Here is a 144,179-nt window from a genome sequence, read left to right on the forward strand (position 1 = left end):
CATACACAATACAGTGTGCTATGAGGGAAATTTTGCACGGACAGCGGCACTACAGCCTACTCTTATATCGAATTCCAACTGTCAAGGGATCTTTTACGTGCACGCCAATGTGTACACGGGACCTCGGTTTTTCGTCACATCCGAACGACTAGACAGCTGTCCTTGCCAGGCCCTCGTCCTGCATCACTGACAAGGGGGAACCACGTCGGAAAATCTGGATGAACTTTCTCGGCCAATGCAAGGATCGAACACCCGACCTCCAGGCTAGCGAGCCAGCGTCTTACCCACTTAGCCACGTGATCCCCGTCCTCTGGGAAGAAAGGTATGTTACAAAGTGACAGATATTAAAGATAGATGTCTTGCCATCTTGAGACATGAAAGCAGAATTAAGAAAAATATCCATATGTGGCGATTGACACCCATGGTTGTCTAGATGACACTCATTAGTCAGTACCATAATATAAACTTATAGCTGGCACGAGTTACTTAATGTCCTTTGTAAAGCAATTTGTACTGAATGCTTAATCTGCCTATAGCCAGATGTGTAATCTTGTGAGATTCTGATGCCTTCCGCAATGATTTTATGCATTTGGGGCATGTTCTTTTACCAGGTGGAGAATGAAACTTGAACGCTTCGGCTGCTCAGACTTTCATCTCCTTTTCTTTGCTACTTTCAAACGTGCCATTTTGACGGTAGGTTGAATGCCAAACATCAAAAACTAAAAGATCAAATGTCGCTGAAGACTGCTTACAATCTGCATTGGTATGTTTTGCATAGAAAATACCGTGCTGAATGGTGTAAACAGGAGAAATCATCGCCTGAACAAACCCTTACCCATTACCCAGCTAGTGTTCCCCGCAATTTTTATATGTGGCCTAGTCTGACCCATGACCCACCTACAGTGCTCCACGTGTCTGACTCGGGATCTATTGTGATCCACGACCAAGCTAGAGTGTCCCACTATATTCATGCATGACCCCCACAACGTTGAAGCGTTGCCTAGCCTGACCCACGGCCCACTTAACAATTTTTATGTGTGGTCTAGGATTCTTTTCGGTAATTAGTGTTGTTTGTTCCGTTATGTAGTAATTATTCGGTATTTGTTGGGTTTGTCGTTTTTTTCGGTAATTGGTATCAAAAACGTTTTCTCCATAATTTTCGATATTTTTCGGATTTTTGTTTTGGGACTTTTTCGGTATTTTGACACTGCTAATAATGCTTATCTATCTGCTAGCTTTCTAACAAAGGGGCTCCGAGAATCATACCCATCGGATTCATTTCGAATTAACTCTATAAATTAAAATGACACCCTCCGTTCTAGCCAAATGTAACTGAGCCGATTTTTCTGACTAGGTTAACATGATTTTATGAGTTCTGTCCAGTGTGAAGTTTATTATCCCACCTAGTTCGAAAACCTTTAGCAAACGTGATAGAGGCCGTAGGTTCTTTTTTGTTTTTATCAAATTTGGTCAACGTCACAGTTTTCCTTTCTGATATACTGCTGAATGTGTTGGCGTATTTCCACATTTTCAAAGTTTTTCTCGAAGACCGTTTCCTAAATTGTCACCAACTTAATGCTGTGGATAAACTGTTACAATTTAAATGTCTACTTTTGTATTTTATTACATTATATATGTATTTTTTGAATAAAGTATAGATACTTGTAGTATATTTTGTTGAATAATTATGTAAGTTGTACTGGTTTTTGGGCGTTTGGTTGCAATTACATTTAGAATTCTGAATGGTTATTGATAAATACTTGTATAGAGAGAAATGGGGATTAACTTCCACTCGAATCACACTAGGTCATTTTGGGACTAACATGTGGTTTAGTTTTATTTCAATAATTCATTTGCACGTAGGGGTCTTTAGCAGTGTGAGAAAAACGGATGACCTGGAGAAAACCAATGAGATTGAACAGGCTACCCTACTAGTACTTGTCATGTACAAGTGGGGAATCGAAACCACGCTACTTAATTCAATGAGGGGGGGGGGGGTGGCTGAATGGTTAGCGTGTGTACGCTGTATCATAAAGTCTGTCATTGAGTCAACTGGGGTGGTTTCGAATCCCCGGTTGTATGTGACAAGGAGTAGGGTCGCCTGTCCAACCTCGTGGGTTTTCTCCGGGTCCTCCGGTTTACTCCCACTGCTAAAGACCCCTACGCGCAAGCGAATTATTGAAATAAAAAATTGAACCATGTGTTAGTCCCGAAATGACCTTATTTGTGTTGAGTGGACGTTAAACCCGATTTCTCTCTCTCTCTTAATTCAATGACGGAACTTATGATGCAACGAACATGCGTTAACCGTTTGACCACCGAAACCTCTAGGACGAAATAGATAGAGAGAAATGGGGCCTACGATTCAGTTTCAGTTCAATAATTGTTTGCGCAAGAAGTCTTTAGCAGATTTGGTTATTGGTTGACTGAATTTTACAATTACAACCACCAATAATAGATTATATTAAAGGTTTTAATTGCTCATTTGACATTAGAAATGCATCCGAAAATGATGTTTATTTAATGTTAGATTTACGTTAAAATGGTCGGTTAGATTTCCATCATTTTGCTCATCCTTTTAACGAAAATTTAACGTCAGGAAATGACGTTAATCTAATGTAGAGTTTACGTCATTTTTACGTCATATTTACGTCATTTCAGACGTAAATCTAACGTAAAGTTTACGTCATTTTCTGGCGTAAATCTAACATAAGTGACGTAAACTTTACGCAAAATTTACGTTAGATTTACGTCAGAAAATGACGTAAACTTTACGTTAGATTTACTTCAGAAAATGACGTAAATATAACGTAAAAATGACGTAAACTTTACGTTAGATTAACGTCATTTCCTGACGTAAAATTATCGTTAAAAAGATGAGCAAAATGATGGTAAACTGACTGACAATTTTTACGTAAATGTAACGTAAATTTAACATCATATTGTTATGTGGGAATGGGGGGCTGCCAGTACACAAAACACCATTAGCTTCCTTTTCAGATCTAACATTAATTGTTTAACATAATACCCATAATAGCAACGATCGAAAAGCAATTATTGTCCGTTGGCCATTGACAGTTTAATAATAGGAGATGATTCATTGACAAAATAAAATCACACTCTGGATTTACATTCCTTTAATCAATATTACTATACCTTTCTTTCTCTGTAAATCATGAGCACAAATTATGCAATTACATCTCAATGTTTTGTGACTATGTATTAACATTTTTACAAAGGTAATATTCAGAGCCGGTGGAATCCATTCTTGATCGGGGAGGGGGGGGGGCTACCATCCTAGGTCCTTAGGCAATGGTCCTGGGGCCGCCGAGGCCCCGAAAGCTCTTGGGGGTCTAGATCGTCGGAGACGCTTTCTGAGAGATTTCTGGCTAATAAAATTACTCAGCAGTGAAGTGAAAGTTTATTTCTTATCTAACCCCCTTACTATGAAAACACAATCTTTGGTGGTTTAATCCTGTACGATGCTGAACTTGACAAAGAAAAGCATAATAATACCAACGTGTGTATCTACACGTATATTTATATATTTTAACGCATAGTTCTACACGTATATCTATATATTTTAGCATATATATCTACACGTATATCTATATATTTTATCTACACGTATATTTATATATTTTAACGTATATATCTACACGTATATTTATATATTTTAACGTATATGTCTACATATATTTTAACGTATGTATCTACACGTATATCTATATATTTTATCTACACGTATATTTATATATTTTAACGTATATATCTACACGTATATTTATATATTTTAACGTATATGTCTACATATATTTTAACGTATATGTATCTACACGTATATCTATATATTTTAACGTATATGTCTACCAAATATCTATATATTTCACGTATGTTTCTACATGTATATCTATGTATTTTACCGTACTAATTATACATTTGTACTAATGAATATCGTATTGGATACCAATCTGATTAAAACACAGATCCTATTTCTTTTCGTTTTTATAGTTCAAAAGTTCGTTTTACTTGTCTTCACAGCACTAGGATCTGGAAGAGTTGTTAAATAACAGGCATTCTAGTTGATGTGAGGAATTAGCCAATGAAACGTCAGTTACGGCGAGTTCTTGGTGTGCTCTGTGCGGAATTATGGATAAACTCTAGAAATGTCAACGCTGATTGACTAATCAATGTCTGACGTCATAGGGTCAAAAGACTCTCGTATGACCCCTGGCGCGACCCCCAATACAACAGGTCAGATCTTCATGTAGTCGAGGCCATCGAAAGTATAAAAAAGGAAACGAAATATCGATCCGTATTTTAATCAGATTGTATTGGATACATGTATATGATAAACCCACATGAATGCCGTGGAGTTTAACGTCCTAACGACAATTTGAGCAATTGAAAATACCAAGTGTGTTAAAATGTCCATCAAGAAAATATATTCATTTATATATCCAAAGATAACTATTTTATGTTTGTAACTGTGGTGGTGGACCTACTTTACTGAAATAAGCATATGATTATTATTATGAGCAATTGAATCCCAACTTATTTGACGTGTAGATCAACGACGAACGTTCTCGGTCAACATTGGGATCAAACTCCTGGACCACCTTGTATACTTAACAAGAATTAATCGGTGTTTTAATCCCTGTTGGTAAGAAATATCACAGGGTAATATATTCTATAAACTTGTTTATTGACCGCCATTGGGACAAATTGACAATACCAAACAAAAACATTCATAAGTCTATGTATTCTGTATACATCAAGATATACACCAGAGAAAGGCGAGCTTTTCCGTATTGTATTTTTTGTTTTAAACAAATTGATAAGAGTTATTAGTACACAAAACATCGTTAGCTTTCTTTTTAGATCCGACACTGATTGTTCAACATAAAAGCCACATAATAATTTTGAACAAGTTTTTTTCAATAGGTTGATAAATGAATAAATGAAAGTTCCTCGACCTCTTCTTTTGTGTATTTAATGTGTGGCTTTCAGGGGTTTTAAGTAGTGTAATTCTGGGACACTTTTATACTGTTTGTTTCATCTAACTGAGACTACGAGGGCAGAATTTCCATCTTTGCACATCTAATCATAAAATAACAGCAAAATTGTGTTGTTTGGAAAACAAACACATTACATTTCATCTGGTCTCTTGATAAGAAGCATCAGCATTTTTTGGGTTTTAACCACATTTATATCTGCAACAATTCAAAATTAAATTTGAAGAGCTCAGTTCAAAGACCTGCAGTTCTGGGTTGAACGACTAAGAGAGAGAGAGAGAGAGAGAGAGAAAAGCAGAGAGAGACAGAGAGAAATGGGGTTTAACGTCCACTCGACACAAACTAGGTCATTTCGGGACTAACACGTCGTGCAATTTTATTTCAATAATTCGCTTACGCGTAGGGGTCTTTAGCGGTGGGAGGAAACAGGAGGACCCGGAGAAAACCCGCAAGGTTGGACAGGCGACCTCACTTCTTGCCATGTACAACCGGGGGAATCGAAACCACGCCAGTTGACTCAATGATAAACCTTATGATACGGCACGCACGTGCTAACCATTCGGCCATCCAACACACTTGAACGAAGAAGTAGTAAAATGTTGTATAACGTCTCACTGTTCTTCTACGACTGGGCTAATAAAGACGTCAAACAAATAATACAATATAATGAGATTAAGCATATTACTATTCTGCATCATATAGTGCCCTATGGGGGAACTTTTCCCCAGGCAGCTGTGTTACGACTCTTTTCGAAATTTAGCTGTCAAGGTCCTCCATTCTGAATCAATGCTGGAAGATCCCAAGGTACTTTCTCGGTCAACATTAGGACCGAACCTAGGACGTACTGGTTAGTGGGCCAGTGATTCTAGTTATCTTTTGGGTGGGGGGATATCAGGTCTAAACTATTTATAAAACGAATTGAATGCCTGGAGATCGGACAATGTCCGGGCATCATCTAGTTGTTATTGATTCTCTAGTTACATCTTGAATTATAGTTACATGTTATTCTGCTGGCTTTATTAATATAACTATAGTCATTCTTTCTATTCCTCGGGACTTCCCAGCACGATCAGTCACAATCTCAACACGGTCAGTAAGAAAAAAGATATTAGTTATGTGGCTTGTCCTAATGCCACAGTCTACTGATCTCTTATTTCGAGTTCAATTTTCAAGGGTTCTTTTACGTGCAGAACAATGTACGGCGCTTGGTGAGGGGAATTCATCTGTTCGAATTTATAAGTAATTAAATCCATGTCAAATGAAACTATGTATTCTGATCTGTAAAACGATTATGTGCGACACCAAACTATCGGGTAAATGACATCGAAATGAAATGGGGTTTAACGTCCTACTGTTCTGCTCCTACTGAGCTAATGAAGGCGGGCATACGTCATACAGTGTGCTATGAGGGAAATTTTGCCCTGACAGCGGCGCTACGACCTACTCATATCAAATTCCAACTGCCACGGGATCTTTTACGTGCACGCTAATGTGTACACTTGACCTCGGTTTTTCGTCCCATCCAAATGATTAGACAGCTGTCCTTGCCAGACCTTCTGTCCTGTACCAGTAACAAAGGAGAAATCATGCCTGAAAATCCCGATGAACTTTCTCGGCCAACCTCAGTATAGAATCCACGACCTCCAGGCTAGTGAGCCAGTGTCTTTTTATTTTTCTTTTTTTTTAAATTAAAGTTCAGATACATACCATCAAAATACAATATAAATCATACAATAAAAAAATAAATGACAATTATGTCATAGACTAAAATTAACGGTATATAAGTAGATAAGGAATTTAAACAGGCTTCAGATGTCATAGAAATTATAAATTAGATCTTTATTTACACAACAAGCACAAAATCAACTCTGTAGACCCACGGATGGCTTGGATTCGGCTTGGATTTAAACATGATTTCATTGATTGATTAAATTGTTAAATGGCGTCGTAAGCGGAGATTAACCGTTACGTTGACTTCATACTCCTGGAAATTTTAGATCGAGGCTAAATGATAGAGTGTACGAAGCGAGGCCGCTGTTGAGCGAGGCCGCATGTCAGTCAATTTGATTGAAAGTTCGATATATACGGCCTTGATATTATGTTTAGTTGTGGTTAAAATGAGAGTTTGGATGTCGGTATTATACGCTCTTTTGTCACTTGCGTTTACAGAAAAATTATGGAAATTGATAAACATCGCAGCTAACATCACCCCAGTTAAATTGCAGTCCCATTGCATCACTGTTTCCTATTTGTCTGCTCCGGGAGTTACGAAGGCCTACCAGTACAGTACAAGAGTACACACAGGCTAACAAGAAGTCGGCTATAATTATGACTCATTGATTTAGTCCATTCCTTTCAAACCTTTGCTTCTTATCTATATATTAAAAGAGGTTGTTTTTTTTAATTTGTATTAAAAATAAATGTGATACGAATTGAATTGCAACCCCGTCTCAAACTGAATATGCCAACGGTACCACAGCCATTGAAACCGTTACTTGATAATCGATATTATGTAGGTGGAGTTAACGCCTGTCAATCAAACGATCGGCCATTCTCGGAGACGGTGAAGAGGGTGTTGACTCCTATTTTTAGTCAAAAATTGCAATGGTGATAACTTTGTAAAGTAATTTGACTGAAATTTTGAATATATTCTTCTTTCATCATCTATTTTTGAACTGTTATAGCAAGAATGACCAACTCTCTATTTAAAATCACCCATAATGTATCTTTAAATATATTGTAACAGATTAAATCGTCCGTAATAAATACACACTGGAATTATCCTTTAAACTGTTTAATACCGGAAAACATAAAATATCATATACAGAGAACAGCATGTCCGACAGGCAGAGTGACTGTCCTGGAAACGGGATAAAACCTATAATCCTGTTTAAAATGTGGACATTCATTCAAATAATGTTACTATCTAGAGATTAAATATACACAATTAATGAACGTAGGTACCCATAAATATCAAAGACAATATTTATAGAAATAATAAGGATTAATTTAATCATACAGTCTAAGCTATTAATGAGTTGGCTGTCCATCATCGGTTACCAAGTTACACGATTAGTGGCTTCAGGTATAATCTGATATTGAAAAGCTATTATGAAAAACATCAATCAGTAAATCTTTAATATACAAATAAAAAACAGTTAGTTCACGACACTCTGAAAATTATGAATAGTACTTTCTGACGTAGATTTACAAACAGGGCATATATCCTCATCAACTTTATTTATCTTAAATAATCTATCCTTCGTCCATAAGACATATCAGTTAACTTAAATAAAGATTAGATTATTAAATCTAATAAAACACCAGAATTAGCGCAGTTATATGGGAAAACAATCACTGGTTTGTTATACACAAGTGCGACGTTTCGATAAATATCCTCTTATCGTTATCAAGCAATATCGTTGCAATATGATAGCCGTCATATTTAATAATTTGTTATGGTCTCAGACTAGTAGTTATGGATGGACAATTTTTCCCTAAATTTTTTTTCTCTCCTCTTCCTGCATTTTTTGGTTGCTGTTTTGGTCTGGAATTGGGGAAAAGGGATCAAATTTGCAATTTTATAACAGTTTTGGGTAATACTGATGATATTACAGCGGAAGGATAGGGGGTGTAAAGTGTCTTTCTGCAGAGCAATCATTGTGTCGGTAGTGAGATTTTCACCCCACTCAAATGTGGTCCCCATGGTGCCTTTAAAGATTGGAACCAACGGAATGTTGAGCAAAACGCTAAAGCCTGTGATGTTACAACTATTTAATATTGAAGTCAATGGGCAAATAATTGCTAGTCTGAGATCTGATGGCGCTAAAAACGACCATGAAACTATTCAATTTTGATTTAACAGTTTTTGAAACAGGTTTCGAAGTGTTTTGATTCTGTTATGCAGGATCTTTTTTCGTTTCGAACTTTCCAAAAAAAAAAAACAAAAAAACGTACGGTGCTAAGACCACCTAAAGACAAATTTGAAATGTACCTATTATTAATTAGAACAGGTTTCGCTTTAGTTTTTATATTTTACGCTGACATTTATTGCTTTAAATCTTTCTAGTGCAAAAATGGAAAATTTGACCTTTTGACCTATGAATATCTGGAAACTGATGTCAGTATTTTATTAAAATCCAAGAGCGTTTTATTTAAGATAGATATTGTTCTAATATGTCGATTTTCACAGTTATGATCAACATATTTAATTGTTTTATAAGAAAATCATTCAGTTCAAACATTATAATCAGTTTATCATACAGCTGGTGAGGTGTGTTATTAATATTAATTACGTTCAATCTTGATTACTTTGGTGGTATAGTGAAGTTGTTGTTATTATCAAGAAATACATATTGTTTATCGATCAGACAATGTACAATGTATTCCAGTCTATAAATCCAGCCCAATCCCAATCTTCACTATCATCTTCTGTATCACAGATTTTTGTTGATCTTCTAAAATAATGAGTGTTAGACTGTAGCTAGCCTGGTATGATTTAATATCAACTGTGTTACGTAGACGTAGATAAATACTCGTACCTAGAGTTGGTTCAATATCTTCCTCGACTAGGTTTTTTTTTTATTAAAATATGAATACACCATGACAAACATTGAATATACTAATCTGCACCATATACTTTATCTTCTCCTCGACGTACAACTGCATCCAAGTTAAAACTAGTTGCAACAGATGGTCATTCTCTTTCCTTGAAGCGCAACATCATCCAAGTTGAAAATGGTTGTAAACGTTGATTGTTCTTGATGCAGTAAATTGCTTTGCTATCAGTGTTTTATCACTGATTTTTCAAACCAACTTAGTTAAACCGCTATCTCCTTGTTCTTCTTTAACTTGTGGTATTCTGTTTAAAACCTGGACAATAGATTTATCTTCTATAACATCTTCCATTAATATTTCCAACTCTTTTAGAGGATTGGTGAAAATAAATTTTTTGACAGGGTTTGGTCACTATATAATACATATGAATACATGTTGATATATTTCAGTCCAGGTACAGTTGTTAGCGATATACATCGTAGAGCCAATTTGAAAATGATGAAGAATATCAAAAGGTAAGAATCACTAAAATATATTTTAGGTAGGTGAAATCTTGGACTAGCCTGATCTTCCCAGTCAGTTGTAGATGTACAGTATTGCACAGCACCGATCTGGTCGAACTGGGTTGATGTTTAAAAACCTACTTACAGTACTCTATTTTATATTTACTTAGGTAGATTTCAAGACTCGTACTCGGTGCTCAGACTACCAGAGTTTTGTATTTTTAAGATTTTCGCGGTTTCAATGGCTTAAGTAGATATTTAGTAAATATTTTGGTTTCTGGTACAACAAGTTGACCGCCATCTATTGGGTAGAGTTGGTCAACCAGAAGACGTAGCTAAAACAATCGCCTATCTAGCATCAGACCAGGCTAGTTATATTACTGGTCAGTTGTTATATGTTGATGGTGGACGACATTGTCTTAGTTCTACAACAGCCAACTGTTTTTCGGACAACTAGTTTCATTATGTATAACATTCGTTGTTAAACCAAATCGGGGAGATTTACGTATTATGGCAACAGTTTTCGAAATGTGTTGGTTCTGTTTTTCAACGTTCCAAAGTAAATGTACGGTGCTAAGACCACCTAAAGATAAGTTTTAAATGTTCCTACTATTAATTAGAACAGGTTTTGCTTTAGTTTTCATATTTTACGCTGACATTTTATTGCTTTAAATCTTCCTAGTGCAAAGTCGGAAAATTTTACCTTTTGAACTCCGGGGTCACTATGAATTTAGCAAGATTACATTTTTATTGAAAGAGTGATTACTTTCGATCATTTTTAGCATATTTCCATGATACAATAATGGCTGCGCATTCACTTTCAGTGCAAATGACCTCATTTGACCTTTGACCCCGAATATCTCGAAAACGCCCCAACGGCGGACTGATTACTATAGAAAAGTTGTGTTTGGCTTTGTGCCCTGCGCTGAGCCCCGTGGCCATACCTCTAGAAATGTCATGTATGCAGACATATATACAGCTAAAAATGTCTTTATTAAGAACTGTGGTCTTTTTAAAGATATTAAAATAACATTAATTACGTTCAACCGTGATTATTTTGACTGTATTATTATTGTTATCGTCAAGAAATCCCTTCTGTTTATTGGCAAATCACTCCCATTCTATAAATCCAGACCCACCCCACCCGTTTTCACCAGGTACATATTTATGACCATTAGATTTTCTATTCTTAGATTGTTGTTAATCTTTTATATTAATCAATGATAGGCTGTAGTTTAGTTAGCCTGATTTAATATCAACTGTGTCATCCGTGTAACTTAGATAAAGGTAAATGCATAGAGTTGGTTCATTATCTTGCTCAATTATCTTTTTAGCATTAGTATACCATGGTAAAACTTGAATATAATAATCTCTACACCGTCGGTTCGCATTACTAGACCTTTGTTACGAAGACTAATGATAAATTGTTCGGCTAATCATATACTCTCAAGTATCATACTACTAGCATGATACCTGGCTTAGCCCGGGTCCAAAGATCTGCTTACTTGCTCCTTTTCTTGACCGCTTTTTCGTTAGCTTACATCATCAGTTACTATTATTAAACCTATTAAGCATAATAAACAGAGTTACCCCCCGTTAATCGTTAATCGCTGTAAAACAGTCCAACATTGATTTTTGGCTGTGTGTGCTAAACTTATAAATGATCTTGACCTTCATGGGTCATGGCCTCAAACATTCACGGGGTCATGCTGGTTAATTTGATACCACATATATGGAGGTGGACGCGGTGACGAAGCGTGATGGCCGAACATACACACATACATACATACACACATCTTTGAATCTATTTACATAGATTATGAGGTAAAGCATATACGTAGTAAAGCGGCAGACATAAATACACCCGTGAAATATATTCATACAAAATCTAGCCCCGGATATAGCCAATAGTCCAGCTATAAGTATTTTCAACAAGCTTTCCATAGTTTTAAATATGAGGGCCTTTTTTCGACTTGCCGAATCACTTTGAATATAGTGGCGAAATGACGGTCATAGACCATAAAGTGTGCTATGAGGGAAATGTTGCCCAGAGAGTGGCACTATATGACCTACTCCTGTATCGAATTAAAATTGCCAAGGGATCTGTTACGTGCACGTCAATGTGTACACGGGACTCTTTTTGTCCAATCCAAACGACTATGCGTTGTTCTTTGCCAGGCCCTTTGTCTGGGGGCCCTTTGACAAAGGGGGGGGGGCACGTCGAAAAATCCCGATGGACCTTCTCGATCAACTCAGGGATCGAACAGGAACCTCTAGTTAGCGAGTAAACGTCTTACTCACTGAACCACCGTGGCTCCAGTGTAGTGAAGACGTCATGTATAGTTTATTTCAAATCACTTGTATATTTAAAAATATTCACCCCTGATTTATTTTTTTCTACATAAAGTAAGCGGGATCTTTTTCATGTTGTTGTTTTCACCTGGATCGCCTGTTTCAAGTTGATTGTTTTATGACGAAGAGAGAAGATGACCTGGGCCCTGTTTCACGAAATTTTAACTAAAGATAAAATCCAAATTTTAGTAGATATTTCAATTTTGATTGGCTAAGCACTAAAATCAATCTAATATTATCCAATCAAATTACTAAAACTTGGATTTTATCTTAGTTAAAATTTCGTGAAACAGGCCCCTTCTCACGACAGCGAATTTTAAACATGCATTATGCAAGAGCTTAATCTGCCTATTGGAATTTTTTTTGTTTAGGCCTGAAATGTTATCTAAATTATTAATTAGACATTAATTAACTTATCCAGACCATAATCAACTCTCGATGTCATCGATAGCCTGCGATATTTACAGGATTAGGATCCGATTTGCTGCTTAACTTTCATTCATGATTTAATCAAAAATGGATAAATGGATAATCGAGACTATTTTTTTTATCGTACCGACTTCAGTAATGATGACCGAGGTTAGGCCGAAAATTCAATCGCTAAATTCTCGGTTCAGAGTGGATGAATTTGACTGAAATTTTCAGCAAATTCCCATTACGTTATCTAGTTTTTAACTATTATAGTGAGAATTGCCCGCTCTTTATCTAATCTCCCATAATGTATCTTTAACACCGTCCAAAGGGACATTTTTATGTGCAAGAACTTTTGTTATGTCTTTAACCATTTTTTTTATATTACCCCTTCATATGTAAATAATCTTAATTAAATCAACATCCATAATATCATGTGATCAGCTAAAATCGTGTTTTATTTTGACAGATAGTACATCATTCCATATTAGATTACACGTCATCAATAATCCAGATATCTTAAAGGCAATCCCTACATTACGGTATTCTATTATGGATAAAATACAGTTGATAATAGAAAAACTGTTAATAATTTCTTTTAAATTCCTACATACATTTCAAGAACTAGATAAATAAATAATTAAGTTATTTCAAATATTAAAATGCTATCCATATGTAAATGATTATAAGAGTATGAATAGAATACATTGGACAATAGCAAAACGGTTAACAATTACATTTAATACAAGGTGCATATACCCAAAAAATATTATAAATAAATTTATACATTCATTTCAACTAATATAAATAAATAATTAGACTATTTCAAATACCAAACTAGTTTATATAGGATTCTATGATTAGCATTTATACACCAATAGATAACCTATTAATAGCACTCATGAAGCTTAACAAACAAACACAATACATAAACTAAACAAACGCTCTCTCTCTCTCTCTCTCTCTCTCTCTCTCTCCTAAAATAATTAATTATCTATTCCTTGGTAATAAGATGATTTATCCATTCTACTAAATCCCTTACGCAAGTGAGAAACAAATTGACATATTATGTTTCCATATGTATTGTGTTTTATAATTGTGTTGATTTACTGGCGTCTTGGACGGAATATTCTGCGATTCTTCCAGTAGAAGTGATCTTGTATTTCAACTTGAGTTATCCAAGTGTGATTATTAACATAAATTTCGCAGTTGGTGAAATCTTCTTTGCAGCGTTAATTTTCAGTTAGCGCTACTAATTCGCTGCAATGAAAGATATCGTAGACATGTACAATTACGAAACAAGGTAAAAGAGTGAGGGGTAAGTGGGAAGGGAGGGGTGGGAGGGTAACGTCCACTCGACACAAATCAGGTCATTTACGGACTAACAAATGATATAATTAAATTTGATGGGAGGGAACCCAGAGAAAATCCAGAAGGTTGGGCAGACGATCTTACTCCATACCACGTGCAAACTTGTTATCAAAACCACAACACTTGATTCAATGCCAGATCTTGCAATCGACCACCAAACCACCCAAGGAAAAAGATAATCATATATTATGTACTGTAGCTATTCTGCGTCCGGCGGACAATTCCGGAAAATCACGAACATTGTATGAAATAATGGTAACCATTCTGACTACTTCTTCGTGAGTAAGGCACCGGCTTTTTAACAAGGTTATCTCTGGTTCGATCCCAAAATAGACCGAGAAAGGTCCAAGGGAATATCCAACATGGTGTGGAGGTGCATGGTAGAGGTCACATGGAAGAGCTACAAACCGAACACCAGTGTATACGTAATCAAGCACGTAAAATAACCCTTAGCAGTTGCAATTTCATGATGAGTAGGCCACTGTCGGGGTACACTTTTCCTCAAAACACACTGTGATTAGCGTAAAGGCTAATATTAGGATTATTCCAACTCCAGTAAGGGATGTTGTTGACTATATTTGTATAGTCGTTCGGATGGTGCAAAAAGCAAAGTCACTTATTCGTATTAGGCACGCTGAATCGCTAGTATCAATCTCAAGTGATCAACGTTGTTTTTGTTTTTAGAAAGACTTATTGTGATTCAATTACAAACATGTATTCTAACTCACCTGAAATCTATTTCACCATCGCCATCTTTGTCTAAATGACGTATTAATAGATCAAGTTGTGTCGCTGAGAGATAAATACCAGCCTCCTGAATTATAGAAACAATAACTAAAAGACAATGTCTTTAGTAAGGCACACATTTAGGGTATTAGGAGGAGGGAACATAGGCAACAATTGGATTTTAACTCACATTGCATATTTTAAGGAGCTTGTAGTCAACTTGGTAAAAAAGGACGGGGATTACTTCATGGCTGTTTATTGTGAGTGTTTCAAACTGGTAAAAATAATGTAATTCTTCTTGCAGTTTCAGAATATATAGCATGCAATATCCGAACACATAATTATATTATTGACAACGGAAGCTCTAAAAGTATATTATGGAATCTTCACAGTCATGTGACTATATTTAAAATCATGTTCTGTCGTTACAGAAAACACACGACGGACTTAAGACTAATATCTGTGAAGTATTAACAAAAACATAAATTATGTAACAATTACTAACTTTTAAACCTTGTTGAAATTCTTCATAACTAACACTCATACTTCCGTCTAAATCAAATCTTTTAAATAACTCGACGATACGAATTTTCTGTTTGGCTAGGAATAGATTGATCACATTAATGGCTTCCACTACGGCGTCGTAAGATACCATTCGTCTTTTACCGTAAGAATCTGTGTAACCGTGGATGATTGTGATATCTTTATGGATTTCGTGAAGCTCGTTTATTTTGTTGTTGAAAGCACTACGAAATATAACATCCTGAAAACATCAAACAGCTTGTCTAAAATATTATATAAAACAGTTTACAATTTGTGTAGATTATAGTTTGTGCTGATTACAGTTTGTGTAGAGTGTAATATAAAACGGTTTAGAGTTTGTGTAAAATATAAAACAGTTTACAGTTTGTGTAGATTACAGTGCTGATTATATTTTGTGTAGAGTGTAACATAAAACGGTTTAGAGTTTGTGTAGAATAGAAAACAGTTTACAGTTTGTGTACATTAGATTTTGTGTAGATTAGAGTTTGTGTAGATCAGAGTTTGTATAGAATGTTATATAAACAGTTTACAGTCTGTATAGTATATAACACAGTGTACAGTTTGTATAGAATATAAAAAAGTTTACAGTTTGTGTAGAGTATAAACAGTTTACATTTTGTGTAGACTGTAATATAAACCAGTTTACAGTTTGCGTAGAATAGAATACAAAACGGTATACAGTTTGCGTAGAATATTATATCCAACCGTTTACAGTTTCTATAGTAGAGTATACAACAGATTACAGTTTGTGTAGTCTATGATATAAACCAGTTTACATTTTGCGTGAAATGTAACATAAATTTTTGCACATAAAACATAGTCAACTTGACTATAGCTGATGCGCCAAACGATTAGGAAATTAGAAAGGCAAAAATTTAACTTTCGACTTTTGCATTTTCACCGGTCATAATGTAAAGAAATACTGTTTGTGGTTTAATTTTAACATTATTTGTTTTATATACTTTTGTTTTGTTTGGGTTGGGTGTGTGTGTGTGTGTGTGTGTGTGTGTGGTTGGGGGGGGGGGTATTTTACGGGTGTAAAGACCATATTATACACAAGACAATTAAAATCAAACTTACTGAAAGATCTAGAGTCCTTAGACGTATTAAATTTAATTCGAGGAAAAACATTATTGCTGATTCTGCTGCTTGGTCTGGAACATTGTTTTTACCAACCTGAAGGACAATATGCATACCATCTTCATATTCGTATGGAACGGTAAAGATTCATTATGTAAGATTTCGATATAGAGCAGACATTTCTCGCTATAATAGTTAAACAATAGATACTGAAAATTACCGTCAAATTACTTCATTCTGAACGAAGATTAAAGAATTGTGTAGTCTCGATTGTCATAATTTCTACCGCTGTTACGATAAAAAACAAAAATAAAATCAAAACCATCCGATAATCTAGACAGTTGATTGTGGGATTGGCATGTGAATAAATGTCTAGATGATATAAATAACATTTGAGGCCAAACGAAAGATCTGAACAGGACAGATTTAGCTCTTACACAATGCATCCTTAATTTTACATAACACTGTACATTGTGTATTTACAGAAAATCATTGAAATTCAACTAACGGCCCTAATCCCGGCACAACAGACATTTGCGTTATCATATGTTGAGATTCCTTTTAAGCTATTTGCATTGTGTGACGTGTATTCTTAAAGGACAATATTGGTGTCAGTCATTATAAAATATGTGATAGAACTGGTTAAATACATCCCAAATATAATTTTAACACAGAGATCATTGCTACGGGAGATGTATAATAAGCACGGGAAGAAACGGGAAGTGACGCCAAACATGACAAACACGAGCTGTCCTTCTATATAACTGATTGAATTAACGAGCGATAACAGACACGATATCGAATTGCATTTCACTGATAATTCAGTTGAAGATGAAAAGTTATTATTTGAGACGGTGAGAGGATATCTCACAATTCAAAAAAAGAATTGGCTGTCATTAGATAAAAGATAACAATCAAATTAGAAAAAGTCCGTGCATTACCATGTTTTTATTAAGAACAGAATGAATAAAAACGGGGGAATGCACGGGATTTTTCTATTTTTCTCGTTTTCCCTTATCTAGTGACAGCCAATTCTATTTTTGAATTGTGGGATACACTCTCACCGTCCCATATAATAACTTTTCAACTTCAACGGAATTATCAGTGAAATGAAATTCGATCGTTTGTCTGGTATCGCTCGTTACTTCAGTCAGATATATAGAAGGATAACTCGTGTTTGTCATGTTTGGCGTCACTTCCCGTTTCTTCACGTGCTTGTTACACATCTCCCGTAGCAATGATCTCTGTGTTAAAATTATATTTGGAATGTATTTAACCAGTTCTATCACATATGTAATAATGACTGACACCAATATTGTCCTTTAAGGCGTTTGTACTGTCTGTACTTGGCAGCAGAGTTTTGCTTTATTGTCGACTTATTAAGAAACAGGTTATTGTGAGAATGAGTAATAAGTAAAACTCACCTTTAATGTATCTAATGAGTCATTGTGTTTAAAAGCTCCTATTAAAGTTAAAAATCCATCAGGACCAATTCGATTACAAGATAAATCTAGAGTTTTTAACACCGTGTTAGTCTCAAGAGCTTTAGCCATGGCAGCAGCACCATCATCTTCAAAACCATTCCACGACGCATTGAAATCTCTGATACAAACATTTTCCTGTTAGAAAAGAAAAAGCTCAATAAATATCAAACAGTTGATAAACGAAATTGAAGTATATTGAACACAACAATATTGAACTCAAGTTAACAAAAGCGAACTCAAGTAGAAAATATTGAAGTCAAGTAAACGCGGTGAACTCCAGTAAAAAATATTAAACTTGAGTAAACAATATTGAACTCGAGTAAACAATGCTGAACTCAAGTAAACAATAATGAACTCGAGTAGAAACATTAGTCTGGATGGATATTGTCGCGTAAAATATGGAAACTGCTGAAAAGGGGGGATAAATTAAACACGTGCAAGGGAAGTCTCTTAAAGACAAAGTAACAATAATAAACAATATCATTACAGAACTGAAATGAAATCTGGTTTATGGGCTTCTATATTAAATTATTGCGAATTACGTTCAACTCATCTGTAATTTTTTCTTCCATTTTTTCATTTGACATAACGTCTATTAAATCAATGATTGAAACCAGTTGAATAACACGAAAAGTATTCTGATTTTCGCGAGAAGTGTTTTATCTGTCACATCAAATGTATCCGTACAGTTGAGTGTTCGTTCCACTTCAGCCATTACACTAAATCTGTTGTAAGTGTCGTAAAGCGTGTCTTGTTTCTATGTTCAATAGGTTGTTGCAATAATCACATTATGTAACACTGACCATCTCTGGTCGGCGAGTAAGACGTTGGCTCGCTAACTTGGAGGTCCCGTCTTCGATCCCGGTTTTCCGGTACTGTTTCCCTTGTCAGTGTTGCATGACGTATGGGGCGGAAAACTGGGGCCCCGTGTATACTATAGCCTGCACGTAAAAGAACCCACGACAGTTGGAATTCAATATAAGGGTAAGTTTTTAGCCGCTACCCGGGCACAAACTCCACCAGAGCACACTGTACGCCGTATGCTCGTCGATGCAGAGCAGTTGGACGCTAAACCCCGTTTCCCCCCTCCACCCTCTCTCTCTGGAAAACAAAATGTTGACAGTGAAATGATTTTATAAATAGCATTTTCATTTTCCTCTCAGTTTAGATAAGCTTTAACATATGAATACCAACCGCCATGCCTTCGGCTAAACAGGTGGCGCCCCCTCGTAAAAAATTATTCCAACTTAGATCTATTTCCTGTAAGCAGCTGTTCTCGGCTGCAAGTAGACAATCACAACACATTAAAGGACAATATTGGGGTCAGTCATTACCACAGAGATGAACACAAATAAAAGAAACATTATAAGACGAACCACAATATTTTCCCGGGTTCGTTGTCAACCGAGTTACAACGATAGATTTACGTGTATGCAATTTTTGTGGTTGCTCATCGGCAATATTCAATACAATTTAAAAATAAGACCGTTCTATTCAGTGCAATTTATAAATTATACCCTTCGACGTGGTGATTTTAAATGTTGATGAAATAATATCATATTCAAATATACTATCACTATCTTTTATAAGAGAACAATATTAGTCACAATAATGTCTGTCAAACTAATAACTCTATAAATATGAGGTTGTTTTTTTTTAATTTAATCAAAAAATAAAATATTTATATCACATATTTGACATACAATCTTATCTGAGCATGCCTGATGTAGCTGTATACTAAAACCACGTCAAATTAAAAATGTATTTTTGTACCATGTGGAAATGGTACTTAAGCGCCAAGGGTTAGTTTAACCCAGACATAAACATTGAAAATCTATCTTCTATATACCTACCGAGCATTGATTTAAACGCTCCAGCACAAATGTCACCAAAACTGTTTTGACTAATGTTGATGCCCAACAGTTCTGAATGTTCCTGAAAATTAAACAAAAGTATGCTCATTTAATTAGAAAAAAACACTAACACCCCCGTTATACCGGGGTGGCGCAGTTACTACGCTGCAACCGCGATGGAAAATGGTTCCAGAGGGCGTCAAGATCGCCATGAGCGTGGTAAGTGTATGGTGGAATTGTGGAAACCCCAGAAATCATGCTGCTGTGGTCTCCATGGTTGCCAAACATCGCCGCGTCAGGGCGTTTATTTTGAGCATATTCAAAACAAACGCCAAGTTTCTGCGATCTGGCCTGTAGAGCTGTGGGAACACGACTTTTTTCAAGTTTGTAATTTTTTGGAACATTTTCTCGCGTTGTGTTCACGTTTGCCGGCGACCTTGTGCATCTTCTGGTCGTCGTACGGTCGCAGCAGCGCAGTAAGGACGCAAACCCGGTCTGACGGGGTCATAATGTGGACAAGTACACTACAACAAAAACGAATATTATGTAAAACCGGAGATTAGTATCTTATTACGAGGATCAGTAATTTTACTCAATCGGCAATTCGTATTATAACTTATAATATTCCTCAGTTTTACAGAAAAGAAATGAAATGAAATGCAATGGGGTATAAGTACCTACTTTTCTGCTCCGAACTGGGCTAATGAAGACGGGCATACGCCATACAGTGCGCTATGAGGGAAATTTTGCCCGGACAGCTCCACTATGGTCTACTCTTATATCGTATTTCGAATTGTCAAGGGATCTTTTACGTGCACGCCATTGTGTACACGGGACCTCGGTTTTTCGTCCCATCTGAACGACTAGACAGCTGGCCTTTTCAGGTCCTCCGTCCTGCATCACTAACAAGGGGGAACCACGCCGGAAAATCTTTATGAACTTTCTCGGCCAATGCAGGGATCGAACACCCGAGCCCCAGGTTAGCGCGCAAGCGTCTTACCCACTTAGCCACCGTGACCCCCATTACAGAAAAGAAAGACGATGGAAAATATAAACATATTTAAAGTTTCAGAATTCTTGTTTTCTATGGGGAAGACCATCCCTGTCGATGCCTGTGGTGACAGATTTCGTAATGCAACAACACGCCCGGTGAGAATCTTGTAAAAAGAAATGAATTAAAATGTGGTTTATGCATCAATGATCAGTGTAAGGAAGATGGACATACGCCATGAAATCTGGGGGTAAACTTACCAGAACGAAGGGCCTGAAATCTTATATACGCATTTATATACAAATTTTCCATTCAGAAATTCCAAACACGCTACTGGCAAATTGAAGTAATGAATTGAGGAATTGTTTCTGGTCGTCAACATTTTATCGGTTCTATGACAAACAGCACGAGAGTGCAGAATTTATTTCAACCTGAGCGAATGTGGAAAACACGTCCAGTAGTGCTACACAACGCCGATGTGTGCTAAATTAATGGAGAATGTATGGAAGCCTATAACTACCATTCATAATTTCTACTTTTCGCCTCTTCAAAACACGAAAGTCGAAAAGTCGAAGTTACGACAAAATGTGAGGCGACAACACGCTATACAAGCCAAAATCAACTCGAAAATAGGAAATTAAGAAATAACACACAGCGATAATAGCGCCCCTCGATTTTTCCTAATTTCTACTTTTCGACTTGCATTTTGGCTTGTATACCGTCTTGTCGACTTTCGACTTAGTCATATTTTTGTATTTATTGATGTCAGTAAGAACGCGCCAACACGCTTTACAAGCCAAAATGCAACTCGAAAAGTAGAAATTAGGAAATTAACACACCACGCTATTAGCGACTTTTCGCCTCGGAAGTTGTTGTAGTCTCAGTTTTCCAGGTCGCATTTGAATACGTGCAATCAGAGCTCACGCTGTATTTCATTCTTTGCGTCAAAATGGATAATAATTTTTATATAAAAAAAATGTTCATAATTTTTTTCCGCCAACTGGAATATTTTATCTGCCAAAAATGTCTGATAAAAAAAACACACCTTAGGCTACAACAATTTAATTTGTTATATAGGCCTATTATAAAATAAATTTCCCGTACCGATATATACAATATACAACAACATACACGGGGATTGGGTGGTCTAGTGGTTTAACACGTGCGCGTGAAATAGCAAGGTCTGACATTGATTCAAGTGGTGTGGTTTCGATTCCCCGCTTAAACATGACAAGGGAGTAGGATTGCTTGTCCAACCTTGTGGGTTTTCTCCGGATACCCCAGTTTCTATCTACTGCTAAAGACCTCTACGTGCAAACGAATTATTGAAATGATTTAGTTTGCAACGATCAGTGGATGTTAAGCCAGCCTGGAGGTCGGGTGTTCGATCCCTGCATTGGTCGAGGAAGTTCATCCAGATTTTCCGGCGGATTCCCCCTTGTCAGTGATGCAGGACGTGGAGGTCGGGTGTTTTGTCCCTGCATTGGCCGAGAAAGTTCATCCAGATTTTCCAGCGGGTTTCCCCTTGTCAGTGATGCAGGACGGAGTGGGGGGGCTGACAAGGACAACTGTCGCATACCAAGCCAAAATGCAACTCGAAAAGTAGAAATTCGGAAATAAACACACGCGCTATTAGCGACCTATCATTTTGGCTTGCTGTCCTACTGGCGACGTTTCGAGTTTCGCCTCGGAAGTGGTTGTAGTCACAATTTGCCAGGTCGCATTTAAATACATGCAATTTGCGTTAACAAATTTGCTGTCGACTTTCCGCCTCGGAAGTTGATATAGTCTCTACTTTCAAGGTCACATTAGAATACGCGCATTGATAATTGAATTTCATTTAGGCATACCGTGGTTTCATACCGCATATAAAATATACAGGTTTTCCCGATTGTATATTATTATTTTATTTAAAATTATATTATCACCATGGGTAGGAAATGTAAGAACGAGTCGAATAGTGACGTTTCAGTACCGCCGCCAAAATTCTCTAATGATTGTAAGCATGTCTTATAAATAAAATTGAAATTTCTATGAGGATTCAGATTCTGGGTCATTACGGTACCTGCAATTAAGAATAGGCCTATTGTACATGCAAAACGTTAAAAAGGGAAATCCTTGGATGAGAAAGGCGTGTAGAGACTGGATATATATTGTTCAGTAGGGGGGCGGGGGGTAACGTCTACTCGACACAAACTAAGAGTTATTCAGTGTCTAACATGGTGCAATTTTATTTTAAAATATGGCGACGAGAGAAAGAGAAAACCCACAAGGTTGGACAAGCAATCCTACTCCCTTGTCATGTTTAAGCGGGGAATCGAAACCACACCACTTGAATCAATGCCAGACCTTCCGATTTCACGCGCACGTGTTAAACCACCCAATCCCCATGTATGTTGTTGTACATTGTATATATCGGTAAGGGAAATTTGTTTTATAATAGGCCTATATAATAAATTAAATTGTTGTAGCCTAATAAGGTGTGGTTTTTTTTATCAGACATTTTTGGCAGATAAAATATCCCAGTTGGCGGGAAAAAAATATGAACATTTTTTTTATATAAATTTTTTTATCCATTTTGAAGGAAAAGAATCAAATACAGTGTGAGCCCTGATTGCACGTATTCAAATGCGACCTGGAAAACTGAGACTTCAACAACTTCCGAGGCGAAAAGTCGAAAAGTCGCCAATAGCGATATGACTAAGTCGAAAGTCGACAAGACGGTATACCAGCCAAAATGCAAGTCGAAAAGTCGATAATAGCGTGGTGTGTTAATTTCCTAATTTCTACTTTTCGATTTGCATTTTGGTTTGTATAGCTTGTTGTCGCCTCACATTTTGTCGTAACTTCTACTTTTCGACTTTCGTGTTTTGAAGAGGCGAAAAGTAGAAATTATGAATGGTGGTTATAGGCTTCCATAAGAATGCGACTAACTCCAAAAATACTGAAATTCTGGCCATGTGTTAAGAAGGACAGTTATGTTAATTTAAAGCTGAATTGGTATGTTGTATATGCAAATGTTAAGCACCTATAATCTACACCAATTGGAGGTTGAGTTGACTAAATTCTATCTATATTCCCATCTTTATTGGCCCAGTCGATGCAGAGTAGTAGGACGTTAAACCCCATTTCATCGCTGTCTATATACGGCTCTGGGTCAAACTATCCATGATTAATAGATCATACAGAATAGGTAAAATGTCAATGACAAGACATTTTACGAACGTTGGGGCTTGGATGGCCGAATGGTTAGCACATGCGCGCTGTATCATACGTTCTGTCATTGAGTCAACTGGTGGGGTTTCGATTCCTCGGCTGTACGTGACAAGGGGTAGGGTCCAACCTCGTGGGTTTTCTCCGTGTCCTCCGGTTTCCTCCCACTGCTAAAGACCCCTACGCGCAAGCGAATTATTGAAATAAAATTGAACCATGTGTTAGTCCCGAAATGACCTAGTTTATGTTGAGTGGACGTTAAACTCCATCTCTCTCTCTCTCTCTCTCTCTCTGAAGTGGTTAGTGGCCTCTATGATCCTGAATCCAACTCTGCTCTCACACACAGTCCATGGCTACAGTCGATCTTATCATCGATGTAGTGATAAGTTTGTAAAGTTCGGGTATTCGCAAGTGATCGTAACCTTGAGTGAATGCCATTTATATGGAGCACACAATCATTGATATGGTAGACCAAACAGCTCTTTATTCAGTGTTCTCAATCGATAGTCTTTAATTCTTATCGCTTAATTTTTATCTCTCTTTTACGAACCACACTCTCTATTAAATGTTACACGTGCACGATGGCGTTAAATTGAAATCCGCACTCAATCATTCAGTCGTTTTATCTAACTATGTTTCTTACCTCAATGGCTTTGGCTAATACTATACCATCAGTATCATAGAAATTATTATCTGAAAAACAATAAAGCCATATTGTATCAAGAACGTTGTTTTGGAGTGTGATCGATTGGACTTTTTAGACCGTATTCATTAGCCTGAGCAGAAAAATAGGACGGTAAAGCCCCGTGTTCTATTGGGAAGAACACCATTAGCGCTTGCTCTGAATCACCATCAACACCCCCACCCCCGCAAATAAAATAAAATAAAAACAACAAAATAACACCATCTATACCCGAGCAACAATTACTTTGTTGGTTTTTTTTATTGTTTTAAATTGGAAAAGTTTTGGCATGTATTTCGGATATGACGACATTGTTTCTCAAAGAGGGTGTGAGATAAGTGCTGATTCCCGTGGTTTAGAAAGCCTTTCTAATCAATGTTATATTCAAACAGATGGTTTTCATGGATTCAGATTTCGGATAGGTAGACATTACTTTCCCACAAGGGTAAATGAGGGTGTATTAGTGTAAGGTGGTTGAGGGAGGACATGATTCCACAAAAGATAGCTTTGTTGGATTCAGAAATAATATTCCCTTATCTGTTCAATATCAATTTACATTGTTTCCTACTTACTTGATATGTTCAGATATTTCAAGGTCTTGTTGTTTTCTATAATTCTGGCGATGACTCTCATTCCTGGCGTACGGAGGTCATTTTCACTTAAATTCTGAAAAAGAAAATAGTTACATCTGTTACCACTGTTCATCATGTGCATTATGCATATGGGCAGTCCATTTGCTGATTACGCTATTTTATAGAGATTTCGTCTAATGGTTTGGATGCAGATATGGCGGGTGTGGCGTCAGACAGGCTAAGCATACTCTCCCAGACAACTGTTACCATTGTTCACCAAGTATTTCGTACACGATGAACGGTCCATTTACTGATTACAATATTGTGCTGATACCGTTTTTAGGACTTTGCATTTTTTTCAAATGGTTTGAATTGTTCGTATTTGGTTGTATTTTATTGCAACTGATATATCAGGATAAAAGTTTTTCGACGTGGTCATATTGTTATAAGAGGCGGTGAGATTGCATTATCTTCTTTACAGTAAACTCTAGGGAGAAGATTTGCACAATAAACCGTAGCTCGTCTGGCAATAAAATCATTTCATTGCAAAGGATTACAAGGATTCGCGAAAACCTTAGCTCCTCTTCTCTCAAATATAAATAGGTTCCCTATAGAAACGTGTTGACATTGTATCATGCAGTGCCAAAGCCTTGACACGTAGCCGATATCGTCAACAAAGGACCAAGTAGAATACTACATTTGAAGGTTAAAATGAAGAGACATTAGACATTAATAATATTACAAGAATGATGTCCATATAGATAAAAAGTAATAATGTTAGTTTTCCTACCAAATTTGTAATTGTAATATTTTCTTCCAACATTTTCTCCAGATATCCCAAACTCCTGGTGTTTAAAGTATTTCCCTGTAGATTGACTGTCGTTATTGTTGAATTAATCTATAAACAAAACAATAAAATAAAACATTTACTCGGTTTAGAATTGAGGATTGGCAGGGTCAGTTATCGATTAATTATTGTGCTATTTTGTAATAAAACGGCAGCAAAGAACATCAATAATATAATTCTTACAGTGATGTTTTAATACATAGATAAGCGCAACCGAGAAAAATAGAAAAGGCCTGTGCATTCCTTTGTTTAAACAAGGTCATTTTCTATTTTTCTCTTATTAGTGATAATTTCTATGAATTGTCAGATATCCTCTCGCAGTCTCACATAACAGCTTTTTGTCTTCGAAGAAATTATCAGCAAGCTAAAATTCGACCGTGTATCTGTTATCGCTCGTTACTTCAGTCGATCATATGTAAGGTTAACTCTTGTTTTCCATTTTTTTGTGTCACTTCCCGTTTCTTTAAATCGTCGTTACGCATATATCGTAGCAATCAATGATCACTGTGTTAGAATTATATTTGGAATGTGTTTCACCAGTTCTATCACATATGCAACAATGGCCGACACCAACATTGTCCTTTAAGTGGACGGATCAATGTGGACTGTGCTTTAGATCATAAGGCATGCCATTAAATCAAGTGTTATGTTATTGATCTCCTGGTTTCATCTCACTGATGATCCATGTGCACAGGCGAATTATATAAAGAGTGTACGTTAAACCCGAATTTTCTCTCTCTGGACTGAGAGTTGAATTTAGAAACGTTTAAAGTAGCTAAGTCCCTAACTCAATATCATCAAAAATCTTCTATATTGAAAACACGAATTATTTGTCAATTCAAATCAACATTGGTCTTGTGATCTTACAGGGAAAAGATGGGCTTCTGATATCCAATATTCAAGACAAAATAAACATTTTACCATTGGTACACGAATCGTGTACCATAATGCGTTTCAGAGTCATTTGGAACAAGGGACTCAAAGAACGGGGGGCTAGACATATTCCACAAGTCATGTCAAATGGTGACGCTATATTCTTATCTGGAGAGCATGCGCAATACATACCTTCGATGTGGACTGGAATAACCAGACGCTAAAGATTGCCATTCAATTGAGACTTCTGGCGTATTTCGCCAAACATAACCGATTAGAAATTACAGTAAAAACAGAAACGATTGAATGTAAATCAGTTTATATACATTGTACATTCATATCACATTATGATTTATATGCGTTGTGCCCCATTTGTGTCAATTTCTAGGTCCCAAATATTACCGATTTCGCCCCGTTAAATATTAAAATATGTATACATGAGACTAAGAAAGCAGAGAATGAATAATAAGTTCAAAATGAAATGTTTAATTACTTACCACTAGTGCCATGGATATTGCCAAGGTGCTTTTACATTCTAAACCATAAAATTGAAGGTCAAGGGCAGATCCTCGCTCTAGACTCCTCAGAAAATTTGATATAGTGCTGACACCTATCTTCCTACAAGCACGTTCATAGGTTCTTTTACCCGTCTCATCATAATTCGGCTTCACTTCTATAGAATGATACATTAGACATTATACATAAAGTCAACCCGAGTAATTCACGAGAAAATTGTTGCCTTTATCTACAATTACTTGTAAAAGTAAAATAAACTGTAAACAATTCAGTCGGTGTGCTTTACGTTCACATTAAATTAAATTTTCCCAGTTTAGTCCCCAAAATGTTGGAAAGAGTTCGTTGTTTGCACGACGAGGTAAAACCTCGGTGTTTTATACCTTCTAACAGCGTCTAATCGGAAAATGGATATCCCATGCCCACGGCTCTGGTATAGCAAGCTGCATGATATCTATCCGTCTACATAAGACCGAATGAAATGACCTAGTTTTTGTGGAGTAGACGTTGCCCCCCCCCCTTCACCCCCGCCCCCTCTCCCCTCTCGCTCTACCTCTCTCTATCTTTTCCCATGTCTCTCTCTATCATTATTCCATATATGTTACTTTCGAAATGAAATACTCTGTCTCTCTCTAAATAGGACGTGTGGTAAGACAAAAATGAAACAAAATGGGGTTTAACGTCCTGTTGTTCTGCTGGGCTAATGAAGACGGACATACGCCATGCAATATGTTATAGGGGAAATTGTGCCCGGGCAGCGACGCTATATCCTACTTTTATTTTGAATTCTAACTGTTACGGGTTATTTCACGTGGACGCCAATGTGTACACGGGACCGAGGTTTTTTTATGCCATTTCAACGTTGTCCCATGCCAGATCCTCCGTCCTACATTACTGACAAGGGGAACCACGCCAGATGAACTTTCTTAACCAACGCATGTGTGGAACACGGGACCTCCAGGTTAGCGATCCACCGTCCTATTCACGTAGTCACCGTGGCTCCCATGTGATAAGACAACTACAAACGAACAGAAGGGGCATTCCGGGATATTAATTTATCTTACCAGTAATATCAACGTTGCTTTCCATATCAGCAGAATTAATGATGTCATCAATTTCTGCGTTTCGCTGCTGTAAATGATGACTTTTCATGTCTATTGCAGGCAGTGTTAATGACGTGCATGTATATGTTTTTGATAATGCAGCTGTCACGGGTTGGATTTTGTGGTTTTTATTCGGTGCTTCTATTGCTGTTATAAATGTTTCGTCATTTTTATTTACGTCAGAGAGTTTGTCAATATCTTCTTCCAACTCATCGATAGATGTGATGGTGGAAAGCTTGGTTGTTCTTGCGGCGTGTGGCATGATACTATTGACTTTGGGAACCTGGAAGTAAAGACTGGCATTTATTCAGATTGCAGAGGACACAGCAACAAGGGAGATAAATGTAATAACACCCTTGTGGATGCAGACCACCATTAATTTCCCCATTGACTAAAATGTTAATTCTTGTCTCTTTGCCCGGCTCCAACTTTTTCCAAAATTGTCGTTGGGCTGAACCCTTTTCACTACAGACAGAGACACAAATGGTCAGGTCTTTGCTCTACACTATGTATGGGGTTTGTCAGTGAAAATCTAAGATACACAGACGTGATGTAGCATACTAAAACGATGTACCTATTCGCCGTACTTTCATCGTAACCAACCCATAGTTATATTTGTTATCAGTACACGAATAAATCGTGAATATTTGCCAAAACCTGACGGAAAATGTCAATTAAAACCCTCTTCTTCCATTTTATACCTAAAAATTAACACAAATGACAACGCAAAAGTGTGGGGTGCTATAACAATTTGTTGTGGCTGGATGGTGGAGTTGAATGGAGGTCGGCCTCAATGACAATGTGTGTCCTAACAGCAGAGAAATAATATATAAGAGAACACGTGACTCTCGAAATCAAATAAAGATGTTAACGTAAAGTAACTCATTATGTTAAAATGGAGTTGAGTATAAAATATTGGAATGGTGTATGACATACTATACTCTTCAGAAAAAGTCGGGGATATTGAAATGCAAATACCTATGCAGATTGTGATATGATAAATAATCATGGACACTTGACATGGTTTGAGAGTATGTTCACAGATGAAGAACTTATCGCCCCAACAGAACCACTGAGCTGCATGTGCGACACGCAATAGTGCCATGCATGTGGGAGGGGTTCATTGTCAAATTTGATACTGCAAGGAAGGGTTGATGAAAACTGCCGCGTGCTGGTTTATCCTATCCATGTTTGCTTTCCTATCGGTTCTTGCATAAGATTTACTGCTTTAGTGTGTTACGTTTAATTTGCAATGATACATCTTCAACATGATGAACGTCTACGTGCTATTGACATGCTTCAAATGGGTTCTACACAGCGAACAGTAGCCAACATGCTTAATGTGTCACAGTCTGTGATCAGCAGACTTTGGAACAGGTACCAACAAACACACAATGTTGATGATAGACCTCGTTCAGGTCGCCCTAGAGCCACTACACAAGCCCAGGATTGATACGTTCGTACACAAACGAGCAATCAGCTTCCTGTAAACTTGTACCAATTTACCGGAATTCGAGTTACAACCCAAACGATTAGAAATCGGCTACATGCAGCCCATTTGCATGCGGGTCGACCGCGTGTTGTGAGTCTATTAACTCGCCAGCACATGGCAAACAGGCGTCAATCGTGTAGGCAGCGTAGAAATTGGGATAATCGTCCATGGGCGCGTGTAATGTTCTCAGATGAATCCTGGGGCCTATTTCACGGAATTTTAAACAAGGTAGAATCCAAATTTTAGTAATTTGAGTGGATAATATTCGATTGATTTTAGTGCTTAGCCAATCAAAATTGAAGTATCTACTAAAATTTGGATTTTATCTTTAGTTAAAATTTCGTGAAACAGGGCCCAGATTTACTATGGATTTTACCGACAGGCGTTCTCGCGTTTGGAGGCGTGTACATGAGCGTCATGCTAACGTTATCGTCAGACAGCATGACAGATTCGGGCGTGGGTCTGTTATGGTGTGGGGAGGAATCACGAGCGCGGTGAGCACGGACTATTTCACGACACGAGCCCGGTGGGCACGGACATAGTAATAATAATAATAATAATAATGACTTTATTTCAGAAGGGTTGAAGATTAGGCTATGATAGCCTTTCCAACATCCTGCCCACCGCGCTCGTGTCGTGAATGACTATCTCCAGCGTCACCATATTGTCCATATGCCTTGGCCAGCCATGAGTCCTGACCTTTCCCATGTAGAGCGTGTCTGGAACATGATCGGGAGACGTGTTCGTCGACGTCAACGTCAACCAACAACACTGCAAGAATAGGCCGTGGCACTGCAAAAGGAGTGGGTCAGATTGCCCAAAATCGTGATTGGACGGTTGATTAGGAGCATGCCACGACGAATTGCTGAACTGTTTATGTTCATGTATAGGCAATTGTTCTATTAACATACACTGGTTACCTCTAATAAAAACAGCAGTGCATGCCGCAGTTTTGTATTGTTTCTGAATATCCTCTACTTTGTTTTAAGAGTACCATCAAACAATATATAAACTTGTAAAAACTGAAATGAAATGGGGTTTAACGTCCAACTGTTCTGCAGTGTGCTATGATGGAAATTTTGCCCTGACAGTGGCGCTACTGCCTACTATTATATCGAATTCCAACTGCCAAGGATCTTTAACGTGCACGCCAATGTACACACGGATAAACTTGTAAAACTAATAGGGTTGAAGTGATATTGTCCATTGGCAATCTACCTAAAAACATTTGTTTCATCTTGAGTAACATTTCTTCTGACAGTTGGTGCATATTATGAAATAATTTGGGTCATTGAAATGAGTTTCACCAACATCTGTGAGAATGATATATAGAACTTTAAAGGGGGCTGATGAATTGGGACAGACGTCTACCTAAAGGTATATTGCGTAATATTCAGTCTTTTGGATGGAGCATATTATGCCAGCAACTATGATTCATAGAAAACGTAAAGGGCTAAGTGAAGACTCCAGGGACCTGTCCTTATTCGACATAAAATGACTTGGGCATAGTATGTACTGTTCTTGTTCACTGAAATGAGTTTTGCCAGAAACTATGGTTCATAGAAAGCTTACAAGAGCTAGGCGTGAGGAAATAGGCATATGTCCTTCTTCGACATAACATAACATCTGTGAAATTGTGTTAATATATTGATCAGATTAAATCTTATTTTAGATAGTTGCATTTTATGGCTACAACAGTAATGTGAGATGGTGTATTTTTAATAGACCATAACACTGTAGCTTCAATTTTATTATACCTAGAATATGATTGGAATGGTTCTTTTTTTATCTCGTGTGTGTATCAGAATATGATTGCATTCCTTGTCAGCGATCATTTGTTTATATCTAGAATATGATTTAAATACATTTGTGATCATTTGTTTCACATAGTGCCCTATGAACTGTGATACCATTCACTGTGCAATTCCAGAGATATGAAAATGACATAAGCAGTTTTTTTTCTGTTTTCTATATTAGCCTACAGATATATGTCGTTCAAGTCAGAATGACCCACGTGGGATACTGTGGACTATTATAAGGTTTATCTGGCGGTTAAATGTATAATTTCACGATCGATTATTGTTAAAGGTCTTCATATCAAAACAAGATCGATATCCAATTATTTGGTTTGTTTGTGTTGTTTTAATGTCCATAAAGCTAACTATAACATATTCGCCTTTATAACTACATGTATCTATAACGTCGTATTTTATCTGATAAACGCTGAATATTCCCGGGGCTTACGCTAAATACCGATGCAGGTCGATAGCCAGACTAAAAATGTACGGGGGGGGGGGCAAGGGTTTCTGACGCCACCGATGGAGCTTTTCATGGCGCCGATGTACCTATACACTTGACGGTCTAAGGCGAACGACACCGCGGACGCACTCTCTTTGGTCTAGCCTTCACCCCCACCCACCACCTCCAGCAAATTTTGGAAAATGAGGTTTGTACCCGAGAAGAGGAACTTTCAACTTAGAGGCGGAAGTTTAATATAGGAGTATTATGATATTTGTATATGAACATTATAAACATTTGAAGTAAGGAATACGACTTTAGCCTACCTAATAATTTATGAGAAAAGCGAAAAGTTCGGAATTTAAAAATTATCACGCCTGGCGTGGGCTTGAATCAATCCATCATCATCGTGAATTAGACCTGGACAATTTTCAACAATCTCCAGTTGGCTTTGTCATGATAGATTTCGTCGTGGGCGGCCCACCAATCTAGGCATTATGAGGCAGCCCACCAATCATGCCGTTTTGGGCGACCCATTGATCAAGTCGTGGGCGCCCACCAATCATGCCGTTTTGGGCGTCCCACTGATCAAGTCGTGGGCGCCAAACCAATCTCACTCGACATTATGCATTATCTACAGACCGGGATGATGCAGCCCACCAATCATGCCGTTTTTGGCGCCCCATTGATCAAGTCGGGGGCGTTCAACTAATCTCACTCGACAATATGCATTATGTGCGCCCCGACAATCATATATTGTTATTATGGGCGCCCCTGCGGGGTTAGGACGCCCAACCAATCAAGTTAGGGTGTTATTCGTCTGGTTCATTATTAGGCGCCTCACCATTGACTTAGGGGCTCGTATCTCGTTGTGGGCACACAGCCAATGTCACCGGGCTTTATGGTGCGCCCATACTGATATGAGCACTTTGGTCGTTGGCTTCGTATTGCGTCCAATGGTAAGGGCGGCTCAGGCGCCCGTTGGAGGAGCCGATTTTTTCCGGGGGGGGGGGAGCAGCTGCCCCCCCTTGCCCCCCACTATCTAGGGACCGGCAAAGGCCAAGTGATAAAAATAACGTAGAATAACAACTGATAAAATATTCACGGGTAAATTACATCAATTCAGGCACTATGATTTCTAGATGAGAAATAAATTACACAATAATGGTCGTTTAACACAAATAAAAAGACAATTTTGTACGCTATAATAAAATCAATTTCATTCCATGGATTACCAATGGTCTCTTTCTTAAAGAGGTGATTCAGCCATTGCAGATGATTAGCTTATTATCGACGTATTGTCCTTGTACAACAGGGGCCGCGGTGGCTCAGTGAGTAACGCAATTGCTCACTAACCAGGAGAGATCCTAGTGTTGACAGAGAAAGTTCCTCATGATTATCCAGTCTGGTTTGAGGTCGTCAGTAGGAACATCGTCCAGTCCATCGGATGGGGCACCAAAAACAGTGTACAAGTTGCCGTGCACTTAAAAGACCTCTTGACATTTGGAATGCGATGAAAGATAAATGAAAATACCATTGTCCATAGCTCACTGCATGGCATATAAATTGATCCAAAATTGTCAAACTAATTGACGTTTTTGCTTCTACATTCGACATACAAATTTATGATAAAACCATTTACAGGTAATTAACTCGACTGAAATGAAAATGTAATTGCATACAGCTCGGTTTGTTACTTGTGGATATAGCGCTTGCAATTAAACCAATTTAACACTTATTGTTGACCTAGGTTCAGTCCTTTAACAGTGATCATTTATCAGTAAAGCTATGGTTTATTACGAAGGGAAATGGCACATTCCTTATCCTGTTTTGTAGCTTTCTATTACGCTGTTAGTTCTCGGCGATCGATGTAATAACCCCACTTATAGCGATTATTCCAGAGTTTATATTGACCAAGACTAATTGGTCAAGTAGACAAGATTATCAAGCTTTGGTTGTATTAAAACTACGGAGAGGAATATAAGACCCCGTGGTAAACATATTTTTGTAAATCTTAAATTGAAGAGTTACCAGTTCACGAGGAGTATACGAAACACGAAAAAACATCTGAAACATACTATAAGATATGTAATGAAATGAAATGAGATTTAACGTCCTAATGTTCTGCTTCTATTGGTCTAGATGTCCTACTGTTCTGCAGCGACTGGGCTAATGAAGAGGGGTATACCCCATACAGTGTGCTATGAGGGAAATTTTGCCAGGACAGCGGCGCTATGGCCTACTCGTAGTTCGAATTCTAACTATCAAGGGTTAATTTAGATGCACGCCAATGTGTACACTGGACCTCGGTTTTGCGTACCATCCACACGACTGTGTCCCTTGCCAGGTCAACCGCCTTACACAACTAAACTTTCTCGGCCTACGCAGGGATCGAACACGGGACTTTCAGATTAGCAAGCCAACGACGTACTCACTGATTTACAATAGCTCCCGTATAGCAAACATATCCGGTGTTGTTAATACAACGTAATAAAACACGGATTGTCCCGCTAACCCCGAACCAAGGAGAGTTGACACAAGAGATAAAAGGGGGTGAACGTCCAAACAACATAACACTATATCATTTCGGGACTAACGTGGTATCGCATGATTCATCAGCTGTCTTGTGTAACGCGGATTTTTGGGGTGAGAGGAATTCTAAACTTAAAGGACAATAATGGTGTCAGTCATTATCACATATTATGTGATAGAACTGGTTAAACACGTTCCAAATATAATTTTCACACAGAGATCATTGCTACGATAGATACGTAATGAAGGTTTCAACCATCGGAAGTGACGAACGCAAAAGGAAAACACGAGTTGCCCCTCTATATAACTGACTAAAGTGACGAGTGATCACATATGCACGGGCGAATTTCTGCTCACTAATAACTCCTTCGAAGACCAAAAGTCATTAGATAAGAGAGAACACGAGAAAAATAGAAATAGTCCGTACATTCTCTTGTTTTTATTCATTCTATACTTAATAGAAACATGGTTATGCACGGACTTTTTCTATTTTTCTCGTGTTCTCTCTTATCTAGTGACAACCCATGTATCGCCCATGTCACTTCAGTCAGTTAAATAGAGGAATAACTCGTGTTTTCCTTTTGCGTTCGTAACTTTCGATTGTTGAAACCTGCAATACGCATCTATCGTAGCAATGATCTCCGTGACAAAATTATATTTGGAACGTGTTTAACCAGTTCAATCACATGTGATAATGACTGACACCAATATTGTCCTTTAACCAACAATGTTCGGTAGGATTGAACCCGTGCCCCACCATCTACAGCACACCCGTCGTTATGTTATACTCATATTTAATTCCAAGCCGAAATTGTAGTTAAGATGTCAGTATCACATATATACATGTTTATAACATAATGTTAGTAGATCGTAGTGCCACCGTTTGGGCAAAATTGCTGCCATAGTACAATGCATGTCGTGTGTCCGTCTTCGTTCGTGAAGTCGGTGTTTAAAGTAGGACGTTAATCCGCATTTCCTTTCGATATATGACAGGTAAGCAATTAAATACATATCTGTAGGTAATTAGTCAGATTAGTGTGGATTGTCACAGTATTTATACTGATAACACCATACAAGGTCATTGTAAGACACTTATTTTCACGACTCACGACTTATTTCAATAAATAGGCCTTGTGACGGCAATAATAAATACTCTATTCTGAAAATAGTCCAATAAGTAGCTGTTGATATTAATTGAAAATGAACGGCGGTAGATTTAATTCCATGCATTAGCTTTGTACTTGCAATTGCTATTCACAATCATATAGGCAATGTTGTCAGGATATACATTTATTGGTATATTTTGGTGATATAAAATATGGTATTTAACGTCCACTCGACACAAACTTGGTCATTTCGGGACTAACCCACTCCTTGTCACGTGCAAGCGGGGACTCTACACCTAGCCACATGCCTAAATAACAGACAATATGATTTTACAAGCACGCGTTAAACCACTAGATCACCCAATCCCTAAGTGAATGCTTGAGCGTGGGACTTCGAGTAATCGAATTATTCGCTATCTAGCCAAAGTAGATTTTTAACGCGTGACAAAAGCAAATAATTCACCGTATGTCATTCTAAAAATGGCTGACGCACGTGAAACATCATGCCATTCTCACATAACCGGGATTGCAGTCCCATAATTATTGACCCTAGTACGAACGGAATTTGAGTTGAATTGTATGAAACTTCTTTGATTTAGGTTCAAATTAGTAATTTAGCTTGTAATGACTAGAATTTTCCTCGTCATGTATGTTTTTCCATTAGTTAAGGATACATTATGTAAGATTTAGATAAAGAGCTGACCATTATTGTTATAATAGATGATGTAAAACGAAAATATTGAAAATTTCATTCAAATTACTTCTTTCTGAGCCAAGTTATTACTGTTTGTAGTTTTGACAAGATGTGTGCACAGTGGTGACCAGGGCACTGGTATATTCGCTTTCCCATTTTTAAATTAAATTTTTAAATGGCGAACCGTTCTAATCTAGTTAAAATCTCGAGTATCCGATGCCATCGAGAGTTGATTATGGTCTTGTTTTGTTAAAAAAAAATATGCCTAATTAATAGTTTATATAACATTTCAGGCCTAAAGAAAGACCTGCAAAAGGCAGATTTAGCTCTTGCATAATCTATCTTTAAGAGGCAAACTACATTTACTTATTATTTTGTTTCGAAAGGGTAAACAGAATTTGGTTTGTTTACTAAATTTAGTTTACTATTTAGCTTAACGCATTGATAGTGGGCCTCCAAATTTGTTTTGTCTGAACACAATCTTGATGCTGTGCTTGATATTAAACAAGACATAATATTGACTTAAAATTTAAGCCCAATCCATCAATGTATTTTTGTCGCAAATCAAAGGGATTCAGTCATACTAAATTTAAATTAAAACGATCTGCCCAATCCATCAATGTATTTTTGTCGCAAATCAAAGGGATTCAGTCATACTAAATTTAAATTAAAACGATCTGAATCAGTGTTGGACCAGTGTGGTTCTATAAAAGACATAAATGTATCTTTAAGTATATAAAAAAAAGAAAAACTTACGAAAGTGTATAAAATAAGTTCCAAGTAACAACGTTTCCCGTCCAAAGTCACTGGCTAAACTAAACCACAGACAGGTGTACATGAAAGGTTATGACACTACTGGTATTTATACGCCAGGTATAAATCGATAGGATTATCCTTATGACGTCATGGTATATATTGTCCAGCCAGACTACAACATACGCTAAGATTAAATCAAATCTATATCCACAATAGTTAAAAATAGATGCTACTCACAATACCCTGTAGAAATTCACCTTAGAATTATTTTCTAGATATAATATAAAGTATGTAGTATATAATGTATTTTTTATGATTAATCGAAATAAAGCAAGAATATATAAGATACGAAGTTTGATATCGCCATAGAGGGGATAAATTCACCCAAGAATGAATTGTACATTCATGCATGGAATGAAATCGGTATACACTTCAATAGTACACAGTTAACAGTACTTATAACCACGTACATTCAACTATATCTACTTTGGATTAAATTTAATTCTATGAATATCGAGTATAAATTCTCCGACGAATAAATTTTATTATGAATACAACGATTGTTTTATTTCATGCTAGTCTGAATATACTAATAGATGAATATGCATGTTCAAATTTGACAATTCTAACCATTTAATATACGTAGCTTGCAACATTAGTCAAACATGTCCATTATTTATATTCGTAGCCAGCTAATTGAAGAACTATAGATTTGAAACTTGTGATTACGAAATATTGAGGGTGGTAAGATACAATAAGTTTGTAGACTGTTCGTATGTTGTATAAACTAATAACAATGTGTTATGTTTTACTTTTTATACAAACGAAAATTCAAATTTACGGCATTAAACATAAAATGTGTGAAAGTAAAAGAGCATTGTTTGCTCGGAGAGTATCAGGATGCCTCACGTAGGATGAGGTCGAGATGTTGGTTGAGAAAGTTCCCCAGGATTTACTAGCCTCGAGTACATTTGACAGCGGTGGAGTACGACGCAACAGGCCAGCAAGTGATTTGACAGCGGTGTAGAACGACGCAACAGGCCAGCAAGTGATTTGACAGCGGTGTAGAACGACGCAACAGGCCAGCAAGTGATTTGACAGCGGTGTAGGGCGATGTATTTCGGTTAGATTTTGTGAAGATTGTAGCTTTGATTAACTTGCGGGATTTAGAACGTGCTTGTCCAAGGAATTTATTTATAGAATTCTAAATCTAATTTAGTGTTGAACATTAAACAAACCGGCCTTAAGCATAGCTATTAATAATTGTTTGCTAGAACAGACATGGGGGCTTAACGTCGCATTAGCCTTGTTATTTTGCAACTAACTCAATTTTATAGTGGTTCTCTATTCGCATCTTCTAGTTACATGTATACATTAAGCCCGTGTTAATGTTTCTGTACAAAAACCAAGTTTGTGTAAAATAAACGACCTTGGATCAGGCTTTGTTAATATAGTTTCGTTTCTAATCTTTAAATAGACATGAACATTTATTGTCCAGGGAAAATCCTCAATTTCAAACAGGGAGTTTGGAATGGGTGGGTGGGCACAGGGGTATAGCACAGGAAAGGTGTATATAATTAATTCACGTGATACAACATTTTTAATCTTGGTAGTTGGTATATTTCTTTTTCTTTTTCCAGAAAACATAATTGGGTGTACTGAAGGAAAGGTGTATGTTTTATCTTAAACAACAGTTCTAATAGTGAATAAAAGATATTTACCTTATACAGGTGCAGCAGTAGATTAAGATCAACAGGTCTAATACTTTGGTTAATACTGGTATCAAGCAGCATGAGGGGGAGGGGGACTGATCTATACGACCCGGATCAATGATTATAATGCGTTAGGTATTATAATACATAACTATTACCATTATTGTTGGTATTATTATAATAAATTATAATAATAAATCTGGTTTTAAACCGTACTAACGGTCATTCACTGTGTAACATATTGTATGGTTAATTAGTACTTTACATACCGAGACTGCTTAATTGCGCTTGCTGCTGCTCAAAGTTTGTAGGTGTGACTCGGATATTAAGATATATTAACGATTTTTTAAGAGAATAATGCATGTATTTAAGTTCAATCTGATGGTGGGAGGGGGGGGGGGCTGGTGAAAATATGAAAATAATCATATTTATTTTCACTTTGGGATGGACTTTTAACTTTTAATTTTGGAATTATCCATTTCGTGGCCATCGGATATGTTTCATTTTATAGATATTTAGTTTGTTTATGTTTGTAGGAGGGGTTGGATGGTTAGCGCGTGCGCGTTGTATCATAAGCTCTGTCATTGAGTCATCTGGCGTGATTTCGATTCCCCGGTTGTACGCGACAAAGAGTAGGGTCGCCTATCCAACCTTGTGGGTTTTCTCCGGGTGCTCCGATTTCCTCCCATTGCTAAAGACCCCTACGCACAAGCGAATTATTGAAATTAAATTGAACCATATGTCGGTCCCAAAATGACATAATTTTTGTCGAGTGGACGTTAAACTCTCTCTCTCTCTCTCTTTCGCTCTCCCTCTCTCTCTCACGTTAAAAATGAAACCGGGTTTAACTTCCAACTGTTCTGCTCCGACTTGGGTGTGTGTGTGTGTGGGTGTGTGTGTGTGTGGATGTGTGTGCGGGGGGGGGGGGTAAGTAAGTGTGGTCAGGGTGTTGCATTTTGTAGACACAAACTCAACATCTGCTGAACTAGAATAATTCTGATGAAATCAACGTTCTTTGGATTGTTGTGTCTACCAATTAATCAACAGAATCCTACATCTCTCTCTCTCCTGTCCAGTTGCTCAAAGACAGGTTTTATGATACAGCGCGCACGTGCTAACCACTCGACCCCCCCCCCCCCCCCACCAACAGAGTTAAGAGGATGGATGCGTTGAGATGTAGGGCGGGAAGTTACATGTTTATTAGTAAGCTACATCCATGTTCTGTATCTCTAGATTTCAATGGTGAACCCCATACCTGTTTGAACAAGAAGTTGCCACACGCTATTCCATCTGAGGTAGAAAGCGTCCAGTAACAACCATTGTAGCATGCTTAAGGGTAAATCTTGCATTTTGATTGGTCAATTAGACACTGTCGATTGGACAATAACACCCTCTGTTTTAGCAATTTCTTTTAAAATGCTAAAGTAGCATGTTACAATGTCCTGCGATTTTACATTAGATCTCAGGACATGTCTACTGGACAAATACACCCAAATCCAGGCCCGTAATTAGGGGGGGGGGGCGCAAAAAGTTGGGACTCATTAAGTCGCATCGATGTCATCCTTACCAGTGATTGTAGCGCCCTAGCGAAAATTCACTGCTGATCAGTGTGAATAACACCCCTCTAAATGCGAAACAGGAAGTGTTTATCGTCTAAACATTTGGGAAACAGAGTCGATGAAAGAGACGAGAATTAATATAGTCATCTATAGTGTTATTAGTATAACAGAACGACGACGTGGTGATCCACGTGTACTTTTAGCAGAATGAAGTCTAAGACTTTACCACCCACTGTCATATTAGTAGAACAAACTGGAGACTTTGCCATCCATAGAACAGACTAAAGACTTAGTCTACCGTGTTATATTAGTAGAACAATCTCTAGACTTTACCATCTAGTGTTAAATTAGTAGAACAAACTGAAGACATTACCATCCGATGTCATATTAGACTGACTGAACACTTGGTCATCCAGTATAAGTAGAATCAGAGGAGAGAGAGAAATGGGGTTTAACGTCCACTCGACACAAACTAGGTCATTTCCGGACGAACATATGGTTTAATTTTATTTCAATAATTCACTTGCGCATAGGGGTCTTTAGTAGTGGGGGGAAACCGGAGGACCCGGAGAAAACCCACGAGGTTGGACAGGCGACCCTACTCCTTGTCACGTACAACCGGGGATTCGAAACCACGCCAGTTGACTCAATGATAGACTTTATGATCCAGCGCGCGCACGCTAACCACTCAGTCACCCCCCCCCCCCCCGGCCCGAATCAGAGGATAAAGACATATCCGGTGATGATTGACATTAAAAACAAAATTGATATTAATTTTGCCATTATAGTATTTACGATAAATGTCAATTGGTTAGATATTAGTATGAATATGGTATGTTCACGCCAGTAAGTAGAACTACATACCTACATAAGTATATAGATAAAACGTCTCGTACAATGTGGAATTCCAAGTTAAATTTACTGTTAGTGTGTTTTACTTCGTCACTGGGTAAGTGTTGCTGTCTTAAGTGTAATTAATTTAAATGTCTGTTGTCAAGTTCAACTACTGAATAAAGTACATAGCAACGAGTAGGCACTGGGGTATTCAGGTGGTTGGTCAAGTGTTTTTGTAGCTCAAAAAGTTTGAGGAAGAGTCTCTGCGGGTTAAAGACAACGTCAAGTTTGGCGTACGTTCTGCGACATTATTCGTACAGAATTAGGGTGTAATGCTCTGTTTGTTTGACGTTTATTCGCGAAATGTAGAACAACAGGGGTTGGAAGTGTGTGTGCGTGTGTGTGTGTTGGGGGAGGGGGTATTAGAGACGGGAATTGAGTTGATAGCAAGTAAGGGGATGATGAGATTTAGATTAAGGAAGTAAAAATCTATCAAAGGTTTTTTCAATAAGCTTAAGAAATATTACAATTTTACTAATATCTAATTCCTTTGGTAGCATATATAAATTGAGACCCGTCATACAAATGCTTTGCCTAATTAATTGAATGCACTGACATGTACCAACAAAGATAGCAGAAGTATTATTACTTTATGTGAAAAGTGAACTCTAGTAATGCAGATCACATTTTAGATCAATAGCCGTATTTCTACTGTATATTAAGCATCGAACAAATCAGGTTTTTCCTGTTGTATCTTGAACATAAACGAATACACTATAGTAATGTAGATCAACTTACATCATCCCACTGCATCCTACAAATAATAACAAATGCAGACCAATATGGGTCTACCTTCTGTACAGTGAACTATTTCTTAAAGCATGAGATTGGGAAACATGTTTAACCTATATGAAACCCATCAACTCACACATAAACCAAGTCCTATAATAAGTGTATTCTCTTTAATAATAGCACCAACCCGTAATAACTATGTAATGTAATCAACAATATAATAGGAGGCATTATCGTAATTATTGTAACATTTCAAAATGATTAAAGTCAGTGTAAGTCAAATGGTATACATGTATATACATCTCAGAGGTCAAAATTATGTAGGCGGCTAGTGTATTGTAAAAGCTGTTATTGAATTATGTAATATGTACAACTTCATGAGGGGTGCAATTGCTTTCACGGCATATATAGATAAGTGAAAGTTTGAATCCAAAGTAAACTCTTTATTTATTTTATTCCTGGCATACTGGACCTTTATTTGGGACTTTAAAATGTAATGGCGAGTTGACAGATAGAATGGCAGCACTGATGTCATAATGATCTATTTCCTTGTATTATTTGTTTGTTTTTATATAAGTACCTGAGGTTACATGTAGTAGTCTCTCTCGTGTATTTCAGTATCTGCGGTGGCTGGATTTTCCTGTGATGGGGATGGAGAAGCGAGAGTAACCGAATGTTCGGCAGAATTGTATGCTATTGCTACAGCTAGCGGTGATGTAACTGAACAACAATGCAGGTAATCATATAGAGTCAAGTACAGTGGCTGGAGATATCGTCAACCATTGCTACAGCTTAGGATGTAACTGAACAATGGTTGGGGATATATCTTCAATCACTGCAACAGCTAGTGGTGATGTAACTGAACAATAGCGCAGGTAATCATGAGTCAAGCAAAGTGGCTGGGGGTATCTTTAACCACTGCTACAGCTAGATGTGACGTAACTGAACAACAATGCAGGTAGCAGGTAGTCACATTGCATCATGTGCAACCACTGCAGCAGCCAGCAGTAATGCTATCTGATTAAAACACAGATCCTATTTCGTTTCATCTTTTATAGTTTAACACTGAAGACCACAGGGGAAAAACTGGTGACGTCCACATTTATGCTTTTTTTTTATTACTTTCACATGATTTTACCCCTTGCTCCCTTCTTTCTTCTCCATAAATATTGCATGGAACAACTGGACATGTCACTCTCTGCAGAGGGTTTTTTGAAAGGCATAAAAGGGAAAAACTGGTTATGTCCAAACCATGGTCAGTCAAATCATATGCCCAAAATACACCATAAGAATGCTATGGGAGTGTGCACCAGCTTAAATGTTCTCACTAAATGCACGATTCTTCATTGAAACTTGCAATATTTAAAAAGAACTCTTCCAAACTGAAGAAATGAGTGTTTAAACTGGAAATTTCCATTTACTCAAAAGTCAGAAAACGTGACAACACCAGTTTTTCCCCTGGAGTCTTCATTTCGTTTTACTTGTGTTTACCACACTAGGATCTGGAACAGTTGTTATATAACCCGCGTTCTGTTTGGTGTGAGTGATTAGCCAATAACAGTCTGTTGTGGCGAGATCTTGGCGTGTACTGCATGGAACTGTGGGTATCCCACTAGAAACATCAACGCCGATTGGTTAATCAAATGTCTGACGCCATAGGATCAAACGCCGCTTCTAAGACGCCCGACGCGAGCTCCCCCTACAATCGACCAGATCTTCATGTAGAGACCATCGAAAGTATAAATAACAAAAACGAAACGAAACATAAATCTGTATTTTAATCGGATTGGCAACAATGTAACTCGACCGACCGTAAATCAGGTGATCAAACTGGAACAAATTCAACCATTGTTAAAATAGCAGATTCCATGGGGTTTACGTCAGTAGTAGCTTGTGGTTAAACGTCTGCTGCCACAGTAGTGATATCGCAGACATGAATGAAATGGAGTGTGGTTGAACGTCCTGCTGATCTGTACCGCCTTGACTAATGCAGACAGGCATACCCCACGGAAATATTACACCAACACAACACCTAGATATATATTTATAAAGTCAGGCAGACCACAAACGCCATACTATAAGATATTAGGACTATACAGGCCATACTATAAGATGTTAGTACTACACACTTAAACACAGTCGCCCCGCGAGATGTGGGTAAAAATACACATATTGTTCCATACCCATACCCTTTGATCAACAATTTGTGACGGTGTGACACTTTCATTGGGGTGTCTATAACCTAACTAAAAATACAAAAGACTATTTATGTGAAAAGCAATTACTGGTTTATTATAGGAGAAAAGGTGCCAAAATGTCGCGCTATATGTATAATATATATTATGGAAGACCAAACAGCTTTTTATTCTTAATTTTTAATTCACAGTCCTTTTATTCCTATTTCTTCATTTGTTGTCGTATTCCAACATTTGTACACTAAAATGAACATTTTTATCTATCATATAAGAAGATTTCTAAACTGTATTTTGTTTAACTTAATTGTATTTTAATATACTTCTCAAAAAAAGTAGGGGATATTCAGAAACAATACAAAACTGCGGAAATGCACTGCTGTTTTTATTAGAGGTAACCAGTGTATGTTAATAACATGCCAATTTCACTCGCAAAGAGATACACTTTCAAATGTGAAAATGGACGTTTTTGGTTTTTGTCTTAATAATGAGTAATTGCTCCACCAATCCTCAGACATTCAGCAGTTCGTCGTGGCATGCTTCTAATCAACCGTCCAATCACGATTTGGGACAATCTGGCCCACTCCTCTTGCAGCGCCACGGCCAATTCTTGCAGTGTTGTCGGTTGACGTTGACGTCGACGAACACGTCTCCCGATCATGTCCTAGACATGTTCTATAGGGGAAAGGTCAGGACTCATGGCTGGCCAAGGCATATGGACAATATGGTGACGCTGGAGGTAGTCATTCACGACACAAGCGCGGTGGGCACGGGCATTATCATCTTAAGAATGTTGGCTACTTGAACAACAAATGTCCAAATACAAATCTTGCAAAACATTTATCTAAAAACATTTCTCCAAAAACATTTCTTGAAATTCATTAAAGCTGAACATTATGACGACATGAGCGGAAATCAACCTGGCATACAATAAGACACCATACAATAAGAGGGAATCGAGTATACGTAGTATGGCTAGTCGGCCTTTGATAAAAAGAAAATAAATTTCAGAAATTAGGTTATTGTCTGATAGCCACACATCTCTTTGCTCAATCGAAATAGTGTTTAATCTCTTCTAAATCGTGTAATCATGAATGCGCCAGGGAATAAGTAATATATTGAAAGAGGGATAAAAAAAATAACTTTGCGGTCAAGCATTACACGATTTTTAACTTATACCCCCCCCCATACACGCATACACTAACCACTGGTATTTAGTGTCATCCAACTGTACTAACCCTTTTAAGCTCTGTAAATGTAAATGTGCCAGAATATAATTTACATTTTTGAAAAGGTAAATTTATTTATTTTCAGTGGTATTCAGTGTGATATCTGGAATTTCGTAGTATGGCCCGTATTTTGACATTTAAGACCCCAACCCAACCTCCAACCCATCAATTAATAGAGTTTAATACCGTACAACACTTCAATTTTTTTTCTGGTACACTCATATTTACATACCTTGAACAAAGATCAAAGTTTCTTGGTACTAAACTGTATTAAGTGAAGGGAGGGGGTGGGGTATTGGAAGTATAAAAAAACGATCTTAAAAAAGTCTCGATATCATGTTTATTGCTTGCAACAAAATGTAAATTATTTTCTCATACATGTACATTTATATACCTTGAAAGAAAGTACACATTTGAATTTGCACTTACCTGTATTAAATGAGGGGCGGAGATGGGGGGGGGGGAGAGATTTAACGTCATAATACGGACCATAACACGAAATACAAGATATCGGGATGTATACCATTAAAAAGGTCCAAATACATTTTCAAGATCGTAAAATATTTTCTGACGTATTCATATTTACGTACTTTGCTACAGCAGATATAATTTGGATCGTCTCAACCCTATTTTTGAGGGAGTCGGAGGGGGGGGGGGGTATTTATAAGTCGAAATACGGGTCTTAATACGAAATTCCAGTTATAGTGTAATGCTTCACCAGAAAGTATTTGTCTATGTTTTGCAAGATTTGTATTTGGAAATTTGTTGTTCGAGATTTGTTTTTCGTTGTATGTCTATGATAAAATCTAAATGTAAATGTAATTTTTTGATTTTCTAAAATATATTTTATTTTTATATTAAATTACAATTCAATTAAACAAAAATACATTTTACAAATCTGATATGACAAATTTATATCTGATTTTCAATTGTAAAACAAATATCTGATTTGCAATTGTAAAACAAATATTAGTTTTGTGATACAAATTTTAATTTTAGAGTACAAATGTCGAAATACGACAACAAATGAAGCGATAAGAATTAAAGACTATGAATTAAGAACACTGAGCAAAGAGCTGTTTGTGCTCCATATAAATGGCATTTACTCAAGACTTGTAGGGTGACCCGTATGGCGGGTATCAGGTTCAAAATGCGATCTGCAGTAGAAAGTAGAAAATAAAAAGCAAAAGAGAAAATTTTTTAATTCTTATCCAAAATGGACATTTTAGTGTGGGAAACATATACCGCTCGTGCTTTTCAACCCAATACGTCCTCCTTTTCAACGTTAAGTCGTAAATATTCTACTTTCAACAACAGAATTTCTACTTTCAATAATCAACTTTTGACATTCGACTTTCAACTTCAGATTTTCTACTCGAGATTTTCTGCTCGAGATTTTCTCCATGCATATTACGGAAATAAATTTGATCACGGAGTCGTGACTATTTCTGCATGTCATTAAAATACGGTATTTTTCCAGAAAAATAAATGATCCCAGGGAAAGATAATTCTACTTGTAAGACTAAGATAAGATAAGTTATTGTACCGAAACATTCATTAATAAGGACAGCATACAATATAAACATGTTCATAAATAACGATCAATAGCAACATCACAAATGATATATATATATATATACATTTACAAATAAAACAACACATTGGCGGGCACGTAAAAGATCACTTGGCAGTTGGAATTCGATATAAGAGTAGGCCGTAGTGCTGCTGTCCGGGCATACTTTCCCTCATAACACACTGTATAACCTATGCCCGACTTCATTACCCCAGTCGGAGCAGCACAGTAGGACTTTAAACCCTATTTCATTTCATTTTACATGTATGAAACTATTACATTGCTCATCTCTGTTTGGCCTAGCCCGAAAATTTTAATCCTCTAGCAGGTCAAATTCTGCTATCACAATATATAGAAATTATTATTATTACAAAAATTTGTTATAGCCCCTCTTTCACATACACGTGTTCAGAGGTGTTTTACAATGGTACAGATATAAAAACTATAAAATCATGAAAATTAACAATAAAATACCAAGACAACACAAGAATCAGTATAAATTGCAAGATATATACATTTAAAAAGCTTGAAGAAATACATGGTTTTAAGTTTTTTCTTAAAAGTATTGACATTATTACAGGACCTGATATCATACGGTAACTTATTGCATAAAGCTGGTGCTTTAACGCTAAAAGATCTTTGACCAAAAGTTAACAGTTTTGAATATTTGGGCTTTAAAAGAAAATGATCATCCGAAGAGCGTAAACATCGCATTGGTGTATACATATTTAAAAGATCAGATAAATAAACAGGTGCTAATTTGTTCGAACATTTAAAAGTTAACAATAAAATTTTTAAATCAATTCTATAAGAAATAGGTAACCAGTGTAAACTTTTTAAAATGGGGGTATTATGATCATATTTTTTAATGCGTGTAATAAGGCGTGCAGCTGTATTTTGGACTTGTTGAAGTTTATCTAAAAGTTTGGCTGGAAGACCAGCTAACAACGAATTAAAATTGTCCAGTCTAGAAGTGACCAAAGCATTAACAAGTGTTTTTGTGGAGTCTAAAGGGATAAATTTACGTATTCTGCCAATATTTCTTATATTACAATAACGCAATTTACATATATAATTTACTTGAGCTTCCATACTCATATTCATATCAAATATTACGCCAATGTTACGTACAGATGATGAGGGATTTATTTCACTATTACCAATTAAGAAGGGAGATGTACAGTCAATTTTTGACAGTTGTTTATTTGAGCCAATTAATAAATATTCAGTTTTATCATCATTTAATTTTAGAAAGTTTTTCGACATCCACAATTTAATTTCCGATATACATTCTTCAATAACAACTTTTGAACTGACATAAGAATCTGGATTTTTAGGTAAAAAAGAAATATATAACTGGGTGTCATCTGCGTATAGATGAAATTGTAAATCATATTTTCTAACTATATCCCAAGTGGTGAGATGTATAACGTGAATAAAATAGGAGCAAGGACAGAACCCTGCGGAACGCCAGATTTTAAAACACAATGAGAAGAATATTTACCTTTTATAACAACACATTGCTGCCTACCAATTAAATAACTTTCTAAAAGATTAAGAGATTTAGTAATACCAAATCTAAAACGGAGACGATTTAAAAGAATGTTGTGGTCGACTGTGTCAAAGGCAGCAGACAGGTCTAATAATAATAAAAGAATACATTTTTGATTATCAAGAGATAAAAGAATATCATTTGAAACACAAGTTAAAGCAGTTTCAGTACTGTGGAATTTTTTATATGCGCTCTGTAGAGGCTCGTGCAGAGAATTATGTTCAATATGACTCTTTAACTGACTGGCAATACATTTTTCAAATATTTTAGATATAAAACTTAAATTTGAGACCGGCCTATAATTTTTCAAAACATTACAATCAAGGTTAGTCTTTTTAATTAATGGAGTTACAAGGCAAGTTTGAATACATTCGGAACAGTGCTAGTATTTATACAGGAATTAATCATATCAGTACTTACTGGAACTATTTCAGGTAAACAAGTCTTCAGGATATGTGTGGGAAGGAGATCAAGTGCACACGACTTTGGTGGCGAGGCCATTATCAAAATCGAGACACTCGACTCAGTTACAGTACTAAATTTTGAAAATGTCACAGATGAATTAGCTTTGTCATAGATATGTGGATCAAAATTAATGGAATCATTTGTCTTTTTGATTTCATTTCTAATAAGTTCTATTTTATTTTGAAAGAATTTAGAAAATGTTTCTACGAGGTCACTATCATTATAACTATCCGGTAGAATTTTACAGTCAGAATTTATGTCAATTACGGAATTCACAACTTTAAATAGTTCTTTCTGTTTATTTTCACTGTTATCTATTTTGTTTGAATAAAATTTTGGTTTTGATTCTTCTATGAGTCTAGTCACACTGTTTTTCTCTGTCTTGTAGATCTCTTTATGGACATGTGATTGCGTATTTCTCCAGATATGTTCAGCCTTATTGCGACTTCGCTTAGCCTCTAATATGTTATCGTTGAACCATGGAGTGCCAAGGCGAACTTTCAACGTGACAGTTTTCTTTGGAAGGGTAGCATTAATACATGTTCGAGTCTATTGTTGTAGGCTAGGGCTTTTTCATGAATGTTGTCTATTGATGCGAATCTGATTAAAATCTGAATCACGGATTATTTCCAGGAGTTCTCCATTGTTTAAAAAACTGAATTTTCTGTATGTGATTGTTTTGCGATGTGGTTGTGATGGTTTAATGTTTATATAAAAACTTACTGGAAAATGATCATGAAACATGTTGAATAAATGACCTATTGTTTAGAATTTCACAGAAATGAGTCGTATCAGCATCAGTCAGACTCTCAAAGTGTATATTAAAGTCGCCAAATATTAATATTTCACCTTTAAAGGCCACTAGATCATCCAGAAGTGATGACATCTCATCAAAGAATAATTTACACAGGTTCTTCTTTGGGGGTCTATATACTGTAAGAATACGAATGGTCCCGGTTGAGAACTTAAAAATACAGTCCAAACATTCAAATGTTGTAAAGTGTCCATGTTTATGTTGTTTGTGTAGCACAATAGAAGAATTAAATAAAACCCCAACTCCACAAACATTTATATATTATTTTGATTTTTTATAAAAAAAACAGGGTCGAGTCGAACTTAAAACGGGGCCCAGTCATATCAATAAATATTTAATTCGGCAGATCCTTAAAACAACAGGTACCGGTACTACGAGTAGAAAACTAGATTTCATTTCAATGTGCGACGCAAACGGATACTAAAGGCGCTGCTCTGCCAGTCCTCTTATTTACACGGCTGAAATACGATGGGTTTGCCTATTGAGATTTCAATATTTACCAACTTCAAAATTGCATAACTTCGTTAATTTTTCAGTTTTGCAAATAAGAAGTGTGGTAAAATAAAGTACAGCTTGTAACAGTTTGGTATCAGTTTGGTATCAAATATCCACTTTTCAAAAACCCGTTTGAATTGCTATTTCAATAGATAGTAAAAATTTATCTTACTTCATCAGGAGAGTTAAGGACAATAAACCTATTTATTTTATGATCAGTAGTGGAATACCGCGTTTTATCAGTGAAATAAAAGTGTTATTCCACTGGCTAAAGTAGTCCATGTTGTTTTTACCTAAAATGATTGTAAAATCATAAAATAAATAGAACATTTGTCGTTTTGTCGTGAATAACATATTTTATTTCATCTCTAAGCAAGAAAACGTTTATATTTTCACTCATGCTACGCATTCGTGAAAATATAAGTTTTCTTGCTTCTCGATGAAATAAAATATGTTATTCACTCTAAAACGACAAATATCCTCTATGTATCCATGATGCAGCATTTGTTGTTGAAAATGCCGATCTTCCTGTTATTGCTCTCTTCTTTGAGTTTGAAATTTGTTTACCGGTACTAGTAGTAGTACTAGTATGGCTTTAAGCAGAAAACAATCTCCTTACCTCAGCCACTTCGGGCGTTGACCTACTTGCGCCTGCACTGGCATTTATTATTGTGCCTGCTGTGGAAGTGCATCCGCTTCTTGCGGTTTCCAGCTCATTGGCAGCTTTCCTTAACAATGCTGCCAAGTTCTCCATCACCATGTGCAACAACGATTGAAAGCGGAAGTGCGGTTAGGAGTTATCTTTCTATGGGATCGTTTATTTTTCCGGGAAAATACCGTATTTTAATGAAATGAAGAAGTAGTCACGTGATCAAATTTATTTCCGTAATATGCATGGAGAAAATCTCGAGTAGAAAATCTGAAGTTGAAAGTCGAATGTCAAAAGTTGAGTATTGAAAGTAGAATATTTACGACTTAAAGTTGAAAAGGTGGACGTATTAGGTTCAAAAGCACGAGCGGTATATGTTTCTCACACGAAAATATACATTTTGGATATTAATTTTCTCTTTTTCGTTTTCTTTTCTACTTTCTACTGTAGATCGTATTTTGAACCTGATACCCCGTCATCGACCCGTGCACCGTACTGAAAGTTGGTCTCGACACGGCGAATGTACACGCTTCCGTATCTTATCTTGAACTGATTTCTCGCATACACTAATGTGATAGCCATCGCACGTGCAATTCTCTACACATCTATCAACTATTACAGCCGAAAAAAATCTACTGTTGATTCTGAATAGCAGTAATATTTAGCTTATTAGTTATTACAGCAGCTTTAGAAATTAAGTTCGTTTTATTTTTTAAATTGCTTTATCATTAACTGTACCATTAGGAGCGGCATATTTTGGTTTAGTACAAATAATATCTCTGAAATACTTGCGTTGGGCAAGAACATGATACTAGCATTAGTTTAATTTTACTTTTACAAGGTTCTTAAAATTGTTGAGTTTCCCAACGTGCGTGTTTCTAAATTCAATTTATTGTTCCAGCTTTCTGTTATGTTTCGTAAAAAAGGTAATATTGATTGTCCCGGCCTGTTAACCAAACGTAGAATGGTCGGTAGACGGGTTAAGTGCGACTACTTTCAAAACAAGGGCACGTAACCTATTTTTTACTCACATGTTCTCGGATGTTATGGCCGACACTCGGAACCATCTTTCAGTGTATTATTTATGGATGATTAAATGGTCATAACTTATTACGTACAGCATGGCCGTTTATTTAGTGACTATAAATGTTTGAAGCTGATTTAAGGCTTGGTGTATATATAAATATTGTGGTGTAATTGTCGAGATATTTATTTATGGCGGGGAACCCTACTCAAGCATTACGATCACTTGCGAATACCCGAACGTTGCAAACTTGTCACTACATCGATAAGATCGACTGTAGCCATGGACGGCGTGTGAGAGCAGAGTTGGATTCAGGATCATAGAGGCCACTAACCACTTCAGAGAGAGAGAGATGGTTTAACGTCCACTCGACACAAACTATGTCATTTCGGGACTAACACATGGTTCAATTTTATTTCAATAATTCGCTTGCGCGTAGGGGTCTTTAGGAGAAAACCGGAGGACCCGGAGAAAACCCACGAGGTTGGACAGGCGACCCTACTACATGTCACGTACAACCGGGGTATCGAAATCTCGTCAGTTGACGCAATGACAGATCGTATGATATACGTGCTAACCATTCGGCCATCCACCCTCCCCGCACCCCCTACCCCCTAACCACTTCAATGATTGTGGTGCCTCCATATATACGTAATTCAAACATTAAGCAACAATATAACATAGCCAACCGCCAAGTCAACCTTTCTTATGTTTATACACGTCGTGATTAATTGAGACAAAACATGTAACATTAAGAAAAGGCAAAAATAATGAAAAACTAATTAAGCGTTCTTAATTTATTTCACAATTTAATGTTTTAAATTTGCATCTAGCAAAGCACAAAATTTGTTTTTATTTTGCTGCTGGTTTATTCAATTCTGTGTGAGGGATGTTATCAATGTAAGCATGTTTATTGTTTAAAAAATATAATATTTTAGCTTAGAATGTTTCCTGTTACACTGCGTTACATGTTTTTCAGTTGCAATAATTTCTCATTGATTTCCATGTTAATGAATATCTCCTCTCCGGGCGGTTCCGTTCTGGAACCTTTTACTTGAACAAATTGGTTATGTATTGCACATTTAACACGACGCAATTATATGGAATCCAAGTTAACTTAAAAGTTTATTTCTGCCGATGTTTCAACGAGGGTTATCTTGTCTTTATCATATGCCGCTTTAACGATTTATTGCATAGATGTATTCGACCATGGAAATAAAGAAAGGACCTTTATACCCTTTGATTCATTCGCTCTAGAATCGCAACATGTCACGGAAACCTGGCATAAAGGTAAAATCTTATCCAAAACGTCAGCTATAAGAAAAGTCAAATCCCATACCATTTCGACAAATATTTATTAAAACATTATGTGAAACGTAAACCTGATTGTATTTTCGTATGCGGATATCTATGTTATTTGTGAAAGGTCATTATCGACAAGGGTAGCTTTGTTGTATGAACTGTAATATCTTTATAGGACGTCCATACAACACCATGCTAATAATATATTTGTTATTTTATCCTAAAATTCTTAGATTATCTAGATTGAGTTAATGTTTTGGGCGTAATTCGAGGTTAATTAATCTTAATTCCGACCAATCTATGTTATTGTGAAAGGTCATTATCCACTGACGAAATCGACAATGGTAGCCTTTGTTGTATGAACTGTATACATGTAGGACGTCCATACAACATCGTGCTGATATTATGTTTATTATTTTATGCCATAATTTCTTAGATTCTCTAGATCCAGTTACTGTTTGGGACATAATTCGAGGTTAATTTAATCCTAATTTCGACCATTTTGGAAATATCGTTGGAAGGTTTTCTATAACTATACGACTTCAACATGGCAGTCGTGAATGACAGTTTCGCGCCACAGCCATACCTAGAAGTAAAACGGTACCTCTGTCAGTTTATCGCACATGGGGATATCCTTATTCCCTGCTCTTTACCCCACCCCTACTCGTCTCAAGAAAATAAATGACAGGGGATTTAACGAACTACTGTTATACACGTCATCCCAGAATCGTAAATATTGACCAACACCTGTCCGAAAATAGACTATAATATTCCTTGGCAGTTGAAATTCGAAGATGATTAACTACCTGTCCTGCCTTTGGCATCCCGTCGGTCATCTTTAACGAAATATTCCATATATACCCTTCAAAAAAGTAGGGGATATTGTTCACAGATGAAGAACTTATCGCCCCAACAGAACCACTGAGCTGCACATGCGACACGCAATAGCGCCATACACGTGGGAGGGGTTCATGGTCAAATATGACACTTCAAAGAAGGGTTGATGAAAACTGCCGCTTGCTGGTTTATCTATCCATATTTGCTTTCCTATCGGTTCTTACATACGATTTACTGTTTAGCGTATCTATGCTTTAGTGTGTTACGTCTTCGTCGACGGCAATGTCAACCGACAACACTGCAAGAATTGGCCGTGCCACTGCAAAAGGAGTGGGCCAGATTGCCCCAAATCGTGATTGGGCGGTTGATTAGGAGCATGCCACGACGAATTGCTGAATGTCTGAGGATTGGTGGAGCAATAACTCATTATTAAGACAAAAATCAAAAACGTCCATTTTCACTTTTGACGGTGTATCTCTTTGCGAGCAAAATGGGGCCGTCAGATAAGCCGCCCATATCAACTGTTTATGTTCATGTGTAGGCAGTTGGCCTGTTATTAATATACACTGGTTACCTCTAATAAAAACAGCAGTGCATTTCCGCAGTTTTGTATTGTTTCTGAGTATCCCCTACTTTTTTTGAAGAGTATATATAATTACAATAATCTATTGCTGGTCAAATTCGTGATAGTCCAAGCAAAACCATAAAAAGCACAGTAGCCATTTTTATATAATATAAATCTACAAAGTAAATAAAACTTATACTAATCTATGTGTTGAAAATTAACATTTACTTTTTTATTATTTCAGAAAAATGAAGATAGCCGTCAAGTGTATACAAGATATTGAAAATAAATGTAATGACGCCATGATGGAAACGCCTGTATTAAACTCAATATCCGTACACCTGCCTGCTATTGTAGAAGCTATAAATACTGAGTGTACGTATATATTTCTGTATTTCTCGGTATGATTATGTATTCATCCGTATAACTCCGTATTTTTTACCTTCTATAGTAGAAGCTATAGATACTGAATGTACTAGTCCGGTCGCTAAACCCAATATTTCGAGTGAACCTGGAAATTGTGTACAAAGTTATTTTTATGGTTGATTTTAGTAGCCTAGGGTGTCTTCTTTCAGAATCTGCCGGGTGAACCTCGGTCACCCTAGAGCGTTTTGAGAAATTCAACATGGCGTCCAAGACTGCCGACATTTCACATAAATACCCTATAACCCCCCCACACCCCATAGTATTTAGTCGAGGATGATAATTTTGGTGTCTAAACTTATGTTTCTGGGGTCAAAGAATACACCGAAATCGTTCATTATGTTGCGGAATGATTAAATAATAGTAAAATCCAAAATACCAGACAATATGGCCTTATAACCAAGGGTGAAATTGAGGTGAAATTGAGCTTATGAAGAATACGTTAATGAAATATTGAGTTTTTATTGGGTTTATGAATTAATTTCAGAACTAACACAGTTAGTTATACGGGACAACAATCAGTGGTTGTTGTCCCATATAACTGTGTTAGTTCTGTAATGTTTTTAATCGCTTAATGCCAATTTTGCGAACGGGCATAGGTCCCTAGGATTTGTTGTAGACTTGTTCATTGTGTTTTTGTACCAGGTGGTGAGTATGATACGTGTGAGTTAGCTGAAGATCTGGCTGATGAATGTATAGATATGGGAATTGAAGCTCTCGGTGATAACCAGGCTTCGCCAAAAGAAATGTGCAAGTAAGTAATGAATAAATGAATGAATGAAATGTGTATACGGGATCTTACGGCAAGTAGATAAATATTATGGCCCAGGGAGTAGGGCCCTGGATCAATAAGCGGGAGGTCCGGGGAAGGTTCCACAGCATATTAACCAGGAGTTTCAAGATTCAGGAATTTTCAACGTAGTTTCAAAATGCTGGTGGACGGTCGAATCGCTAATACCTTTCGTAAGAATTTAAAGAAAGTTACAAAATCGTATTGAGTTTATGAATTATCGAAAATCAATAATTATTTTTACTGACGTTCTCGCAGTTATGTCCCTTTTCACATTTAACTGCAAGTTAAAGATACATTATGTAAGAATTAAATCTGATTATTGCAGGTCAATTTTCTGGCTTCAAATTTGTTATAAACTATTATTTAGACATTTATTAAACGACACGCCCATAATCAACTCTAGTCATCTGATGGCTGAGATTGAAACCTTCTCAGGTGACTGGCATAATATATTTGGAGGCAATGGTTCCTTTTCTAGATGATATATCTGTATTCCTGCAAATTTAGGTTTAGGCACCACGATTGCGACCCTACGTGGTAACGAAACAGAGATATAGGTTTTTGCATAACGGAAATCACGACCAGGGTCACTTCCATCTCAAATCTACTCCAAAGCTGCCCGTGCAGTTTGTGGGTTTGGTATTTTATATGATATTTGTTTTATGTAATACATGTTTTTCATTAAATGAATATTTGTAGGAGTGTAGACGAGCAGCTATCTTGTGTAGAGAATGTTATATATCTGTGCCCAACTGTCAGCAGTGAACAGAAAGTAAAAACGGCCGTTAGACGACAAAGATTTATGAACATATGTATGTATTCATATAATATAAGGTCATATAAGGAGTTTATTGGGTTTTTTTTATTTTGTTTAAATTAAAGCGAAGAATTGGTATGATTTTGTCAGGTTTTTGCGATAATGAAGTCGTGGTGACCGAGTGACTCCCCTGTTCGAGCCCGGCTTAGTTCCCTCTTGTCAGTGATGCAGGATGGAGGGTCTGGCAAGGTATATAATACAGCGTATAGTCTTTCGGATTGTCCCGGCAAATTATCCCTCATAGCAGAAGACATGGGGTATGTCCGGCTACATTAGTCCAGTCTGACGTTAAACCCTATTTTAAAACATTTCATTTCGTTATTGCGATTAGGTTTAGCAGAAATTGGGTTGTATGTTAATTTCAGTTGGCTCTCATCGTAAAATTGAGTTGTTGCAAAACTGATGACGTTACAAATAATACGCGTATATATATAATAGGTGCTTCTTATTGTGGCATGTCGGGTCAGCAGTTGACTGGATGTATAGTGTGATTTTATATAGCGGACTTTTCGGTTGGCGTCAGCAGTGATCTGAAGAAGAGAATAAAACAAGAGTTTTTAATTTCTGTAATCTTTAATAAAATGGCGCCAAGAGGAATTCCCTAATATCATAAATAAAATACATGAATCATACTGAAACAAAATTCCTAAACATATTAATCTTCGTTTTAACACCATTTGACTTACAATTTATTAAACAATTATAAATTAACAAAAGCCACGTGATTTTTATGTGTTTGGGCTCAACATTCTGACTGCGAACGCTTACACATTGACAAAAATATCTAAATTTTCTCTGGAAATACACATTTGTTAATACTAACAGCACTGAGGCTGGTTCTAAGGTACATGATGAATATTTTGATACATAAATTAACATATCAACTGCAGAAGAGAATAAAATACGAGTTTTTTTATATTCTGTAACCTTTAACAAAACGGCGCCAAGAAGAATTTAGATAACTCTCCTGTTACGCCAAGCAAAGTTACCGATTAATTAATTAGAGTTCCCTCCTTTTAACCGCTAATGAGATCAATAACCTTGACACCTGCTGTCCCATAGTGAAAATGAAAATAAAATGAAATGTAGTTTTATGGCCCGTCAGCTCCAACCGGGCTATATTGCGCCAAACATATGTCCCATGAGTCGAAGTGTCGAAAAATTATTATTATGTCATGGTAAATATGTAAAATTTGTGGGTCTCTTAATCCGAACTCTCACACTTGTGAATTGTGGAGATTTGATTTTTGATGAAAGAAAAATCAACATGTGGAGTCAGCAGCAGATGTATGGTATGATTCTGTATAGCGGGCTCTCTGTTTTCTTGTAAATTGTTGAGATTTGCTTTTTAATAATAAAAGTAAATCAACAAGACATTTTGAGACTAACATATGGTAATTTATATTTCGATTGAATTATGCCGGGACAGTGTCGTTTACGCTCATTGTATTCAACTTCGAACTTCCAAATGTTCTGGTACATATTTGTACACAGACGGAAGTCGGACACACTGTCCTTGTAGCTGCACCTTTAAAAGTTGTTCTCCACCCATGCCGAGATTCGAACAACTCCACGATATAATTTTCCTTGGTTGTCATATTGATATGTGTCTTTCAGGTGGACGATATTTTTCTAAAAATGTTCGAAAGTAAAAAGTGGAACGGATACAGAAACGTGACAAGTTGATGTTATGATGTGTTTAACGTCACTAATTTGGTATAATATTAATTAGTGACAACTAATATTTGACGTTTGTTTAAAGGTCTAAATAAATTATAAATATTGTACTTTTATCATTTCTTAATTAATTAAACACCCAGGGTTGGTTCTTAATGAACAAGAGCTGGTACTTGTTGCAATACAAGTGTGGTTTAATGGTAGAGAGCGAGGTATTACGCAATATACTGATACTGGACGAGGGAGTTAGTTGTTTCAATATGGTGACTGATTGGTATCATGTCGTGATGTCGACCTTCATAAGGCGACAACCCAATAACCCGACGCCACGACATTAAAAATGTCGGGATATTATTTCATGGTAATGACCAACCTTTTCAAATCGTGATTTGCTATCTGACGAAATCTGCTCCAAGATTCGATTGAATCTCAGGTGTCCAAGCATGCGCGACACAGCTCAATTTTTGATCAGCCGTTCGTTCCTGGAGTTTTATGTCCACTTCCAACCAGGGTGATATCACAGACAAGGATTGGATCGGTTATTCCCGTGTGTTTAATGTTTAAAGCCCAAGTTGGTTTAAATATATGCATTTAAATTTATTTCATTTTTTTGTAGATATATTAGACCAATGCATTTATATGTTCTATAAACCCACAGACAAATAGGTCTATTTATATTGGTATTTACTTTATAAATTTAAATTTGATTCAAGAAAAGTTTCATGGAACAATTAGAGCATTAAGTAAATGATGACAGACTATTTTAATCAATCTGTATGATTAAACATGCAATAGCTGATCAAGTTATGAACAGATTTAAGACGTGCATTGACATTTTGAAGTTGTGTTTGGATAAGTGAATACAGACTAGAAGATACATAATTAAGAACAAATTCAAAATCGGGATCACGTTCCTTCTTATATGATAGCATTTACACAAGAATAAATATGCTGATTATTTTAATATGCATTCACTATAACTTTATGCAGGGACTGAAAGCGATCGATAACATTAACTAAAACACGTTAACTAAAACCAACGCCTTCTGAATCAATATGCCTGTATGTTAGATCTTATTTCGTAACCGTATGTCGTCTATTGCAACACCCTTAAATCATATACATTTATATGTACAGTATAACATCTGTCTAGGCAGATATTTTTTTTTTATAAAAGAGTCAATATTATCATGTCAGCTATTATAAGACAGAAATACAGGTTTTCTCAAAGATAAATAAGTTCAAATGTAAGGTAATCAGCGCAATGTACTTTTTAAACTCGGAAAAGACTTCTAAAACATGGATCGGGGTTGAATTAAGATTTAAATCAGAATTAAATTTCGTCAGGTTAGCAAAGACCGAATAATTTTCAATTTTAATGAGATTCAAATCGGTGTGATTTACCTTCAACAAAGTTTCGAATATTCGGGTTTTCCAAAAAAAATCATGTAATTTTTTATAAATAATTTTCATGTCAAGAACATTTATGCCGCTTTCTAATATGCGCCACGGTGGGGCACTAATTAATATATCTATCAAGCCCAAAGCCCGCCACTCAATATGAAATAACGGAATTTTAATATCTTATAAAATATGCTTTGTGTCAATCTGTTTTCTGTTTCAAAATCAGTAAGAAAATTTTTTATATGCGACATTGTGGAAAATAATATTAAACCAGCTACCATGAAATGGCGTTAGCTGTACTTGAGATATAACTTAAAACCGACTGTTCGTCCCCACTCAATCGAACACACCCAGGTTCATTTGGCAAAAAAGAAGAAGCGCTTTTGAACATTTTGACCGAATACAGTTCCTCAAAGTGAGACGCACTTTCATCGGCCAAACCAATCAATACATGAAGACCGTAAAAGAAATGATTTATATTGAAGTCAATATTTCCCTCTGAATCTGTTAAATCTGACCAGTTGTCTACTAATTTAGAACAAATATTGCCCCTGTACTATGTAAATAGAGTGTTAAAAAGCTTTTCGGTGCTGTCTCTGTCGGACATAATATTTCTAATTTCGAAAATTACGGATTTACTAAATGACCCAGGTGTATAATCAAGATCTGTCAAAATTTCATTTAAAGTTGTAAGATATAGTTTGCGCAAATAATAAGTGGGGTATAATTATAAGTCGAGTCAGCGGTTATTGCATAAGTAGCGAATTTGGAGCCAAATTTAGTATTTTCGTTTGTATATAAAATGGTGCTTTTCGCTGACTTTACGGTTTTCGAGATATGTTTTAAAGTTTAAAGATACTCCGACGCGCTTACATGATATTCTTTGAACTGCAGTATTTGTTGGAGTGTAAATAGGTTTGAGTCCCGCGACAGCCAAACATGCGGTAAAAACCGCGTTGACGTTCCTATCGGAAACGTTAAAGTTTCTTTTTTAGTTATATGACCAAATTATGGCATTCGGAAGTGTATCTTTGATTTTCGACATACAAAATTACTTCTTCCTCACGAGGTTGGGACTTACAACCAGTATTTTATTTGCCAAAACTTTATTATTATTAGGTATCGAACGAATCAATGCTTTTGAGGTCTTCCTTTTTAGTCGATTTTTCCTATTTACTTTGGTCAAATCGCATTGACAGATTCCTGTGTCTCTCTATTAATTAAATGTATAGTGCTGGTACCCGCCGATGATGTTTTGTCCACTATCCCGTGGAAAAGGGTGCTGTCGAGATAATAGTCATATAATGTTCTAGATTTATTAAAAATATTTATATTTTTAACCAGCTTTCTAGTCTTTGTCTTCAGTCTGACCAGTGGTCATTCATGATTTCTATAGTGGTACTGAACAACTCCAAAGCTGTTTTAGGTGGTACAGATTTCAACTAATCTAGCCTAGCTGTGAACTGGAAATTAGATAACTCTTGTCAGGGATACTCTACCACTACAAATGTCTGACAATTACAATTACCAACCACTACAAATGTCTGTTAGAGTGATTTTGTAACACCTGAAGATGTACGGTACACCACTGCTGTACGATTTTCATGTGGTACACTTTTGGGCTAATCTAGCCTAGTTGGGGGCATGGCATTTTGGGCGTGGAATACCACACCCACCAGCAGAAACCCGACAGACTTACATTCTGATGATACCAGATATACATGCATTGATACCATATAGAAGAAAATTGTTACACTTTTCAGCAAGGTTAACCCCCTGGGCTCCCGTTCTATAACCTGCCCCGCTGCGGTTTCGCTAAGCTATGTGTGAACAGCACGAAGGCGAGAAGGCAAGAAATAATCAATGCGAAGCTGTTACGAAGCATTTGGCAGTTGCAATAATTATATGAATATGTGATTTTGTTATTATTACATCCGTTCCCGTAAGCGGCAATTGCTATGATTAGAGACATTTTTCACGAAGATCGTCAACAAGGTACCGGTGCTGATCTAGGTTCCGTTGATCTATACCTGTTTAAAGCTGACTGGTTTGAATTGTCCACAACTCACCACTTGTTCTTGTTATAGTATTTATCATGTATAGATATGGATTTTGTCGTAACTCTGTGCTTCTATACATATTTTCTATCTTCAAATTTCAAGAGTAGATTAACCTCCCTCCATTGAATTCTTTAGTCATTATTTATGTTCTTTACTTGTTGGTTGACTATCGAACCCGTACATTAGGCAATAAAGGTCTACAATAGAATGATCACAGTAAATGTCGATACAGGGATCGTTCTAAATGTCAGAATTAATATCACAGTTGTTTTTATTAATATTAAAGTAGATGTAATAAAGACAATTTGCTGATACAAGAAATAAAATTGTAATATTTGATAAAGTTCAACGATAAATTTGTCCTATTAACCGTGTTGACAAAACAAGAAATACATAATGAGGTAAGACGCTGGCTCGCTCTGGAGGTCTCATTTTCTTCGTACTGGGTTTTAGCTTGGAACATTCCTCTGAATTCTCCGGTGTGGTTTCTCGTGGTCAGCGGTGGATGGCGGAGGGTCTGACAAGGACAACCGTCTAGTCGTTCGGATGGAACGAAAATGCAAGGTGAAGTGTACATTATAGTCTGCACGTAAAAGAACCCTTGACAAATTTCAATATAAGAGTAATCAATGGTGTATGTCCTTCTCCATAAAATTCAATATCTTCCTAAAAATACATAAGTCTACGAAAAGAGTAATATTGTGATTTCAATGCCCACTCGACATAAACTAGATCATTTCAAGACTAACATGGTACAGTTTTTTTTTTTTTTTTTTGATTATTCGTTTGCACGTATAGGTCTTTGGCAGTGGGAGAAAACCGGGGGTTCCAGAGAAAACCCAGGAGGTTGGGATATGTGTTTAGATGTAATATGGACTATAACAATATGTGTTGACATATGTTCTAGGCACGATCAATATATATCTTTATATAAACTAAATACTTGACACTATTAGTCATGATATAACCTATCCAGATGTTGGTGGAGGCTTTACTTGATATTATTGTTTACGCATATCGCTACCCTCCGAGTTACAAAATGGTGTACTGATTTTTGAACATGACAGTCATTAGGGGCTGAGATCTATTCTCAAGGTAGACAGTTCTCTGCGTGCAGAATGGTATACAAGTTAAAGTAGCTATTAAACATACATTATGCACGAGCTAAGTCTGCCTATTAAAGGTATTTCTTTAGGCCTGAAATGTTATCTAAATTATAAATTAGACATTAATTAACTTATCCAGACCATAATCAACGCTTGATGTCATCGCTAGCCTATGATATTTACTGGGCTGAGATCTATTCTCAAGGTAGACAGTTCTCTGCGTGCAGAATGGTATACAAGTTAAAGTAGCTATTAAACATACATTATGCACGAGCTAAGTCTACCTATTAAAGGTATTTCTTTAGGCCTGAAATGTTATCTAAATTATTAATTAGACATTAATTAACTTATCCAGACCATAATCAACGCTTGATGTCATCGCTAGCCTATGATATTTACTGGATTATGATTCCATTTGTGGCTCAACTTTCATTTATGATTTAATCATGAAATGGATAATCGAGACTATGTTTTTTATCGTATCGACTTTAGTAATGATGATCGAGGCTAGGCCGAAATTTCAATCGCTTAATTATCGGTTCATAGTTGATCAATTTGACTGAAATTTTCAACAAATTGGCTTTACATTATATAGTTTTTAACTATTATAGTGAGAACCGCCAGCTCTTTATCTAATCTCCTATGATGTATTTTTAAGTATTTAACTCAGTATCATCCACAGTCTTCGGCATTGCAAACACGACTTTTTGGTCAATTTAAATCAACATTGATGTTGTTACCTTACCGTGAAAAGTTGGGCTTCTGATATTCATTATTTAAGACACAGTCTAAATTTTAAACTAGGCACACCATGAATGACAAGCCAGAATCCTTTCGAGGGTCATTGGTAATGAAATGACTGGATGAACGGGGCTAAACATTTCCCACAATGGATGACTACTAGAGTAGACTGGAATAACCAGAAATTAGAGTAAAAACGATTGAATGTAAATCAGTTTATAAACATTCATATTACATTATTATATGCGTCGCGACCCATTTGTGTTCATTTCTCGGTGCCAAAGAATAGCGATTTAGTTCCTTTAAGTAATGACTCATTCAGATAAATAAATTCGTATTTATGATTTATAACCTAACTAACACTATTATTAGTGTATCGCTCACAACAATTATTGTAAAATCTGTCATCAACAGCTGTTTCAACCTAATAAACCAGCCAATATTGGTTGAAATAGAGAAATGTAAACGTAGAGTAAGTGGGTTATCGATTTTGTATTTACTAAAAACATACAATCTAAAACATTAACCAATTTTGTTGTGTTCAGTTTTGTTATACCTGGATGATGTCGTTATGTTATTCGCGCGCTTATGGTTACAACAATATTATCCAAGATATCACGTCCGGCGTGAACGCGATATTGAACGGTTTGTCTGGTCGTTATCACGTCCGTAGTGGATGAGTTATTGAACGGTTTGTCTGGACGGTTACAGGATGAAGTAAGTGTATTTAATATATCATAAACATTACAATATTTTACCCCAGGTTTATGGTATTGAAAATGAAATGAAATGAAATCAAATAATGTGCCCCACCCCCGATGTCAGTGGTGCAACGTGTACTGGTTGGCTTGAGCGTAAAATACCTTCGAAATATAAGTAGGTCGTAGAACCAATGTCGGGGCAAAATTTTCCTATTTCTGTTATTTTATATAATGATGTTTGAATTGCATACTTAAAGGAGCCAAATAGCTAATATTTGGGGCCGAGAAACTGCAACAATTTGACGTTTGTTTAAAGGTCTAAATAAATTATAAATATTGTACTTTTATCATTTCTTAATTAATTAAACACCCAGGGTTGGTTCTTAATGAACAAGAGCTGGTACTTGTTGCAATACAAGTGTGGTTTAATGGTAGAGAGCGAGGTATTACGCAATATACTGATACTGGACGAGGGAGTTAGTTGTTTCAATATGGTGACTGATTGGTATCATGTCGTGATGTCGACCTTCATAAGGCGACAACCCAATAACCCGACGCCACGACATTAAAAATGTCGGGATATTATTTCATGGTAATGACCAACCTTTTCAAATCGTGATTTGCTATCTGACGAAATCTGCTCCAAGATTCGATTGAATCTCAGGTGTCCAAGCATGCGCGACACAGCTCAATTTTTGATCAGCCGTTCGTTCCTGGAGTTTTATGTCCACTTCCAACCAGGGTGATATCACAGACAAGGATTGGATCGGTTATTCCCGTGTGTTTAATGTTTAAAGCCCAAGTTGGTTTAAATATATGCATTTAAATTTATTTCATTTTTTTGTAGATATATTAGACCAATGCATTTATATGTTCTATAAACCCACAGACAAATAGGTCTATTTATATTGGTATTTACTTTATAAATTTAAATTTGATTCAAGAAAAGTTTCATGGAACAATTAGAGCATTAAGTAAATGATGACAGACTATTTTAATCAATCTGTATGATTAAACATGCAATAGCTGATCAAGTTATGAACAGATTTAAGACGTGCATTAACATTTTGAAGTTGTGTTTGGATAAGTGAATACAGACTAGAAGATACATAATTAAGAACAAATTCAAAATCGGGATCACGTTCCTTCTTATATGATAGCATTTATACAAGAATAAATATGCTGATTATTTTAATATGCATTCACTATAACTTTATGCAGGGACTGAAAGCGATCGATAACATTAACTAAAACACGTTAGCTAAAACCAACGCCTTCTGAATCAATATGCCTGTATGTTAGATCTTATTTCGTAACCGTATGTCGTCTATTGCAACACCCTTAAATCATATACATTTATATGTACAGTATAACATCTCTCTAGGCAGATATTTTTTTTTATAAAAGAGTCAATATTATCATGTCAGCTATTATAAGACAGAAATACAGGTTTTCTCAAAGATAAATAAATTCAAATGTAAGGTAATCAGCGCAATGTACTTTTTAAACTCGGAAAAGACTTCTAAAACATGGATCGGGGTTGAATTAAGATTTAAATCAGAATTAAATTTCGTCAGGTTAGCAAAGACCGAATAATTTTCAATTTTAATCAGAGATTCAAATCGGTGTGATTTACCTTCAACAAAGTTTCGAATATTCGGGTTTTCCAAAAAAAATCATGTAATTTTTGATAAATAGTTTTCATGTCAAGAACATTTATGCCGCTTTCTAATATGCGCCACGGTGGGGCACTAATTAATATATCTATCAAGCCCAAAGCCCGCCACTCAATATGAAATAACGGAATTTTAATATCTTATAAAATATGCTTTGTGTCAATCTGTTTTCTGTTTCAAAATCAGTAAGAAAATTTTTTATATGCGACATTGTGGAAAATAATATTAAACCAGCTACCATGAAATGGCGTTAGCTGTACTTTAGATATAACTTAAAACCGACTGTTCGTCCCCACTCAATCGAACACACCCAGGTTCATTTGGCAAAAATGAAGAAGCGCTTTTAAACATTTGGACCGAATACAGTTCCTCAAAGTGAGACGCACTTTCATCGGCCAAACCAATCAATACATGAAGACCGTAAAAGAAATGATTTATATTGAAGTCAATATTTCCCTCTGAATCTGTTAAATCTGACCACTTGTCTACTAATTTAAAACAAATATTGCCCCTGTACTATGTAAATAGAGTGTTAAAAAGCTTTTCGGTGCTGTCTCTGTCGGACATAATATTTCTAATTTCGAAAATTACGGATTTACTAAATGACCCAGGTGTATAATCAAGATCTGTCAAAATTTAATTTAAAGTTGTAAGATATAGTTTGCGCAAATAATAAGTGGGGTATAATTATAAGTCGAGTCAGCGGTTATTGCATATGTAGCGAATTTGGAGCCAAATTTAGTATTTTCGTTTGTATATAAAATGGTGCTTTTCGCTGACTTTACGGTTTTCGAGATATGTTTTAAAGTTTAAAGATACTCCGACGCGCTTACATGATATTCTTTGAACTGCAGTATTTGTTGGAGTGTAAATAGGTTTGAGTCCCGCGACAGCCAAACATGCGGTTATAACCGCGTTGACGTTCCTATCGGAAACGTTAAAGTTTCTTTTTTAGTTATATGACCAAATTATGGCATTCGGAAGTGTATCTTTGATTTTCGACATACAAAATTACTTCTTCCTCACGAGGTTGGGACTTACAACCAGTATTATATTTGCCAAAACTTTATTATTATTAGGTATCGAACGAATCAATGCTTTTGAGGTCTTCCTTTTTAGTCGATTTTTCCTATTTAATTTTGTCAAATCGCATTGACAGATTCCTGTGTCTCTCTATTAATTAAATGTATAGTGCTGGTACCCGTCGATGATGTTTTGTCCACTATCCCGTGGAAAAGGGTGCTGTCGAGATAATAGTCATATAATGTTCTAGATTTATTAGAAATATTTATATTTTTAACCAGCTTTCTAGTCTTAGTCTTCAGTCTGACCAGTGGTCATTCATGATTTCTATAGTGGTACTGAACAACTCCAAAGCTGTTTTAGGTGGTACAGATTTCAACTAATCTAGCCTAGCCTAGCCTAGCCTAACTCTTGTCAGGGATACTCTACCACTACAAATGTCTGACAATTACATAGCTCTGTCAGGGGTAACCAACCACTACAAATGTCTGTTAGAGTGTTTTTGTAACACCTGAAGATGTACGGTACACCACTGCTGTACGATTTTCATGTGGCACACTTTTGGGCTAATCTAGCCTAGTTGGGGGCATGGCATTTTGGGCGTGGAATACCACACCCACCACCAGATACCCGACAGACTTACATTCTGATGATACCAGATATACATGCATTGATACCATATAGAAGAAAATTGTTACACTTTTCAGCAAGGTTAACCCCCTGGGCTCCCGTTCTATAACCTGCCCCGCTGCGGTTTCGCTAAGCTATGTGTGAACAGCACGAAGGCAAGAAGGCAAGAAATAATCAATGCGAAGATGTTACGAAGCATTTGGCAGTTGCAATAATTATATGAATATGTGATTTTGTTATTATTACATCCGTTCCCGTAAGCGGCAATTGCTATGAGTAGAGACATTTTTCACGAAGATCGTCCACAAGGTACCAGTGCTGATCTAGGTTCCGTTGATCTATACCTGTTTAAAGCTGACTGGGTTGAATTGTCCACAGCTCACCACCTGTTCTTGTTATAGTATTTATCATGTATAGATATGGATTTTGTCGTAACTCTGTGCTTCTATACATATTTTCTATCTTCAAATTTCAAGAGTAGATTAACCTCCCTCCATTGAATTTTTTAGTCATTATTTATATTCTTTACTTGTTGGTTGACTATCGAACCCGTACATTAGGCAATAAAGGTCTACAATAGAATGATTACAGTAAATGTCGATACAGGGATCGTTCTAAATGTCAGAATTAATATCACAGTTGTTTTATTAATATTAAAGTAGATGTAATAAAGACAATTTGCTGATACAAGAAATAAAATTGTAATATTTGATAAAGTTCAACGATAAATTTGTCCTATTAACCGTGTTGACAAAACAAGAAATACATAATGAGGTAAGACGCTGGCTCGCTCTGGAGGTCTCATTTTCTTCGTACTGGGTTTTAGCTTGGAACATTCCTCTGAATTCTCCGGTGTGGTTTCTCGTGGTCAGCGGTGGATGGCGGAGGGTCTGACAAGGACAACCGTCTAGTCGTTCGGATGGAACGAAAATGCAAGGTGAAGTGTACATTATAGTCTGCACGTAAAAGAACCCTTGACAAATTTCAATATAAGAGTAATCAATGGTGTATGTCCTTATCCATAAAACTCAATATCTTCCTAAAAATACATAAGTCTACGAAAAGAGTAATATTGTGATTTTCAATGCCCACTCGACATAAACTAGATCATTTCAAGACTAACATGGTACAGTTTTTTTTTTGATTATTCGTTTGCACGTATAGGTCTTTGGCAGTGGGAGAAAACCGGGGGTTCCAGAAAAAACCCAGGAGGTTAGATGTAATATGGACTATAACAATATGTGTTGACATATGTTCTAGGCACGATCAATATATATCTTTATATAAACTAAATACTTGACACTATTAGTCATGATATAACATATCCAGATGTTGGTGGAGGCTTTACTTGATATTATTGTTTACGCATATCGCTACCCTCCGAGTTACAAAATGGTGTACTGATTTTTTTAACATGACAGTCATTAGGGGCTGAGATCTATTCTCAAGGTAGACAGTTCTCTGCGTGCAGAATGGTATACAAGTTAAAGTAGCTATTAAACATACATTATGCACGAGCTAAGTCTGCCTATTAAAGGTATTTCTTTAGGCCTGAAATGTTATCTAAATTATTAATTAGACATTAATTAACTTATCCAGACCATAATCAACGCTTGATGTCATCGCTAGCCTATGATATTTACTGGGCTGAGATCTATTCTCAAGGTAGACAGTTCTCTGCGTGCAGAATGGTATACAAGTTAAAGTAGCTATTAAACATACATTATGCACGAGCTAAGTCTGCCTATTAAAGGTATTTCATTAGGCCTGAAATGTTATCTAAATTATTAATTAGACATTAATTAACTTATCCAGACCATAATCAACGCTTGATGTCATCGCTAGCCTATGATATTTACTGGGCTGAGATCTATTCTCAAGGTAGACAGTTCTCTGCGTGCAGAATGGTATACATGATTTAATCATGAAATGGATAATCGAGACTATGTTTTTTATCGTATCGACTTTAGTAATGATGATCGAGGCTAGGCCGAAATTTCAATCGCTTAATTATCGGTTCATAGTTGATCAATTTGACTGAAATTTTCAACAAATTGGCTTTACATTATATAGTTTTTAACTATTATAGTGAGAACCGCCAGCTCTTTATCTAATCTCCTATGATGTATTTTTAAGTATTTAACTCAGTATCATCCACAGTCTTCGGCATTGCAAACACGACTTTTTGGTCAATTTAAATCAACATTGATGTTGTTACCTTACCGTGAAAAGTTGGGCTTCTGATATTCATTATTTAAGACACAGTCTAAATTTTAAACTAGGCACACCATGAATGACAAGCCAGAATGCTTTCGAGGGTCATTGGTAATGAAATGACTGGATGAACGGGGCTAAACATTTCCCACAATGGATGACTACTAGAGTAGACTGGAATAACCAGAAATTAGAGTAAAAACGATTGAATGTAAATCAGTTTATAAACATTCATATTACATTATTATATGCGTCGCGACCCATTTGTGTTCATTTCTCGGTGCCAAAGAATAGCGATTTAGTTCCTTTAAGTAATGACTCATTCAGATAAATAAATTCGTATTCATGATTTATAACCTAACTAACACTATTATTAGTGTATCGCTCACAACAATAATTGTAAAATCTGTCATCAACAGCTGTTTCAACCTAATAAACCAGCCAATATTGGTTGAAATAGAGAAATGTAAACGTAGAGTAAGTGGGTTATCGATTTTGTATTTACTAAAAACATACAATCTAAAACATTAACCAATTTTGTTGTGTTCAGTTTTGTTATACCTGGATGATGTCGTTATGTTATTCGCGCACTTATGGTTACAACAATATTATCCAAGATATCACGTCCGGCGTGAACGCGTTATTGAACGGTTTGTCTGGTCGTTATCACGTCCGTAGTGGATGAGTTATTGAACGGTTTGTCTGGACGGTTACAGGATGAAGTAAGTGTATTTAATATATCATAAACATTACAATATTTTACCCCAGGTTCATGGTATTGAAAATGAAATGAAATGAAATCAAATAATGTGCCCCACCCCCGATGTCAGTGGTGCAACGTGTACTGGTTGGCTTGAGCGTAAAATACCTTCGAAATATAAGTAGGTCGTAGAACCAATGTCGGGGCAAAATTTTCCTATTTCTGTTATTTTATATAATGATGTTTGAATTGCATACTTAAAGGAGCCAAATCGCTAATATTTGGGGCCGAGAAACTGCCACAATTGGGTCGCAACGCATATTATAATGTAATATGAATGTATATAAACTGATTTACATTCAGTGGTTTCCGTTTTTACTCTAATTTCAAAACAATTATATTCGGCGTAATACGCCAAAAGTCTCAATCGAATGAAAATCTCTAGCGTCTGGTTACTCGAGTCTACACCGATAGTATTTACTGCGCATGCTCTCCAGATAAGAATATGAGGTGACCGTTTGACATGACTTGTAGAATATATCTAGCCTCGTTCTTCGAGTCCTTTGTTACAAATGGCGCTGAAACGCATTATGGTACACGATTCGTGTACCAATTTTAAAATGTTTATTTTGTCTTGAATATTGTATATCGCAAGCCCACCTTTTCCCGATAAGATCACAACATCGATGTTGATTTAAATTGAGAAATAATTCGTGTTTTCGATGTGGAAGACTTTGGATGATATTGAGTTAGAAACTTAGCTACTTTAAAGGACAATTGTAGATTTTATGACCTTCGCTTTGTACATTGTTAAATCTATTATAATACTAGATATTGGTAAAAGATAATCTATCCCACTTTTTCTCATGTTCCAGTATGAATTTATAAAACGCCTGAATTTATCGAGGAAATGCCGTTTGGTTACATTGAATGTAACCTTAACAGCGACGACCGACTTATTATGAATTATTTACGATGTATCTTTAACTGAACATCAAGTCAGTCTATCACCCTGACATTTAAATAGGTTATTTGTTACACTCTATCATTTATATCTTATATCATGCGATAGATTTTAATATAAACTGTCTATTGAATGAAACATCTGTTCTATCACAGTCTCAACTCTCCCACACATACATTATTATTTTTAAAAAATGTAGTGCCCCTCCCCCCCCCCCCAGAGAAGTCAATGTTCTCACGTAGTTTGGGGGCCCTGTTTAATGTTGAATTTACGTAGTTTTGATAAATTGGTAAGACTGCCAACATCACGATATGCTACAAAAGCTACCATGTTCATCAGGATATACTCTAGAAAACACCACTTACAGTAGTGTTTGAAAATATAGGCCGCGGAATACAGGGCGGGTGGGGGTATCAGTAAAGTTCTATTGAGGTCTATACAGGTCGTGTACGTCTATGTAAAACGTAGTTGTACATTTAATAAACGTGTTGTGCTAGCATATCTCCCCCCGCCACTCTTTTTACAATATGCATCCAAAAATAAAAGAAAAAATAAGCGTACACTTAAACAAACGCGCGTTATGAATAGCACACAGGGGCACGGTACACTAATTCAATATGCAATTGAATTCCTGTTCAGTATATTAGAGGAAGGCGTGCCGTGTGTTTGTGGATGATATTAACCCCCTATAAGTCTCCATAACTTGGAGAAGTTCTTATGCCCATGATCTAGCACTTCTCCTGTAGTTCAGTGTTCAGAATATTGGAGAAGGTGTTATTGTGTGCGCGTGTGTGTGTGTGTGTGAAATATCGGTAACTCAGAGAGGTTCTGATGCCCATGAACTTACGCTTGTAATAGTAATTGTAATAATAATTAGATATATTAATATAACGACGGGTTAATATAAGTCCCCAAATTTATAGAAACAAACCTACCAGTTGCCTCGCTACTACCATTACGTAAAGTCGTTAAATCCCCACCACCGTAAACAATTCTAATTACTATATTGCTTATTTGATTATCAAGAGAACAGTAGTTATAATACTTAAATATACAAATTTTAATTAGGCCTTTTGGGGTGAAAATGTACAATATAATAATATTTCAAAGATGTTCACAGCCAATCACAATTGCTTAGTAACAGTTACCATTTCCTACTGTACAGCGCTTTCACATTTCAAATTGTAGACTTTAATTATTTTAGTCTTTGGTCGTATTTGGTTCATGAGATGCTAAATCAACCCTTTCTTATACACACAGAAATACCAAGATAACTTCTCATCCTGAGGTCACTATTTGTAAACCATGGCAATAGTAATCAAAATGCATCATTAACCTACATAATTTGATTACTGACTCGAAATCCGCAAGAAAAAACTGAAGCACGGCGTAATTGACTCTTAGTCAAAAATCTTGTCTCAATCCTGGTAACAGAACGTTGATAATTTTGTGAAACCGTATCACAGAAACAATCGTTTTTTTTTTTTATTTCGGAATCCACATGATATGACATGCGTACAATATAACACCTATCGTGTGCAAATTTGTAAAATGATGAGTAACAGGGGGAACTGCGCTGACCGGCCACCTAATTCGCCTACCCACATCTGCAGCAAGTTCACTGACGAACGTCGCGCGTGATACATCCTAGGATTTCTCTTTCTAGAACACCCGATTCCCATCGCAAATTAAACTGAGTAATGTAAATCTATTCATCTACATAAAGCATAAAACATTGTGTCGTGTGAGTATAGCAGCGCTTAGGACTGGTATAACAAAAACATTTATAAAGGCATAAACTAGATTATCATAGCATATGCTCTTTAATATTAGTTGTATATATTAACATAAATATCAACTCAACCGGGAATATTATTTGAAATCAATAATACAGTGTATTCAGCACGTCAATATCATCCCAGTCAAATGTTGCATAGATCAAGCATACTGTATATCATTAAAATTATATTGCATTATACATGTATGTGTGTATTAAGCAACATAGGACACATGGTTGATTATAAGTGTTGTCTGGTAGGTAAGTACATGTACAGTACTTGGAATGGGGTATGTACACGTGTTTTCTTTATTAATATCGAGGGATGTGCACAAATAAAATGAAATGGGTTTTAACGTTCTAGCCTGCCTTATTGGTAATGAAAATAGGTCATGCAGTGTGCTATGCGGAAACGTATACGCGGAAAGCAAGCATAACTACGCCCTACTCCTACAGTCAAGAGATATTTTACGTGCAAACCAATGTCCGCATGGAACCTCGGAGATATATGTCCCATCCGACCGACTATGCGCTGTTCCTTGCCAGATTCTACCTCCTGCCCTACTGATAAAGGATACTGATAATACCTTTATCATTTTATATATCCACCTATTGCATACTAAATACAGTCTAGCTCGTCCAGTTGGACATTAGCCATGTAAGCAGTCCATTCTTGACAACCAAGTCTTATGTAGTTCCGGGAAACACGACCGCTCGCTAACATGTACTTTTAGATTCACTCCCTGTGTTATCCGAGAAAGTTAATGGAACATTTCAAGCATGGTTTCCTTTTATCGATGGTGCTGGGTCGCCATCCTGGCAAGGAATAGCTTCTAGTCGTACGGATGGTACAAAAACGCAGAGGTTCCTATCTACTACCGGACTTTTGACTCGTTTACAAACGAGCATTGTACTAAGGGAATAACGATTAGCCAAGGTGTCATCGTGTTAGCTGAGAATTTTTCCTGGGTGTTTACTGAAGTGGTGATCCCTTTTCGTAGCGGGGATATAGCCCAAAACAGCCTGGTTAATACAAAATGGTAGGACGTTGAACCCCATTTCACTCTGTGTGTTTGTGGTCATCATATTAAATTAATTTACTTTGTTTGTAAATATATGTCTAATATTACTCTTCACTAGATTTGTTAGTCAAAAATGGAAATAATCTTCGTCATGTTATACATCTGATCCCATCAATCAGCTAACAATACAGTGTAGTCATAATTGTAAAATAAAAATATTGATCATATCAAAACCGGGATAATTGTGTTCACGAGAAGATATATTACATTTCTTGAAGTGCAAAAGACACGATTCAGCCTTTATTCATTCAGGAAAGGTCTCCCACAAAACACTATATTAAATACCTCACTGACTGCGATCAGGGGAGGGGGAGGTGGGCAAATATGCTATTTTATGCTAATTGGTAGCCCTATGAAGGCAAGAAGTGTGCTGTGTTACAAAACGTCCAAAAAAGTTGATCAAGGTGTCAAACCATATATGTTACCAGTTTCCCTGAAATCAAAGAAACTATTCGGGTGTCCATCATAAGGTCAACGTGAGTGTATATTGTCAAAGAGTGCCACCTTCGTCTAATCACCGGTGTCATTTGACATTTTTCTCCTCGAAAAGACAGTACGAAGTAAACAAGAATCTGCCCGATTGTCTTCGGAAGGCAACACAACTACGCGAAGCCCTAGCAATGCCGTCGTATTATATATAGTACCATGACATCGAGATAGGACCACGGTGTCGGCGCAGACAGCTGAATTTGAGTAGCACAGGGGCAAATTACCCAATGGAAATGAAATGAAATGGGGTTTAACGTCCTACTTTTCTGATCCGAAATGAGGGAAATTTTGCCCGGACAGCGGCACTATGGCCTACTCTTATATCGAATTCCAACTGTCAAGGGATCTTTTACGTGCACGCCAATGTGTACACAGGACCTCGGTTTTTCGTCCCATCCGAACGACTAGACAGCTGTCCTTGTTAGGCCCTCCGTCCTGCATCACTGACAAGGGGAACAACGCCGGAAAATCTGGATGAACTTTCTCGGCCAATGCAGGGATCGAACACCCGACCTCAATTACCCAATGACACCGATGATCACACGAAGTAAAAACGAAGATGGCGCGACTTTACAAGATGCCCTCAGGATGGCCTTACGTGCGACGAAATGGACACATGAATTCAACCTTCGCAAGGACTTTCAGCAAAAGTTTGGCATGCAAAAGATTTTGCCCGCGCAAACGAATTTGCTGCCGGAATACGATAACTCCACAGGCGGTCAAACGATGGTTTAAGATTCCCTCACAAACGGCTCGATGTTTTTACGATGAGAGCCGCATTTGAACATTTACTTTATCGCATGGCCATCTGGTGCCAATTTCGGGAAAGTGTCACGTCCGCATAAACAAAAGCTTAGGGCAAAACTATGTGGTTTAAAATAACTATTTATTGCTAATCCACACAAAACACGTCTTGTACGTTGGGCTGAACGTAATTGTTCTCAAAAAAACATCCAATGTAACACGGATCAGTTTTACATGAAAGCAGAAATAAAATAACCCAAAGGGGACCTAACTTTAAAAGTGTAAAGTCAATTTCGAATTAGTCAAGGTTGATTACGCGCTGTTTGGGTAATACCTCATCCTCAATAGAAGGCTTGGTCTCGCTTTAACTCCGTACATCTTATAAAGTCCTTCGTGTATTATCCTGCATATTTAGGCACTAATTTGGATTGGGGACTGACCCAGCTTGAGAGCCTATCAGATTCCTCGGTCATCGCGAATACCCAGTCTCTAACTTTCCAGCTAGAATGTCTACCTATAATAATAGATTTGCAAAGTACAAGGTTCGTTAAATGACAAGGGTTCTGTGAAGGTCGCCATGTTTGATTTGAGTATGTTTGTGTCACAACTTCTGATTGGAAACTATTGATCATGTCCCTGCGGTAAAGAGAGATAACGTAGCTATAAGTTCGGAAATTACAAAGCAATCTAGCAGCGTCATAATGTTGTAAAACTCGTAGGCGTTGTTTCATGAACATGACAATCCTAAGTTCAACGTGAAGAAAAACTTCCAGTGTAATACTGATCAGTTTTACATAAATTTCAACATTCCATTTGGGGTTATGGGTCTTAGCTGTGGACGGAAACCGGCGTATCATAAAAAAAACCTCAAGGCTGGACAAGCGACCCTACTCGCGGCCACGTACGGCTTGGTTGTATGCAGATATTAATGTATAGAAATAATAAAATAATATACTTAGCTGCTCGCAGAATGAAAATACCATACAGCCCTGGGAGGAAATGACGCCTGATATCTGTTCAGTATTCGTGATCTCTTCGTATCTGGATGACCTCGTGTAGCCAGCGTGTCTTTTTATTGTTGATATTTCTGGAGAACATTTTAACATTTGACCATAGGATTATTTAAAGATTTTAGGTACAAAAATGTTTTGTATGCTATAATTAACATCTCGGCCATTATCACACGTAATCCGTTTTATATAGAGAATTCCCTACGACTTGTTTTTTTTTTATATCAAAAAGGACGAGTAGGATATTTTATTTATCACCCAATCCTTTCTTACATGCAAAAATAAATAAATATAATTCTTTACTATATATTTCACGTTTACTGAACCTGATTACATTAAGGCGTAGTGATACCTCATTTTTTGACAGCCATTCAACCATTGCAAAGTCTTTTATATTGACCCCGTGTTTCCATCATAGTCAATTTAATAAAAATTGTTCATATTAAATAAAATAAGAAGTTACTTTTAATAAAAAAAAAATGAACTGTTCTTTGAAAATAAACTGACCAATCAAATGCATGTGATATAGATTATGAAATTTATCACACAAGCGATATTTACTGTAGAATGTATTATTGGGTGATAAATTACAGTAATCAACCTTGACTATTTCTGGAATTCTCAAACATGAATCAGGGTAGTTAGTGACATGTCTTTGATCGGTCGTCATTAACTATATATTGTTGTCTCTTCGTATTTTATATTTCACCATTGTAGTCTAAATTTTACCCCATGGGATTACTTTCTGTGTATTTCCAGTTCATTTAATAAATGTCATTGAAAACCTTGGACTCAGAGGAGAAACGAAATGGGATGAAATAAGGTTTAGTCTCCTAATTAGAATAACAAGGACGGAAACGCGCTATATAAATCTACTCGTGGGATCTTGAACATTTGTCCCACGCGAAAAACTAGATCACAATCCTGCACTACTGGCAAGGGGTAACCACGAATGGACAATTCCGAATAACTTATGGTTAATCAGCCAGCGTTGTTTTAACGATGCGCCACTATGGCTCCTCGAGGAAGAGAGATCTATTGATTTATTTATGATTGATATTTTTCATTTGTCTGACCAAGAATCCACTCACCAAAGGCACGTAGCAAACGTTCAACACTTGCGTCCGCGAAACCTGAATCATGATCGGAAATATGTCAGGATTCCCTGACTCCCTTCGACTCGCGTGCGTGAGTGGGTGGGTTGGTTATGGCTTTTGAGGTCTATCCACGGGTGCTGTGTTGAACTTTTGCAGCCAGACTGCTCAAAACATGTGTGGTGCTGATGTAGCCAGCCCATGTTTATTAAACATTTTCTGCCTAGAACCACACACCATTAATTCACAGTGTTTTGTTGTGTTTAGTATTCCAGGGTGTTGTTGATGCAAATCAATATAGATAGATAGCTCTGTCTACAGAACGACCAGATACAGTTGGTGTACTTACAAGTGCTGTTGGTGCTTTCAGGATAAATAGTTCAGTCTATAGGACCACCAGGGACAGTTGAGTGACTTGAAACTATAAAGATGAACAATGAACCGCGGTTAAAACGCACTGAAAAATTTAGGAACACAATTGGTTAGTTTATTATTCCTGCGAATTCAAAATTGTTATGTGTTTTTGGTAGGATACACTATATACGAAGGGGAAGAATTTTGCCAGGATACGAGCGTTTCATTATATGGCCTTACATTTATCAAAACTTATTTCACACCCAAGTTATTTTAGTCGAGTCTTAAAATAAGCGGCGGTGGTCGAACTGTAGGTGACTGACTTGGATATCCCGGTTTCGAGAACAACCCTCGTGACTTTTAAATTCGGATTCCTTATCTTAAATGTTTAGTCTCATATTGTACACGTAACCACTGAAATAAATATTACCATGTTAGTCTCAAAATGACCAAGGCATTGAGTTAAAGAAACTATAAACCCATTCGTATGTAATACATCTCGATTAAACTATTTTGGTTTCTGATACCTGGGTTCCAGATATCGTAAGGGGGGGGGGTGGCCGAATGGTTAACGAGTGTGCGTTGCATCATTAGGTCTGTCGTTAAGTCAAGTGACGTGGTTTCTATTCCCCGCTTGTAGTAGGGTCTCTCTCTCCTTTTGTATACATGGCTTTGTGGCTTTGTCTAATTTTCAGCAATTTCTAAACACCTTGTAGCAAACATTGGTGTTGTACGTGTTATTTGTTTTTTTTTTGTCATTTTAGATCCAGAGTTCACATGCTTGAGAACGTTTTTAGGTCGAATGAAAACAACTGGAGTTATTCAGATTTTAACAGGAGTTGGTATGCTGGGAAGTGCAGTTTTTATTATCCTTACCTTCAAATCTACGTTTTTACAAGGCCAATCTGTCGGCTCCAGGATCACACCTAATCTTATCATTGGATTAACGGTAAATATCAATAAACATCATCGACGTATTCATCAGTAGGTGTTTTGAATCATTGAAATGATGTTACAATTCTTAACGGTCTATGCTCTCCACTGGTAACATTAACTGTGCTGCCCGCTTCCACGTGTGTTATTTACATTTACCTACGAAATATTATTTTAAAGATATTTCTATTATGAATTTTTTTTTGAATCATTGAAATAATGTAACAGATCTATTATGTTCCCCTTTGGATATATTCATTGTGCTGCCAGCTTCCATATGGGGGTATATACATATGTTTGGTGCAATTATAGCCCGGTTGGAGCTGACGTGCTTTTTAAACAACATTTCACTCATTCTTAATTATACCGATCTTTTTTAATCTTTGTAAATACTGTAACAATTTGAGCAGGTTATGTCCCCCTCTGGTAATATCCTTTGAGCTTCCACATGTACCCAATTCCTGCCCAGCTTCCACTATACCATTTGTTACCCGTTCCAGTACACAGCTAGCCATCAGTTCATTACACGCCCCACTGTTGCCAGGGATTTGGCAGGTAATCTGAAACGGATGGACATTTCAGCATAACAAAAGATACCGTAGGTACATGCAATTTCACAGACACTGTAGATTTACCATTTTGCATAAATATTTTACCTTGATATATTACGTGACTACCTGTAGACGCCCACCCCGAATCATTAGGACGCCATTCTCATGTATTGTGTTGTTTTTAATAAATTCCAGTGCCTATTTTCTGGATGTCGAGCTTTTATGATGAAAGGCGAAGTAGGTTTCACTTTAGATCACTCTGGACTAAAATGTGTGGTAAGTATATTACACCTGGTCTTTGGGATCATAAGAGTATGAGGTCTGTCATTGAATCTAGTGCCCGGTTTTCGATCACAAACTTTTTACGTGACAACGAGTAGGGTGGCCTGTCCAACCTCTAGGGTTTTCTATGGGCTCCGGTTTATTTCCACTGTTAAAGACCCCTACACGCAAGCGATTTATTAAAATAAAATCGAATCATGTGTTAGTCCCGCAATTACATGATTTGTGCCGAGCGGACTTCAGAACCCTTTTAACTATCTCTTTATCTCGCATGCCCCAGGTCCTACTTTGTCTCCAAAACCCTAACCAAGATCCAAACTTTAAACCGATTACCCTTACGTAACCCTACTATTGATGCGAATAACATGTTTATATTTATTCTTCCAGGTTGGACTGTGTGCTATTTTAACAATCGTTGCGTTTACCATGTCCGCTTTGTTAATATGTTTAGCATCATATGAAATTCATACTTTAAACACTCCACAAGGAGCTAAAAAATATTCACACGTGGGAGATAGAAAAGGTTTGAATATCGTCAATATCGTCGTCAGCCTCATTAGTGGTGCTGTGTGTCTTGGATGTTTTGTGATATTTGTTAAAATGGGGGTTAAACTTCCACGTAAGGAAAGACCAGCTGTGGTAAATCAAAGTACTCCGAATGTTTCTATTATAAGTCGTTCAACCGAGTTCGAAAATCCTACATTATCGGAAGTAGAACGCTATAATCAGCCACATATTATGTCGTCATATCCGTATGAAAACGAAAACGAAGAGGCGGAATATCCGCAGTTGCAATATGAAGTCAACATAAGCAGCAGTTATTATTTCTAGATTTCCCTGGAAAAGTGCCGAACAAGAATGATATAGTCGATGACGTGTTTTGTTCTAACAATCACCCCTTGAATGACCACAAATTGTTTTGTGGGCTTGCCAATAGTCTTTATAAAGGACATCTGTAAAATAAAGTAAGTGTGGGATATATATACTTGGTTGTATGTTCCCTCGTACAACACAGGAAGCCGGACATACAAGGTGAATTAATTAACATAGCCGCTAATCCCGCTTCATCTGCTGAAACAGATATTTGATCGGATGGAGTCTGTCGCATCACTGATCGGAATTATACACATGATCAAACCAAATTAATTGTATTTAAGCCTAAATCACAGAGTTTTGACTTTATTAAAGTCGTGGTCATAGACAGCTTAATATAGTGTTAAACACTCTTTAGAATGCATTCTCATATAAAGTTCTGTAATAGGCCTGTAAACAGTTAGTGTTCATTTGTGTGGTTGGCGATACGTTGTCAATTCAATGATGTGCAAATCACGAGCAGGTGAATAATACCAAGTGGAAATGCTAATGACACCAATTTTGGTTTTAAATTCTCATTTTAAACCCCATGTAAAAATTATATGTTTGCTGGCAAACATAACATATTTATAAGTATTTTTTTGTTCAAGATATAGTTGTTTTTGTATGATATATGACCCATGATGGTTATAGTTTATTTCAATAGATATGTATATAACGCATTTTTATGATATATGCCCTGTGATGTTCATGGTACGTATTAAAATCATTTGATGGAAATAATTTATTAGTAGAGCAGCTATATTATTAACGAGTTATCCAAAAACGGTTGTTTTTGGTTTGTGAAAATGACACGACTGTGTGGATTGCACATGTAGGCACAGACAGACAGACGTTGAATCGGAACCACAAGATTTGCTTCGATGAAATAGGATCTCAAGTGCAAGCAATAGACCTCTTGACTCTTGAACACTCAGCCCCATCTCGGTAAATGTTCTGTTTTTATTTTAAATTTCCAGGACGTAATATTCAAAGTTTGCTAAAGAAGTTTGACTTCTCTGGATCATCCAGCCCTGTTCTATTATGCAATGTACATAGTGTGATGTAAACGTTACGCGACTCGACCATCCAGCCGAGTTCCAGACACACACAAACATCGGCGTACGATACCGAAGAAGAGAGGGGGCGTGACTTTTGGCTGCAACCCCCACCCAAGTCGGGCAAAACATTTTGTTTTAGGGCGATCATCAAATCTTTCGGGCAGTGGCCAAATGACGAAAGAAATAAAATTTTAGTAGATATAAAAGAAAAAATATGAGGATTATTCCATCCCGCAAAATTAACTTTACAGACATTGGGTGGGTTGATGCAATTCTCAAACTCAAACTGCTAGGCGCTACTTTTACCATCAGCTTATTCATTGTTTTGACCAGGGCGGAATTTGATTATGAACTGCATTTTGCTCTTATCAGGTCCGATGATGTATGACCCCCTTAACAAATCCCTAGTCACAGCCATGTTACTATTTTGTACATAGACCGATTTCGATTCAGATTGTTGTGGTATTATATGTTTACTTTCGCTAGAATGGTGTGTGTGTGTGTGTGTGTGGATGTGTGTGTGTGTGTGTGTATACCATAATTAATAATTAGGTGTAATGATGGATAGTACACTAGGAGGTTAGTCAATGTAAACATTTTAGTTATTAGCAATTTCGCCAATTGTTGATCGGGTCCCAAAGTTATATAGATTCTTTTGTCGGGCGCTGTTACAGCCTCCCCTCCCACCCCTCTACCGAAAATCGACCCGTTTGACTACGTATCAATAACATGATATATGAGATTGCTATATAAGTTAGACGACTCGAGATCCCAGCCCTCTTTCCACGAAACCTATTATAATTGTTAATCCTGTATAATAGAATACTAATAGAATACTAACACCATATATTAAATTGTTGCATTATTAATTTACGTATTAATGTTATTCAAACTTTCCATCAAAATAACATTAGCGTATATTTGGTCTAATGGACTCTTTGAAATTGAAACATATTTTAGTTAAATATAATTATTATTACCATTATATGTAGGTTAGAGCACCTGTTACCATCAACACTAAATCATATATATATATTATATAAATATATTATATATATACCATATATTTAACATATATTGCTGTAGGATGGGGGTGGTTGACTGAGGTCGACACAGACTAACATGCTGCTACTGCAGAGCAATACTCTACGAATAATAGTCTGGACAAAGGTCATCCGGAGATTTGAGTGCGTTTAACGGAATGAAATGTAGACCGGAGTCTCAGCGCGGGGGGGGGGGGGGAGGTGTCCATCAAATGGGCACAAAACCAGACCCAACTTTTCTAGGGTAAAATTTTGCGTAGAATACGATGCTGAGTGGTAATCAGTCCGCCATTGGGGCGTTTTCGAGATATTCGGGGTCAAAGGTCAAATGAGTTCATTTGCACTGAAAGTGAATGCGTAGTCATTCATGTATTATGAAAAGAACCTGAACATGATCGACAGTAATCACACTTTCAATAAAATGTAAACTTGCTAAATTCCCCTTTAGTCTTAGTGACCCTGGAGGTCAAAAGGTAAAATTTACCGTTTTTGCACTAGGGAGATTTAAAGCAATAAAATGTCAACGTAAAATATAAAAGCTAAAACGAAATCTGTTCTAATTAATAATAGGAACATTTAAAATTTATCTTTAGGTGGTCTTAGCACAGAACTTTTATTTTGGAACGTCGAAAATGATCTTGCATAACAGAACCAACACATTTTGAAACCTTTTTCAAAAATACGTAAAAACTGTCAAATCGAAATCTCTCCGATTTATTTTCACAGCGATTGTTATAAATAATGATACTAGTTATCTGAAACACAATTGAATAGTTTCAGTGTTGGACTCCAGCCTGCAGGTCGCGTGGATTTCCGAGAATCCCAGTCTAGGAAAACCGACGTTAATCTGTGACGGGAAACACATATTTGACGACGAGATTAAATGTTCGCAAATTTTTTATGAGTTTTTATGAATTTTTCCGGAACATGGACGCAGATAAAACCGACGAATGCATTGTACATAGTAGTTCATAGGATATATATGTCGTATTGGTAAATGTTTTGGCAGGCTTTGTGAAGCGGCCTGCAGACTGGAGTCCAGCCATGGAACTATTCAATTGTATTTTTCAGACAACTATATCATTATGTATAGCATTCGTTGCAAAACTAATTCGGAGAGATTTTGATTTAACAGTTTTTACGTACTTTTGAAACAGGCTCCGAAGCGTTTTGGTTCTGTTATGCAAGATCATTTTCGACGTTCCAAAGTAAAAGTTTTGTGCTTAGACCACCTAAAGATAAATTTTAAATGTTCCTATTATTAATTAAAACAGGTTTCGCGTTAGTTTTTTATATTTTACGCTGACATTTATTACTTTAAATCTTCCTAGTGCTAAAACGGAAAATGTGAACATTTGAGCCCTGGGGTCACAAAGAACAAAGGTGAATTTAGCAAGTTTACATTTTTATTGAAAGTGTGATTACTTTCGATTATTTTCAGCTTATTTTCATGATACAAGAATGACCGCGCGTTCACTTTCAGTGCAAATGAACCCATTTGACCTTTGACCCCGAATATCTCGAAAACGCCCCAACGGCGGACTGATTACCACTCGGCATCGTATTCTACGCAAAATTTCACTCTAGAAAAGTTGGGTCTGGTTTTGTGCCCATTTGATGGACCCCCCTCCCTCCCCCGCGCTGAGCCTCCAGACTAATGAAATGCGGTTTAACGTCCTACATTTCGGCGCCGAATCGGCTGTTTTTAAACTGCAACAATAATATCCGTGAAAAAACGTAAATAATTCCGGAAACAAAAATTACCAGGAAAATTTTATCCGTATTTGTTTTTCCTGTAATTTACAGAAATTCCTTCAATTAACATAAATTCCATTTTCAAATACAGAAAAAAAAAGTCCTGGTAAATTTGTTTTCTGAGCATGAAGGTGATAAAAATTTCATTGAATCAACTTTATACGCGTGCGTGAAATAGCTATATTTAACGTCGGGTTCCACCGACGTGATATCGTAACAATCTTTAAACGTAACCTCTTTTCGCTTATATAAGAATACGAAATATCCTAATCGAAAGAAAGGTATCACAAACCGATACTCGTCAGTGGTTTGAGGCTTTCAGATGTAAGCTTGCGTATTTGTGAGTCGATAAGAAGTAAGTCCGGGTCAAATTTCTTCTCTGGCCCAGTTAGTGCCCAACATTTCATTAGGACGTTAAACCTCATTTCATTCGTCGGATTAGCACATTTCTTATAAGGCAATGCGTAATCTGTATATGAGAGGCACCAAACAGCCATCCATCTTATAGACAAATTATTAGAGTTTGTCTACCGAGTTAATAAAGTTATTAAATAATAATTTTTCAAACAAATTGGGAATAATAATATGGGCAAACAGTTAGATTAAGAAATTGAAAAGACGCAAACAACATCACGAAAAAAACTTGATAGAAATGTTAAATTATCTGGAAATTCTAACGGTGAATAAAAAGTCTAAACTATCTAGAAATTCAATACAGAAAATAATAAGACCGCAAATGAATATTTGTAGAACTTTGTCCTCGATTTCGCAGGACCTGTGTACAAATGTATCGATCCTGGGCTTGTGTAGTGGCTCTAGGACGACCTTAACGATGTCTATCATCAGCCTTGTGTGTTTGTTGGTACCGGTTCCACAGTCTGCTGATCACCGACTGTGACACATTAAGCATGTTGGCTACTGCTCGCTGTGTAGAACCCATTTGAAGCATGCCAGTAGCACGTAGACGTTCATCATATTGAAGACGTCTCATTGCAAATTAAACGTAACACACTAAAGCAAAGATACGCTAAACAGTAAATCGTATGCAAGATCCGACAGCAAAGCAAACATGGATGGATAAACCAGCACGCGGCAGTTTTCATCAACCCTTCCTTGAAGTGTCACATTTGACAATGAACCCCTCCCACGTGTATGTCGCTATTGCGTGTCGCAACTGCAGCTCAGTGGTTCTGTTGGGGCGATAAGTTCTTCATCTGTGAACATACTCTCAAAGCATGTCAAGTGTCCAGGACTATTTATCATATGACAACCTGCATAGGTATTTGCATTTCAATATCCCCTAATTTTTTTGAAGAGTATATATGACTGAAACTACACGTGATTGAAATACCCGAGGGTGACACACTATGGTTACGGAGCTAGTCATCTGGATAGGACGACAAGCCAAACTCTTGTGTATACTTACACATTAACGATCCCCTGACAGCAATTGAAAACATAGGTTATCGTACGAAGACCCTTAAGTGCACGATTCCACTCTTTATATGATTATTTCGTGCACGAATAATTCGTTCAATACGAAATATTAATTCGTTTAACACAAAATATTTATTCGTTTAACACAAAACACAAAATATTAATTCGTTTAACACAAAATATTAATTCGTTTAAACGAAATATGTGTTCGTCATTTAAGTAATTATTAACGCCACCTACAGTTCTTACAGAGATCTGATGAATTGAAAATTCGGAATCCACTGCATCCGATATCTGGGATTTATTCAACACTATCTCAGCGTTACCTACGATTTCCTCTGAAATCTTTTTGTGGCCCCCCTTGTTTATCCACTGAATCATAGCTTAAGTAAACACTACCAACATATATTGTATCCAACTGAATCCAAGCTTCAGTATAGACGAACAATATTGTAACCTTACCAAACGTTCAATGGTATCTAGTACCACCTTTATGTTCTAGTAAAGAAGTAAAAGTGGTTACAATATTGTAACCTAACTTTTATTTAACTGAATCCAAGCTCCAGTAAAGAAAAACAGTATTGAAATCTCACTTTTATGTTGGCGATGTTTTAGAAATGTTCGTGTTATTCATTTTAGTTCTCAACAAGTCATAAATTGGGTATCCAGTCCGTAAGAATTTATTGTTGGATGTGTTACACGGGGAAGGGTATACGTAACAAACGTATCTAGTAACACCTTTATTTTCTAGTAAAAAGTGGTTGAGTTTTAACTTGTTTATGTATATATCTTGTGTCGTTTAGATTTGTCGTTGATTCCATAATTTTAGGTTTTTAAACGTTAAATTCTGTGTAATTCAACATGGCGTCCCAGTGGTTTAATATATTTAGGTACGAATAAGTACGAAATAGTTTATATATTGGGGAGTCAAGGTTTGGACTATGCCTTGAAATTGGAAGTGTGGGCGGGGGGGGGGGCGACTATATATGTTTCTCTTTTGTGGGCCGAGGTGAGATTGTCTGTGGTATTAACTGGACGAGTAGGTCTGTCATCCTCCGGTTATGGGTCTTTGTTGAATGAGTGGCTTCTTCTCAACTAGGTCGGCTCTTTACCGATTTGATTCTATGGTATCTCTTGTAGCTGAGAGAATAAACCCTAAGGAGACAATAATAAAAACGTTTTGTGCAATGTTTTAGGGGTAGAGACCCTTTTTTTCATAACTTGACTCGTCTATAATATTGCATGGCTGTGTAACAACAATTTGACTTTACCATTGAAAATGTAACGAGATGGGGTTTAACATCTTTTATTGCCGAAAGACTTAAAACATGTATAGCTGACATGTTTCTGTCTACAACTTATAACCCGGTAAAATGAAAATAAATTGAGAATAAAATCTAACGCCAGAGGTAAATAAGGTTCGACGGTATATGTTAATTGCGGAACTATTCAAATATTATATTTGGTTATATTTGATCTAGTTGTTTTTATTATCTGTTTTGCAATCGGCAATGATTAGGATATCTTTGGTTCTTCCCGGTATAAATCTTGACATGGAATCTCATTTGTCATGAATAAATTGTACACTATGTAATTTACCTTGCATGTATGTAATATAGTAATAATTTGTAACTTTTATACGGTGATTTGATGTTATAAATTACCTGAAGTAAAGATTAAGCTCTCTAAATTAATTGCAGTGTGGGGGCATGATGACATTACCATATCCGGCGGTCTGTACAAACTGTTCTCTATAAATTGATTTCAGTGTGGGCGCATGGTGACATTACCCTATCCGTCGCAACAATTCGATATTCTAGAGTTACGCACCTTTGCCGACAATTTTGTGAACACGATAACCATAATAGATTTTAAATATTGTGTAAAGCATTTGCGGTCCTTGTCGATATTCAGCTTTCCTAGACCTCCCGTCCGGAGTTAAACGCCTTTTTTTAAGAAAACCTTATGTACACGATACAATTTTTAATGGATTCTTTTTCATATTTTATTGTAAAGCATGTGGGTCATGTGAGAACAACTCCGCTACCTTCTAGTATAGAATTACCTCCCCTTTTCTGAAACAATTGTAAGGCCGCGGTTTTCACCTTGTGTGAGGGTTGTTTACATACACTAGCCCATATATTCCATTCAGATATATCCTAAATAAGAATTTTGTTTGAAAAAAGAAGTTCTCGGGTGCACAAACCTTATCGATGTTTACCATTATAATATAACCTTCCATGCCTCAGTTACGCCCCCTTTTCCGAAAATATTTTGAACATAATTCAGGCTACAGTTTTTAATGGACTTTGTTTTCAAATTCTGTGGGAAGCAGAATGACTGTTTGGGGGACCCATTAATGTTCAAATATGGTGGACGGAATCAGAGAGGACGACAAAGATCAAATTTCTTGAAGGAACATCCAAAATTTACTTTAGAAACATAGCTGCGTGATTATCTTTTAATCGAAATGAAAAGTGAAATTCTAAATACAGTATAGTTGAACTTATATTTTGCTCTCTTTATTGCTACAGTAGGAAATGAAATGAAATGAGGTTTAACGTCCTACTTTTCTGCTCCTAACCTGGGCTAATAAAGACGGGCATACGCCATACAGTGTGCTATGAGGGAAATTTTGCCCGGGCAGCGGCACTACGGCTTACTCTTATATCGAATTCTAACTGCCAAGGGATATTTTACATGCACGTCAATGTGTACACGGGACCTCGGTTTTTCGTCCCATCCGAACGACTAGACAGCTGTCCTTGTCAGGCCCTCCGTTCTGCATCACTGACAAGGGAGAACCACACCGGTAATTTCATGGACTATGGCCCCTGGTTGTACGAAAAATCACGTTTTTAGCTTGTGAACACTGTAGAGGTCACAATTTTTTTATCCGATTTGGTTTAAACTCAAAATGTATGTTTATAAACCACATATCTCGGTTCCTTTCGATATTCGCTCATATCGGACCATAATTTCCTGAATTATGGCCCCTCCCTGATTGTACGAAAAATCGCGTTTTTAGCTTTTGGACCCTATAGAGGTCACAATGTTTATCCGATTTAAAACAAAACGTTTGAATATATCACCGTTACACCCTTATTGTGGTTGAGTTCGAATTTCGTGAAAATCGGAACGAAACTGACGGACAAAATGGCCGCAAATAGTGTCAAAATATTGTGTATCAGGGTTGTGGACCCTCTGTAGGTCACAATTTTGATGAAACTTCAATTGCATGTTTATAACCTAAATATCGTGGTTCGATTCCTGTCGATTTTCGTACATATCGAATCTTAGCTTCCTGAATTATGGCCCCTGATTGTACGAAAAATCGCGTTTTTAGCTTGCTGGTTCCTCTAGAGGTCACAATTATTATCCGATTTGAAAAACTGTTCGAATATATCACCGTTACACCGTAATGTTGTCTGAGGTTAAATTTCATGAAAATCGGACCAAAACTGCAGGACAAAATGGCCGCCCTTCGTACGCAAATAGTGTAAACATCTGGTATATCAAAGTTGTGGCCCCTCTAGAGGCCACAATTTAGATCCGATTATGATGAAACTTGAAATGCATGTTTATAACTCAAAGATCGCGGTTCCTCTCAATATTTGCGCATATCGGATCGTAACGTCCTACATTATGACCTCTGATTGTACGAAAAATCGCGTGTTTAGCTTTTGGTCCTTTTAGAGGTCATAATTATTATCATAAAAAAAAACGTTCGAATATATCACCGTTACACCGTAATGTTTAATCAGTTAGAATTTCATGAAAATCGGACCAAAAACTGCCTAAAAAAATGGTCGCCCCTTGTACGCAAATAGTGTAAACATCTGGTAAATCAATGTTGTGGACCCTCTAGAGGTCACAATTTTTTTCCGATTTTAAAACCGTTTAAACACTTCACCATTCCACCATTATGAAGGTTGAATTCGAATTTCGGGAAAATCGAAATGAAACTGCCCGACAAATTGGCCGCTCTTTGTACGCAAATTGTGTAGAAGTGTGTAATATGAAGGTTGTGGACCCTCTAGAGGTCACAATTTTTATCCGATTTTGATGAAACTTAAAACATATCTTTATATCCCGAAGATCTCGGTCCCTTTTGATATTTGCACATTTCAGGCCATAACTTTCTGGATTATTGCCCCTGATTGTACAAAAAATCGTGTTTGATTTTAGCTTGTTCTCTATCCATCTCTTGCAAAATGTGGGCGTTTCCTGCCTGGCAGCCGCTGGTAACTCTTGACATCACTCGGCAACCTACCTCCTTTTACGTCACGTCATTCAGTCGGCAGAGGGCTCTCTTCGACACGCTTTGTACTTGCACCGTTTGCGAGAGAGAGAGAGAAATGGGGTTTAACGTCCACTCGACACAAACAAGGTCATTTCGGGACTAACATATGGTTTTAATTTTATTTACATAATTCGCTTGCGCGTAGGGATCTTTAGCAGTGGGAGGAAACCGGAGGACCCGGAGAAAACCCACGAGGTTGGACAGACGACCCTACTCCTTGTCATGTACAACCGGGGATTCGAAACCACGCCAGTCGACTCAATTACAGACTTTATGATACAGCGCGCGCACGCTAACCATTCAGCCATCCAACCCCCCCTGCACCGTTTGCTTCTTTGTATTCGGTGCTGTTTGTGGTAAGTGGAACATATGCCCTAACATTATAGTCAATATACCTCAATAATTTTGAATACTATAACATAGACCATTACGATATAGTTACTTGTATAGGTATATTTTTTTTACTTCAATATGCTTACATTCATATTTCATGAGGCATATAGCAGATCATGACTATTTAGTATCATCAAGGCTACACTTGGTTGCCACCGAGGGTGCTGTTTGCGAGGGTGCGGTTTGCAGTAGTCTATTAGTAACACCAACGCAACTCTAGTTTTCTAGCCGCGGTGGGGGCACAAAACATATAAAACCCGCTATTTTTACAGAATTGATTTTATGGCACCCAGAATAAATTATTTTTAAAATGTGATATTGGCAGTGTGGGTCAAGATTATATTGTTTTAAGAATACAGTCTATCAATTGTCTGTGAGCTACACTTTGTGTCAGGCTATTTGTACCCAGCATTATGAAAGTGGATTGTGGTTTAACGTCTCACAGTTCTCCTCCGACAGGGCTAAGAAAGATGGGCATGCCATACAGTGAACTGTGAGGGAATTTCTGCCAGGACAGCGGCGCTACGACCCACTCTTCCAACTACCAAGGTATATTTTACGTGCACTCCCAAGGTGTACACGGGATCCCGGGTCTTCGTCCGATCCGAACGACTATACGTTGTCCCTTGCCAAGCAATCTGATAAGGAGGGACCACGCCGTAAAATCTTCTTGAATAAGGGGGCAAGTTAATTCCGTTTCGCACGGCTGCAGCTATATTCTATTTTATCGGGTGTGCGGTTTCCTTTTTTGGCTTCCGTTTCCTATCCTCCAGACCCGGGGGCGCCTCCCAATCATGACTGACTGAGGATATCTGACAATTCAAAAAAAAAATAATCACTGATTGTCACTAGATAAGAATAAACGAGAAAAATAGAAAATGTCCGTGCACTACCATGTTTTTATTAAGTATAGAATGAATAAAAACAAGGGAATGTACGGACTGTTTCTATTTTTCTCATTTTCCCTATCTAGTGACATTCAATTACTTTTTTGAATTATCAGATATCCTGTCACAGCCTCATATAACACTGTTATGGTCTTGGAAGGAATTATTAGTGAGCAGAAATTCTCACGTGTATCTGTTATCACTCGCCACTTCAGTCAGTTATATATAGAAGGATAATTCGTGTCTTCGTTTGCGTTTGTCATTTCCGTTTCTTAAAATCTTCATAACGCATCTAGCGTAGCAATGTTCTCTGTGTTCAAATTATATTTGAAACGTGTTTAACCAGTGATAATGACTGACACCAATATTGTCCTTTAAGCGGGAGACACACCGGGCGAATCATTGAGCCGAATTAATCGCGGCCAAAATTTGCCTAGAGTGTCCAGAGTCGTGATGCCGAATTTGAATTTGATTCGCTTGAATCAAACGTGTTTGATATTATCAGCCTAACTTTTATGCGTCTGGTTCACCGAAGACATCGCCCGATTGTAGCATTCATTAGCCAATCACTGATGTCGAAAAGGTCAAATAATGTGTTGAAGACAAAATGGCGACTATCACAGTTTCTTACCCGTCAATGCTGTCTTCGGCCAATTCTTGAATGAGAATGTATCTCGGCGCCGGATCCATGTTTTATCCCACCTCTTTCTACGCCGACGGATACCACATACAATTTTTAAAAATACAACCGCTGCAACTATTTTGTTCTTTTTGTTGGTCGCTGCCATGTTTAATCATATGACGTGAAAGGTGATTCAATCGGCTGGAGAATTCGCCGATGAATTCGGCTGCAATTCGGTGCCGATTGATTCGGGCAGAGTTTCGCCGAGTGTGTCTGCCGCTTTAGGTATACGATAACAGTCGCAATGGTGGAAGCGGTTAGCGGTCGATAACCATTAATTAGCACAAGTAGGCAACTAATCGCTGTGTTAGCTACTATCATCAATTAATAATGTAACGGTGGTATGTACCACAAAAAGACCCATTACATACATAAGTAATGGCCAAAGAAAAAGGGCCCAATCTGTACAAAGAAAGAAGGAACCAATTAATACTTCTTAAAGTAGCTAAATAACGAACATTTGGGATCTAGAAATTGACACAAATGGGTCGCAACGTATATATATGTACCAGAATGCGTGTCAGCGCTATTTGTAACAAGGGTCTCGAAGAACGAGGCTAGACATATCCCTCAAGTCATGTCAAACGGTGACGACATAATTCATATCTGGAGAGCATGCGCAATAAATACATCCGGTGCAGATAACACGACGCTACAGATTGCCATTCAATTGAGACTTCTCGAGTATTTCACCAAACATATAGCTGATTTGAAATTAAAACGGAAACATTTGAATGTATATCAGTATATATACATTCATATTACATTATTATATGAGTCGCAACTTATTTGTGTCAATGACTGGGTCCCAAATATAGCGATTTAGCTCCTTTAAGTAGTGAACATTTCTTGCAATGTCTGTGTAGTTTGTCTTTTCAGTTTTGTCTTGTGGACTTGCCATGTCCATGAAGGGGGGTGGGTGTAATATTTCTATAATGATACTTCATGATTTGCATTTCATTTATTTACAGGTTCATATTAGTATAACAATTAACCAACAATTAAAGTCGCGATGCGTCATTTATGTAAAAGATAATATAAGCATAACAATTAACCAACAATTAAAGTCGCGATTCTTCATTTATTTACAAGATCATATTAGTATAACACGTAATCAACAATTAAAGTCGCGATTCGTCATTTATTTACAAGATAATATCAATATATAATTAATCAACAATTAACGTCGCTATGCGTCATATAGCAATTAACCAAAGATTAAAGTTCCCATGTGTCATTTATTTACAAGATGATATTAGTATAACAATTAATAGGGTTATTCTGACTGAACGTAAAAATACATAGCTTCGATGGACAAACTATGTGATTATAATAACATCCCAAATCTATCGGCTTCCAAACCTCGTGGGGTTTCTCTGGGTGCCCAAGTTTCCTTCCACGGACACACAAGTGGATTATTGAAATAATATTGGACCAGGTCCATATGTGAATCCCGAAATTACCTACTTTGTGTTGAGTGCACGTTAAACCCCACGTTATAACTTCGTTGTCAACAAGTCAACAAAAACGAAGCAGTTTTTCGAGTGTGTTATTTAAGACCAGGAAAAAAGCTAGGTGCCATTCGCGAAATGTAAATCAAATAGCAAAAAATACTCCTTAAACATGGCAGTAGTCCTTCGAATGGGACAAAACATAACGAAGTCCGACATGGTAGTTGGACATCGACGAATGATAACCGAATATCTATAATGTCTTTGTGGTTTAATGTCAGATTCTGCAATAGTGATATCGCATATCCAGACTGTACATTCTAACTCAATGCTATACTAATCGAAGTAGGATGGATAAAAATAGTCTTATCATATACTAGTAAGGGAGCTAGGTTCAGGGCCCGGTTCCTAGAAAATTCTTAAAGTAAGCACAAAGTCATGCTTCACTTTTTCTTACGTAAGAAACTTATAAAAATACCGTCCCTAGAAAATTCTTAAGACCATTCTTACGTAAGCACAAGTCAAGTAAAAGTCTAAGCACATTGTGGCTGGTAAAGTATACCATAAACTGAGACTACGATGCTCTTTAACGTCATAAAAAGAACTTTGGTATGCGAATTACGTCATAAATTTATCGTCTGCTTCATTGACGTCATATATAATATATGGTTGATTTAGATGCATTTGACATGTCCCCTATAGACCTACACATATAAAATGTGCCACAAGATAAAAAAAACGCAGACACATACAAACTAAATGAATAATTGCGAGAGCGCCTGATCTTAAAGTAGCCTGTGTGTTTGCAGCCTATTGTTTACTAATTGGCAAATAAATAAAATGGTTTCAGTGTAGAAGCGAAATTTTCTATAGCATTCTTTATTTCGTCTGGAGAAGGATTTCCTCTGTCTTGTAGGCCTAATTGTCTGTTTGGTATCAAAAGGTGATATTACTAATTGAATTAAACAAAATTTATTTAACATATTATAATTACGACCAATATACAATAAATAATAAATTACTTATTATTCTTGTCCCGTCGTTATAAGCAAGGCTGGGCCACAAAATGAGAACGATATTTCCCATTTAATTTCACTGATTGTTTTATTTATACGGTGATTTTATTATTGATATGTAAGCAAAACTATGTTTTTTATTGTTGTTCTGTCTTCTCTATCCCGGTTGAAAATCAAGACATTAAACCCCATTTCATTTCATTTCATTTCACTAATTGATCTATTTACGGGAATTTTGATATTAATGTTGATAATGATGTGTAGGCAAAACGAATTGTATTTTAACATCATATTTTTACTATTCTTTATTTCAACAAACTTGTCAAAGAATATCTGTGAAAATATTGGAAGCAACAGGCTTTTTGATTTAATCTTAATCCTAACAAACTTGAATTTTATAAATCTGGTTGTCTTGGTAATTTTTGTAGAATTGCATTTATATTATTGTCATTATAAAAGCTTTGGGATGATGAGAAAATAAAACGCGCAAACATTCTAGATGCATCTAATATTTGCTAGTTCGATCTTCCTAATCAGACGCATGTACTAGTATTAAAACATGTTTTGATTTCACAAGTGGGTTAATTAAGTTAGAATAATATTCTAAACCAACTGGTAATAACGTTAAGAATCCAAGTAGGGGCGTGGATGAACGTTTCCATTAGAAAACTGAATAAACCTCATAAAAAAGCCATTTTGTTACATCAAGAAATCCAATAAAGAACTAATATTGAGAAATTAGATCATATAATTGACTTGAGTACTTTGACATTTTCTATCAAACAAGTAAACAGCCACACCCATTTTACATAAGACAAACTTACTTAATAACCTTTGTTAAATTTACCAATCGAAATGTAACGACCCCGAGAAATATATGTCACTACTTCAACAAAATGCCAAGTCACTTACAGATCATGAAAATATCGACTGAACAGAAAATCGCTGAAAATAAGGGATGGGCACTTAAAATATATTTACTTCAACAAATCTTAACGCGCTAACAAATATCGAATAGATAAACGATAACTGGAGCAATTAATTCATATTGCGTAAGTGACCTAATATGTTATCAATATTCTGGTTGTGTGTGTTAAGCCCAAGCCAACAGAAAAACACTGAACCCAATTTATATTTCGTTAATGATATAATGTGGGCACTCAAAGTCAGTTCTTAATTAGCTACATAAGTAGAAAACGTCAAGGCATATTCTCACTAACAATCTTATGTGTCGTTTTTTTTTTAATAAAATATGTAGATTAATCAATTTTCTTTTATTAAAATATCGACTAATGAGAAATTATCAATAACAATTTTGTACTTCGTTTATTTCAGCGTCTTGTGGCGGAGGTCAAAAGGGCGGGAAACTGAGTGAAATTGCCTTCATATCTATATACTAAAAAAAGGAAACTAATCTACTAATTTAGATTATTAAAATATCGACTAAATCATTAAAACTGATTTATACTTAGTTTATTTTGTCAAGTCGTTGCTATTAGATGAGTGCTCTGACAAACTGGATAGAATGCTCAATTTTTCTCTATTGCATCTCTATAGTATTTATTTCTTTAAATAACAGAGATATATGTGGTTTAACGTCAATTCAGCACAAACTAGGTCAACTAGGGACTAACATATTCATAATGGTACGATTTTATTTCACTGCTTGTCACATACAAGCTTTGATCGAAACCACGTCACTTGACTAAATAACAGATCTTATAAACTAAAACGCACGTGTCAGACCACCAAACCATCCCTCCATTACCACTGGGGATTGTGACTCGGGGGGGGGGGGTAGCATTAGGGAACTAACAAGTGAGGAGTGGAGTACCGGGAGAATACCGATGATAGTAGGCAGACAACTCTACTATTTTTCACTCACAGACACAGGACGTGCTTTGATCACAGGCCTCCATTAGGCATGTTTCGTCGAGTTGATCATATATTATTATATTGGTGAAAGTCACAGAACAGCTTTAATTCAGAAATAAAGAGCAGTACACCTATACATGTATATATCATTTAGTTTTATACATAGATGAAATGAAATGAGGGTTAATGTCCTACTGTTCTACTCCTATACACAGAGAGAGAGAGAAATGGGAGAAACGTCCACTCGACACAAACTATGGTTTAATTTTATTTCAATAATTCACTTGCGCGTAGGGGTCTTTAGTAGTGGGAGGAAACCGGGGAACCAGGAGAAAACCCACGAGGTTGGACAGGCGACCCTAATCCTTTTCGAAACCGCGCCAGTTGACTCAATGACAGGCCTTATGATACAGCGTGCCCGTGCTAACCATTCGGCCATCCAACCCCCCTTCTATACAGAGATGAAAGTATCATCAAAATTCTGACTATGTGTAAATTCGACGCTAATTGATATGACGCCAAAAAAGATTACATGTAACAGCTACTAACGAGAGAGTGAGAAATGGGGTTTAACGTCCACCTGACACACACTAGGTTATTTCGGAACCAACAAATCGTTCAATTTTATTTCAATAATTCTCTATAGCAGTGTGAAGAAACCGGAGAACCCGGAGAAAATCCACGAGGTTTGTCAGGCAACCTTATTCCTTGTCACGTGAATCGAAACCGCGCCATTTGACTCAATGCCAAACCTTATAATCAAACGTGCACACGTTAACTATTCGGCCATCCAACCCCCCAGAGCGATTAACGGAAACTAAAGCGCACTAACGGCTTGATGTGTTACTTAAAGATGCATTATGTGAGCTTTAGATAAAGAGCTGACAGTTCTTGCTATAATAATTAAACCGCGGCGGCTGCCAGGCAGTATACGCCCACATTTTCGAGAGATGGACAAAGACCATAATTCAGGAAATTACAATTCGATATGCGCAAATATCGAAAGGAGCCGAGATCTTTGGGTTATAAACTTACATTTCAAGTTTCAACAAAGTCAGATAAAAATTGTGACCTCTATAGGGTCCACAACCTTGATATACCATATTTTTACGCTATTTGAGAACGAGGGGCGGCCATTTTGTCGGTCAGTTTTTGGCCGATTTTCACGAAATTCAAACTCAGCCGTCCTTAGGGTGTAACGGTGATATAATAATACGGTTTTTCAAATCGGATAAAAATTATGACCTCTATAGGGTCCACAAGCTAAAAACGCGATTTTTCGAACAATCAGGGGCCATAATTCAGGAAGTTACGTTCTGATATGCGCAAATATCGAAAAGAACGGAGATCTATGGGTTATAAGCATACAACCAAATCGGATAAAAATTGTGACCTCTACAGTGTTCACAAGCTACAAACGCGATTTTTCGTACAATCAGGGGCCATAATTCAGGAAGTTACTTTCCGATATGCGCAAATATCGACAGGAACAGAGATCTATGGGTTATAAGCATACATTTCAAGTTTAAACCAAATCGGATAAAAATTGTGACCTCTACAGTGTTCACAAGCTAAAAACGTGATTTTTCATACAATCAGGGGCCATAATCCATGAAGTTACAGTCCGATACATGCCAATATCGAAAGGAACCGAGATCTTGGGGTGATAAACCTATATTTTAAGTTTCATTGAAATCGGATACAAATTGTGACCTGTAGACTGTTCACAAACAATTGTGGACGGACGTCCGGACGGACAGGGGCGACGACAATATACGTCCACGTGTAAATGCGGGCGTATAAAAAGAGATGATGGAAAGGGAATTATATCAGCAAAATTACTTCATTTTGAGTGACGTTACGGCTGTTTGGCCATTGCTACCGTTGTTACGATTGTAAACAAAGTGTCGATTATCAATGTTTGGATTAATTGATTAATTTCCAATCGTTATTAACTACGTTGAAAATCAAAAGCATCCAATGGTCCAAAGAGTTGATTTTGGTCTTGCCAAGTTAATAAATGTCTAATTAATAACTTATATAACATTTACGCCTTAAGTTATCTTTAAAGGAAAAATAACCCATTTAGTTATTTTTTTTAAAAAAAATTGTTATACAACAAATTGCTGCTGACAAGTCCATATATAGAACTAAATATCCCGTATATTATTATATACTTTATTAAATTCTTAAAGGACAAACGATTATGTCACCCACTAAAGTACAAGCTCTTAACAAAACAAGATTACTAGATCAAAAAAAATTTCACAACTATATTACATGTAATTCGGCGTTCGATCCACAAAGGTCGTATCCAGTTTCGTTATTTATAGTTCAGAATTTATACTTTTACTTGTCTTCAATACACTTCATGCCATGGAGACCAAGGTCATATTTCAATAAAACGAAAAGTTAAGCTAATAGCTAACAGCTGGGGCAAACATGGCGCCTATGTCCGTTCCGGATCCTAAGCTGCCTTGGTTCCCCATTGTCAGTGGTGTAGGACGGAGGGCATGGCAACGTACAACGTATCGTCTTTCGGATGCGACGAACAACCGCGGCGCCGTGAACACATGCGTATAAAATAACCCCTGAAAGTTGAAATTAGAAATGCGAGTAGGCCATAGCCTTGCTGTACGGGAAAAATTTCCCTCATAGGACACTGTATGTCAAATGCCCGTCCGCTGTCCGGGTAAAATTACCTTTACAGGACACTGTATGTTATATACCCGTCTTCATTAGCCCAATATTAGCAGAACAGTAGAACGTTAAACCCGACTTCATTTCATTTTTTCTAAGCTGTTTTCTCTGGGTCCTCCAGTTTCCTCCCACTGCTAAAGACCCCTACGCGCAAGCGAATTACTGAAATAAAATTGAACCATGTGTTAGTCCCGAAATGCCCTAGTTTGTGTCCACTGGACGTTAAACATTCGTTTTCAATGACACTCGTTATTTCATATTTGTTTTTTCTAATATTGACACTAATGGACACCGTGACCGAAGGTGGTCCAACTCTATATATGCCCTGGCGGAGGTCACTTAAATTATCCAATTAATATTAGCCAATGAAATATCAGATATGGAATGGGGTTTGGCGTCCTACCTTCCTGCACCAACTCAGACTCCTAAGACGAATAGGAAATTAAATGAAGTAGGGTTTAACCTCCTACTGAAGACAATAGCGAAGGAAATGGAATGGGGTTTAACATCCTATTGAAGACGAATAGGAATGAAATGAAATGGGGTTTAATTTCCTATTGAAGACGAATGGATAATGGAATCAAATGGGTTTAGCGTCCTATTGAAGACGAATAGGTAATAAAATGGGGTTTAACGTCCTATGGAAGACGAATAGGTAATGAAATAAGATTGGTTTAACGTCCCATTGAAGACGAATAGGTAATGAAATGGGGTTTAACGTCCTATTAAAGACTAATAGGTAATGATATGAAATGGGGGTTAACTTCCTATTGAAGACGAATAGGTAATGAAATCAAATGGGGTTTAACTTCTATTGAAGACTAATAGGTAATGACATCAAATGGGGTTTAACTTCCTATTGAAGACGAATAGGTAATGACATCAAATGGGGTTTAACTTCCTATTGAAGACGAATAGGTAATGAAATCAAATGGGGTTTAACTTCCTATTGAAGGCGAATAGGTAATGAAATCAAATGACTAGGTAATAAAGTGATTAGGGTATGTAGAAAGGACCAGTGGTAAGAGGAACCGAAATGAAAGAACAGATGGGACGTAAATAAGTTGCTAGATTATGTATGGTTCATACAATAATTGGCTTGCGCGTAGGTATTTTAGGAGTGGGAGGAAAGCGAAGGACCTAGAGAAAACCACCAAGGTTTTATCTAAGTGGAAATAAAGAGTTGCTGTTAATTACACTGTATTATTTTGTTGTGGGAGACCTCTGCTTATCTGAACTTGTTACCTAAACTATTTGTCTTTATGGCACATTACGCTAACAACAGATTATCCTACATTTTTCTTTCTCTTTGAACAAAATATACCAATTTCTGAAAAACTCCCTAAAGTTTCGCCCCCATATAAGGTAATAAATGAAATTACATGAAAAACTGGCGTAATAGAACAACTGAAACAGGTGCTGCACGGCCCGGTCGGTAAGGGAAACTGACAATTCCGTAGTAAAAAGATGACGTAGTTTGTTCACGTGACTGGGTAATGTTAAAAGTAAGTAAGAAACAGAAATAACGAACAGAAGTCGCGTCACCCTTAGTAACGACCTTTCCTTTCTAGATAACGTCGTGTGTCGTATATCGGGACGCGGATGTCGTAAATGGGAAACGTTTTTCACAAACACGACTATAATAAGAATCATTAGAACAATCGATGGTAAAGCTAATGTTATGACAATGTCTACGATAGTAAATACGGCTACAACAGTTCCATATTGTTCGGGTACTATACAGTACGACGTGTTGTTAAACACAACGACTTTCGTTGACCATAGAGCAAAGTCGTAAAGTAAAAGACTGAACACAGCCAGTCCTATGACGACCAGAAAGGTGCGGTGAACGGTACACAGTTTAGACGCTTTCGACAGGTGGAAAGTAATGATGTAATTTTCGATGGCAATACATACGATCAACCAGACAGATAAGAAACCACACACATATGATGTATATATCACGGTTTGGCACCACCCTTCCTGATGAATCAATCGCACCCCTGTGATTTCCAACCAAACAACGAATAAGGCCAGTAAGAAGGCACTGTTACTTGCGGAAAGTCCCGCTAGATAAATGTTAGACGAAATAGTCCTCATTTTAGCCGACGAAAACACGAGAAATGAAATTAGGTTTCCCAGAACTCCAAAAACACATATAACAGGCTGAAGGTAGAGGGTTAAACACGTGGTAACGCGTGACAAAATGTCTTGTTCCCATTGGTAGTCTGTATCATCCAGTATAATGTGCCCTAATGTAAGGTTTGGCTTTTCCGATACGGATAAATCATTTAACGGGTTATCCATATTCATTTGTATCGGACGGGAGTAATGGTTCTTTAATTGCGCACACTTTATACTTCAATTTCAATTCGAAACTCCGCGAAGAAATGACTTTCAAAAAAAGTGTGTAACAACCTAAAACAGCAATATGGACACGACTTCGCACGATTTACCAATGCAATACAAAGGATTTAACATTTATTTTGTTTACAGTTATCCAGTCAATGTTTTCTTAATGGTAGCCATTTTCGTTTAGTCCTGTTTAACCAGCCTTTATATTGCATTGTTTGTAAATCGAAGATTGTTGACTTTGTTTCCAATAATGCAATATGACACTTTTTCCTAAATCTCGATGTAATATGACGTCATTTCGTATATTGAAAAAATGCAGGATGGCGTCACTTGCTATATTTCAAAAATGCAATATGACGTCACATCTTATATAGTAAATATACAATATCGTATTTAAAATGAGATGTGGCGAAACTTCATTTAATGTAAAACGAAATATTGCTACAACTTCTCTGTTGTAAAAATCTAATATAACTTCGCTTCTGATATTTCAAATCATTTTCACGGATGATAAATTAACCAGATTGTGTAAATTTTTCCACGGAATCCGAAGAGCTTGCTGTAAATTTCTACAAGTAAGAATAAGTGTTAAATCAATTCATTAGTGATATTGTCATGTTTAAGAACATCTAAAAAAAAAAATCCCAGATCACACTATACTGATATATGAAAGTCACCGTTTGCTTAATTCAGCTAATTCGTCATTGGATTGAGAAAAAAAAAAGATTTCCAAAATGAATTGTTCAAGTCACTTTTTCTTTCGAATCAGTTATTTGTCCATTGAGTTGAGAAAGCTATATTAAATATGTGTAAAGCGTGCAACAACCGCGGTTATATCTTGATGCCAGTGTAACAGACCAATTATTACACAACTGTGGACTTTCTTTTGAAGTCGTTTCAAATGTCTCCCAAAAAATCACATTCGTTTATAACAACCAATAGCGTGAAAGTAATTTTAGAAATAGATAAAAACGTTGTACAGGAACCAGATATCCAGATATCAGATTAACCAACTACAAATAAGTAGCGATTAAAACCAGCCCTTTGTCGGAATTACTTCTACTTTGATTACATACAGTAAAATAAAAGGAACATTCTATTCAAAACACAGAGATAGTCAAATGTCAGTTTTAAATCACAAATGTAACAGTCCAAATCCACGTTGTTGCCTGGCTATACTTTATTGCTATCCACAAAATTCAACAAATGACAGTTTAAAAACACAAATGTAGGCTACGCTATTTCCTAGCTATTCTCTGCTGTCATACGTAATCAATTAAAGTATTATTAAACTAAATTGTTAAGGACATTCAAGTTGTAGTTTATGCTGAGAAACGCTCATCTGAATATAAATATTTAATCCGGGAATATGTCCCCAATATAGCTTGTTGCTAACAGTAACCGTATCTATGAATAGCCGGTTTCTTTTTTGAGAAAATATTACAAAACCTCTAGATACACGTTATCATTAAGTGCTCAAATCTTCTTGGAACTGATGAATCGCAGTCATTTATCTACCTATGTAGAGTTATGTTCAACTGACATTGTTCAAATTGCACTTAAGTTTTCTGTTAAAATACTTCACTGGCACACTGGAAAAGTTATGCTCATCACATAAACGTACCAAATCGCTAAATTGTTTTTTTTATTCAAAGTTATGGTTTTTTTTCTGCTGAGAGATTATCTAATTATGTGAATTAATAGTTTGAATAAAACAGCCAAATATTTTGAATAAAACAGCCAATGTAATGGTACGTAAAAGTTATTCTGATGTCAATGGCAATCACTAAAAATGACGAAAGCCAGATTGGAAGCTCCTGTTCTCAAGGTCAAATGTTGTACGTCCTTACTTTAAGATCAAAGGTTATTCGTCCCTATTCGCAAGGTCAAAGGTTACAAGTCTTTATTCGCAAGTCTTATGGTTAGAAGAGCTTATTCGTAAGGTCAAATAGACGTGTAAATATTAGTAAGGTCGTCGTCTGCTTCAGGTTGATTAAATACATTCAGTGTACTGACTAAACCGTTTACCATCGACAAGACACTCAATATCAACTGGATGTGTACAAAAGTAATATTACGAGTTGCTTACGGCCTATAATAATATAACTGGATGTCAATAGATAATATAAGAAGTTGTTTACACGACAATCTCCTTAGAATTTCTTTACGACCTATCCAGTAGCTATTTTCATCTTTAGGTCGATAACATCAATACCATCATATCTATTCTGCAGGTGTCTTCTATTAAACACACACACACTCGATCAGCATTAAAACAGCGCTACACAGTTTCGATTTGTGGTCTTGATAGAACAGTGTAACAGTGGTGTAAACTGAAATAAAAGACAAATACAATAGTATAATGTTAAATACACTAGAAATACACAGGTCACAATTATATGGAATATAATTTATGCCAACACAGTATCTTGCTCATATCTTCAGAACACGAAAGTCGAAAAGTAGAAGTTACGACAAAATGTTAGGCGACAGCACGCTATACAAGCCAAAATCGACTTGAAACTAAGAAATAAACACACCGCGATAATAGTGCTCCTCGTTTTTTTTTCCTAATTTCTTATTTTTGAGTTGTATTGTGGCTTGTATAGCCTGTTGTCTACTATTTTTGTATTTATTGATGTCAGTTACAAGGCACAAATGCGCATACCAAGCCAAAATGCAATTCGACGAAGTAGACCTTAGGAAACTAACACGCCGCGCTATTAGCAACCTATTATTTTGGCTTTCTGTCGTGCTGTCGACTTTTCGGGTTTAGCGTCGGAAGTTGTTGTAGTCCCTAAATTCAAATTTGAATACATACAATTCGCATTAACAAAATGGTTTGTGTGATAAAGTCTAGTATTGATCGCGATATTAGTGACCTATGAATTTGGTTTGCTGTCGTGCTGTCGTGAATACGGGCATTGATAATTGAATATAATTGGATATTATTATTTCAAATTATATTATCACCATGGATAGGAAACATAAGAACTAGTAGAATAGCGTCGATTCTCGAGTGAGAAAACGGTCCCAGAGTTGTTTCATTACCGCCGTCAAGATGCTTTAAAGTGGACGACGATTGTAAGCATCTCTTACAAATGAAATTTCTATCAGGACTATTGTACACGCAAAACATAAAATTTGAAGAAACGGGGTAAAATAACATTTGCATTGCAGGTTCATTTGCACCCATCAGATGGCTTTTCTAATTGTATTATATGTGCCCTATAAATAAAAACTAAATAGTACTGCCGGTACCAAGGGCAATCAAACGAAAAATACAGAAATACAAAACTGACATAGAATAGTGCCATACCTAGTGGTGTATTTGAAAATTCCAGAAATATAATAGTACTTTAGAATAAAAGTGTGAAATCATATACTCATAAGACTGAAGTGCGAAAATATCCGATGCACAAGAAGGGGAAATGAAATGCGGATTAACGATCACCATTGTTGCACGAGCAGGGCTAATGAAGTTGTACAGAACAAATGTATGAAGGCTTTCGGCTTGTTTTTGCAAATAGCATATCATATACTCTTAATGCATGAAATGGAACGTGATAATATCAGATGGAGAGGACGAGGAAACAATAATGTGGTTTAATATGCGGAATTGAACCATATATAGTAGCAAGGCGTTGAGCGTGTTTTGTGTCATGATATACGGTATTTGTTTTTGTTATCAATAAAATGAAATACACGAGGCATATTGTAATGTGACCTTCCGCGTATATTAAAAATATCAGGTGTTTCCAGACATTCGTTAGGTTAGATATAGACAAACCCGAGTTAATTAATTTATCTAACAACGTGACACGAATTGGGCTTATCTGCTATATAACATTAATACACCGAGCAGTGGAGAAAGACATAAACGGCTTAGACAAATCAGGTATTAGCAGTCGCATCCTTCAAGACTAGTATATTATTCGACATTTGCATTTTCCGGACAATGTGTCATTTTCTAGTAGTGTTTTTCCGCCCATTGTGATATCGCAGACAAATTGCCTTATTCTATTAGGCTATGCGCAAGTGCATGAAGGAAACCGGAGTACTAGGAATAAACCCACGAGGTTGGGATATCCCCTATCGTCAAGCCACATACACTCAAACGACCACACGCCAGAGGTGACTGGCCAGCTGGAGCTCAAAGCTCTAATACCCTAATGACTAAACCTTTATATTTAGTTATATTTTGTTTTTTTAACAGCTTGTTGTTCATTTCACATTGCTTTTTATTAGGTCGAGTTTCATGCCATTTGAAATCCAGGAACTCCGATATTAATGCCCTCCATTTACAGAGGTTCTGGGGTTCGGTCTCGGTGTTCCCCGCTATTTCTCAATGTGGTTTCCCTTTGTCAGAGATGTAGGACGGAGGGCCTGGCAAGGAACAGTGTCTAGTCGTTTGGATTGTACAAAAACCGAGGTCCCGATTACATTGGCATGTACGTTAAAGTACCCTTGTCAGTTGGAATTCGAAATAAGAGTAGGCCATAGCGCCGTTCTACTGACAAAATATACCTCATAGCGCATGCTCGGAAAAACCACAATATTGGATAAAAGTAACCTTAAATTCGGAAAATGCTGTAAACTCTGATATGACCTAACCAGTAATTCCTACCCAGTAAATAAATACATTGCTATAACTAATAAAGTTATGGTGGTATTTAAGTCTGAACCAGACAAGCCGCGGGTAATTTTATGTGATTACAAGCTATGAAAGGACAAAATCCAAGATTACAAGGTGTATCCGTTAATAAAAGATTGGTCAAGGATGCACGTCAAACCCTATAATGACGAACTACCTGGTCTGAAATACTCTTAATCAATTTATTGAGCTTGTCAAAGCTGAATTAAGAAACAAGGATAGGATCAAGTGGATTCGATCTGGTACATATTAGGGTATATCCGGGGCGAGTAACACAAGTTTTAAACTAAAATAGAAATATTAAATTTTATATATATATATATATATATATATATATTTTTTATATTCGAACATGTTTCAAATTCAATCAAGGAGACCTTTTTGATGTAAAAGTGGCCCAAGCAAATGTAAAGCCACGAGTTAAATTGGGGCTCCCGATGGTGGACCATATGGGTGCTAACAGAATGACCATTATATTTTCAAATCTAACTTAGAATATCTCAATTATCCCATGGAACTTTTGAACAATTTAGCTCCTGATTACCTCTCATATCTTTTAGAACTTTATACACCTAGCCGAACATTACGTACATCAGAAAAACTACTTCTAAAGCCCAAAACTGTTCAACTAGTCTCTTATGGTTAGCGCTCTTTCAGTTATCAAGCACCTATTTTATGGAATAATCTACCGTTTAGTTTAAGATGTTGTACATCTCTATATTGTTTTAAAAAAAACCAACTTAAAACACATTTATTTAATCAGACTTTTAAAGGACAATATTAGTGCCAGTCATTACCAGTGTGATAGAGCTGGTTAAACACATTCCAAATATAATTTTAACACAGAGATCATTGCTACGATAGCTGAGTAATACAGGTTTCTTGAATCGGAAGTGACGGACGCCAAAGGAAAACACGAGTCATGCCTCTATATAACTGACTGATGTGACGAGTGATAACAGATACACGGCCGAATTTCTGCTCACTAATAATTCCTTCGAAGACCAAAAGTTGTTATATGGGACTGTAAGAGGATATCTGACAATTCAATAAAGTAAAATTGAATGTCATTAGATAAGAGAACACGAGAAAAATAAAAATAGTCCGTACATTCACTTGTTTATATTCATTCTATACTCTCTAAAAACATGGTAATGCACGGACTTTTTCTGTTTTTCTTTCGTCATTAGATAAGAGAACAAGATAAAAATAGAAATGATCCGTACATTCACTTGTTTATATTCATTCTATACCCTCTAAAAACATGGTAATGCACGGACTCTTTCTGTTTTTCTTTTGCGTTCTCTTATCTAGTGGCAGTCAATTCTTTTTATGAATTGTCAGATATTCTCTCACAATCTCACACAACAACTTTTGGTCTTAGAAGGAATTATTAATGAGCAGAAATTCGCCCATGTATCTGTTATCACTCGTCACTTCAGTCAGTTATATAGAGGGACGCCTCTTGTTTTCCTTTGGCGTTCGTCACTTCCGATTCAGGAAACCTATATTAGTTACTCAGCTATCGTAGCAATGATCTCTGTGTTAAAATTATATCTGAAACGTGTTTAATTAGTTCTATCACATATGTGATAATGACTGATACCAATATTGTCCTTTAACTGACTCTGTATACAACTGTTAACATGCCCATAATCTTCTTTTTTTATGATTACATTATTACTTTGCAAAGTGCCCCTGAACATGTTATATGAAAGGGCGCACTATAAATATGCTGAATAATAATAATAATAAACATAACATTTGTTCCACTATGCCTACCCAGCCCCCACCCAGCCCATCGGTCCGGTACTGAGTTTACGTCACTCATTCCATTGTATGGGCCTACGTGGGAAATGATCAATCACTTTGGGTTTTTGTTTCATTTTGAGTGACGTCTGTATCATTACAGTGGATTTGATATGCAAATTGGTTAAATTTTTGCCTGCCATTTGAAATATTGGTGTAGTCTGTACATCTTGTCCACAGGTTTGTCTTATGGACTGCCTGTATTTTCTACTATAAGTAAGTGACTTCCAGAACCCATTCGTGCTTGATTTTTATTTATATGCCACCCAAGGCTACTAGAAGAAGACAAACACGATCAGACAATCCTGTGGCAAGAATGATCAAAGTCAACATTAGTAATTAAAGATGCTCGCGTTTCACAAACCAATTACTTTATGTTCAGGAGACCACAACAATAACATCATTCTACTAAACTTTTAGGATCATAGAGGTGATAATTTAAAGGTCATTAAAGTTTATACCGATCCGGCCGACATCTTGTATTCGGGTATTAGTCCTAATTAACCGTAAAACACGTTACTACTTTCTGATTTTGTCGGTCTTATTTAAACACCTAAAATCTGCACATTCAGGCATGTGATCTGTAAGGTTAGTACACTTTGACGTCAACAATTTAATGATATCACTATGAATCATGGGTGAATGTTTTCTTTAATGCCGTACGCATGCCCAATGCTCGCGAACAGCCAGTAACATAGCTAGTTAGGTTGCGATTGTAGTGTAGTCATAGTGATAACCGAGTATCAAAAACCGGTTCCGCGATGAATATACAATATACTCCATCCTAATTAGAGATCATAGTGATCGCGTAAGACCCACTTCTGGTATATGTAAGTAGCATTATCCCACAGTGTTGTCGGTTTTACAGCGAATCTTTTGATAACTGGAAATGAAATGAAATGGGTTTAACGTCCTACTGTTCCGCTTACGATAATTGGAAAGAAGAGTCCACGAGACTGACTGCTATAAACTATACTATGTTTCCCATTACATGTGATAGTGATAAACATTGTGACTACTGATATTAATAAGATTGCTTGCAGCAATTATAAACTGAAAATAAGAAAATTGGCTACATGTTTTTATTATACACTCACTTCTATTATTATGTTTAATTAATAGTATAACCAGCGGTTGCCGGGCAAGATACGCCTACATTTTTTAAGAGATGGGATAAAGAACTAGCTAAAACGCGATTTTTCGTACAATCAGAGCCATAATCAAGGAAGTTACGGTCTGAAATACGCGAATATCGACATGAACTGAGATATTTGGGATATAAGGATATATGTTAAGTTTCATCAAAATCGGATAACCTTAGTATATACTTTTATACTATTTGCGAACAAGGAGCGGCCATTTTGTCAGTCAGTTTCAGTCCGATTTTCACGAAATTCGAACTCAACCGCCATTAGGGTGTAACAGTGATACATTTAACCGTTTTCTAAATTCGGATAAAAAGTGTGACCTCTAGAGGGTCCACAAGCTAAAAACGTGATTTGTGGTACACTCAGGGACTACATGTATAATCTAGGAAGTTACGGTCCGATATGCGGAAATATCGACAGGAACCAAGATCTTTGGATTATAATCATACATTTCGGATAAAAATTGTGACTTCTAGAGTGTCCACAACCTTGGTATTGCATACTTTTATTTGCGTACAAGGAGCGACCGTTTTGTCCGTCAGTTTGAATCAGATTTTTACGAAATTCAAACTCAACCTTCATTATGTGTAACGGTGATATATTTAAACGTTTTTGAAAATTCAACATAAATTGTGACTTCTAGCGGGATCAAAACTGTTGCCTCTAGAGCGTCCACAACCTTGATATACCATAAATTTTTACTATTTGCCTACGAGGGGCGGCCATTTTGTCCGACAGTTTTAATCCGATTTTCCAGAAATTAGAACTCAACCATCATTAGAGCGTAAAGGTGATATATTCAAACGTTTTTCTAAATCGGCTAAAAATTGTCACCGCTAGAGTGACCACAAGCTAAGAACGCGATTTTTCGTACAATCAAGGGCCATAATTAAGGAAGTTACGATCCGATATGCGCGAATATCGACAGGAATCAAGATCTTTAGGTTATAAACATGTATTTCAAGTTTCAACAAAATCGTTTCATGTAATGGTGATACAATTAAACGTTTTTTAAAATCGGATAAAACGTGTGACCTCTAGAGGTTCCACAGGCTACAATCAGAGGCCATAATCCAGGAAGTTACGATCCGATATGGGTTATAAACATGCATTTCAAGTTTCACTAAATCAGATGAAAATTGTGTCCTTTAGAGCGTCCACAAGCTAAAAACGTGATTTTTCGAACAATCAGGGGCCATAATCCTTGAAGTTAAGGTCCGATACATGCCAATAATATTGAAAGGAACCGAGATCTTTGGGAGATAGACCTATATTTCAAATTTCGTCAAAATCGGACAAAATTGTGACCTGTAGAGTTTCCACAAACAAATTGTGGACGGACGGACAGGGGCGACGGCATAATACGTCCACATGAAAATGTGGGCGTATAAAAATATAATAAAATATACAATAGCAGATAATGCTTTTAATAAACTGGCAATAATTATGAAAAGAAATGGTAAAGTATTTATTTTTCATTCAGAAATATTATATTTAATTATGAAGTAAAACCTCAAATTAAAAGAAGCGAAATAATTATAAGGAAGTGTCAATTACTATCACCAGAAAAGAACGCGTAGGTTTTTTTAGAGCCCTCGAGCCAGGACGGGATTGCTCGCGCATTAGAAGTGCGTTCGAACCACTAAGAACGAAACGAGGACGAGTTGAACTTTCTCTGAACTGGATGGTCGGATTACATACTAGTTAGACCCAGTTAGAACCAACTGCTGACGCATTGGGAACATAGTAGAACTAGTTACAAACGGGTATAAACTTACTTAGACTGCTGTGAAATGGCAAATTTACTTGATCTGAACGTTACATGAACTGACTGTGGACGGGGTACAAACGAGATAGACGAATTTGGGACTGTTTATGAACGCACTAGGATCGTATTATAGACATATTTTACAGATTGTACCCCGACCACAATCTCCCGATTTACTAGGGAGTTTTAAGAACTTGTTTGGTGTGATGGGGGCTTACGGGAAAATTAATAATTAATCATATTACGAACAAGCTTCGTGTTCCAGCACTTTTGTCATTTCTCAGGGGTCTGGGATAGTGAGTCCGACAAGAAAAAGAATAACTGGTGTTACCTCTACACGCTGGTCTTGGTGTACACGTAAAAGAACTCTGGGCAGTTTGAAATCGACGAAAGAGTATTTAGAAACGCAACTATTCTGGTAAACTTTCTCTTATAGAATATCTGGAATACGGCTGTCCTCGTTATCACGGTTGGTACAGAAAGCAGGACGTTAAACTCTTTGCCTTTCCATGCTACCCCGTTGACTGTGGATACATTCCTAAACGTCAAAATTAAAACAGAAGTAGATATATTTATATTCCGCGTTTTAGTTTTTAATTAAAAGATTTATTTGTAATTTAACATAATACCTAAATTGGTTTATATCCTAGTACAATCAATGAACTGGGAAAGAGTCTCTAGATGATGGTGTAATTTGTACCAATATGTATGTAATAGAAGAATGCGGTTCAACACATTCATTAGTTCTCATGTTTTTATTTCAAATGCCGGGGGATATTTTTACGTGCTGTCATCCCATCCAAACGTCTAGGCATATATTTTCTTGTCAGCGCGGCGGGTTGCTGAGTGACCGAATGGATGTCACGCAAGCGTTTTAGAACGTACAGTCTGGCTTGTACGTGACAGAAAGTAGGGTCGCCTGTCCAACCTCGGGGGGTTTTCTCCCGGATCCCCCCCCCCATCCCCCGCTAAAGACTCCTATGCGCAATAAAATTATTAATATAAAATGTGACATGTTAATCTCGAAATGACATTGTCTGTGTCAAGTCGATGTTAAACCTCTCTCTGTCTATCTATCTCTCTCTCTCTCCGTTTTTCCTTCTCCATCTCTCTTTCTCCATATTTCAGTGATTTCATGTCGGCACAACCTCTATCCATGAACAACTGTGATTTAAACCCAAAATAAACCCTGACGGATTTTATTTCCCCACTTTCTTGTACATAATCATAATTAAACGTTTAAAATAGCAGGAATAAAAATGTAATAGAAACTTTTTTCTAACAAACCTGCCTAAAAATCTGTTGAAATAGTTTCCTTATTCACTATTTAATTAGCTCCACAATATATTTGTCTGTAGCATGCTATTTTACGGAATTTATTCTTCTTTGTAATCACTCGACATAGAAACCCTAGAACTGTAGTAATGCTTGTACATTAAATCATCTGCTTCTTTACGTGAAAAAAAACCCAATCGTCCAGGTGATTTCGTCACTCACTCCATTGATGGGCTGCAATGACGATTATTTCATGGTTTGCTTTTAGTAAATTCTGCTGTTAAAAGTTAAAAGTTCAAATAGCCTGATATATGTTCCAAAAGTTATTAACTACACACAATTGCCTATAGATTGATCTCCGTTGAAACTGTTTTAGTAAGGTCTGCAAATGTTTTGTAAATTTTATCTGAAGAAGAAAAACAAAATATAAAAGTATCTTTCAGCGTCCACATTTAAGATAAAACTGAATGGAAATATTTATTGGCAAAATGATTTAAAAAAAAAATCATCCCCGAGACCAAGAAACGAATCAGTTACAAAGTATGTTTTAGTTATTAAAAGACAAAACGGAAGATAAAACAAACCTACAAATACATTGATAACTTCTTAAAGGTGTGTATAGAACAATCGGTTTATGCAATCATAAACTAACTTCTGGAAGTCGTTTTAAGTCCAGTAATTGATAGTACAGGGAAAATGAATAATATAATACCGTCACCGTCTCCATCGCGATCGTTAATCAGAAAATATTGGATGGTATAACATAAAAGACAGCTATGTATGCTGATGTACAGATGTCGACCAATAGAATCGCTCGTTCTTTTCTGGCCTTTATCGATCTCGTGGCACATGTAAGAATGAACAGTGAGACCAGATTGTATTGGCTGTTTATCTATTCCGATATCTTTATGGAGATTGAATACTAGTGTGTTTCCCAACATAAATTCGCCTGCCTAAACTCGCGGGATTTTGCTAGGTCTTCTAGGTTCCCCCCACAGCTAAGGACCCTCCCCGCAAGTGAATTATTGAAATACGATTATACCAAATGATAGTCCCGACATGATGACCTAGTTTTTGTTGACTGGACGTTAAGCTATCTTTCTCTCTCCCACTCTCTCAATGAAAGAATTATGTCTGTGTAGATATATCCATCCTAAAGTTTTCTCTGCTTGTGGAGCCAATGTGCTTGGGTTCCCATATTACATCAATAGCGAAGTATACATTGTGTTCATACAAAGTTATTGGTTCTAGAAATCTCAATAAATAGTGAGTTGTCTAGATTTATTTAGACATTTAAATGATATCTAGAAGTACGATTAATTATTCATTAATTACAATACAGTGTATATATGGATATTATTACTTCTCGGCGGACGTTGAGCCCCATAACAATAATAATGGCCGATCACAAGCCGTTTATAGTAGAGCCTCTTCTGAGGAGAGGGCGGACTAGCTAAAAAGTAGTTGTGCTATGTTCGGCTCTCTCTCTCTCTTCGAACAAGCGGAACAAAGCTGTATAAAACTATAAAGTTTTATTATGTATTATAACATATATACAGGTAAGTTTTAATGGACTGGGAAAACTCTTTTATACTATTTATAAAGAGGCGAACTGTCCCAGTTCAAGCCGTTCAGTTAAAGCTATACTGTGTATTAACGTTAAAGGACAATATTGTTGCCAGTCATTATCACATATGTGATAGAACTGGTTAAACACATTCCAAATATTATTTTATCACAGAGATCATTGCTACGATAGATGCGTAATCAATGCTTAAACAATCGGAAGTGACGAACGCAAAAGGAAAATGCGAGTTATCCCTCTATATAACTGACTGAAGTGACGAGTGATAACATATACATGGGCGAATTTCTGCTCACTAATAATTCTTTCGAAGGCCAAAAGTTGTTATATGAGACTGTAAGAGTATATCTGACAATTCAAAAGAGTAATTGAATGTCCTTAGATAAGAGAACACGAGAAAAATAGAAACAGTTCGTACATTCACGCGTGTTTATTCATTCTATACTTATAAAAACCTGGTAACGCACGGACTTTTTCTATTTTTCTTTCACGTTCTCTTATCTAGTGACAGTCAATTTATTTTATGAATTGTTAGATATCCTTTTACAGTCTCACACAACAACTTTTTGTCTTCGAAGGAATTATTTGTGAGGAGAAATTCGCTCATGCATCTGTTATCACTCGTCACTTCAGTCATTTATATAGAGGGATAACTCGTGTTTTCCTTTTGCGTTCGTCACTTCCGATTGTTCAAGCATTGATTACGCATCTATCGTAGCAATGATCTATGTGATAAAATAATATTTGGAACGTGTTTAACCAGTTCTATCACATATGTGATAATGACTGGCACCAATATTGTCCTTTAAAGGCTGTATCTTTTCATTAAACGCAAGCGGTTGGAGTCTGTGTCTGTTCTTTAGGTGAAAGCATCTAAAGGCTGTATCTCTTTATAAACTGCAAGCAGTTTATAGTCTGTTCATTAGATGCAAGCATCTAAAGACTGTGCGCTTAAAGAGCATTTCTCAAGAACTATTGAAGTAATAACTAGAGCTTCGCTTCGAACCTGGAGACGGATATCCCAGTGGGAACAACTGACCCAGGGTACTAGTGCTGGGTAACACGTTCGCCTGGCCGTCTCGACAGAATGGCCTCGATTCTGAGAATTCATCCCCAGGTCATGCACAATTATAAACTATACACCCCTTATGTAAACAAAGTATACATTGTCAACACTATAAATGTAACAGTATTTAACAGATGAACATAATGTGATTTATGATTAAGTTGACATACAAAAGTATCATTTAGTTACGTTTAATAAGTTATAGGATATGCATATAAATTATAATTGAATGCTATATATTCACATTCAGCTATTTAAGTAAAGGGAGATAATAATACTCAATAATATTAGACAATGTATTATGGTACATTTCCAACAAAATAGATTACATAATAGGGATATAAACTCACTAATAGTATGCTAAATAACAAGACAGGGGTTTCTATTAAATTTATAAAATTAAACATAATATATGGCAGATAGAAATATTATTATAAAACTTAGAAAGAGTCTGTCAACTTACTAGTCATACAGTTATCAAATATCCAGTCCCTCACTATATATAACTACAGTGATATAATTTCCGTTCTTCAAAAAATATTATTATTTCAATCCTTTAAAAAATATTTGATTTCAGTCCTTTAAAAAATCATATAATTACAGTCCTTTAAAAAATAATATAATTTCAATCATTAAAAAAATAAATATAATTCATTTCGTCGCGTAGGATTTAGTATTGTACTCAAACTATGATGTCAGTTTCACCAGTTTCAGTTTCTATCAACATGAGACAACATCCTACTTCCTTTATTTAATTATCAAGAAGATGGCCTTTATCAGTAACTTATAATAACTCGATAAAAACAAAAAACACAAGTAGATTCCATTCCATGTAGAGTTAAGGATCAGCCACGTTTAGAGTTAAGGTTTAGACTTAGTCAATGATCAGTAATGTTTAGAGCTAAAATGGGTTATGATTAGAGTTAAGGGTAAGTTAGGTTTAGAGTTAAAGATCAGTTATGTTTAGACTTAACGATGAGTTATGTTTAGAGATAAGGATAAGGTAGGTTAAGAGATAAGGATAAGTTATGTTTAGCGTTAAATATGATAGAGTATCCAGCTTGATATACACGGGTCACGGTATGATGCAAATAGCCATACAGCTATCTTGATTTGGAACTCGGTGTGTAAGGTAATGGTGTGCTAATAAGGGAGTGCTCGTGTTCGATCCAGATTTTGGCCTAGAACGTTCCCTGAACGATTCAGCCATTCAACTCCCATTATTTAGTCCAGGTGACCCATAACCAACTGACAGTTTTTCTGGTATATATGTAGGTTAATAATACCTATAAATGGTGTTGCTTTGCTTAACCATTTAACAGTTATTATCCCCTATTATATTATCACATGCTTGGCAAACCTTAATCCTCTTAATTAAATACAACGTAGACATAAAATAAAGTGTTACAACACAATCTATTTGAATATAGTGCCGATGTTTGATCAGTTATGATAGTTATTTTACATCCTGGAAGGTATTCAATCTTCTTGAACACCCGTTCCAATATTATTACAGCCTAGAAGGATTTTTTTTCTTACCGTTCGGTAGATTTATGACCACACGAATGTGATATTTCTAGTGCGAGTCATCATCGGCCATATGTTATAAGACATTTCAATGCTTGTAAATTAAAGAAAACGGTTTATACCTGTTCCTTTTCGAAAGATGGTGTTATTAGGCTGGTGAAAACAGCACGACTGTAGACAGTAGCATTTTGAATTATATTAATACCTACACTTAAATCCATAATTTTATAAAACCGAATTAGACATTGTCATAACAGAGAGTGAACTACGAGAATGTGTACTAAAACTGAAACTTAATAAAACATCTTCTGGCGATAATATCCAAAATGAACTCCTACTACACTGTATAGATGTTGTGACGCCCTGTTTAGAGACGATTTTTAATAATGTTCTTAATTCGGGGAGCCAGTCCCCCTTACTTCAACGCGAGCAATAAAACACTTGATGCCACACCACTCATTCACTTTTAAATAACGAAACATTTTGGATTAGAACTCTTAAAACTCTTGAACCTACTGGTATTAATAACCTCAACCCACCTTCCCCTTTAGTATTTTTTAGACTTTTATTTTAAAAACATGTCTGGTTATTCCAATCTATAGTAGTAGTATTCTCATCTAGGATATTTTAGTCTCGTTCATCGATGAATAACCAGACGCCAAAGATTGCCATTCAATTTCGCGTACTTCGCCGAGCATAACTGAATAGAATTACAATAAAAACAGAAACAATTGAATGTAAATCAGTTCATACACGTTCATATTACATTATTTTATGCGTTGCGACCCATTTGTGTCCATTTCTAGGTGCCAAGGAATGGATAATTAGCTCCTTTAAAATAAAGAGATCTTATTCTAGAAAGAAATAATAATGCCTATGACTAGCATACATAATACAGGGTAACATTTGGTATGTTGCTATAAAGTGATGGGTATTTTAGACGTGTAAATTTTCTCTGCTGATTTAACAGACTTCGAATCATTCTTCACTTCTTTAATATACCGGAACATAAATATACATATATCGTCAACAGTATTGACAGGCCAGTTACTACACTTACTAAGGGATCCTAACTAGTGACCGCCTTCAATGTACACATTTTGTAATATTTAAGGATACTTAGTTATTAGGATAATGGTAAATGTAATTAAAACTGACATGTCCATAGATGAACAATGCATAAAAGATTAGACAATATAATAAATCAACAAAAACAATAGATGGGATTAACGTCGTTACCCAATGACGGCTTGAAATGGATGACAGGTTAACGACTTACTAGCCAGTTGATCTTAAAGTGGTTAATTTAAGAAACCTTAATAATCTAAGCGATTGGCAGATTATCACACCATTTTAGTATTTTACACCTTCGACGCCAAATTTGTCCGTTTTGTCGAAAATACCGACATTACATTTACTGGTATATCTTAATATCCCAGTCAAGAACAGATGCAGCTATTGTGCCAGAATTTAAGGGGGCGTTAATGATCCGAAGAACTTTACCTCTTTATTTGCATCCTCAATATGGACCACTAAAATTTCACAAAGTAATAACATGATATCACCGAGTCGGTTCGGATTTCGAAAAAAAAATGGAAGTACCGTAAATGCATTTGTCGTTCTCCAAACCCTGAAACATAACATATTTATATACTGTTATCTTGTTGATTACAGTAAGGCTTTCGATTTTGACAACAGATTCAATTTATGGCATAAGCTTATACAACTGGGAATATGGGGGCGACTTTTTTTAAAAAGTAGTCAGATATGCATAAATGACAAAGTTGATTATTCTGTTAAATTCGAAAATGGTTTATCAAATATACAATCTGATTAAATCACATATACTATTTCGTTTCGTTTTTTATAGTTCAAACTTGTCTTTATACGTGTCTTTACTACACTAAGGTTGATATTAGCCATTGAAACGGTCTGTTACATCGAGTTCATGGCTTACGATGCACAGAACTATGGGTATCCCTCTAGAAACATCAACGCTGATTGATTAATCAAATAGCTGACGATTTAGGGCCAAAAGCTGCTTGTATGACCTCTGACGCGACCTTCCACTACAACCGGTGACATCTTCATATAGCGGAGACCATCGGAAGTATAAAAAACGAAACGAAATACAGATCTGGATTATAATCAGATTGTCAAATATATTTCAATGTCAACCTGGTTTAAACAATATTGTATTCAATATAATTACATATAATCCAACAATTGTGGAGTCTAAATGATACGAAAATAAGCATGGGGCCTATATATATTTCGCTTCGTAATATGGTAGTTAGTTTTAATCGGTGAACGTGGGAGTGCATTAAAGGGAACATTTATGCTATACAATACTAAGAACAAAAACAATACGGTACGCAGGCGCAATTGTCGTTCAACAAGCACTGATTATATTTCAGTGTCAAAATGGGTCCCTTGTCCTATTTTCAATGTACTTTCATGACTGTGAGTCTCATCTGCTATCCGACAATTGTCCAACTTTATATATACAGATGTTAAATAGTTTATAATTATGTATGCTGTTGACAAACTTTTGTTTTCAGAAACTCCGTTGGGACTGCAAAAATTATTAAACTCTTTTTTTTACTTATACGCCAAAGTGAGACTTATCTGTAGATATCTAAAAAACACAAAAATCATGATTTTAAAAATAGTGGAAAGATTGACGAAAAAAAAATATCTTTATACAATCAAAATCATAAAGTTGTCCATTATATTAACTACCTAAGCGTATTACTAAAGTAGGCCAGAAAAGCACTATTTTCCGTTTTAAAAGTATATAATGAAAACCATTTATCGCCGTAACAAAATTGTCAGTGTTCGAGTAGTATGTTGTGCTATGGGTCCGCAGTTTGGAGCTTTCATAAAGCTGATGATATATGGTAAAATAATGGTTTCGAAAATTCTAAAAGCAAATTATTGAATGAAATGTCGTTTATTTGATGTTTTTAAACAAGACTGCTATGACAAAATTCACCAAAATCTCACATATTGTTTTGTTTTAAACATAATCTCCTTGAATATTATGCAACTATTTTCATTTTTGTAATGTATATTATTGAATGTGTGTTTTACCCTATGGGTCTTTGACCTAAGGGAATACTGACTTGAACTTGACCTAGTTAAGCAATACAGGATGATGGTTTTAGGACAAAGATAGTTAGCACCTAATTAGAATGAATTATCGGTTAATTAACACACGCAGCTTTATTTCACAATAAATATCTTCATTTGTTATTCGTCAAAATACTGGCCCCAGTATTTCTTCTTTCCGAGGCAATTGCAATGAGCATGCCGGTTCAAGGACCGATTAAGCCACATTAGATGGAATTGTGAGCGACTGTTGTCATTGGTTTACCAAGTCTGTTTATCCACTAATCAAAGCAGCCGATATATTGGCCCTATTCCGAGCAAAGGGTGTTCTCTTCCACGGGCACGGGAAAATATTGGAAAACGTGATTGTAAATGATGCTTTCTAGGGTATATCCTGGGTACCAAAACTCCAGAGACTTATCAATTCATCAAACACGAGGTGCATGCAAGACAGAAGAGGCCCACCAAACTGCATGAGGATATTAAGCTTTAGGGGACCCAGAGATTCCATACTCACAAGTTCCTGAAATTACATCTCATTATTCGGACCAAGAGACTTGTAAAGAGTTGTTTTAACTGGTGTATTTGCCCCAGTTACCATCAGACGACAACGTTAAACTAGTTTGACGTAAGCTGATCGGTATATCTGACCTTTACCTGACAGTAATATAAAGATCGGAACTTAGATCCATACTATTACTATATTAGATAAACTGGTAATTCCAGCAATTTGTGTCAAATAACTGTATCAGAACGTTATCCCGGGTCTTACTAGTAGATAAGACTGCTAACTCAAGAAAAATGTGTATTATGTAAGTTACTGATCCTGTTTGATGACGTTACCTCTAGTCATAATCAAATATGTTACTTAAGGCGGCATTATGTAAGGTTAGATAAAGAGCTGTCAGTTCTCGCTATAAAAGTAAAAATATAGATGATGTAAAGGGGAAATTCAGTATAATTACTTCAATCTGAGCCTAACTATTAGAGATTCAATCGTCTGTCTCGGTCGTCATTACTACCGTTGTTACGATAATAAACAATGTCTCGATTATCCATTTATACGGTCAATCATCACCCGTCGTTGAACAGCAGATCGGATATAAATCTGTTGAAAATTGGACTCATCAGATGTCATCGTGTGTTGATCATGGTCTTGGTAAGTTAATGTCTATTTAAAAGTTTATATAACATTTCAGGCCTAACTAGACCTACATGGAGATCCTTAAACAACATAAAGCACAGAAATCTACCATGTAAGATTGACACATTTCCCCTGTCATTATCGGACGACGTCACATCTGTATTTCCATGTGTCAGATAATTAACACATGTTATGTCTTGACTTCGTGCTTATTGTTTTTTTTAAATAATTTACACTGGTTTTATGTTGTTCAGAGAATTGGGTTTTTAATGTTTATTCCATATATCACGCCTATATTTATCATGTGTGTGAACTGTTACAATTATCTACACCAACAGTCTCGCACACTTCATATAACACTATTTCGCGTTTCTTCTCTAATCTGGAAAAACCGATTAAGCCAAATTTTGGTGACCCATATTTGGATTTGGTATAGGGTTTTCACCTTCACTGATAATTCTTCTAATTGCCTTCATCATGAAAATTTCGTCACTTCATCGTAGCAATGGTACTTGATATTTTATCGTTATTTTTTAAATCTCGCTGCCTTTCTAATTCATGTAAATATCTCCCATCTGATGTGTTTCTTGTATGGATGAATGTCTAAATAATAGTTTATATAAATCGAATAATGGAATAAACATGCAGGATCACAACGCAGTTACAAAAACAACCCAAAAGGTCGCGGGGAAAAGATATACAAAATTTTGACTAAAAGATGAAATCAAATGAAGGGGTTCAACATCCTACTGTTCTGCTATGAAGACGGAGTTACGCCATACAGTGTGCTAGGAGGGAAATTGTGGCCGCACAGCGGCTTTACGGTATACTCTTATTCTAACTTCCAAGGGATCTTTTTACGTTCCATCAGAACGACTATACCTCATCGCTTGCCAGCAGGCCCTCTGCCCTGCGTCACTGACAAGGTGGAACTAGGCAGGAAAATCCCTAGAACTCAGACTTCCAGGTTAGTGAGCGAACATCTTACTAAGTCACTGCTGCTCCCTTGACAATAAACTGTCAGTGGTGATGGAATCTCTATCTATTATTCCATATCTGTCGATTTAGATTGAGTTGAATTGCATCACTCTCGTGGGAGATAGAAGTCAAACATATTCATTAAAACCATATTCATTCTTCGCGTGTTGACGCGGAATGTACAACCTGTCACTCGTCCGACGTCCACCATGCAGACTTCTACACACAAGAACAATCTATACATTCCCCAGTCTTTTTTATCAGTTCATGAGGTGAATATTTATTATACAAATAAAACCAGTAACATTCCTTAAAGCACAAACATGTTGACCAAATAGAGATGAAGACATTTTCGTTAACAATCATTGTTTCTAAAAGTCAAGCAAATCGAATGATTCCATTACCAACCAATGATTATTCTCTAGATTCCCAACAGATTGGCAAGACGTTGGTTCGCTAACCTGGGGATCGCGGTGTCGCTTCCAGTGTTGGCCGAAAACGTTCATCGGGAAGAACCGAGGTCTCGTGTACACATTGGCGTGCATGTAGAGATCCCCAAGAGTAGGCCTTAGCGCCGCTGTCCCTCAAAAAGTCCCTCATAGCACATTGTATGGCATATGCCTGTCTTCGGAGAAGAACAGTAGGACGCTAAACCACATTTTATTTCATTTAATTTGAAATTTCCCAACAGAGTGTCCCCGTAATTTTTGTTGGATTATAATTGTTCTGCCAACAGACAGTCTATGGTCGACAAAACACTGAGGTTATAGTTACAAACCTGGAGGTTCCGTGTTAGATCCCTGCGTTGGCCGCGAAAGTTCATCTGTATCTTTCATCGTGGTTCCTACTTGTCAGTGGTACAGCACCGAGGGCCTGGCAACGTCAATGTATAGTCACTCAAATGGCAGTTGGAATTCGTTATAAGAGTAGGCTATAACGCTGCTGTCCGAGCCAAATTTCACTCACAGAACTCTGTATGACGAATGTCTCGTTCTCATTCGCCCCGTCGGAGCAAAACAGTAGGACGTTAAACTCCATTTTGTTTACTGAACACGGGCATATTAATACCCCCGCTCCACCCCACTGTAATATACTTGAGATGGCATCTTTAAAAGCCAACAATAGATTTGTCATCATTTCATTATCAATCATAAAGTCGTATGTGGATAATTTAGTTTATAATAACCGTCTTCATTAGCCCACTGGGGGCAGAAAAGTAGGACGTTAAACCCCATTTCGTTACATTTCATTTCAATTAATTTATGATAAACCAGGGTTACGTACATACTCATGATAATGAAACGAAGATCGAATTACTCATTTAATGGTTTCATCAATATGGAATTTCCTATATCTATAAAGTTGATAACAAAACTACTTTTTAGTTCTGAGCCCATTATCATATTTGAGGATGTAAACATTATGTGTATTTTTGTACCCAACTGATTCTTCAAAACCTTTTTCAAAGAACAAAAAAGATGCATTCAAAATATTTTCGTAGCAAAATTTAAAAATCTTGATATTAGAATCATGTGTCTTCATACTTGAGCTTTTTTTTAATTCAAATTGATTCATTGCAAATTTGTCCAAAAAAATACCCATCTGAATATATGGATTATGTACGCTGGTGTTAGTCAAGAAAGTTCCCTGGCATTTTGCAACATGGATTGTCCCTGTCGGTAGTGCAGGACGGAGGGTCTGACAAAGAACAGTCTCTAGTTGTGTACATGGGACAAAAACACAAGCTCTTGTGTACACATTGGCGTGCACTTCAAGGAACCATTCACATGTGGGATTCGATGAAGAAATACCACTGTCCAGTGAAAATTTTCCCCATAGCACATTGCATAGCGAAGGCCCATCTTCACAAGCCCGATTGGTTCAGAAAAGTAGGACGTTAAACCCCATTTCATTGACTCAATTGGTAGAAAATTTGATGTGACATATTAAAAATAAATAGAGAAAAAGTAAACAGGAAATTATTTAAAATGAATAATACTGTTATGGCACTATTAAATTGTATATAATCGCATAAACATATACATGGAATACTACAGTATTTCGTTAGGATAACATATGGTAATATTTATTCTATGATTGTTTGTAAAATGCAAGAAAGGATAATTTTGCCCGGACACCGTCTATCTGTCCATGCGTCTTCAATTTTGAACTCGCAAGGGTTCTTTTAAGTACATAAGTAAAGGTTTCTTTTCTTGTTAGAACAATATTACTAACAAATATTTACACAGCAATAAGGCACCGGTACATAAAAAAAGAACTCTTTATCCATTCTTAATTATTACAGATATTAACAAAAATAATCAGATACATAAAAGCAACTTCTTTATTCACACTTAAGCACCTTTTATTCGTCCACGTATTATGCTGTTACCATTGTTCATCCGGGCGTCTGTTCACATTTGTTTGTGGACATTCTACAGGTCACAATATTCATCTAATTTACATGAAGCTTACAATATATGTTTATTTCTCAAATATCTCGGACACACGTCTAACCTGAAATTATTGGATTATAGCCCCTGGTTGTTCGTTCATGAGAGGACGAAATCCATCGATAATCAGTGCTCAACAAAACTCTGTTCTGCAATTATTCCTTTTGTTGAAAACCTCCTGAAAGCAATAGAGGCTACAGTTTTTAACAGATTTATATCAAATGTGATGTTCCAGAGTCCCTCCTTCTCTGAACACAATAGAGGCTACCTCTTTCAACAGAGTTTTGTTCACATTTGATGTGAAAATAAAATGAAAAGGGGTTTATCTTCTATTTTTCTGCATGATGGGGCTAATGATGACAGGCGTAATTACCTACTCTTATTTCGAATTCTGTCAAGGATTCTTTTACATGCACTCCAACGAATCGAATAAACAATGTCCTTGCCAGGCCCTCCGTCCAAAATTACTGACCATAAAGTCTTTTGACCGGCAATAAAATCTTTTTTACACTCTGTTCGTCATCGAGGGTTGTAGCAGGGAATAGCTCATCTTATATTTAGAGGCATACAAAAGAAAGAAAGTACCGAGTTTAAAGGGGTATTAACATATTCATAAAGAAAATTGAGGAGTTTATTTTCGTATTAATATATTCAACATAATCCTAACAGACAACAGGAGATGAACTTATATATAAGCTCTGGCTTGTTTTCAGATCCAATAATTATGTATCTTTAGATTATTATGTAATAGTATTACTGAATATATAAATATTGTTAGAAGGAAAACCAGCGGCTGCCAGATAGGATACGGCCACATTTTCGAGAGATGGATAGAGAACAAGCTAAAAAGAAAGTGATTTTTCCTTCAATCAAGGGCCTTAATTCACGAAGTTACAATTCGATATGCGCAAATATCGACAGGAACCAAGATCTTTGAGTTATAAACATGCATTTCAGGTTTCATCAAAATCGGATTAAAATTGTAACTTCTACGGGGTCCACAACCTTGATATACCATATTTTTACACCTTTCGCGTACAAGCGGCGTCCATTTTGTCCGTCAGTTTTGGTTTGATTTTCAAGAAATTTGAACTCAACCTTTATTATGTTGTTACGGTGATATATTCGAACGATTTTTAAAATCAGATAACAACTGTGACCTTCAGAGGGAAGACAAGCTAAAAAGGCGATTTTTCGTATGATCAGGGGCCATGATTCAGGAAGTTACAATCCGATATGTGACAATATCGACAGGAACCAAGATCTTTAGGTTATAAACATGCATTTCAAGTTTCATAAAATTGCGACCTTTACAGGGTCCACAACATTGATATACCATATTTTTACACTATTCGCGTACAAGCGGCGGCCATTTTGTCCGGCAATTTTGGTCCGATTTTCACGAAATTCGAACGGTGTAACGGTGATATAATCAAACGGTTTTTTTAATCGGATAATAATTGTGACCTCCAGAGGGTCCACAAGCTAAAACGCGATTTTTCGTACAATCAGGGGTCATAATTCAGAAAGTTACGGTCCGATAAGCGCGAATATCGACAGGAACTGAGATCTTTGGGTTATAAACTTACATTGCAAGTTTCAACAAAATCGGATAAAAATTGCGACCTCTATAGGGTCCACAAGCTAAAAACGTGATTTTTCGTACAAACAGGGCCATAATCCACGAAGTTTCGATCCGATACATGCCAATATCGAAAGCAGCCGAGATCTTTTTGGGATAAACCTATATTTCAAGTTTCGTCAAAATCGGACAAGAATTGTGATCTGTAGACAGTCCACAAACAAATTTATTTACGTCAGGAGCAGGAACATAAATATGACAGGAACGCAAAAGGAAAAAAAAAGAACAGGAACATAACAAGTGTGCTTTGAGGGAAATCTTGCCTGGGCAGCTGCTCTATGGCCTACTCTTATATCGAATTCCATCTGCAAGGGATCTTTTACGTGCACGCCAATGTGTACAAGGGAACTCGGTTTTTCGTCCCATCCGAACGACTAGACAGCTGTCGTTACCAGGTCCTCCTACCTGCATCACTAGGAAGAACCACGCAGGAAAATCTGGATGAACTTTCTCGGCCAATGCAGGGATCGAACACCCGACCTCAAGGCTAGCGAGCCAGTTTCTTACCCACTTAGCCATCGTGATCCACAACAACACAGAATTGTATCTATGACAACATTTAAATATGACTAGTGTGATTACATTAACATAGGCCTAGTATGATTATATTAAAATAGAACTATATATTATAGTATTAAAATAGGGATTGTATTATTACATTAAATAAAACTAGTATAATTACATTAAATTGGGACTATATGTGTACGATTACATTAAAATAGAACTATATATTATAGTATTAAAATAGGGATTGTATGATTACATTAAAATGGGACTATACATCAAAATCGTATTGTATATGATTACATTAAAATGGGACTGTATATGATCACATGAAAATGGGACCATATACATTAAAACAGAACTCTATATGATGACATGCAAATAGAACTACATATGATTACATTAAATGAAATGAAATGGGGTTTAACGTCCTACTGTTCTGCTCCTATACTGGGCTAATGAAAACGGGCATACGCCATACAATGTGCTATGAGGGCAGCTGTCCTTGTCAGGCCCTCCGTTCTGCACCACTGACAGGGAGAAACCACGTCGGAAAATCTGGATGAACTTTCTCGGCCAGTGCAGGGATCGAACACCCGACCTCCAGGCTAGAGAGCCAGCGTCTTAACCAACTAGCCACCGTGGCTCCCTTACATTAAATAGGACTATATATGACTACATGGAGCACACTGATGATGAAATAATTGAACCTTGAAATAATTGAAACTTAAATGAATAAACCATAAAATAAATAAAACTTAAACGATTTCATTTGTGGGAATCGCCGTTTATATATTCGATTATCGAAGAATTCCGTCTACTGGGTACTTTGTGGTATACACTTTCGACGGTGCTACATTTTATTTATACCAGTGGCCGGTACTTGTTAAATCTGAGAGTGTCAGTGATCATTGATGTTCGATATAGATTCTCTAGACCAGACAAATATCGATTAGTCAATGTTATATCTATATGACAAGATGGTAAGACTCGATCTGTCCTTCAAATACGACAGTACGGCAGCGATAAGCCGAAGTGTATGTGTGAATTTAGGCGCCGGTACGATACGATACCATAAAACATGTTATTTAAAGAATACAGCAATCTGTATGAGATAGAGCAATCTGAATAAAAATGATCCACTCAGTATGGTCATTAACAAAAACCATGACATGAATTGAAACTTTGTTCAAAGCCCAGCTGTAAAAGCGTGAAATGAAGTGAAACGGGGTTTAACATCCAACTGTAAAAGCCTAAAATGAAGTAAAGCGAGGTTCAACACCCAACTGTTAAAGCTCGAAAAGTCATAATAGAAATCTGTAATTTTCGATGTTTCAAACTTTACAATATTTCTACAATAAAGAGAGAGCGATAGAGGAAGAGAGGGGGTTTGGGGTGGGGGCATGTTCCTGAAGCAACGACTGCGGGTTTTACTAGATTACTTCACAATTCCCAACAACGCCCATTAGGTTAGTGCGGGGTTAACATATATGGTGCATTTTTTGTTCGTGTTCGTAGTAGCCTTTACCAGAAAGAAAACCCACGACGATAGGCTTCGTATCTCTATTGAAAACTATAATTTTATAATCTACAGCGCACGCCTTACTCCAACCTATAACCCACCAGCTAGAAAATCCTTAACAATCTATGTGTTGAGTTCAGGGTGGTTTGCTATGTTAAAGAAGCTAAACCTCTAACTCAATATTTTCCATAACATTGTTGTTATTATGCCGTGTAATTATTGGATCATAATATACAATATTTAAAACATAATAAACATTTCAAAATCAGTAAATGCGTCGTGTATTTATATGGCGCCATCTGTAATGAACAAAGGAAAATATATCCTACAAGACAATGCAGACGTAATTGGTAATGGCTGATTCACAAACGATAAAATAAACGTGTTGAATGGACTAAGCAGGCGCAAACAAATGCCGTTTAACTTGGACTATCCACGTACTTCACCCAACATAATTGATTAAAAAGTACAATAAAGCGATTAAAAATTGAACGTAAATCACTTTATATGCATACATATAACATTAATATGTTCTTTTAGATCTATTTTAATGTTCCAAAGAATAGAGAGCCATACGCCCTTAAAATATATAAATTTGTAACACCAACATTTGTGATTACAACACAAATATACGAATTTGAAACATCGTCGTGTGTCCCTTTTATCGAGACTTCCTGGTCAAAACACAAGTAGTTACAGCGACTCATAGCTGATCAAAAGTTGAAGACAGCGGTAATCAAACTCGGCTATATTTTTTTCCACTATAAGGAAGTAAATTGGATATGAACCCGAAGTTTCGTTATTTCAATAACACAATCTTATTGAAATATCAAATGAAACATATGTTGTTAATAAGGCGTGTTCCAAAAAATAATAATGTTCTAGAGGATTTTACATTACATAAAATCTTGAAATAGGTTAAAGATATCGATGGCAAAAAATATAATAAATTCTATCGAGGAATACTCAAATAAACGGGTTTTTGTGTAAATATTGTTAAAAGCCATAAAAAGTGGTCGAACTGGAATCAGCCGTTCTCAGTAACTGATTAAAACAGATATTGAATTCAGTAGTCAAGACGTATCGGTTTCTAATTTAATATTTGTTCGCGGCTCGAATGTCACGATTGTGGCATTATAGAAACAGCTTCTAACATAAAATGCCCAGAAATAACAAGTTAAAATCATATTTTGTGCTGTCAAATATTGGGCAATCAATTTTTTTTGTACGTCCGAATCCAGTAAACTTTCAACAAGTTTCTCTTAAAACACTTGAAGATGTAAGACTATCATTGTATTGTAAAAACAGAATTTATTTACGTCAGGAGCAGGAACATAAATATGACAGGAACGCAAAAGAAAAAAAAAGAACAGGAACGTAACAATGAAATGAAATGGGGTTTAACGCCATACTGTTCTACTCCGCCTGTGCTAATGGAGACGGGCAAGCACCATACAGTGTGCTTTGGGGGAAATCTTATATCGAATTCCAACTGCAAGGAATCTTTTACGAACACGCCAATGTATACACGGGACCTCGGTTTTCCGTCCCATCCGAATGACTAGAGAGCTGTTTTTGATCAGGCCCCCCGTCCTGCACTACTGATAAGGGGAAGCCACGACGAAAAAAACCAATGGACTATCTCGGCCAATGCAGGGATCGAACATACGACCTCCTGGCTAGTGGGCCAGCGTCTTACCCACTTAGCCAATGTGGCCCCAAACAAAAACTTGAACACGGTGCATTAATAAATTATTATCTCAGACCAGACTAATCGTTAATATAATTAATCACGCTTGTATTCTGTTCTATAAATACGACGGGGACAATAATTGTTTCGTGCCGTTCCAACGTCAGATTAAACTTAGATTTAATATAACAAAAGTTGGGTAAACTTGGCAACAATCCATAAATTTCGTCCTGTCCAACTGACTTCCTCCCTTGGCTTTACAGAGACTTTAAATAATTGAAGAAAGAGTCGAAGTTTGTTAAATATTACTCCCCAGTCTGGAGGGGTGTGGGGAAGGGGTTGGGGTGGTTTGGGATTAAACTTTACTTTCAAACGAGTAACCCTTGGGAAAAAGGTGTCTTCTATGGATTCTTGTTATTTAATGGTGCTCATGAGGAGTCTGGGTATGGACAATTCAAATTGCAAAAATTAAAATGGCAGTTTATATTTTGAAATGGCGGTTAATACGGTTCACATTTTTAAATGACGGTTAATGCACGGTCAGTATTTTAAAATGGCGGTTAATACGGCACATATTTTGAAAACTTGGTCGCCATTTTGTGCAAACATCTAAGAACTCAACTCCAATGGTATGATTTAAATTCAGTTAATTCGAAAAACGCTATCTTAAAATAGATAATCTTATATGTCCTCTATACAAAAGAACGCACCTGTTGGAAAGAACATTGTTTAAATCATATTAACTAAAATGTCTGATCCGCATTGTGGTCAGCATAGACTGACACCTGTTAATTAATGTCGAACTGGGCTAATAAAGACGGGCTTACGCTACACATTTTTTCATGGGAAAAGTTGGGTAACCTGGAGGAAACCCACGACGTTGGATGACGACGCAACTCCTTGTCACTCAATGACAGACCTTATGAACCATCGCGCATGGTTGGATCTCAGTCAATCGGGTTTCCGTTTGGCTACCTCAGCTGCTCGTTTTGTTAACCATGGTGAATAATGGCAACCCCATGTTATTCAAAGTATGACTTGTATTGGCGAGAATATGAAACCACTTCCTTGTCTACTCAATAGTATCACGTAAAGTCCAGCATTCGTCATGATTTGGGGTTAAATAAAATGATCTAATTTAGACTACTCGCCAATACCATGGTTAATAACATCATGATATTTTCTCTCGTTGACAGATGAACTACCTAACTTTATCCTACGAATATTGACTTTGTACTTGATCATTTCTATCTTCAGTATCAAGCTCGAGATCAACCATTTTCATCCTATTAAAACTTAGATCGCTCAAGGCTGCACGGAGCGGATGACGGCGAGAACATGGCGCACATGCAAGATCGGGTCGATTTCCTATAAAATATAAGAGATTCAATTTACACAAAACGGATCTTGAAACATGAACGACGGGTTTAGGTTCCTTTACATTTGACGATACATCGACACTTTTAGCATTCCTGAATAAAATGTTAAATTTGTTTACCCTTGAGTGATATTTGGCGATGGTGCACAATAAAGCAAGAGAGAGAGAGAGAGAGAGTGTGTGTGTGTTTAACGTTCACTCGACACAAACTAGGTTATTTCGGGGCTGACATATGGTTCAATTTTATTTCAGTAATTCGCTTGCTTTTATAGCAATAACAAGGCGGGAATCGAAACTACGCTACTTGATTCAATGACTGACCTTCGGATCCAACGCACACACGTTAACCATTCGGCAACCAACCCGCCTCACAATAAGGAAACACAAACTATCTGTCACTAATTTATTAATTATGATGTTGAGACAAGTGATATGTTATCAATTGTGTCTTACAACTAGTCGTTGCTAGATTAGTCTGTGATTCCAGAATTTATAGGTAGGTTATCTCCCGTTACCACAAATACGTCAGAAGTCGTGACACAGACACAATCAAATCAAACATAGCTACCCCCACGGAAACTTTGACATTGAACAAACCTTGAAGTTTGCAACTCGATTATCACAATTATACATTTTAGCTGGAAGGCACGAGACTTGGTATTCGCGATGATATTTTCTATCAAGGAATCTGAGAGGCCCCCAGCTGGGTCAGTAGCCAATCGAAATTGGTGACGAAATATGCAGGGAATTATGCGAAGGGCTTGATATAAATAAATATAAAATAAAACCAAGTACGAACAATCCAAACCATTAGACAAAATTCGAAGTCCTAAAAAAACGGTATAGGCAAAATAGTGTCATCAGGCAAAATAGTGTCATCAGGCAAAATAGTGTCATCAGCATATGGAGGGCTTGATAAGATGTGCGGAGTTAAAGCGAGATCAAGCCTTCTATAGAAGATGCGAGCGTGTATGCAACAACTCAGTGATTGTATTTCATACAACAGTTCATTACCTTGTTAAACATTGGTTTAGTACCGTAAAGATAAAAACAAATTCGAAGATACTCACTGAATTTAGTCTGGTAAATGAGGAATAAATATATTTCTTCGAGCCTTGATAAAGGAAAACAATAAACTACAATTACAGAAAGCTGATCATGTTATACTGTCTTTACTGATTTAAAAGATAGTGTTGCCAGTAATAAAGTTAATTAGCGTGATGATGGTTGTCAATATTAAGCTGAAAATAATTTCGCATTTCCAAGAATACACCGAAAGGAATTAAATTAGTATCATTACAATTATAGAAAGAACATAAATAAATTAGTATCATTTCTATTATAAAAAGAACATTAATAACTTATGTTTATTACTATCATCGAAAGATCGTAAAGAAATTATGTTTATTACTATTATAGAAAGAACGTAAAGTAATTATGTTTATTATTATTATAAAAAGAACACAAATGACTTATGTTTATTACTATTATAGAAAGATCGTAAATATGTTGATTATTACTATTATAGAAAGAACATAAATAACCTATGTTTATTACTATTATAGAAAGATCGTAAATAAATAATGTTTATTACTATTATAGAAAGAACATAAATAACTTATGTTTATTACTATTAGAGAAAGAAGGTAAATAAATTATATTTATTACTATTGTAATAAGAAAATAATATGTGCATTACTATTATCGAAAGAACGTAAATAAAGAATGTAAATAAATAATGTATATTACTATTGTAAAAAGAACATAAATAACTAAATGTTAATTACTATTATAGAAAGATCGTAAATATGTTTATTAATATTATAGAAATAACCTAAATAAATAATTTTTATACACCCAAAACTGACAAAGAAAATGGCCGCCCCTCGTTCTCAAATAGCGTAAAAATATGGTATCAAGATTGTGGACCCTCTAGGTCACAATTGTCTTATGATTTTGATGGAACTTGAAATGTAAGTTTATAACCCAGAGATCTCGGTTCCTTTCGATATTCGCGCATATCGGACCGTAACTTCCTGAATTATGGCCCCTGATTGTATGAAAAATCGCCTTTTAAGCTTGTGGACCCTATAGCTGTCATAATTTTTATCCGATTTAAAAAAAAAACGTTTGAATATATTACTGTTACACCCTAAGGATGGTTGAGTTCGACCAAAACTGACAGACAAAATGGCCGCCCTCGTACTCAAATAGCGTAAAAATATGGTATATCAATGTTGTGGACACTCTTGAGGTCACAACTTTCTTCTGATTTTGATGAAACTTGAAATGTAAGTTTATACCCCAAAGATCTTGGTTCCTGTCGATATTCGCGCATATTGGATAGTAACTTCCTGAATTATGGCCCCGGAATGGACGAAAAATCGCGTTTTTAGCTTGAGGTCCCTCTAGATGTCACAATTATTATCCGATTTAAAGAAAAACGTTCAAATATATCACCTGGACGTTGTTCAAAGCTCCTCTAAATTACAACGACTGGTTAACATGGAGTTAACGGGTCGTTGTCTTCAACGGAAAGTCTATTACTGAAAGTCCCTTTAACTTTAACTTGCCGTTATTGGCCTTGGTGTTAAATTTCTAGCTATCTTTTTTCTGCTTTTCCGTGCCGGCTAGTATTACTTGTATTGCCACGCGACTTTTCTATTATCCATTCTGTGACGTTTTACAGAAAACGTAAAATAAATACGGCCTTATTTAGTTTTAGTAATGTGCGATGGTATTTGAATTTCCCGGTGATTTGGTTTTAACAGATCAAATGATATGGCTGGCCAATCAGACAGACACGACGAAAGGTTCAACAGGTCGTGAAGAGTGAAAGGTTACCACTCTGTTTGGCCACAGATCACTAATGATTTCCCCAAATGACTTTAATGCTAATTCTCGTATCTTAGATCGGCTCTAACCTTTTTTCCCAAATTTTCGTTGGGTAGAAAGCTTTCTACCACAGATGGAGCAACATGTGGCAACCTTTTGCTCAAAAGCACGTCGTGGGTGAAGTGTCAAAATGGTGTATCTAAGAATTTCTAAAGATTAAGACAGCACCTTTTGTATTTCAAAATTTCCACAAATCAAGATACAACATTTGGAAACATGATACCCAGAACAGTTCTAATTGGCGTAGAGATAAACAGAAATGTGCATATTAATTGGGAGATTTTAAAAATGCAAAAAAGTGTATTTGGACTAATTTCCAGAGATACACCCTTTTGACACTTCAGGTCACCGACGATTTGACTATAATTTCACGAGATACACCCTTTTGACACTTAACCGATGACATGGGGTTCACCATGGAAAACTTTAGATCCACAAACTGGAAGTAGAGACCATAAAACATGCAATATTCCGCCCAACATTTCTACACTAAACAGTCAACAAAAATTGCCATGCAAAGGGGGAAAAGGGATAGAAAAACACTGAGCTAAAATCGTTTAGTGCGATAAGCTGGGCAAAATTTAAGGTATGTGCTAACCAGTGGATCAAATTAGATGGAAATGGCGGGCTTGCGGCTTTGTTGGCCCAAAAGGTGGTCACAGTGGGTAAGACGCTGGCTCTTTAGCCTGGAGGTCGGGTGTTCGATCCCTGCATTGGCCGAGAAAGTTCATCCAGATTTTTCGGCGTGGTTCCCCCTTGTCAGTGATGCAGGACGGACGGATATTAGAGTAGGCCGTAGTGCCGCTGTCCGGGCTAAATTGCCCTCATGCACACTTTATGGCGTATGCCCGTCTTCATTAGCCCAGTTCGGAGCAGAATAGTAGGACGTTCAATCCCATTTCATTTAATTTTATTTTGTTGACACTGTCACTGGGGTATCATTATCATATTCAATGATATTCTATATTACCAACGTTTACGGACAAATGAAAAAAAAAAGCCAACAGTGAGGCCGATGTCCCCCGCCGAAATCCCGAAATAGATGACACGTATTAATTAATTGCACATTGATCGTTTTCCAAAGTACCGTGCAATCAAATTGATGATCAATTATACACTAAGTTTCATCACTCTCTATCAGGTAGCAGCAAAGTCAAAGAAATTGCGTAGCTCTGCTTAGCTATAGCGGGAAATGTTAATGATTGAACTCAGTCAAGACATCCATCTATTGAAGATCTAAATCAAGTTTAAACATTCTATTTCAACTAAAAGCAGAGTTGTTATGTTCCAAATTCTTGACCAATCAAATTGCTTATCGCTCCTTAGCTTAAGCAGAAAATTCTCATTATCGAACTTAGTTACGGTGATGATATAATGAATCTATACTCGGAGTTTCATCGCTCTCTCTTAATTGTAACCAAAGTTATCGTGTCCAAAAGCTTAAACAATCAAATTGCTTATCTCTGATTACCATACCCAGACAATGTTCATCATCGAACCCATCAAGGCATTGACTTAATAAACACCTACACCAAGTTTAAACATTCTAGTTCAATTAGAAGGGACAGACAGACGGATGAACTCATTTTAATAGTCCCCTGCTTTCTTCGTAAGGTGGGGGACAAAAAACCTGAAACGGTGTATGAAACATTATCACGATTCCATAATTGTTGAAGAAAGTGATTTTTAGAAACAAGCAGCTAAAATCTTTCGAACTCGATCCACGACGATTCGGGCTAGACTTCATTTGAACGTGGTTACAGATTCGATGATAACTAGGTTTCAGACAATAATATACTCTTTTAAAAAAAACAATACAAATCTGCGAAGATGCACTGCTGTTTTTATTAGAGGTAACCGGGGTGTTTTAATAACAAGCCAATTGCCTACACATAAACATAAACAGTTCATATGGGCGGTTTATCTGACGGCCCCATTTCACGCGCAAAGAGATACACTGTCAAAAGTGAAAATGGGCGTATTTGATTTTTGTCTTAATAATGAGTAATTGCTCCAGGAATCCCCAGATATTCAGCAATTCGTCGTGGCATGCTCCTAATCAACCACTGCTCTTGCTGTGCCACGGCCAATTCTTGCAGTGTTGACGTCGACGAACACGTCTCCCGATCATGCCCCAGACATACTCTATAGAGGAAAGGTCAGGACTCGTGGTGGCCAAGGCATATGGACAATATGGTGACGCTGGAGGTAGTCCTTCATGACACGAGCGCGGTGGGCACGGGCATTATCATCTTCAAAGATGAAACGTCGACCTGCACGTTGAGCAAAGGGCAGAAATATCGGTGCCAGGATGTGGTCACGGTAGTACACACCAATCACCCCCTTCCTTGAACAATATCTGCCATGCTGTCTGACGTAAACGTTAGCATGACGCTCATTTACACGCCTCCAAACGCGAGCACGCCTATCGGTGAAATCCGGAGTAAATCCGAACTCATCTGAGAACATTACACGCGCCCATCAGCGATTACCCCAATTTCTACGCTGCCTACACCAGTGACGCCTGTTTGCCATGTGCTGGCGAGTTAATGGAGGCTCAACACGCGGTCGTTGCGCATGCAAATGAGCTGCATGTAGCCGATTTCTAATCGTTTGGGGTGTAACTCGAATTCCTGTAACTTGGTACAAGTTTACAGAAAGCTGATTGGTCGTTTGTCCTCGATTTCGGAGGACCTGTGTACGAATGTATCGATCCTTGGCTTGTGTAGTGGCTCTAGGACGACCTGAACGAGGTCTATCGTCAACATTGTGTTTGTTGGTACCGGTTCCACAATCTGCTGATCACAGAATGTGACACATTAAGCATGTTGGCTACTGCTAGCTGTGTAGAATGCCAATAGCACATACACTTTCATCATGTTGAAGACGTCTCATTACAAATTAAACGTAACACTAAAACAAAGATACGCTAAACAGTAAATCTTATGCAAGAACCGATAGGAAAGCAAACATGGATAGGATAAACCAAAACCCGGCAGTTTTCATCAACCCTTCCTTGAAGTGTCAAATTTGACAATGAATCCCTCCCACATGTATGGCGCTATTGCGTGTCGCACGTTCAGCTCAGTGGTCCTGTTGGGGCGATCTGTGAACATACTCTCAAAGCATGTCAAGTGTCTATGATTACTGTATTTTTCATATCACAACCTGCATCGGTATTTGCATTTCAATATCCCCTACTTTTGTAAGAGTATAGATTTTGTTATATCTTAAGGGAGTCATATCTTAACATGTTTCCATTTTCTTGCAAATGCAAGCTGTAAATAAAATGTTCTTTTTTTGTACGTACTTTTAAGCAATTTAATTGAAGCTGCTATCCAGAAGGCAGATGAGGATATTCTCCTCAATGCATAACAACTGAGACCAAGGACCACGACCACTCAGACCAATAGAAGACCTTTCGGATCAAGAAGACCGTTGTGGTAAAGAATGGAGAAAAAGACAACCGAAATAGATGAGTGCACTTACTTTTTTGAAGAAATATGTATGAATTATTTCTGCACCAGATTGGGCTTACATAGGCAGGCGATACGTTTCAAGTCAGTAGCTTGAAGCGTATATATGGTATTAGTGTCAGTGGCCTGTGGCACGAAGTAACAGTATATTGTCGCATACATAATATATTATGTCAATGCTTGGGCGATATAATATATTATGTCAACGCTTGGAACTAGGATGGAGGTGACTAACCCTAGAATCGCCACCAGATCTTCCACCAGATGTAGGCGATCACTCAACCTATCCCTAAAGAGACCTCACAGCTACAAAGGTAAAGACGAGAAGGATTTATGGTTCCTACCACCCGTCATGGCAAAGACCCTGGTTATTGGATCCTCTAACCTGGCTAGGATTGCATCCTTCGTCGGGGACTGGGAGATCCATAGCTACTCTGGAGCCAAGATCAGCCCCATCAGACAGATAATCCAGAACTACATGGGTCCTGCACCAGAGGAATTAGTGATACACGTCGGGCTCAACAACAGGGAGGAAAGTGGACCAAGGATACACGAGCAGATGCTAGATCTACTCAAGGTGACCAGAGCAGCTTTCCCAACAACCAAGCTCTTCGCCACACAGATCCCCACTTCTTCCCGACTCCGACAAGAAAATCCGATCGCCTACCAAAACATCACCAGCTACAACCAACTGATCTCCACTGCACCCTCACCAAACGCCACCACATTACCAACCTTCAAGGGCAAAATAGAACTGAAAGGTAACGACGCAATCCACTGGAGCCCAGACACGGCCAGAGAGATCATCAACTGCTGGATGAGGAATTTAAACTAGGATTAGGGAAAAGGAATGAGAAGCCGTCTTTAGGACAGACAGTTGTCAATTTGAGCGACAGACTTCTCAACCCCCTAGAAATGAACATTCTTGATAAAGGCCTTAAATTCATCCCAACCCCCACAATAACATCCATAGACCCCATCACCCAGGCAACCGATCGCTTCCAAAGAACACTTTCGTTGACTTATTTTTTTAGGAACAAACCCGGCAGAGGTAAAAAATTATTCACAGTAAAATCCACATGGAAACCACCTAAAAAGTCATTATCACCAGCCATCCTAAAAACTTTCGACGAAATGAATATAGAAATATCATCCATTCAACCACAGTCACAAAAAACAAATCTCAACCGAGCAACTAAAACGGCATTAAACACCCTTAAAAAGGACAAAAACATAATAATTAAGAAAAGCGACAAAGGCTCGTGTTGTGTCATAATGAATCGTGCAGACTATATCTCAGAGGCAGAAAAACAATTAAGTAATCCTATACATTACACTAAATTAGACCAACCAATCTTTAAGGACACCGCAAATTTAATAAACAACATCTTATATGAATTGCAGGATAAGGAATACATAACAGCAAAACAATATGATTATCTATCTGCTAAATCTGACTGCCGACAAAGACATCTCTATACACTACCAAAAATACATAAAAATCCAGAAACAGAATGGTTTATACCTAATAAAATACCCAAGGGACGCCCAATAATATCAGACTGTGGCAGCGAATCATACAACGTATCACAATATATAGACCATTTCTTATTACCCCTAGCATGCCAACACCCATCCTACCTTAAAGACACTAACGATTTCATTCAGAAAATCAAACAGTTAAGAGTCCCCGAACACACCGTTTTAATATCCATCGACGTACAAAGCATGTACACGAACATTGATAATAACATAGGTATTGAAGCAGTTAGGAAAGCATTTCTTAGGAACCCGCAAGCATCCAGGCCGGACGAAGAAATCCTCAAACTACTCAACATTTGTCTGAGGAGGAATGACTTCGCTTTTAACGACCAAGTATACCTTCAGTCTTCCGGAACTGCGATGGGAAAACGATTTGCCCCGAGTTATGCAAATCTCTTCATGGCGGAGTGGGAAAGGGAAGTTCTGCCACTCTGTCCATTAAAACCAGATTTCTATGGGCGGTTTTTAGATGACGTTTTCATAGTCTGGACCTACACACTAGACGAATTTTGGACGTTTTTCAACATCCTGAACAATCATCATCCATCTATCAAATTAACCGCAAATGTAAGCCATAACAGCATAGATTTCCTTGATACTACCGTTTTTAAAAGTAACAACACCAAAATCACAGGCCAATTGGAAACTAAAGTATTTTTCAAAGAAACCGACACACATCAATTATTGTTCAAAAGCTCCTTTCACCCAAAACATACATTCTCTGGCATCATAAAATCTCAGATTCTCCGTTTTCATAGGATATGTACTCAGAAGACCGACTTTGAGTCAGCATGTACATTGGTATTTAGCAAACTACGGGAAAGGGGATACTCCAAACGCTATCTACGACGTATAAAAAACAACACTCTAGCTGAGCTTGCCGCCAAAGAAACAAATAATATACAATCAGCACATAAAACCAATATTTGTGGCCATCCAAGATGTCAAACATGCAAAATCTTAAACATATCCGACCATTTCCATAACAAAACATCTGGCACAAAATTCCCAATATTAGACCAACTTTCATGCAGTAGTTCAAACATAATTTATCTTATCTCATGCAGAAAATGTGACAAGCAATACGTAGGGGAGACTCAAAATGCACTTAGGGAAAGAATTAACGGTCACCGGTCTGACATAGTCACCAAAAAAGACAAACCTGTCTCAATTCATTTCAACCAACCAAATCATGACATTTCAGATCTCATTGTCACGCCAATAGAAAAGACCAAGAGCGACTTTGAAACTTCAGAAGAAATTAAAACGTTTAGGCTAACAAGAGAAAAATTCTGGATTGACAAATTGAAAACAACAGCCCCCCTAGGTTTGAATATTCATACGGCTAGCGCAATAGCTCCTTTTGTAGTTCCATTTAGCGCAACAGCAGCAAGTGCGTCCAAAATCATCAGAAAACACTATACTGATCTCCAAGAAAATCACCCGAAAATATTCACACAGAAACTTATAATTGCATATTCTAAAAATAAAAATCTGAACGACATCCTAGTGCACAGTAAATTAGATTAAATAAGACCAGTCTCCACCCTGACCCAAAACAAATCCTATATCTAATCCTATGCCTAACCGTTAGTAATTAAAATCAATTAGATATAAGAATCCCTAGCCGTAACCCGGTGATGTGGAACAAACACGATTTTTTTATAAAATCCAATCCGTTGTAGGAAACACACTAATGTGGCTCTCTCCCGAGAGCCTCAAATTTATTTTCTTTTCTCTTCAGAAACAACAATACCAGAATACCAGAAGCACCACCCAAGGAAGACCATCAGCGCCACCAACACCAATAAACAGTGAAATCGCCTTTGTATATAAATCTAATGTATTGTATGTATTTTAATAAAACTAGGAAATATCACGAACTAATTTTTCATCATCCTAGGTCAGTGCTTATGTGGAGACTTAACCTCTCCCCCCAAATTCTTAAACCTAACCCTAATCCGAAAGAAAAGTGCCCTTTTTTGAAATTCTGACATCACAGGTGCCCTTTTTCTGATAAGGATGCCCTCTTTTATTTACAGGGACACTTTCTATGGCTCTGATGACGCGTACATTCCACTGAGTCTACAGGTCTAATATGCTAACACGCTTGGAGCGTCAACACAATATATTATGTCGCCCAAGCGTTGACATAATATATTATGTATGCGACAATATACTGTTACTTCGTGCCACAAGCCACTGACACTAATACCATATATACGCTTCAAGCTACTGACTTGAAACGTGCAGGGTGACATAGGGCCCCTGGCTGAAAATGTCGCCGAGGTCCTTGCATCAACAGTGATAGGGGGCATATTCCGGCGCACTCCCCGTGGTTGACTTACTGTAACATATGACAGGGTTAGGGTGACTGCAGATCCAGCTCCAAAGGAAATTCTCAGTGTTTTAAACTGTGGTTGCAAATCAGGCTGCAGTACAGATAGATGTACTTGTTACAAATCCAAACTTTCTTGTAAGGATTTCTGTAAATTGTTCAAATGAAAAAGTGATAGCCAAACATACAGTGACATTGATTTCAATAGTGATGATGATATTGATGAAATGATATGATATTTTTATGAGTAGGCCTACACCTGTACATCTATTTTTGTAAACTTTTTTAAAAACACGTTTTGCTTAAATGTACCGTACTGTACGTCATTAATTTTCCATATGATATTGTGTCACTTTATGCTTACTATATGTCTTTATTTTACTTTTTTTCTAATTCATTTCACTCAAACCATGTTATTTAGAGATACTATCTGTTTTTCTCTTATGTACTTTTATTTACTGGTCTATATCTATATCTTTTGTACAGTGCATATGGACACAAGTCCTGACCTGTAAGTAAATATTTAGTGAATATAACAACCAACAGCGCATTAGAAACCGTTTTCCAGTATTAACACGCTTTATAAATGACGACGTTATTAATATTATTTTACATTTTTCAATAATACTAGTGGCATTGTTTTTTTTTTGTTTTTTTTTCTAAACAATATTTTTGCTCATTAAATCTGAATTTGGATTGGGGAACAGGCTATGCTTATGTGTAACCCCTCTCTCTGATTTAGATACATGTACACATTATAAAAGTTTATACATACATACATAATTACATAAATATAGAACATACAGGATACATAATGGATAATATAGATACTCTTATTTGTTTTTTTATTTTGTTTTATAATAAATATTTTAGTGGAAATATTGGTGAAAATCTATTTTAAAAGTACAGCTTGGTAATGTTGGGTATGATAAGGCCTGTACAGCGTATAATCGGCCAATATCTCCAGATTTTACAAACCAGATCAGAGAGGCGAGTGTACGATATGGAGGGCTGGAAATAACTTAAGAGTTGTTTTATGGAGAATTAAATCTTTTTGATAAAAGAATAAACTGTTGAACTTCTTGGAAAATAAGTGTTTATCTCTGGACTAAATTTTGTTGACCCATACAACAGACAACTGATTGTTTTACGGTTGTGTTGAAGGTTGTCGATTGTCTGTTTTCTTGCAGGGCTATCACCGACGTGGCCTTGTAGATTTGAGCAACATTATCTAAGATTACAGTGGATTATTTGTAATTTACTTTTCCCTAGATAGTAATATGGTGGCACGGTGGTATCAAATTTGTTTAGTGAATTTCCAAAGATAGCAAGGGATCGAGAGTTTCTAATTTCAAGTTTGAGTTTGTTCCATATTTGTTTTTGCTATATTGATCAATAAGCTTGTAAATTGAACACACGATGCTTCTATATTTGAACTATTGATAAGATCGTACCATATAGTAGCTATAACGTCCCTTTTTATGCTCCAAGGTCTGCGTTTCCATACTGTTCGCTTAAAGCTGAATTGTTTATGTACGTTAAATGCCAATTTGCAATATACCGGACAATGGTCACTACAGAAATTGTCAAGTACACCATTTTCAGTTGTTCGTAAAGTAGAGCTGGTTAATATCAAGTCTATTAAAGAAGTATGGTTTTTGCTAGAATAATGAGTAGGGTTTATTTATCAGCTGAGTAAGGTCAAATATATTTATCGCATCGTGAATAAAAAACTATTTGATTTCTTTTTTAAATATCGATATTGAAGTCACCTAATAAGATTATGCATTTGTCCAAGGGGGCCGTTACAGCGCTTTGAAGGAAGTTAAATATTTGTCGGTTTGTACTAGAAGATGATGAGAGTGGTCTATAATAATTGCCAAGTATTTACTTCTATCCATAGATTATATTTCACTGTTTTCTAAGTCAGCCCTACGTTTGAACGATATGGAATTAACGAAGGTAAATAATAAGTCCTCCCTCATGATTATTTCTATCTTTCCTAATAGGTGGGCAGTAAAGAAGGTAAAGAAATAGATTCTAATGTGATATTGTTGTGTATGATGAAATGTATATAATTGCATTTGTTTACTTTTTAAATAAATGTACATAATTGACCCCTCTTATACTCTCTTTTTAATATGTCTATTGTTTTATTTTTTACAGAATAAATGTATAATTGACGAAGGCGAATCATTATTAATTTAGTTTCATCGTCCAGATCAGATGGTACTATTATTTCGTTGCTTTTTTTTCTTAACATAATATATAATTATAATAGCGAACCAGTATTTCAATCATGCCAAAAACGTTTTCATCCGTGTACATGTATATTTCTCTTTGATATGTTTTCACGGAGAAAAAAAATGAAAATTTAATGTTATTGTCCCGTAATCCCGGCTTATTTGCCGAGAAAATCTCTGACAAATGTAAATAAACCAACGTGTTCCGTTTCGTAAATGGTATTCCCTGGTCTATGTGTGGCTATTGACCCCTGACCCTGTGACGTTATTTGATT

General features: G+C 36.7%; 2 protein-coding genes and 2 long non-coding RNA genes across 7 annotated transcripts; 2 read left to right on the plus strand and 2 right to left on the minus strand.

Moving 5' to 3' along the window:
- Positions 1 to 13,288: 13,288 nt before the first annotated feature.
- Positions 13,289 to 42,548, minus strand: LOC126816471 (leucine-rich repeat-containing protein 74A). 2 transcript variants are annotated; one of them, XM_050543083.2, is made up of 13 exons: positions 42,411 to 42,548; positions 28,651 to 28,972; positions 27,571 to 27,746; positions 26,144 to 26,251; positions 25,354 to 25,447; positions 24,743 to 24,792; positions 19,896 to 19,977; positions 19,237 to 19,322; positions 17,983 to 18,177; positions 16,559 to 16,654; positions 15,441 to 15,698; positions 14,938 to 15,023; positions 13,289 to 14,098 (listed from the first exon to the last, which is right to left on the minus strand). In XM_050543083.2, the coding sequence occupies exons 1-13, from the start codon at positions 42,423 to 42,425 to the stop codon at positions 14,071 to 14,073; spliced, it is 1,596 nt and encodes a 531-aa protein (XP_050399040.2). In that variant the 5' UTR covers positions 42,426 to 42,548; the 3' UTR covers positions 13,289 to 14,070. The 2 variants fall into 2 exon arrangements, with proteins under 2 accessions (XP_050399040.2, XP_050399048.2); XM_050543091.2 differs by lacking the exon at positions 42,411 to 42,548 and adding an exon at positions 37,508 to 37,575.
- On the plus strand, positions 41,570 to 58,921 carry LOC126816649 (uncharacterized). Its single transcript, XR_007678486.2, has 6 exons — positions 41,570 to 41,727; positions 43,023 to 43,140; positions 55,346 to 55,476; positions 56,170 to 56,278; positions 57,017 to 57,129; positions 58,752 to 58,921. It is a non-coding gene; the product is annotated as an uncharacterized LOC126816649 (long non-coding RNA).
- An 11,903-nt stretch (positions 58,922 to 70,824) lies between these two features.
- Positions 70,825 to 81,942, plus strand: LOC126816728 (uncharacterized). Of its 3 annotated transcripts, none has more exons than XR_007678547.2 (5): positions 70,825 to 70,843; positions 78,494 to 78,707; positions 79,345 to 79,529; positions 80,260 to 80,340; positions 80,734 to 81,942. It is a non-coding gene; the product is annotated as an uncharacterized LOC126816728 (long non-coding RNA). The 3 variants fall into 3 exon arrangements; XR_007678530.2 differs by lacking the exon at positions 70,825 to 70,843 and adding an exon at positions 70,912 to 71,088; XR_007678539.2 differs by lacking the exon at positions 70,825 to 70,843 and adding an exon at positions 74,005 to 74,068.
- Positions 81,943 to 101,076: 19,134 nt separating this feature from the next.
- Positions 101,077 to 101,901, minus strand: LOC126811620 (uncharacterized). Its single transcript, XM_050537411.2, has 2 exons — positions 101,515 to 101,901; positions 101,077 to 101,376 (listed from the first exon to the last, which is right to left on the minus strand). The coding sequence occupies exons 1-2, from the start codon at positions 101,899 to 101,901 to the stop codon at positions 101,077 to 101,079; spliced, it is 687 nt and encodes a 228-aa protein (XP_050393368.2).
- Positions 101,902 to 144,179: the final 42,278 nt, after the last annotated feature.

Source organism: Patella vulgata, chromosome 1 (assembly GCF_932274485.2).
Source record: "Patella vulgata chromosome 1, xgPatVulg1.2, whole genome shotgun sequence".
Taxonomy (NCBI): Eukaryota; Metazoa; Mollusca; class Gastropoda; family Patellidae; genus Patella; species Patella vulgata.

Excerpts from the sequence above, each read along its gene's own strand:
- LOC126811620 (XM_050537411.2), bottom strand. The coding sequence starts at position 101,901 with ATGAGGACTATTTCGTCTAACATTTATCTAGCGGGACTTTCCGCAAGT. Across the intron at positions 101,377-101,514 it reads CCGAACAATATGGAACTGTT|TTATCTAGAAAGGAAAGGTC; the intron begins GTAGCCGTATTT and ends CGACACACGACG.
- LOC126816471 (XM_050543083.2), bottom strand. Across the intron at positions 27,747-28,650 it reads AAGCAACGTTGATATTACTG|AAGTGAAGCCGAATTATGAT; the intron begins GTAAGATAAATT and ends ATCATTCTATAG. Across the intron at positions 25,448-26,143 it reads ATATTACAATTACAAATTTG|AATTTAAGTGAAAATGACCT; the intron begins GTAGGAAAACTA and ends TTTCTTTTTCAG.